General features: G+C 38.1%; 10 protein-coding genes across 10 annotated transcripts; 8 read left to right on the top strand and 2 right to left on the bottom strand.

Moving 5' to 3' along the window:
• Positions 1–20221: 20221 nt before the first annotated feature.
• Positions 20222–22295, top strand: LOC113352203 (putative disease resistance protein RGA4). The gene is made up of 4 exons (XM_026596050.1): positions 20222–20739; positions 21124–21708; positions 21801–22083; positions 22266–22295. The coding sequence occupies exons 1-4, from the start codon at positions 20222–20224 to the stop codon at positions 22293–22295; spliced, it is 1416 nt and encodes a 471-aa protein (XP_026451835.1).
• A 24369-nt stretch (positions 22296–46664) lies between these two features.
• LOC113352202 (putative disease resistance protein RGA3) lies at positions 46665–48176 on the top strand. The gene has a single exon (XM_026596048.1). It carries the CDS (start codon positions 46665–46667, stop codon positions 48174–48176), a length of 1512 nt encoding a protein of 503 aa, XP_026451833.1.
• Positions 48177–48360: 184 nt separating this feature from the next.
• LOC113349426 (box C/D snoRNA protein 1-like) lies at positions 48361–51675 on the bottom strand. Its single transcript, XM_026593405.1, has 4 exons — positions 51038–51675; positions 49782–49850; positions 49524–49656; positions 48361–49210 (listed from the first exon to the last, which is right to left on the bottom strand). The coding sequence occupies exons 1-4, from the start codon at positions 51484–51486 to the stop codon at positions 48716–48718; spliced, it is 1146 nt and encodes a 381-aa protein (XP_026449190.1). The 5' UTR covers positions 51487–51675; the 3' UTR covers positions 48361–48715.
• Positions 51676–52057: 382 nt separating this feature from the next.
• LOC113352201 (legumin B-like) lies at positions 52058–53817 on the top strand. Its single transcript, XM_026596047.1, has 4 exons — positions 52058–52400; positions 52501–52766; positions 52886–53332; positions 53413–53817. Exons 1-4 carry the CDS (start codon positions 52058–52060, stop codon positions 53815–53817), a joined length of 1461 nt encoding a protein of 486 aa, XP_026451832.1.
• A 185-nt stretch (positions 53818–54002) lies between these two features.
• On the bottom strand, positions 54003–55933 carry LOC113349425 (4-hydroxyphenylpyruvate dioxygenase-like). Its single transcript, XM_026593404.1, has 3 exons — positions 55310–55933; positions 54422–54980; positions 54003–54325 (listed from the first exon to the last, which is right to left on the bottom strand). The coding sequence occupies exons 1-3, from the start codon at positions 55914–55916 to the stop codon at positions 54154–54156; spliced, it is 1338 nt and encodes a 445-aa protein (XP_026449189.1). The 5' UTR covers positions 55917–55933; the 3' UTR covers positions 54003–54153.
• A 901-nt stretch (positions 55934–56834) lies between these two features.
• Positions 56835–58468, top strand: LOC113349424 (probable S-adenosylmethionine-dependent methyltransferase At5g38100). Its single transcript, XM_026593403.1, has 3 exons — positions 56835–57059; positions 57213–57895; positions 58049–58468. Exons 2-3 carry the CDS (start codon positions 57425–57427, stop codon positions 58202–58204), a joined length of 627 nt encoding a protein of 208 aa, XP_026449188.1. The 5' UTR covers positions 56835–57059; positions 57213–57424; the 3' UTR covers positions 58205–58468.
• A 1426-nt stretch (positions 58469–59894) lies between these two features.
• Positions 59895–61781, top strand: LOC113349423 (probable S-adenosylmethionine-dependent methyltransferase At5g38780). The gene is made up of 3 exons (XM_026593402.1): positions 59895–60121; positions 60581–61261; positions 61373–61781. The coding sequence occupies exons 1-3, from the start codon at positions 60035–60037 to the stop codon at positions 61727–61729; spliced, it is 1125 nt and encodes a 374-aa protein (XP_026449187.1). The 5' UTR covers positions 59895–60034; the 3' UTR covers positions 61730–61781.
• Positions 61782–66573: 4792 nt separating this feature from the next.
• On the top strand, positions 66574–67629 carry LOC113352200 (probable S-adenosylmethionine-dependent methyltransferase At5g38780). Its single transcript, XM_026596046.1, has 3 exons — positions 66574–67104; positions 67198–67227; positions 67333–67629. Exons 1-3 carry the CDS (start codon positions 66574–66576, stop codon positions 67627–67629), a joined length of 858 nt encoding a protein of 285 aa, XP_026451831.1.
• A 12264-nt stretch (positions 67630–79893) lies between these two features.
• LOC113352198 (probable S-adenosylmethionine-dependent methyltransferase At5g38780) lies at positions 79894–92828 on the top strand. Its single transcript, XM_026596045.1, has 3 exons — positions 79894–80061; positions 91686–92243; positions 92472–92828. Exons 1-3 carry the CDS (start codon positions 79894–79896, stop codon positions 92826–92828), a joined length of 1083 nt encoding a protein of 360 aa, XP_026451830.1.
• Positions 92829–102059: 9231 nt separating this feature from the next.
• On the top strand, positions 102060–103079 carry LOC113352197. The gene has a single exon (XM_026596044.1). The coding sequence runs from the start codon at positions 102060–102062 to the stop codon at positions 103077–103079; it is 1020 nt and encodes a 339-aa protein (XP_026451829.1).
• The last annotated feature ends 31452 nt before the right edge of the window (positions 103080–134531 follow it).

The following is a 134531-nucleotide window of genomic DNA, read 5'->3' as shown; positions in this document are numbered from 1 at the left end:
TCTTCGAAATAATCTTCCTGCTACTGTTTTCCATGGATTCATCAAGGTTAGTTTTCTTTTTTCTTCTTCATGGGTTTTTCCTTATTTATTGCCTTATTTGATGTTGTTTATATGATTCCCATACTCTTTTTATTTCAGCAAAAGTGCCTCCAACACTAAATTTACAGTTCAGAACCCTAATATTCCCAAAGCGCAGCATAAGGTTGTTCCATATAAAAGAAAGTCTGCGAATGAGAAGGTAGTAAGAAACACTATCCTTTTCTAATAACAATATTGTTGCCTCTGTTTCTTATCTGGATTGTAATTCGCAGGGTGATAAGGATGTCAATAAACCTCTCAAGAAATATCGCCACCTTAAAAAATTGTTCCAACTTCCGTTCCATTCCACTTACTCATCTCTTCTAAATCTCCTGCGACATCTTCGCAAGATAAACCTTTATCTCCCATTCGCGAAAAAGCTGCCCCATACTTCATTTCTTCAGCTGACCTTTCAATGATTGAAACCCCCCTTGTTGATCCTTCTATGAATGAAACTTCGTCTCTTCCTATTGAGAATGTTTCTCAACCTTCTATCACTGCCAGTTCTCTACCTGAGTCTCTTCCTCTTTCGAAAGAAACCGTGGAAGGAATAAATATTGCTTTCAAAGTTTTATCTGAAGTCCTGGATGATGGCAAGAAGTCTTCTATTGATCCTATCAAGTCTAATGTTTGCGAAATTCTGAGTAAGCATTTAGGTTCTGACAGAGCTGCTTCGCAATCAGCTTTGGAAAAAGAGTGTAATGCTCTTCGTCTCGAAAATCAAAAGATTCAGAATGTTTTGTTGGATCGTGAAAATCTTCGCAAGAGGAATGATGAATTGAGAGGTATGATTTTCTTACCCATGTATTCAATTTGCCTTTTTAATGGTTTTATCCTTCCCAGATTTTAATTATCCTTGAAATCCCTCTTTCGCATGTTAAGTCTTAAACCAGAAACGAATAATGGAGTGATATCAATTTGAATCTGATGTTGAAGAAGCCCGTGTTGATAAAGAAATTTTGATGGATCAATATAACCAATTAGATAACCTCTATTCATATTCTCTTGATCATATAAATAATCTTACCAATGAAAATACCCAATTAGTTCAGAGACAAGATTTATTAAGTAATGAAGTATCTCGCCTTTCGTATTCTTTAACTAAAGCTAATTTAGGGATATAAACTTTATCAGATGAGAATAAAACCTTATCTCAAGAGAAGCGAACTTGTTTAAACAAGATAGAGATATCTTCGCAATAACTTAGCATTCTTCAGAAAGTATGTGATGACCAAGAGCAATCTCTTCACTCTTTGAGAAATGAACTTAAAGAAGTAACAGAGTCATATATCGCTGAAAGAGATACACTTAGTTGGAGATAAATTTGATGACGCAATGGACCTTTGGGAGAATAGTTGTATGTCCTTGATTCAACACCTTATTTCGCAAAAGGAAGGTAGTCATAATGTTTTGACTTCCTTAACTATCTTTTCTTTGTCATATTTTTCTGAGTTCTTCATCTTATTGAAATTTTGTATTCTACCTTTCGCAGAGTCTGAGAAGAATCTTGATTCCTCCATTTCTGTTTTGGAGGCTAAATATGCCAAAATTCGCAAAGAAAACGCATTGCTCTTCTCTGCCCTTACTGGTTCTCGCGACCGAGCAGAAAGAAGACTTGATTATCTTGCTTATTTTAAGGATATTCAAGATAGGAATCATCAGAGAGCACTTCTTCGTCAAGTTCATCTCCGGGCTGAAGTCCTTGTAAATGATATTTTACTGTCTAAATCTCTTCCTCCTACATCAATTGAACCTTTGGAAGTAGATGATGATGAAGTTCCTCGTCCTGCTGATAGTTATTGTGATCATGAAAGTGGTGCAGAGGATGATCTCTTGGAAGGTGAAGAAGAAATTCCTTCTAAGGAAGCATCTGCTGGTGTTAATCAAAATGAGAAAGAAATCTCTCCTGAAGAAGTAATTCCCGGTGCTAGTCAAGGCGAAGATCAGAACCGGAATGAAGGAGAGGCTTGCGATATTGAGAACATTGGCGAATTATCTTCTTGAACTGTCTTACTTTTATCACTTTTGCAAATAATATTCTTCAACCAACTATGTAATCAATTTTTCCTTTTAGTATTTTGCTGATGAGAAAGATAATGCTTCTTGTTTATTGATTCCCATAGTTGCTTCTCATTATCTTTCTTGCAAAAAATAATCTGTTACGAATACTTATATATATTTTGTTTTATCATGTGGTCTTATTTTGCCTTCCTAATTAAAGGTCTTATTATGCCACCTCTTGTCATTGCGACAAAATCGCAAGACGTCCTTGCACTTTCATGCAAAAACCCATTGATCTTTCCTTAACTTTTTTTTTTGTATTATGGCCTCTTCAGGAATGTTGCGAAAATATGATAGGCCTAAATATTCTTGCGAAAATAAATCCCCATGACATTTCCGTCTTGCGACGAAATCGCAAGACGTCTTCACACTTTCATGCGAAAACCCATTGATCTCGTCTTAGCTTTTTCTTTTTTATTATTGCCTCTTCAGGATTGTTGCAAAAATATGACAAGCCTTAATACTCTTGCGAATAGAAAGCCTCATGACATTTGCGTCTTAAGACACTTATCAGCTCCCTAATGGAGGGTGCCGCCCTTATCTTCCCCCTGGTTTCCCCTTCAAGGAGGTGTACTTCTACCATACAAGGTTATCTCCTCCCATCCAGTCTTAACAACAACCAGTTGTTTTCGCAGCCTCTTATCCCTTTCACCTATAGGGATTATGGTTACGAGACTGCACCCTAAGTGGGGTTTTCTTCGGGCCGAGTGCAGTATAAGCCAAGACTTGTCAAGAATGGAAAGGTACGCTTCAAACGTCCCTGGCACTCTTGACTCAACCGTGTACCTCGGCGCCTTGATCAGATCTTCACTCCTTGGGAGAGTCCTTATTACCTTAGTCGCCCAACCCAAGTCATATGCTTAAGTTGAGAATCCAAGGTGCCTCTCCCGGATGGGCTTTATTGACCCCAAATCTCCATGACTCAGGTTCCGGTGGGGCTGTAGCCTTTCCCTGAGCCATGAAACAGGTACCCCCTAATATGACGTACTTTAGGTCTTACATTTTCCTCTTGCGAAATTTTATTCGCGAACTAGGGTGTACGCCATAAAGGTTCGCCCCTTTCTTTTATGTCATTGTTCTGTGATTATCTCTGCGAAAATTTCGCACATCATGATCTTGTTTTGATATGAGTAATCTTGCAATTATTTTTTCAGAATCCATAACTTCTCAAAGCTTCTTACGGATAATATCTTTTTCAATACAACATGTTTCATGGTCTGTCAAGTCTATGACCAACATCTCTGCCTCCTGGATCCATTAATCTATAAGCTCCTGTTCCAACTATCTCCTTAATGATGTAAGGTCCATCCCATTTTTCGCTAATTTTCCACCATTTTCTCGCTGATATATTGGTGTCTCTCGCAGAACTAAATCTCCTGGTTGGAATTCGCGTACTTTGACACGTTTATTATATTCTCGGGCTAATCTTCCCTGATAATTCTCCATATGTTGTAAAGCTTTTTGTCTTCTTTTTTCTAATTCATCAAGTTTATTTAAGATCAAACCCGCACTAAGATTTTTCTCCCAAGCTTCTTTTTTGTTGTCGGAATAACAACTTCTGTTGGTAACACCGCTTCAACTCCGTATGTTAAACAAAAAGGTGACATTCCAGTAGCTTCTCTTCTAGTTGTATTATAAGCCCATACTGCATTATGTACTTGTTCGCACCATGCTCTGTGATGTCCTTCCAATTTCTTCTTTAATATATCTGCAATTGTTTTGTTTGTTGCTTCTACCTCCCATTAGCTTGTGGATACAAAGGAGTAGACTTTCCACATTTTATCTTGAATGCATTAAGTAGCATTTCTATATTCTGTCCTTCAAACTGTTTCCCATTATCAGATACCAACTGCGCAGGAATTCCGAATCTGCAAATGATATTTTCGAATATGAATGTAAAGATATCTTTGTCGCGAATATGCTGTACTGCCTTCACTTCTGTCCATTTTGTGAAATAATCTGTTGCGACTATTAATATCTTCTTTGTCCAGAACCTGGTAAAAATGGCCCCACAATATCTAAGCCCCACTTTCCAAAAGGCCACACACTGGTTGAAGATGATACGGTGCTCCAGGTGCATGTATTTTCTTTCCATGCCGCTGACAATCTTCGCAACGTCTTGATATTTGTTTTGCATCTTCGTGCATGTATGGCCAGTAATAGCCTTGCATTTTTGCTCTATGTGCCAAAGATCTTCCCCCGCTATGATTGCCAGCATCCCCACTATGTAACATTTTTAGCACTTTTTCTCCTTCCTCTCGTGTCAAACATCTGAGTGATGGTCCATTAAAGGATTTTCGGTATAGCAACCCATCTCTTAATTCATAATTCGTTGCACGGTTTTTAACTTGTGTGTTTCCAATCTATTTCTTGGTGTTTCTCCTTTCGCCAAATATGCATGAAGTTCCATTCTCCAGTCTGCGATATTGTTCGTTTGTTCTTCTTCTTCATTGTCTATTATCATCATCCACTTCTTCTTCTTCTTTATTGATTGATGGTGACAGAAGTGTTTGTATTTTTATGCATCTCGCAGTTGGATCTGTCATCATGCTTGAGATGAAAGCAAAAGCGTCTGCGAGTCTGTTATCTTTCTTGAAATGTGCCTCCATTTTATTTTTGGGATTTTCGCTGACAATTCTTCAACGAGCTTCTTGTATTTCTTCAAGGATGGTTCATTTGTAGTATACTCTCCCTTTATTTGGCGAATAACTAGCTGCGAATCACTAGTGATCCTGGCATTTTCTAGTTTCATTTCTATTGCGAATTTTAAGGCATGTATCACAGCTTCATATTCCGTTTCATTATTAGTGGATGCGAATTCCAATCTGAATGAAAAAGCCATCTTTATTCCTTCTGGCGAAATTAAAAACAATTCCAACTTCTCCATTTGATGATCCATCTACCAATATCTCCCATCTATTTGGTTCTGTTAATAAATCTTTTGGATCTCCGTTCTTCTTCTATATCCATCATTTCTTCTACTGCTTCATCTTCTTCTAAAGGAAATTCTGCCAAGAAATCTGCAACAACTTGTGATTTTGGTGAAGACAAAATTTCATATTTAATATCAAAGTGGCCTACTTGTGCATTCCATCTCTCCACTCTTCCTGATCTTTTAGAATTCTTCATCACTGATTCAATTGGTACTTTTGTTAATACCTTTATCTTATGCGCTGAAAATATATGCGGAGCTTAAATGATGCATAAACTAATGCTAAGATTAACTTCTCAATCTTTGAGTAATTCTTCTCGGCAGTATTAAAAGTTTTGCTAATGTAATAAATGGGTTTCTCCACTCCTGCGTCTACTCGCAATAACACAACACTTAATGCATGCGACGTCGTCGCAAGATAGATCAATAATTCTTCTCCTGATTCTGCTTTTTGTAAAATAGTTGTATTCATAAGATGTTCTTTGATCCCTTGAAAAGCTTTTTCACATTCATCAGTCCATTTAAATTTCGCACCCTTCTTGAGTATATCGAAAAAATATTTGCATTTGTCTGATGATCGCGAAATGAATCTCCCCAGCGAAGCTAGAAGCCCATTCAACTTTGTACATCTTTTATTGTTGCTGGTGTTGGCATGTCACGAATTACTTGCACTTTTTCTGGATCAACCTGTATTCCTTCCTTTGATACAATGTAGCCTAAAAAAATTCCCGATGCAACTCCAATAGTACAGTTCTCAGGATTCAATTTAATGTTATACTGCCGCATTTGTTCAAAAATCTCCCTCAAGTCTTGTACATGGTATTTAGCTTCTTTACTCTTTACTAACATGTCATCCACGTATACTTCTGATGTTTGTGTATCCATTTTGGGAACACCTTCTCTACCATTCTTTGGTATGTCGCTCCCGCATTTCGCAAACCAAATGGCATTTTCGTGTAACAATATAAACCTCTAGGGGCGAAGAAAGCAGTATGTTCTTGATCTTCTTCAGCGAGAGGGATTTGGTTATACCCTTTGTACCCATCTAAAGACGATACTCTATCATTTCCCGCTGCGGATTCCACCATTTGAGGAATATCTGGTAACGGAAAACTATCTTTGGGGCAAGCTTTGTTTAAATCAGTGAAATCTATGCAAATCCTGATTCCTTTGTTTTTCTTTGGGACAATGACCATATTCGCTATCCATTCTGGGTATTTAGCTTCTCTTATGATTCCCGCATCAAGCATTTTCTGTAGTTCTTCTTCTATTTGGGAATGGTAAGTTGTTGCAATTTTTCTTATTCTCTGTTTAAATGGTCTCACATTTTTGTTAATATCCAACTTGTGGCATGCAATTGATGGATCTATTCCCGGTATCTCATCCATGCTTCCTGCGAAAACATCTTTATATTCTCGCAACAGGTTAACAGTTCTTTCTTCTTCTTCCACATCCATTTTGGTTCCAATTATTAATATTAGAGGTTTTTTTATAGTCCCAACGTTTATTTCTTTTGTTGGTTCTGCGGCAGTGTAACTGGGTTTAGGTTCTCACATCGGTGTTGGTTCTTTTATTGTTTTCACAAGTCCTTCTCCTTCCTACGAAATTTCGCTGTGTATTCCTTTGCCTTCTTTCCCCCTTATCATATATACTCTAAATTCTTCTTCTTTCTTTGCTTCCTTTGCCAAGTTTCTGCGAAATTGTTTCTTTTTTGCTTGTCCTTCATAATGCTTTGCTTCAATTTGATGACATAATTTCGCATTGTCAACATCTCCTCTGATTTCACCTATTCCATTTGGTTTGGGGAATTTAATACATTGATGCAACGTTGATACTACAACTTTTATCGCATGTATCCATGGTCTTCCTAATAACATATTATATGGCGATTCCATATCCACCACGCACAATGTTACGTGTGTTTCGATCTCTCCAAGTGGAATTCGTACCACTATTTCTCCTTTAGGTTTTATTGTGGATTTTCCAAAGCCGTGAACAAAATATGTTGAACTGGACATTTCTTCATCTTTAAATCCCATTCCCTGGAATGCATGATAAAATATTATATCCAGTGAACTTCCTGTATCGATTAAAGTTCTGTTCAATATCCATTCTCCCATGGATTTTGTTGTTGTCTCCTTTTCTTTTCGCGCAATAGGCACTGTAATAACCAACGGAGATGTGTGGTTCAACTTTTCTTTTGGTATTTCTGGCACTATGAATATAATTTTTTGCTTTGCCCAATCTTTTAAGGGTGACGTATTTTCTACCGCCATAACCTTCCTTCATTCAAAATTTCGTTTATGTATTCTTCCTTTGATGTTTTCATGGAATTCATTAATCATCGTTTTTGTTATCATATTACACTCCAATCTTTTGCAATCTTCATTAATTCTAATCATCTTTCTTTTAACTGGTTAACTTATTTATTTAATCATTTTCTTGATTTGAACATTCTCAACAACAATCTTCAACTTTCGATCTTGAAGTCCCTGTTTCTAGCGCCATTATGTAGTCGCAGGAAATCCTACACTACAACCCTCATATGATTTCATTATTACTCAAATCATTTTTAGATTTACACTCTTAATTTTATTGATCAATCTTTGAATGTTCTTATAAGAAAAGATAAAGGAATCAAGAATCACCTCTGCTCTAGACTTTCTCTCTCCTATTTACTTGTTTCTTACTCAAAAAGATCTCTCTCTTTCCTTTCCAACTGAACGACTATTTATAGGGAAGTACATAGTGGATGACAGCTAATCTGTCCTTTATTTTCGAATATGGCTTGCGACATTCTCGCAACCTTACAAATGTTAATCTCGCAAACTCTCTAATTTTCGCAGGATCATCATATCTTTCTCATGATTTTAGTTGATGTCGTTTATTACATCACTTTTAAAATTGTTCTGCGACGCTATTGTGTTGTGTTGTTGATAATTTCGCTAAGATATCACTGCTGCGAGATTCTGATCCTACACCATGTTTTTTGAATTTCTTCGCATGCACATTAAGATTTAAATCAGAAACGCGTTATGGAGTTGCATGAGTTTCAATTTGCTGCTGAAGATGCTCGCTCTGACAATGAGAAGTTACAGAATCAGATAATTTAACTAAACAATTAACACTCATATTCGCTTGACCAGATTGAAAATCTAACAAATGAGAATGTCTGTTTGTCTCAACAATGCGAAACATTGGATTCCCAACTCTCTTATCTATCTTATTTGTTCGGTATTGCTGACTTGAGACATCAAACCTTATCAGATGAAAATCAGAGTCTTTCCCAAGAGAAACGTTCTTCAAAAAGTTTGTGAAGACAAAGAAGAATCTCTTCACTTATTACAGAAACAATATGATGAATCTTCAGAGAAATTAACCGCTCAGAACGAAAAGATTATTCGGAGTAAGATAAATTTGACGGTGAAGATGAATCAACTTCGAGAAGAGTATACTCAATTGAAAAAATCTCATGATGATCTTATGAAAGAGAAGACTTAACTTTCTTTAGATGATGAAAGAATTCGATCTCATCTTAGAGGTATAGTTGGTGATGATTTTGATAAGGCCATGGAAAATGTGAAGAATAATGGTCTTGGTTTAGCTCAATATCTCATTTCTTAAAGGGAAGGTAGTCACATGGAGCTGACCGCCTTAAATTACTTATCTTTTTTAGATATTACTTAAATTTTGTCGTTGCGAGAACTTCTCCTCTTTTATAACTCTGTATTTCTTCATGTAGATAAGGCCATGGAGAATGTGAAGAATCAATTCCTCCGATTATTGTTCCTCCTCTTGAGATAAGCGATGATGAAAGACTCCCTGAACCTGATAGTGACTGTGAATATGTAAGTGATGAGGAAGAAGATCTTAACATTTCATATCAAGAGAATCAACTTGTGGAGGACAAATCTGGTGGAGATTTATCTAAAGATCCTGAGAGGGAAGTCAACATCGAAGCTTCTGCAGGTGTTCAAGATTCGCCTTCTAATAATGCTTAGCCTTTTTCTTTTCTTAGTTTCTTGTTTCTTTGCAAATGTATTTTGGGGTATTTCAAACATTCGCTTACTTTAAATACTCGTTTCTTGATAAGGATGATAATACGCCTTTTTTTTCAATCTTCATACTTGCCTCTTATTATTTTCCGGGAAAGAAACGTGAAGTAATTTTGAATATCTCTTATGTGACCTGCAAAATAATGTTAGCGCGAGTTTGTGATTTCTCATGAGGTACTATCGTTCCTTCCTAAGTAAAAGTTTTATTTTGCCTATTATATTATATTTTTGTTTTGCAACGAGATCGCAGGACGTCTTTACGCAACGACCTATTGATCTCGCCTTATCATCTTCTTGTATTATTTCCTCTTCAGGTTCTATTGTTGCGCAAATATGATAAGTATTAATGATATTGTGAGTAAAAAGCCTCATAATATTTGCGTCTTTTGACACAATTCAGCTCCCTAATGGAGGGTGACGTCCTTATATTCCCCCTGACTGCCCCTTCAAGGAGGCGTACCCCTACCGGGTTAGGGTGGGCTCCTCCCATCCAGTAATACAACAATTAGTTATTTTCGCGGCCTCTTATCCCTCCACCGATATGGTTTATGGTTACAAGACCGCTCCTTAAGTGGGGTTTCTTCGGACCGTGTGCATCATAGTCAAGACTTGTCAAGAGTGGCCAGGTACGCTCCAGACGCCCCATGCACTCTTGACTCAACTGTGTGCCTCGTCTCATTGATCGAGTTTCTGCACTCCTTAGAAGATATCTTGTCACCTTAATCTTTCGATGTAAGCGCCTCTCCCGGATGGGCTTTTATTTCACCCCAAATCTCCATGACTCAAGCTCCAGGGTCGGTGTAGCTTTCACTTGAGCCATGCTAACTAACTTCCAATTGCGACGCGCGTTAGGTCTTATTATTGCCTCTTGATGTATGCGAACTAGGGTGCACACCACAATCAGATAGCTAGGCTCCTTAATTGGAATCTTTATTTCTGATGCCTTCTATGAAGGTCTTATTATAAGGTTTTAGTTTTGCCTTTTTCTTGTATAATATCATTATAACGAAATCTTCAAATTCATTGATTTGAATAGTACATCCTTATTGAATATTTAGGAATTCGTATCTTCATTTTCGCTCTCTTTACTTTCACATACATGTTTCTTCCTCTTATATGTATGCGACCACCATCGCATGATCTATGGATAATATTTCTTCAGATATAATCTGTTCCATGGACGTTCCAATTTTCGACCTGTGTTCTTTCCCTCAGGATCCATCAATTCATAAGCTCCATTTCCAATTATTCTCTTAATTATGTAGGGTTCATCCCATCTTTTCTCCATCTTTCCATCACTTCCTCTCTGATAAGGCGGTATTTCTCGCAGCACTAATTCTCCTGGCTGAAAGTCTCTTATTTTTACACGCTTGTTATATTCTCGAGCTATCCTCTGATGATAATTTTCCATATGTCGCAAAGCAACTTCTCTTCTTTCTTCTAAATCATCCAGTTTTGTTAGGATTAAATCCGCACTTAAATTCTTTTCCAATGCTTATCGCTTAGTTGTAGGAATTATAACCTCAGTTGGCAATACCGCTTCAACTCCATATGTCAGGCAAAAAGGTGACATTCCTGTAGCCTCCCTTCTAGTTGTTCTGTATGCCCATACTGCATTGTGTACTTGTTAGCACCATCCTTCATTATACCCTTCCAGTTTCTTTTTCAATATATCTGCAATTGTCTTATCGGTTTCTTTAACTTAACCGTTGCTTTGTGGATACAATGGAGTGGACTTCCCGCTTTGGATTTTGAACACATTCAGTAACATTTCTATATTTTCTCCTTCAAATTGTTTTCCATTATCAGAAACCAGTTGTGCTGGGATTCCAGATCTACAAATGATATTCTCAAATATGAATGTGAAAATATCTTTATCTCGAATGTGCTGCACTGCTTTTACTTCTGCCCATTTTGTAAAGTAGTCTGTCGCTACTATTAAATATCTTTTTTGTCCTGTTCCTGGTATGAATGGTCCCACAATGTCTATCCCCCATTTTCCAAATGGTCATTCACTTGTTGATGAGTTGAGCATCGCCCCGGGTGCATGTATTTTATTTCCATGAAGCTGGCGCTCTTCGCACCGCTTTGACACTTCTTTCGCGTATTCATGCATTTATGGCCAATAATAGCCTTGTATTTTCTTTCTATACGCTAAAGACCTTCCTCCACTATGATTTCCTGCATCTCCATAGTGTAATGCTTTCAAGATTTCCAATCCTTCTGTTCTTGTTAAACAACTAAGTGATGGTCCAAGGAATGATCTTCGGTAAAGTACACCATCTCTCAACTCATAATTTGTTGCTCTGATCTTTAACTTGTGTGCCTCCAACCTGTTTCTTGGGACTTCTCATTTTTCTAAATACGAATGGAGCTGGGTTCTCCAATCTACGGCTTTGTTCGCCTGCTTTTCTTCTTCATTGTCTACCAGCAGTACATCTACATCTTCGCATTCTTCTTTATTAATGAAGGGTAAAAAGAGTGTTTGTATATATATGTCCCTCTCAGTCGGATCTACCATCATAGATGGAATAAAATCAAGCGTGTCTGCTAACCTATTATCTTTCCTCGAAATGTGCTTCCAAGTTATTTTTGGAATTTGTGCTGATAACTCTCCTACAAGCTTCTTGTATTTTTGTAAGGATGACTAATTTGTGCTATATACCCCTTCTATTTGGCGAATAACCAACTGTGAGTCACTAGTTATTCGCGCATCTTCTATTTTCATTTCAATGGACAGACGTAATGCGTGCACATCCGTTTCATACTCAGTTTCATTATTGGTGGATGAGAATTCCAATCTGAATGAGTATGCTATTCTTGTTCCTGCTGGTGAGATGAAAACTATTCCAATTCCATTACCCTCTCCATTTGATGATCCATCCACCAATATCTCCCATATAGTGTTATCCATCCACCAATATCTCCCATATGATCCATCCACCATTACCCTCTCCATTTGATGAAAACTATTCCAATTCCCTCTTCATCTATATCCATCATCTCCTCCACACTTTCATCGTCTTCTAAAGGGAATTCTTCCAAGAAATATGCGATTACTTGCGACTTTGGGGAAGATAATATTTCATACTTGATCTCAAAATTTCCTATTTGTGCATTCCACCTCTCGATCCTTCCTGATCTTTTTGAATTTTTCATTACTGATCGACTCAGTTGGTATTTTTGTTAACACTTTGATCTTGTGAGCTTGAAAATATATACGAAGCTTTTGTGTTGCATATACCAGTGCGAGTATTAGCTTTTAGATCTTTGAATAGTTCTTCTTTGCGGCATTGTAAGTTTTGCTTATGTAATATATCGGTTTTTCCACTCCTTCTTCCAGACGTAATAGTATGGCACTTAATGCGTGCGGTGTTGATGCAAAATATATCAGTAACTCCTCTCCTTCTTCCGACTTTTACATGATGGACAAATTCATTAGATGGTTCTTTATATTTTGCAACACTTTATCGCATTCATCCGTCCACTTGAACTTAGTTCCCTTTTTCAGAATATTAAAGAAATGGTTGCACATATCTGATGATCGCAAAATAAATCTCCCCAGTGAAGCTAGCAATCCATTTAGTTTTTGGACATCTTTTACAGTCGCGGATGATGGCATTTATCGAATCGCTTGTACCTTCTATGGGTCAACCTCTATTCCCTTAATTGATACAATATAGCCTAAAAACTTTCCTGATGCTACCCCGAAACTGCATTTTTCAGGATTTACCTTAATATTGAATTGTCGCATCTGCTCAAAGATTTCCCTTAAGTTGTCTACATGATCTTCAGCTTTCTTACTTTTCACCAACATATCATCAACATAGACTTCTAATGTGGTATGTATCCACTGTGCGAACACCTTCTCCACCATTCTTGGATATGTTGCACCTGCGTTTTTCAAACCAAAAGGAATTTTTGTATAACAATATAATCCTCTAGGCGCGAAAAAAGCAGTATGCTCTTGGTCTTCTTCAGCTAACGGAATTTGATTGTAACCTTTGTATCCATCCATCAATGATACTCTGTCATTTCCTGCTGTTGATTCAACCATCTGTGGTATGTCTGGCAATGGATAACTCTCCTTCGAACATGCTTTGTTTAAATCACTGAAGTCAATGCAAATCCTTATCCCCTTATTCTTGTTTGGTACCACCACCATGTTTGCTATCCATTCTGGATATTTCGCCAGTCTTATGATTCCTGCTTCAAGCATCTTCTGTAGTTCTTCTTCTATCTGAGGATGGTATGTTGTTGCTATCTTCCTTATCCTTTGCTTGAATGGTCTTGCATTCTTGTTAATATCCAACTTATGACATGCAACAGAAGGATCTATTCCTGGCATTTCTTCCATGCTCCATGCGAAGATGTCTTTATACTCTCGTAAGAGGTTTATTGTTTTTTCTTCCTCTTCTTTTCCCATTTTAGTTCCAATTTTTAATATCTTTGGTTCCTCTGTTGTTACAACATTTATTTCCTTTGTTAGTTCTGCTACGATAAAATTCACTTTAGGTTCTCCTAGTGGTGTTGGCTCTTTTATTACATGCATTGGTTCGCCTTCTTTTTCTGGAACTTCACTTGGTATCCCTCTTCCTTCTTGTGCTCTTATCGTGTATATTCTGAACTCTTCTTCTTTCCTTAATTCTCTTGCTCTTCTCCAGTGATATTTTCGCTTCTTTGGGCGGTCTTCATAATTTTTTACATCTATCTGGTTGTAGATCTTCGCACTCTCAATATCACCTTTGATTTCTCCTATTCCACTTGGTATTGGGAATCAAATGCATTGGTGAAGAGTTGATGCTACGGCTTTTATCGCATGTATCCATGGTCGTCCCAAGAGAATATTGTACGATGATTCCACATCAACCACGAACAATGTCACATGTGTTTCTACTTCTCCCAACAGTATTCACACTGTTATTTCTCCTTTTGGCTTTGTTATTGCTTTATTAAAACCATGAATATTATAACTTGAGCAATCCATATTTGTATCCTTATATCCCACTCCTTTGAATGTGCGATAAAACAAGATGTCCATCGAATTCCCTGTATCTATTAAGGTTTTATCCATCGCCCATGCATCTTGTATTTTCTCTTCTGCATGTTTTTCTTTGCGTTCTACAACCACTGTAACCACTGACGGATCTGATCGTCTTAAATTCTCTTCTGGTATCTCTTCAGCCGTGAATGTTATACTCTGTTTTTCCCAATCTTTCAGTGAAGAGAGTGTTTCTACCGTCATAATTTATTTCCTTTGAAATCACGCTTGTGTATTTTTCCTGTAATTCTTGCATGAAAGTCATCGATAGTAGTTTTGGTTATTAAATTGCATTGTAATTTCTTGCTGCCTTCTTTTGCTTCGATGATTCTTATCATTTTTGTTTTCTTGTTTCAATTAAAAGAAGAACTTCTCTGTAAAAAACTAGAAATTTGAACAATGAAAATGAAATTTCTGAGGCTATCCTTCTGAACTTTTAGGTTTGAACTTCTAAACTTTCACCACCACAGCTGTTTCTAGCGCCAAAATGTAGTTGCAGGAAATTCTACAACCACACCCTTACTGAAATGTTAATAACAATTCAAGTAATCATCTTAAAATTCATACATTCATTCATAAAAATCTTCAATATGGCTACAAGATTTGAAACGAACTTTAACTTGGAGAACAAACAATCTTTCTCTCTCTACTCAATTCCAAGTCTAAGCTCTCAAAAAGATCTCTCCCTTTACATGGTCGCTCGGTCCCCTTATATAGGGATTTTACATAGTGGATGAAAGCTAATAAAGCCCTTATTTTCGGATCTGGCGTGCGTCATGAACGCACGCTTACTGTGACTCTTTTCGCACGTACTCTATAACTTCGTACGATCATCACACTTTATTCGTGATTCTTCTGACGTCATCTGATGCGTCATCTTAAATATACTGTACGCGATAACCTTCGCCCGTTCATCGAACATTAATTCGCACACATAATAGACGTGTGGTATTTAGTATCTACAATAAAGTACTCGATGAGAGTATCACACCGGCGTTACCACTTTTGTCTTGCCATAAGCGGGACTCACTTAAATCAAAGGTTGAGTTTCCAACAGTAAAAAAATTAAGTGCACTAAAATCTCAAAAAAAAAAAATCTCAACTAGAATTTCTTTTAATTTTTGAGAATAATTTTTTATTTCATTCACGGGTTTAAATTTGTCGTCAAGTTTTCCTCAACTGAGCCTGATCTTCCTAGTCATGGCCTATTTTTAGAAGTCACCTAGTCATGGCCTAGTTTTAGAAGTCGGTTATATATACTGCATCCGTAATTTAGTTCTTTCCTTTTAGTTCTAGTCAGTCCTTATTTCAGGTTTAGAGTTATTTTCGATCTCCCATGCATGCCTATATAAATAGGCTACATTCAGATGGTTTTGTGTGTTCATTACATCTCTTATTTATTGTCATAATAAACCCTAACCCTATATTATTATTTCGACTTCTTTTAATAACAAATCAATGGCCGAAGCAAATCTTGTTTTCGGTAATTCACAACTTTTACCATGGTTGATCTTTACGATTGCTCCGGAATTGAAAGATGACTTGAACATCCTTCATGACAACCTAGAGATGATTTACGCTCTGACTTCTGACCCCGAGAGATTCCAACAAAGGGATGATAGTTTTAGAGTACATATGATATCGAAGCTGAAAAACCTCAAAGATGTTGCATATGATATCGAGGATATATTCGATGACTTCTCGTATGAATTCATGCGTCGTCAATCTGAAACGGACAATCCCTTGTTGGTAAAGGTAAAAGATTTCTTTTCTTCTTCTAATCGTCTTGTTTTTCGAAAAAAGATTGTAGGAGTAAAATATCGCACACGTTAGTAATCAAGCGAAGTAAAGAATACAATCTAAGCGAAGAGCATCGCACACAACAAAGTTGAGATGACACACCAGATGATGTCAGCAAAGTCACGAGTAAAGTACGAAGAACTATGCGAAGAGGTACGCTATGGGAATGTGAGAGATTGTATATGAGCGAATGTGTCGCATAGTGATCTCGAAAATAGTGGGTATTAACTGTCATCCACTATGTAAAATCCTATATAAAGGAGAGAGGTAATTAATTGTAAGGGGGTTCTAGAGTAAGTCTTGGTCAAGAAATAGAGAGAGAGAAAGTAAATCTAGGGAAAAGAGATCATTGTAATAGTTTGATGAATCCTTGTATTCTACCTACATTTAATATAATAAGAAGATGATTACCTAAATTATCATTTAATGATAGTGGAATGTAATTGTCAGATTTATGAAACTACATTTTTTGAGCAAGAAACAGGGATGAACCTGTGGAGATTTGGGGTGAAAATTAAACGATAATGCCCATCCGGAAGAGATACCTTAAATTTTCAGTCTAAGATAGTAATCTTAGATTGAGAGCCTAAGGTGAGAAAGGCTATCCCAAGGAGTGCAGAAACTCGATCAGGGCGCCGAGGTACACGGTTGAGTCAAGAGTGCCCGGGGCGTCTGGAGCGTACCTTTCCACTCTTGACAAGTCCTGACTATGATGCACTCGGTCCGAAGATACCCCACTTAGGTTGCGGTCTTGCTGCCATAAACCTTATCGGTAGTGTATGCGAGACTGCGAAATCAACTGGTTGTTGAATAACTGGATGGGAAGAGCCATAATCTTAACCCGATATAGGTAAGCTTCCTTGAAGGGGAAACCAGATGGGAAGATAAGGACGACACCCTCCATTAGGGAGCTGAATTGTGTCAATAGACATAAATATCACAAGGCTTTTACACATGGGAGTATTAAGACTTGTGATATTTATGCGACAAACCTAAAGAGGAAATAACACAAGCGAAAAAGATAAGGCGAGATCAATGGGTTAATGTACTAAACTACAAAGACCGCCTGCGATCTCGTCGCACAAGAATGAGGAAAGATAAGACCTTTACATAGGAAGGAAAAATAAGACCTCCCAAGTAAATTAAACAAACTAATGATAAATTCGCACAATTGTTCTTACAAGAAAGATAATAAGAGGCAAGTATGGGAATTAAAACAACGATATATTATCTTCCTTACAACAAACAAGTCTAAAGATACGAAGGTTCAAAATACGTCAAAATGAAGAAAGGAAATCAAGAATGCTCAACAGCAGCATCTTATTCAAAATACTTTTCAAATCTTAGCACTGGGTCCAGGATTTTCAATCTCAGTAATGACCTCATCAGCAGACTTCTCTTCTTCTTGTTGGTTTTCAATCTCAGCATTGGCCTCATTAGCAGATTTCTCTTCTTCTTGCTGATTTTCTTCTTTATCTTCATCCTTTTCATCATCACTTAAAAATCCATAATCACTATCTGGTTCAGGATATTCTTCATCCGCACTCACGTTACATGCGGGGAGTTTTACTGCTGGGAGAGAATTGCTCAAAAGAATTTCGTCAATAACAGATTGGGCACTAGAATGACCTTTGCGAATAACAACTCTTTCAAGGTTTCTAGCATTCATCTCTAAAAAATTCTTCTGGTATGCGAACTTTCTTCGCGCTCTTCTTCGAGAAGCAGAAAGGGAGAGCTTAAGATTCCCGTGAGATATTTCCAGATTCGCACATTCTTTGCGAGCCTTGGATAATTCAGACTTCAATTGAGTAACAACAGACTGGTGCGATCTTTCAGAATCTACAAAGAATAATAAATAGCCATAAATAAAAAAAAAATTAATCAACATTGTGCGAAGAAATACCAAGAAATCATAATAAGGCAGTCAACTCTAGCTGACTACCTTGGAAGAATTTAGAAAGAGCAAGGGTATTGTCCTTCATACTTTCCATAGCCTTATCAAAATACATCACCGACTGAACCACTGAGGCGAGATCAAATCTTCTTTTCTTCAGAAGAAAGAGATTCGTTCTTTTTCTTAAGAACATCATGGGAATTATTCAATTGACTGTGTTGCTCTTGAAGCTGATTCTTCTTCACAGAAAGACTTATATTATTTTGAATAAGTTTCTCATTTTGGGAGCTTAAATCTTTAAGTTCGCACTTGATTTTCATTTATTTCATGAAGAATTGAATAATCATGTGAAAAAATCGCTTCTTCCTTCGAGAAAGATAGATTCTCCCTAGAAAGAGTATGGTTTTCTTCTGATAAAATTTGATGTAATGAATCAGCATCGCGTGACAATTTAGAAAACTAAGAAATTTGATCATTAAAAAAACTCAATTTTTTGAGTGAGATGGTTATTTTCATGGGAAAGATTGTTAATCTGATCAAGCGAATATGAATATGGATTATTTAATTGGATTAGTTGAGACTACAAATTCTCGCTATTCGCTTGAGTATCTTCAGAAAGAAATTGAAAGTCATACCTCTCATTCGTTCGCTTCCGGTTTAAATCTTAATAAATGCACGAAGAAATTTACAAGAATGAATGTATGCGAAGGAATATAGGATACGATGAATAACTCAAATATAATAATAAATACCTCTAAGTTTTTGATTTTCGTTGCGAAGAGTTTCAACATCAAAACTCGTAACTTGGAGTTCTCCTCTCATCTTTTGTATTTCCTTCTCCAAAGAAACATTTCTCTGCGAAAGTTCCAACTGAGAACATCGAGATTCAAAATGCTTTTTAGCTAGCATCATGCGACGATGAGAGTCCTAAAAGGAAAAATATGAAGTTAGTATAACTTGGAAATATCATAAAAGAGGATAAAGCTAAGGTGCGAAAGATAGTTACCAGAACATCTAGAGCAACATGGAAGCTCGGGTCAATTTGGGAAAGGACCTCTTCCCTTGAAGCTTTATCAGCGGGAAATTCACATAGAAGCTTGCTTAAGGCAACAAGAGCGAAACTTGCAAGGATCATCAGTTAAAGATGACGCAGAGTTGATGACGTCGGATAGAGTTTGAGCAGCAAGTTTTACATTATCCAAAGTTTTCTTATTCAAAGGAAAAGAATTTAATAAGGAAAAAGAAGTAGTAAAATCTGTTAGGACGGGGGATTTATTTTGAAGAAGGTTTGGTTGAGAGATAGAATTAATGGGTGAAGGAAAAACTTGATTTGCATGCGATGGAGTCGCAGAGGAAATAGGAGGAATACTTTTTATTCCCTTATTAAGAGAAAACTCCTTATTCACAAGAGACTCCTTTTCAAGAAAAAGTTCATCATAGGTAACATAGGCATTCTCATATGTAAGACGGATTGTTGGTGAAGGGGTAGCAGGAACATTCTTCTCAGAAGCTTGCGATGGTGGAGTAACAAGAAAAATTTTCTCAGGAGTTTGATTTATTGTAGGAATGATAGGTTGATTAGTGTGCGAAGGTTGAACTGTGGTTATAGGAATAACATCTGCAGCATTAAAATCTAGAATAGAAATATTTGAAGGGATTGGTATGGGCTTGCGAGGCTTCTTAGCTTTTTGCTTCTTACCATCAATCATCTCAAAATCGGAAGCCTGCGAAAATAAAATAGATAAGAAATAGGGGCAACAATTTTGTTTCAAATAAATTGGATATTTCTTACTTCTTTATTGTGCGAAGTCTTCCTCTTATGAGATTCTTTATTATCAAAGTTTGGTTTCTTCTTCTGCGATTCTCTATTTCCATTCGAAGAAGATTTGGGTCTTTGCATGATTTGAAGAGCGCTAATAGAAGAACTTTTCCTACAAAAGTATGGGAATTAGGTTAATAAAAAACTTAGATGAGAATGGTTAAAATCAATAATTATAATCACCAGATGATGTCAGCAAAGTCACGAGTAAAGTACGAAGAGGTACGCTATGCGAATATGAGTGATTGTATATGAGTGAATGTGTGGCATAGTGATCCCGAAAATAATGGGTTTCTTAGCTGTCATCCACTATGTAAAATCCTATATAAAGGAGAGAGGTCATTACTTGTAAGGGGGTTCTAGAGTAAGTCTTGGTCAAGAAATAGAGAGAAAGAAAGTAAATGTAGGGCAAAGAAATCATTGTAATAGTTTGATGAATCCTTATAATTCTACCTACATTTCATATAATAAGAAGATGATTACCTAAATTCTCATTTAGTGATAGTGGAATGTAATTGTCAGATTTATGACAACTACAAAGATGGCTTATAGGATTAAAGTTGTAACTGAAAAATATAACAAATTAGTCGAATTATGTAGCACACGGACCTTCTCTAACACCAGCAGTAATACTACAAAGAAGCCAGCAGCCGCGGTTGATGATTCCGATAAGATTATTGGAAGGGAAAAGGATATATCAAAATTAGTAGATTTGTTGATCACACCATCAAATGATTCTGCTGAAAATTTATCAGTCGTACCAATAGTGGGTATGGGGGGACTTGGGAAAACAAAACTAGCTCGATCAGTCTACAATGATGAATCTGTTATCGCATATTTTGAACTCAGAATATGGGTTTCATTATCTGCTAATTTTAATGCAAGAGAGATTTTAAGAAAGATCATAGGATACATTGATAATAATGCTAAATGGGATTATAGAAATCCTGATCCAATGGCCGCACAAGTTCAGAAAATGTTGAGTGGGAAGAAGTATCTGCTAGTACTTGACGACTTGTGGAAAAACCTAAAATCCATTTTGATGTGGTTCTCACGGAAGTAAGATTTTATTCACTACTCGTAAATTTAGTTTGCTATGGAATGTCTGGGGGATCAGCACTGCATATCACTTGCAAGAATTATCAACAGATGAGTGCTGGTCAATTATCAAACAAAAGGCATTTTCTCGTGGCGGGGTACTGGAATAGTGAACATAGGGAAGGAAATAGCAAGACAATGTTGGGGACTACCACTTGCTGCCAAAGTTATGGGCATCACTTTGTGCTATGAAACAGAAGAAAGGAAGGCTCTAATTAATGGAGGCGAAATTACAGACAATGCAGAATTTCATAAGAACATATATCCAATAATAAAGTTAAGTTACGACCGTCTGCCATCATCAGCTTTACAACAATGCTTTTCTTACTGTTCTATATTTCCCAGAGGTTACGAGATCGATAGAGAAGAGATAATTCAATTATGGATGGCCGAAGGCTTTCTTGTACCATCTAGTAGACAAAGAGGGAGAGAAGTGTCAATGGAAGATATTGGAAATGAATATTTTAACAAGTTGCTGTCTGACACTTTATTCCAAAGTGCAGAAAATAAGGATAATTTGGATGACATTCAGAAGTGTAAGCTGAACCATCTTGTACATTATGTAGCACGTACTGTTGCTGGAAATGCTGGGTGCTCAACTTTAAGAGCCAACGAGGTAGTAAGTTTTTCTGAAATTCGACGTTTGCATTTAGTTTTTGATGAAGATATGCCGAGAAGGTTTCCAGAGGTTGGTATTTATAAACATAGATTACGCTCATTAGTTGCCCTTGAAGTAGGAGACTGTGATAAGATTCAAGATGTTTTTCAGAATAAGAATTTGTGCGTATTATATTTGAGTGGTTCGACGATTCAGAAAGTACCGGCTTCGCTTTCAAAGTTGAGACATTTAAGATATCTTAACCTTTCGAGCAGTCAGAATCTTGATGTATCGGATGATCAGTCTGTCAATAGTCTCTATAATTTGCAAACGTTGGTATTAAACCGCTGCACCTCCCTTTCCAAACTTCCTGAAGGGACTGGATCAATGAGAAACTTAAGGCACCTTGATATTTCATACACAGAATAAAAGTATTGCCTATTTCAGTGACTAGTCTCCAGAACTTGCGAACATTGGATGTCTCTAATTGCACAAATTTTGAAGGTTTACCTGAAAACATTGGAGCTTTGAAAGATCTTCGGAGCCGTAATCTTTCACATACAGGAATAAAAATATTACCTACTTCAGTTACTAGTCTCCAAAACTTGCGAGAATTAGATGTCTCTAATTGCGCAGATTTTGAAGGGTTACCTGAAAACATTGGAGCTTTGAAAGATCTACGGAGCCTTGATATTTCACATACAAAGGTGAGTAGATTACCAGACTCGACCTATCAAAAAAAAAAAAAAAAAGTAGATTACCAGACTCTATCAGTGGTCTTGAAAGACTGATGACGCTTAGATTGCACTCATGTCACAACCTCGAAGATCTGCCTAAAGGAATTGAAGCATTGAGATGGTTAACAGGTCTTGACATCACTGGTATGAAGGTAAAAGTAGTACCGGAGTTTCTTTCTTAACGGAAGGAAAAGACTGCGGGGTTTCCTCAAGAGCCTTAATGTATTTCATGCCTGGTTTTTCCTTCTTTTTTTTTTTCTTTTTTCTTTCACGTCTTTTCTAATATGCTTGGAGAGTTTATGTTTTGAGTTTCCAAAGGGTGTACGAATCCTACGATATATTAGAATTTCGAAAAAAATTATCGAGCAAAAAAAAGAAAGAAATTTCGAAAGTCTCAGATTCAGTTTATGTGTTGATAATGTTGTAGTTGCAGGAAATCCTACACTACACTCTTCATGTGATTTCATTATTAATCAACTCATTTTAGATTTATATTCTTAATTTTATTGATTAATCTTTGGATATTCTTACAAGAAAAGATAAAAAACTCAAGAATGATCTCTGCTCTAAAAAGATCTCTCCTCTTTACAATTCGAACGACTATTTATAAGGAGATACATAGTGGATGACAGCTAATCTGTCCCTTATTTTAGGGTATGGTTTGCGACATTCTCGCAACCTTACAGATGTTAATTTCGCAAACTCTCTAATTTTCGCAGGGTTATCATATCTTTCTCGTGATCTTAGCTGACATCATTTATTTTATCAATTCTGAAATTGTTCTGCGACGCTGTTGTATTGTGTCACTGATAATTTCGCTGAAACATTGTCATTGCGAGATTCTGATCCTACATCTTTCCTTTTCTCATATCTTCTCTACAAAGTAGAGAATGATGTGAGATATGCCGCAACTGTTCATCTTTTCATATTCTACATTTATCACACGTATTCTCTCTTCCATTTATTTCTTGACACGTCTTCTGTAACTGCTGCTTTTCAACCGCTCACGTCTTTTCGTCTTAATGGTGTTTATTTCTTCGAGTAAAAAGTCTCCTTTATATACTCTTTTCCCCCCCTTTTCCACTTTTCTTTTTACTTTCTCTTCTATTTTTATTCTCTCATCTCTGCAACTCTGTTATTCTTCTGCAAATTCTGCTGTTGTAATATTTTCTTCCTTCAATCCTTTTACTTTATATACATTCCCATACTCTATATTCAAACATGGCTCCAAGTGGTCATAGATATGAGAAGAATTTACAAGACGTCCAAAAAGATCTTGCTGATAAAGGTTTCACACTCTCCACCATTTCTGGTGAGAATGCCAAATCAATTCTTTCTGTTAAGCTTTTCTCTGATCAATATTGTGATGATCAATCAATCATAATTTTGCTAGTTCAGATTCTCGCATGTCTCCTTATTCCTCTTTATAACCCCGATCTTCCTTTATTTTATGAAATTCTCGCTCATTCGGGATTTTCGCGAACCATCTTCCAACTGAGTGGGGACTGCATCCGTCTGATGCTAGAGTTCGCTAATCGTGGTGCTGGTAGAGGATCTTGTACTCCAAAGAACTTAGGGATCCTAAATTCGCAAACCTAGAGATAGTTGCTGAGAAATACAGTGAATTTCTTTGAGAACTGAACTTATCTCCATGAAGAAAGAGAATACTCGCTGGGGTATTCGCTTAAAAAGGAAAGATAACATTGATGAAGCCAAAATTCTTATGCAAGATATTGATTGGCATTCTGGTAAAAACACAACTCTCGCCAATCCAAAGATGATAAATGGTGTGTTTTTCCTTTAATGCTAAAGGACCCTACATTGCTGGTCAAATATTCTTCCTGCGAATCTCGCTGCTTATCAACCTTGGGTTTTCTCTTGGCCGAGAAGGAGAAAGAGGTATGTTTTTCCCCTTTAACTCATTTTATATTTCTTTATTGATTTTTCTATTTGTTCGCTAACTCTTGCGACATTCCGCAGATCCAAAAACTGAAAGATAGTTATAACAGGACTGGGAAATCTAGTACTCTGTTAGCTCTTCGCTCATACACAGATGAGGTAAGAAATTTTCTCTTATGATTTTAAATAGTACTGTTACTTCCATGCTTCCATTTCTTATTTCTATCTGTGTGTGAAGATTATTGCTGAAGTAGAAGAATCTGCTGATGTGCGAAGATTGGTGATAAAGGTAAAGGTGCTCTTCGCAGGGAAAAATCAACTGGTCCTCCTCCAAAGAAAAGGAAAGTTCGTTCTTCTCCCTTCAAATTCCTTCAGAAAATTCTGAAAGTGATAAGGGTGATGAGGACAACGATGATATTGCTGCAAGTGAAGATTCTCCACCTGAATCTTCTATGGCTAAGTTCTGGCCTCTTTTCTGATTCTCTACAAGGAATGGGAGATAGCCAATTCGCAATACCTGCAAAGCTCTCGCTACCCTTTGCGATTCCTTTACTGGATGGTGATAGCTCTCTTCGTGGAGTTTCTAGATCAGTGACTCCCGACTTTTGCATTCTCTCAATAGTCTGGTATATTTTATCCTTTTACTTCTTCATTGTTATAACTCAAAATTTCTTTCTATATTAATATTTTTTATATTTTTTCGCAGGCTGGAAAAGCTTCTTTTGCTGTTGCCTCAGATCTAGAGAGAAGACGTGAAAATCTTGAAAAGAAGAATCTTCAATTTCGCAAAAGAATGAAGAATTGGAAGCTGAAGTTAAAGGTCTTCGCGAGAAAAATAGACAATTAGAAATTGATTCTTCCTCGTATAAGAACAAAATTTCTAGTCTTCAACAAGCTAATAATCAGCTTTACGGTATGTTACTTTTCTTTTCTCTTTATTCATTCATCCTGTTGTTTTATCTTATTTAAATGATCCTTTTTGCAGACATTTATGGTCTTTCTGATGAAGCTACCCTTCTTCGTTCATTTCCTAATGCCTTGGATAATGATACCCTTCTTGACGTCTTAACAATTCCTTAAATAGCTTCTCAAATGATAGAATTTCATCTCTTTCTCTAAATGACTTAGATCTAAATTTCGCCTCTTAGAAATTGATCATAGATCTAGTTTAGGCTTAGCCAAGATTTAAGCGTCTCCTTCTTGATTCTAAAGAGAAAACCAATGAGTTAAGAACCAAAATTAGGTCTCATAGATGATAAGGATCGCATCTCTGATCAAGGTGCCAAGGCTTGGCGATTCCAAGAGGCTCTCTTGAAGTTCAACTTGAACGAGATGAAGCTAACCGCAAGAATATCGAACTCTGCGAAAGGGAAAATCAAATTCGTTCTCGTCTTCTATAAGTAGTGAGGATGAATTTGTTTGGGCTGCGAAAATTTAGATGATGCTAGAAAAGATTTAGGTGTAAATGTTAGTCTCCAAGTTGAGCATACACCTTGATTAGAGATATGATTTCTGACAGAGAAGGTTACTAACTGCTCTTCTTTACTAATTTTTGCTTCTTATGAATTCTCATCAAGTTAATAATTGATTGTCTTTTGCTCGCAGATTCTGAAAATAGATATCGTGAAAAGATTGAGAACTCGAAGCTGAAAAGGAGGAACTCGCAAAGAATCTTTCTTCTCGCAACGACAAGTATTCTAGATTAAAGAATCAAATCAAGATCATGTTGCGAATTTTAAGAATGATGCTATGCATTTTCGCAATCAAACATCCAAATGGTTTGTGATGATCATAATATCCCACATTCTGTATCCTTGTCTTTTGGAAGAAATCCCACAGAATACTCCCAGTTTGATTATCTCTGATAGCGAAGCTGACGATGAAGAATCTGATAGTGATGGAAGTTCTGATGGTGATGAAGATTCTGACGCAGACGAAGAAGGAAAGTCTATGAAGATAATGAAGGATTAACCAAGAAGTAGTCTTTATTTCTTTCTTTGATTCTTTGTAATACTTGTACATTTATTTCTTCTTTCTGTATATTTGTGTTTCTTTCATTTTGACCTGCATTAAAACAATTCTTCTTTGCAATACAGTTAATCAATATAATCATTAATTCTTGAATTTTGAGTAAATCTATCATATGGAGCAAATAACATTTTCTAATTTCATACATTCCCATACTTGCCTCTGTTATTTGAATCCAAATGAGAGATTTCATAAAAAATTTCTTATTGTATAACTTCGCAATCTTTGCGAAGTAATTTTGTTTCTTTTCAAAATCTCATTCCTGTGTGGTCTTATTTTGCCTTCCTAATTAAAGGTCTTATTATGCCCCTCTTGTCATTGCGACAAAATCGCAGGACGTCCTTGCACTTTCATGCAAAAACCCATTGATCTTGCCTTAACTTTTTCTTTTGTATTATGGCCTCTTCAGGAATGTTGCGACAATATGACAGGCCTAAATATTCTTGCGAAAATAAAGCCCCATGACATTGTCGTCTTGCGACGAAATCGCAGGACGTCTTCGCACTTTCATGCGAAAACCCATTGATCTCGTCTTATCTTTTTCTTTTGTATTATTGCCTCTTCAGGATTGTTGCACAAATATGACAAGCCTTAATATCCTTGCGAATAAAAAGTCTCATGAAATTTGCGTCTTAAGACACTTATCATCTCCCTAATGGAGGGTGCCGCCCTTATCTCCCTCTGGTTGCCCCTTCAAGGAGGCGTACTTCTACCATACAAGGTTAGCTCCTCTCATCCAGTCTTAACAACAACCAGTTTTTTTCGCAGCCTCTTATCCCTTTTACCTATAGGGGTTATGGTTACGAGACTGCACCCTAAGTGGGGTTTTCTTCAGGACTAGTGCAGTATAAGCCAAGACTTGTCAAGAATGACAAGGTACGCTTCAAACATGCCTGGCACTCTTGACTCAACCGTGTACCTCGGCGCCTTGATCAGATCTGCACTCCTTGGGAGAGTCCTTATTACCTTAGTCGCCCAACCCAAGTCATATGCTTAAGCTGAGAATCCAAGGTGTCTCTCCCGGATGGGTTTCATTGACCCCAAATCTCCATGACTCAGGTTCCGGGGGTGGTGTAGCCTTTCCCTGAGCCATGAAACAGGTACCCCCTTATATGACGTACTTTAAGTCTTACATTTTCCTCTTGCGAAATTGTATTCACGAACTAGGGTGTACGCCATAAAGGTTCGCCTCTTTCTCTTTTGTCATTCTTCTCTGATTATTTTCTGTAAAATTCATTATCTCTGCGAAAGTCTCGCAAATCATTATATTGTATTTGCATTTCACAATCTCAATTTTGTTGTTCAATCAAATGTATTTTTGAGAATTTTACTTATTGCGAGAGTATCGCAACAACTTAATCATTCATACATTTCTTGTTTTTATTACCTTTGGCATCATATGCTTCTTTATTATTTTCTGCTACTGCTTCCTTGGTAGTGGTACGTTCATCATTTTTATTCTGAGCTAGCATTAATTTCGCAACATCTCTTCTCCTTTCCTTTCGATTGTATCCACCATCAACCTATCACTTCTTTGTTCATCTTTGATTTTGTGTCGCCAGTTTTCCTTCTTGTTTTCTCTTCCTTCGCAAGATTTTATCTCAGTTTCGTAACATCTTTTTCCTTCGACCCAATCTCCCTTTATGATTCCTACACCATTGGGGTGAGGGAATTTGATGCACTGGTGGAAAGTTGAAGCTACACCTAGAATCCCATGTAGCCAAGGTCAACCAATTAACGCATTGTAGGGTGATTCTACATCAACGACACAGAATGAGATTTCAGAAGATATTCCCTTCAATGGAATTCGCATAGTAACCCCCCCTTTAGGCTTGTTAGCAGTACCATTAAAACCATATATCTTATATGTTGATGGTATAAGATCATCATATCTTCCACCCATGGTTTTATAAGTATGATAAAATAAGATGTTCACAGAGCTTCCAGTATCGACTAGAATTCTATTGATTTCCCATGAATCTTCAGCTTCATCATCTTCATATTCTCTCGGTTTTGGATTAATTTCTAATTTTATTACCAATGGATTGTCATGCACCTCTTCTCCTTCGGGAATTTCTTCTGCAGTAAAAGAAATGATCTGTTTCTTCCATTCCTCTAGTGGCGAGATTTTCGCAATATTCATAATTTCTCTTCCATCATTATCTCTTGCGAACACTCTACTCAAAAAACTATCATGAAAATCTTCAATTGTCTTATATGAATGTACGATAGAGTGACAGAATAGATTTTTTGCTTTTGCACCAACTTCTATGAAGAATGTTTCTTTCTTTTTCATCGTATTCACTTTGTGATGTTCTGGTGGTGGTGGTAATGGTTGAGATTGTGGATGCCCTACCACAAAGTCGTTTAGTTTTCCTTGATCTATCATTCTCAAAATAATTCTTTTTACATTTCTGCAATCATTTATGGTATGTCCATGAAAATGATGATAAGAAACAAATTCATGACTCCTGTGGTTTGGAGGTGGTTCCGTTCCCATGTTCCACGGTGTTGGTATATTTTCCATCAAGATTATAGCTTCCCATATCTTCTCCACACTTGCATTTATAGGTGGCATCTTGATTTCTTCCCATGTTACCTTGTGACTTCCTTGTCCTTTATTACAGTTTTGTCTTTGACCTCCATAAGTTTCTTGCGGTTGATCGAGCCTTTGAATCTTGTTATTTCCTCCACGATTGTAGAAATTTCTTTCTCTTTCATACTCTTCTTGATCTCGGCTCCCCATAGCTACCAATTTCTGCTGATTGTTACTTGTCACCTTCTCTTGTTGTACTTGCGAAGTATTCGCCACTGTGTTTATTAGCTTGGGTAATAAGCTTGCATTCGCTATTTGTGAACTGGTGTTCGCAACTGGATATGATTCCATTTCATTTTTCCTTTCCTCTAGAGCAATGTATTCTTCTTGAAGTTCTCGCAATTCAGTCATTGTAATTGTATTCTTGACTCTGAAAATTTGGATATACAATAGGTTTGTTGCAAACATAGCATTGATAAATGATAATATGAGATATCTCTCATCTACACGGCCAGCCATTTCGCTACACATAGTTCTCCATCTTTTAGTCAAGTGTTTCAAACTTTCACCAATCCTTTGTTTTAATCCAAACACATCTTTTATACCAGGTCGTGAGGAATTATTACTTATAGTAGTCTTTGGCAAACCTTCAAACCATCTTTTATACCAGGTCGTGAGGAATTATGCTCCCAAGAATGTAGTCTGCAATTGATTGAAGGAGGTTATTGTATTCTTTGTCAAACCTTCAAACCATTTTAACGCTTCTCCTGTTAAGCTGGATGCGAAATATTTTCACAATACCGCATCATGAATTTCCCATTGTAACATGCACCTCGCATAGGCTTTAATGTGCTGAATTTCACAAGTTGTACCATCAAAAATGCTGGTTAACGCGGGAAAATTGCATTTCGGTGGTAATCCTCCTAATTGTACTTCCCTTGTAAATGGAGTTTTCGCAGCTTCTTCTATTGCTTCATTTAATTGTCTTCTACCTACTTCTCCTCTGTTATTTAGCATTCCTCTCATTTCTTCTAATTCTTTCAAGATTTGTTTATTCACACCTGAATCTTGATCCATTGGTCTCTTTAATTTTGCTTCTCTTCTTCTGCGTTCACGTCTATCTTCTCTTGTGAAATTTTTCATCTCTTCTTCATTATCCTCATCTCGTCTTCTTATGCGATTCTCTTCCTCATCTCTATCTTGAATTCGCAAATGATGATGTCTTTCATTTTCCCCTCCATAATTTTGTTCATTTCTTATCAATTCAATTCGTTGTCTTTCAGCCATTCTTTTTACTCTATCATACTCCTCATTGAGATTATCGTTATTCCGGTTTTGTGTACGTCTTCTTTCTCGATTGTCATGATTGTTCTGGCGAATTTTCTCCTGAAGCTCTTGTTCTTCCATTTCCGCTCTCAATTTTTCACGTTCGCAGATTAAACGTGCTTGTTCAGCATAATGTCTTTCAATTTCTTCTTCAATTGTCTGTTGATTTCTTTGAGTTTCTCTCACATGTAAAATTCTTCTTCCTTCCTCTTGATTTCCTTCGCCATCTTGGTTATTTTGTCCCTGATTTTGCCCGTTCTCTTGATTTCCTCCAATTTGCCCATCATCAAAAGTTTCATTTTGTGGAATGTAACGATCATCAGTTCTTTCTCTATTTTCACGATATTCTTCATTAGGATTTGATATTTCTTCTTGAATATTGTTTCCAGCATTGATTGTGGGTGAATTTTCCTCATTTCTCTTCTAGTCGATCTTGAATATGATTTTGTAATACTTCTTGATCTTCTATTCTGTAGTCTTATATTCTCCATCCTTAATTCGTGATTTTTCCTTGTTAAATTCGCATGTTCTTATGCCTCAGCTCTTCTTTCTTCATGTATTCTTCGTCTCAATGTTTCTAATGCTTCAATTTCCTCACCTCCATGAATTATTCCTTCATCTGCTTCTTGATTTCTCTCTTCCTGTCTATAATTTCTGTTTTGTTGCTCTTTTTCTATCTCTTCTGCTGAATTTGATCGCCAAGTGTGTATGCTCACCCTGTCATAATCTGTATTCCTCTCTTGAACTAGTGTTTGTTGAATTGGCGGTTGAATTTGATTTTCTCTATTATTTCTTATTCTAGTAGATTCTCCCATTTCACTTCTTTCTCTTTCATCAATTCTTTTTCTTCTTCTAATAGTAGTCGGTTGTTCGGATGTATTTCTTTTTCTAGCCATTTCTTCAATGTTAACAGTATTGCAAGAAATTATGAAAAATTATTAATCACTCACTTTAAATTTTCACAAATCTCAATATCAATCTTTAGCTTTTTCTAGAATAATCTTCAACTCGTCCCTGTTTCTAGCGCCATTATGTAGTTGCAGGAAATCCTACACTACACTCTTCATGTGATTTCATTATTAATCAACTCATTTTAGGTTTATATTCTTAATTTTTGATTAATCTTTGGATATTCTTACAAGAAAAGATAAAGAACTCAAGAATAATCTCTGCTCTAAACTTTCTCTCTCCTATTTATTTGTTTCTTACTCAAAAAAGATCTCTCCTCTTTACAATTCGAACGACTATTTATAAGGAGATACATAGTGGATGACAGCTAATCTGTCCCTTATTTTAGGGTATGGTTTGCGACATTCTCGCAACCTTACAGATGTTAATTTCGCAAACTCTCTAATTTTTGCAGGGTTATCATATCTTTCTCGTGATCTTAGCTGACGTCATTTATTTTATCATTTATGAAATTGTTCTGCGACGCTGTTGTATTGTGTTACTGATAATTTCACTGAAACATTGTCATTGCGAGATTCTGATCCTACAAATGTAACGATAAATTTCCCACCCAATCACCTACAACCAATGCATATGGTTTTGCCTCATCTACTTAAAAGTTCTTTGAGAAATCAAAGATCATGCTTTTTGAATTTACAGCTGATTTAGAGCCGCATGAGCTAACAAGACGACATTCATTCGGGAAACTTGTAGTCTGACCACATAAATCTTTCCAAAAGCTTGTTTCTCCACTCTTTTTTGAAAATGGGAATGACCTCGAGTAGACAAAAGGGTGTGTTTAATTGTACTCCCTCCGTCCCATTAATAAGTGACCCAGTTATTTCTAGATTTTGTCCCACCATTAAGTGATCTATATCACTAAACAAGGAGATATTTCTAAAATTATCCTTTTAATTGATTATAAGAAATATGCATAATTTGATAGTCATGTTTATATTCGTTAAGTAGGTGTTTTAAAATGCTTTTCAATGGAACGAAGTTTGCGAACATCCATGGTGTAGTTTGAGAGATAAATCATTTCAAAATTTCACTATTTATTATCCATAAGGGTATAATTGTAAAAAGTGATTAAAAATAATTTTCTCCTTGTTTGCTTTATAATTGTGCAAACTTGAATTAGGTCACTTAATAGCGGGACAGAGGGAGGGAGTATGAATTACTAACCAAATTATTTACAGAAGTCTTTGGAAAGTCTCGATTCATTCGACATTGCCGCAAAATATTGTCGTTAGTTCAGTCAAAAAGTCGTTAGTCATCCAATCCTATTGCTAATTTGTGCATGGACCACTTGGAAGAAAGAAATGCCGTTAGTTAAGTCCAATCGGAGATTGCTTGGGCACAAATTTGTAATGGTGATATGGTTTTGATAGACTGAGCTTTTTGTCACTGAAAGTGTGTTTGAAATGAGAGAAGCTCGACCTAGCTCGAGATGAGAAAATCATTAATTGACAGTTATGTTCGGCCTTTTGAAATTAGATGAGAGGATCGCATCGCGTTACCACTTTTGTCTTGAGACAAGTGGGACCCACTTAAGGTTGAAATTCCAACAGTAAAACATTCAAGTGTACTAAATTTCCAATATTTATCCCAACTAGAATTTAGCCAATCACTAATTGGTCTTGTGGTTGGCATGTTCCCTCCCACTGTAGGGTATGGATTCGAACCCTGTAATTGAAAAAATCCATTTCAATTTAAGGAGTTTGGATGTAGTCTAGGGTAGAGGTGTAAAACGTGTCGGCCCGGCACAACCCAGCCCACGAAGTCGCGTGCTTAGCGTGCTGCGTGTTGTGCTGGGCTGTGCCTGAGATTCAGACATGCTGGGTTGTGCTGTGCTAAATGGCGTGTCGTGCTGTGTTGTGCCAGGAAAATAAACGTGTTGTGCCTGTTAGGATTAATGCCTTAGGATTAATCTCACAAGACACTAATAGTTCTTTGGATCAACGTAGAACTAAAGAAAACAGAAATAAGATGCACTAAACGAAACAAAGAAAGACACAAGATTTAACGTGGTTCGGCAATATGCCTACGTCCAGAAACGGCTACGATCAACTCTTACTATAGAACGAATTAAAGAGAATAAACCACAACTATGACCAGCAGGATGCTGTTCACAAACCCTAAACAATTCTCTATGAACCAAACGTTTTAAACCCTAAAATTCTCTAGTTATGAGAACTCTTCTCTGAATTTTGTTGTGTATTTTCCCTTAAGACTTGTACACCTATTTATATAGGTTACAAACCTGTCTTCCAAGTATATGAGTTATACTAGGAAACCTAAACATGGCTACACAAGGAAACCTTGAGTTTAACTAAATTAGGAAACCTCTAGCTATACTAAATTAAGGAAACACCTAGACGATTCTAGAATACTCTAGAATCTTTCTAAAACATCGACAACATAACAATTCTCCACCTTGCCGATGTTTTCACCAAACTGAGCTTGATCTTCTCAAGTTAACCGTAGCCTCAAATGCCCCTAGGGCCTCAACAACGAGCAGTATTGATCAAGCTGAGACACCTCTCAAACTTGACCTTCGGAACGACTTTCGTCAACATGTCTGCTGGATTATCTTCAGTATCAACCTTCAATAGTTGTACTAATCCGTTATCAACAACTTCTCGTACCTTATGATAACGAACATCAATATGCTTGGTGTGTGCATGATAAACTTGGTTCTTAGCTAAATGAATAGCACTCTGACTATCACAGTTTACAAAAACACTCTGTTGTATAATCCCCAAGTCTGTAACTAAACCACGAAGGCATAATGCTTCCTTAACAGCCTCCATCACAGCAATATACTCTGCCTCCGTAGTAGACAAAGCTACGATTGGTTGTAACATAGACCTCCAACTGATAGGTCCTCCACTCAATGTAAAACAATACCCTGAAGTAGAACGAAACTTATCCCTATCACACGCATAATCAGAATCAACAAATCCACAGACCTTCAAATTCTGCTCCTTCTCAAACACTAAACCAATATCCAAGGTCCCTTGAAGATATCTCAAAATTCCCTTCATCGCATACCAATCTGCTCTTCCAGGATTAGCCATATAACGACTAACTAAACCAACTGCCTGTGAAATATCCGGACGAGTACAAATGATAGCATACATCAAAGAACCTACCGCATTAGCATAGGGAACCTTTGACATAAACTCTTTCTCCTCAGTTGTAGTAGGACACAACTGTTTTGATAACTTAACTGTAGGCGGAATTGGAACACTAATAGCTTTGGAGTTATGCATTCCAAATCGACAAAGAACCTTCTCAAGATAGGATTTCTGAGTAAGACATAACTTTCCCTTAGATCTGTCTCGAGTAGTCTCCATACCCAAATATTCTTAGCTGGACCCAAATCCTTCATCTCAAACTCTAAACTCAATTGTTTCTTTAAAACATCAATTTCTGACTTGCTCTTTGCAGCTATGAGCATGTCACCCACATAGAGTAAAAGATAAACAAAACTTTCATCTGGAAACTTCTTAAAGTACACGCACTGATCGTATTTACTACGAGTATACTTTTGCTGCAACATAAATGTATCAAACCTCTTGTACCACTGTCTTGGCGATTGCTTCAAACCATACAATGATTTCTCAAGTCGACACACATAATCTTCCTTACCAGCAACTTCATAACCAATGGGCTGTGACAGATAAATGTCTTCCTCCAAATTTCCATGTAAGAATGTTGTTTTGACATCTAATTGCTCGATCTCTAAGTCAAACTGCGCCACAAATGCTAAAAGGACTCGGATAGAAGTGTGTTTAACAACCGGAGAGAAAACTTCATTATAATCCACACCTTCCCTTTGTGCATATCCCTTAGCTACTAACCTTGCTTTGTATCGTACACCACTAACGACACCCTTGAAATATGGAATTCCATCCTTTACCGTATAGACCCACTTGCACCCAATCTTCTTTCGACCCTTAGGCAACTTAACAAGCTCCCAAGTGCGATTCTTTTTAAGAGACTTCATTTCCTCATCCATGGATGTTTTCCACTCAACGGCATGTGCATTACTCATTGCCTCCTCAAAGGTAAACGGCTCATCCTCAAAAACAGAGAATGCATAAGATGCAAACTCATTAAAACCATAACGGACTGGCGCACGTCTCTCACGTTGAGACGTCAAGGACGGAATATTCTCAACTTGTTGTTGTGTAGATTCCTCACTAGGAACCTCAAACTCAACTTCATCTTCTACAAGAGTTTCTTTTTCTTCTTCTATAGTAGATGAACTAGGAACCCTTTGCTCCACATGCATCGAATCATCTTCAACACCGCTACTACTCTCACTTTCAATTTGAGAGTCCCAATCAGTGAACTTCTTTGAATCAAGCATCGCTTTCTCATTAAAGGTCACATCACGACTCATAATAAACTTATTCAGTTCTGGGCACCATAGCCGATACCTCTTAACACCCAATGGATAACCTAAGAAAATTTCTTTCTTAGCCCTAACACCCAACTTATCTTCTTTCACATGAAAATAGGTTGGACAACCAAACACCTTCAAATTAGTATAATTGACGGGATTACCGGTGCACACCTCCATAGGTGACTTACACTTAATAGATGTTGATGGTGATCGATTCACTAAATAGCTCGCCGTATTAACTACTTCAGCCCACCAAATCTTGTCTAAACTTGCGTTTGACAACATGCACCGTGCTCTCTCAAGTAACGTTCGATTCATTCTTTCCGCTACTCCATTTTGTTGTGGTGTACCCTTGACTGTGAAGTTCCTAACGATACCTTGTTCCTCAAAAAACTCCTTCAATGGGTCTTCGATGTATTCACCGCCATTATCGGAACGTATCTTCTTAATTACACGGCCAAGTTGTTTCTCTACCATTGGTCTTCCACTTCTTAAACACCTCGGTGATTTCATTCTTATGCTTCATGGTGTAAAGCCAAACTCTCCTCGAAAAGTCATCAATAAAGGTCACAAACCACCTAGCACCTCCCTTAGAAACTGTACGAGAGGGAGCCCAAACATCCGAATGGATGTAATCTAACATACCCTGCGTTTGATATACAGCGGTACCAAAACTGCTTCTACATTGATTCCCGAAGATCCAATGCTCACAGAAATCAAGCTTGCAAGTCTTTTCACCTCCAAGCAAGCCTTTACTACTCAACACAGGCATACCTTTCTCACTCATATGCCCAAGACGCATATGCCATAAACGTGTTGACTCCACCTGTTTCTCATCAATTGATTGAGAAACCATAGCTCCCCCACAAACTATATCTCCTTGTAATAAATATAAATTACCATGTCTTTCACCGGTCATCTTCAAACTACCATCGTAGTATACCTTCAAGAATCCATATTCAGCAACATACTTGTATCCAAGTGATTCAAGTACTCCTAACGAAATTAAACTCTTCCTCAAATCTGGAACATGTCTAATCTGAAAGTGTTGTGATAACACCATGCGAACGAACCTGTACCATACCAACTCCAACTGTTTTGCGGGCATTAGAATTGACCATCATAACAGTACTACCATTCACCTCTCTATAAGTAGTGAAAAAATCCTTTGAAGGACACATATGATACGAAGCACCGGAATCAAGCATCCAACCATCATTGAGATAACTCTTTGATGTAACGGTTAACACTTCCTCATCAAAACCACACATTGGGTCTTCTAAAACTTCACTACCTTCCGCAACCGAAGCAACAACATTCTTCGAATTTGATTTCTCACGTTTCTCATCTCTTGCCTTAAGCTTGAGACAATCAGCCCTAATATGACCAGTTTTACGACAATAATAACACTCAATATCGTTCTTCTTGAAACGATTCTTCGACTTCTGCTTCTTATTACTATTCTTTCCTCTATCAACAAACAAACCTCGGCTCGTGCTTCATCGCTTAACTCTTGTTTCCTTAATGCCTTAGCTTGTAAAGCAGCGACCACGTCATCGAAAACCAACTTATTGTCTCCTCGGTTTTCACACTCAGCAAGTAGTCAACGAAAGCATCATACGATGGAGGCAAATACCATAATAATATCATAGGTTTGTCCGTGTCAGAAATAGTCACACCGATGTTAGATAAATCAGAACAGATCTTATTAAACTCGTTAATATGATTAACCATAGGCTTACCTGAAGCCATTCGAAAGGAATGAAGCTTGCGCTTCAAGTAAAGCTCCGAAGTCAAATCCTTTTGCAAGTAGAGCTTCTCTAAGTTATCCCACAACACCTTTGCATAGGTTTCACTCGAAAAATTATGAGTGATCTCCCTTGAGAAACATAACCGAATAGTTGAACACGCCTCCAAAACAAGGTCATCCCACTTCTCATCGCTCCATTCCTTTGGTAACGCTGCTGGTTTGTCCTTGATCGCTTTGATTTGTTTCATACTAACAAGAATATCTTTAACATCAGTTTGCCATGATGTAAAATTATTCTTCTCGTTGAATTTGATAATATCAAATCCATGCACCTTCGAAAAACTTCCACTTGATGTAGAACTAGACATCTTCACTTCCAACTTTGATCCTCTCCACGCTCACCGCACCACTTGTTAGGATTAATGCCTTAGGATTAACCTCACAAGATATTAATAGTTCTTTGGATCAACGTAGAACTAAATGAAATAGAAATAAGATGCACTAAACGAAACAAAGAAAGACATAAGATTTAACGTGGTTCGGCAATATGCCTACGTCCACAAATGGCTACGATCAACTCTTATTATACAACGAATTACAGAGAATAAACCACAACTATGACCAGCAGGATGCTGTTCACAAACCCTAAACAATTCTCTATGAACCAAACGTTCTAAACCTAAAATTCTCTAGTTATGAGAACTCTTCTCTGATTTGTGTTGTGTATTTTCCCTTAAGACTTGTACACCTATTTATATAGGTTACAAACTTGTCTTCCAAGTATATGAGTTATATTAGGAAACCTAAACATAGCTACAAAAGGAAACCTTGAGTTTAACTAAATTAGGAAACATCTATCAATACTAAATTAAGGAAACACCTAGACGATTCTATAATACTCTAGAATCTTCCTAAAACATCGACAACATAACAGTGACGTGCTGGGCTGTGCTAGTACACTTATTTTATGTTCTCCAAAATAAATATTTTTGAGATATTTTAGTTAGTACATGTATTATTATAGAAATAAATTAGCATAACGAAAATAAAATGTCAGAAATTGGCTAACACAATGATTTTTTTGGTGAAATATGCATCAAATGTGATGTATTGTGTAGTATCTTACGCATGACGTGGCGTGCTTTCTTCGCGTGATGTGTTGTGCCGTGTGCTAACACGTGCCGCGTGTTGTGCTTTGCCGATGTGCCTATTTGTCTGGCACAACACAGCACGTTAAACAAATGTGATGTGCCCATGTTGGGCCGGTCACGTGTTGTGCCGTGCTGTGCTGAATTTTAACGTGTTGTGCTGTGCCATAAACGTGTTAGCCCGTGCCAATTTACACCTCTAGTCTAGGGACCACTAGTCTAGGATATTATCTCAACTAGAATTTTGTTTATGTTTTGGAGAAAAAAAAATTGTTTCATTGACATGTTGAAATAATGCATATCGTACTCTTGTAGCAGTAATGTGCCAAATTTGTGCCGATCAAAAATTTAGAAGCCGATAAAAAAGAAAGTGCCAAGTTTGTGATTAAGTTTGCGTCAGCTAAGTCAGAGCTTCCTAGCTAGTCCTAATCCTGTTCAGATGATAGATTACGAATCTTGCGTCAGCATGTATGCCCCATACATGTTTTGGTGTACACAAGGATTTCGTGCAGTAGCTAGAGTCGTGGCAAAGACACTCTAGCATCAGCCGAAGACACTTTATTTGTAACCTAGTTATGGTTTTGCCAGAGAAGGCCTTTATTTGTAAACTAGTTTTAGAAGTCGGCAACATAGCCTAAGAGAATGGTTGCTGTATGTGATTCCTAGGCGGCAACACATTTAGACATTGTCAATCCAATTTTTCCTTAGTTTAGGGGGAAAAATAATTCATTTCCAATGATCTTACTTGTGATCCTTCTTTGATTAAATGTAAATATTATTTTTAGTAATTTAAATATTTTATCACAACTAAAAATGGTTAATTTGTAACCTAGTTATGGTTTTGCCAGAGAAGGCCTTTATTTGTAACCTAGTTTTAGAAGTCGGCAACATAGCCTAAGAGAATGGTTGATGTATGTGATTCCTAGGTGGGAACACATTTAGACATTGTCAATCCAATTTTTCCTTAGTTTAGGGGGAAAAAGATAATTCATCTCCAATGATCTTACTTGTGATCCTTCTTTGATTAAATGTAAATATTATTTTTAGTAATTTAAATATTTTATTACAACTAAAAATGGTTATTTTGTATATTGGAATTAATTTTAATGAAGCAAAAGCTTACTAGGATAGCTTGACATCGTCAAGTTGAATGTCAAGTTTTAGACATTCACCTTGACAATGTCTAACAAAAACTAAGCCATGTCATCTTCACATGGATTTAAGAAGTTGGGGTTTGGAGAAGGATTTTAGGAAAAATGAATGTCTATCCTATGTGGATTTAGACGTTTATCTTCACACACATTCCATTGGAGAAACTCTAATTTTAGTTGTTTCCTTTCTCTAGTCTTTCTCTATTTAGTTTCAGAGTTATTTTAGGTATCTAGTTCATGCCTATATAAACAGGCAGATGGTTTTTCATATTATTGCTTCAAAGTATATTGAATTCATGAATTCTCTTTAATAAAAGAAATGGTTTTGGGTACTTCACATATGCTTCACAACTCGATCCTTGCAATTGATCAAAAGATTGGTCCGTACTGGAAAAGCAGAGGTGACTTGAAGAGACTTAAAAGCACCTTGGAGGAGATTTATGCTATAACTTCTGACGCCAAGGAATTACAACAAAGGGATGGTGATGTTAAACATTGGCTGAAAATGCTTAATGATGTTGATGATGTATTGGATGAATTCTCATATGACTTTCGGCGTCGTCAAGCTAAAGTAGACTAATAAAATGAATATTATCTTGTTTACCTTATTTAGTATAAGGAGAATTATCTCCGGCAATTACTCTAATATTTCCAAAAGATATTATTTATTTTGACATAAAACTGAATCCTAGAGAAAGCAATTATCTAAGGAAATTATCCTCAATCCAAGATGGTACCAGCCACCCATCGATTCCTCTTCTAAACCCTTGAACAATGGCAGGAGAAAAGAAATCTCTTCACCCGGCTTTCGCCGTCACAAATATCAAAACCCTAATCCTTGTTATCTTAGATATCAAACAATATGAATATTCGTCATGAGTTTTCCTCTTTGAGCTTCATCTCCAAACAAGATGGTTCGCAAAAACCTGCAGATGTTGATGCCGAAACTGAAAAGCAGTTGGATGCTCTATGTCGTCAATGGATATTCGCCACCATGACCAAGGATTTAATGCTCATCGTTCTCAAGAAAGGAAAAATTGCAAAGAAGATTTGGGATCACCTTAAAACAATTTTTCAAGACAACAAAAGCAGCCATGCTGTAAATCTTGAGAGTAAGTTTGTGAACCTTAAATTTTCTGATTGTGCTAGTGTTGATGATTATTTTGACAAGCTCAAATCTTTGTCCGATCGATTACATGATTTTGATTTTACTATGAATGATAAACGTCTCGTAATCCAACTGGTGAATGGTCTTCCGGAGGAGTACAATACCGTAGCCTCTTTTATACAACAGTCCATGCCTACTTTTGATGTTGCACGCTCTCAACTCCGTACTGAAGAAATCAGACGTGCAGAGCATTCCACTGTACCTGCACCAACTTCCCTTGCTGATGCTGCTTCTCCTATGGATCGTAATAACCCTCGTTCTCATCATCAGAACTCTGGAAAACAAGGACACCAATCTCAGTCCACTGACAGGCGTTCCGGAACTGGCCCAACTACTTCTCCATCTGCGAACCCACCACTGCTGCCCACACCATCAGCTTTCCGTCCATCAATGCCTATGTCTTCGCCCGTTTATCCTCTGTACTGGCCACCTTGGGTTGTTCCACCGTTCCCATACCCGACTCAGACTCCCTGGTAGTCGTTTGAATCTCATCGCAGGTCTCCCACTGCCAACTTCTGCAACAAACAACCACGTGGTCGATCTCCTGGAAATGGTCGTGTCCAAGCATACCTTACTTCTACAACTGAGTTACTGCAACCCACGGACATAGCTGAGGCGTATATCTCCATGCATTTACAACAACCTGATGATGCCTTCTACATGGACACCGATGCTACTTCGCATCTTACTGCTGATTCAGGTACTTTACATAACGTTTTCAATTCTAGCAATGTACAATCTATCTTAGTTGGGAATGGCAATAACATTCCAGTTACTGATAGTGGTACCAAGCTCGTAACCCTTCCTTCTCGTACTCTTCAACTCAAAAATACTCTTGTTGTTCCCGATATCATCAAAAACTTAGTTTCCGTTCGTAAGTTCACCAATGATAATCGTGTATCTGTTGAGTTTGATCTTTCTGGTTTTTCTGTGAAGGACCTGAGTTCGAGGAAGACTATCCTTGGATGTGATAGTTCTGGGGAGCTCTACCCTATCACCGACTCTGTCGTGCCACCTCCCGTATTGTCCCAGTCTTCCCCAATTTCTCTTGCTGTCTGTTCGCCTGATATTTGTTATTGCCGCCTTGGCCACCCTGTCAAGGCCATTTTAGATGTCTTACGTACCAATAATTCTATTCATTGTAATAAGAATCATTCTTCTGAACTTTGTCATTCATGTCACGTTAGTAAACATGTTCGATTGACATTTTATGAATCTAATTCCATTATTTTTGCACCATTAGATATCATTCACAACGATTTATGGACCTCTCCTTTACATATCGACACTGGTTTTCGTTATTATCTTATCTTGTTAGATGATTTCACCAACTATTTATGGGTCTATCCTTTAAAATTTAAGTCCCAAGTTTATGACAAGTTATTGGAATTTCGTTCTTTTGTTCAAACTCGATTTGAACGTAAAATTAAATGTTTTCAATACGACATGGGCCGTGAATTTGACAACTCTTCCTTTCATAACTTTGCTCGTGATAATGGACTCGTTTTTCGCTTCTCATGCCCCCAAACTTCCTCTCAAAATGACAAGGCTGAACGCATGATACGTCGTGTCAATGACATCACCCGTACCCTTATGTCTCACGCTTCCGTTCCCCCCAAATATTGGTTTTACTCTCTTCATATGGTTGTCTATCTATACAATCTTCTACCCACCAAAGTTCTTAACTTCCACTCACCTGTAGCTATTCTCTATCAACGTCAACCAACGTATGACCATCTTCGTACATTTGGTTGCCTTTTCTATCCAAATCTCTCCTCCAAAACTCCTCATAAACTTGCCCCTCGTTCCACTAGATGTGTTTTTCTTGGTTTTCCTCCCAACCACCGTGGATATCGCTGCCTCGATCTTGTCACAAATAAGATCACCCTTTCTGGTCATGTAACTTTCGATGAAAAGGTTTTTCCCTTCAACAACCCTCCTCCAAATATTTTTTCTGATACTGAATCTTCTCCATCACCGATTCATCCTTCTTATATTCTCTCCTACCCGTCAGTTCCATCCCCCCTACTGACGACCACACTTCTACTCTCCCACCTACTGCCTCACCCCGGTACACTCCACCTCACCATCTCCACACTCTCCCTTGCACAGTGTCAGTCCCACCTACTGTTGTCCCCACAACGTCATCTACTCCTAATACTCATACATCAGTCCCTACCTGTACCAGTACTACTCCCTCTACCACATCCAATGTGTCAGTCCCACCTACTAATTCTACCACTTCTTCCACACCCACTGCGTCAGTAACACCCACTACGTCAGTCCCACCATCCACACCCACTGCGTCAGTAACACATACTACGTCAGTCTCACCTCCTGCCCCTTCTGCTTCTTCTCGTCCCGTTACTCGTGCATCCTGTGGCATTCACCGGCCAATTCACCGTCTCAATCTCCACGTCCAGAACCTTCGCCATATCTCCCCAATTCCTCGTTCACACTCATATGCTCTTAGGAATATTAATTGGAATGCTGCAATGCAAGATGAGTACAATGCTATGTTGAAAACTAATACTTGAGAACTAGTACCACGACCCCGTGATGTTCATGTTATCAGTTCCATGCGGCTATTTCGTCACAAATATCATGTTGATGGTTCCTTGCAGCGATACAAGGCTCGTCTTGTTGCTAATGACAAATATCAACAAGTTGGGGTTGATTGTTTAGAAACGTTTAGTCCGGTTTTTAAACCTGCTACTATTCGTACTGTTCTTACTATTGCTACTTCTCGTTCCTGGCCCATACACCAGCTAGATGTTAAGAATGCTTTTCTTCATGGTGATCTGACCGAGACAGTTTATATGCATCAGCCTCCGGGATTTGTTGATCCTGCTCACCCTGATTACGTATGTCGACTACGTAGATCCCTATATGGTCTCAAGCAGGCTCATCGGGCGTGGTTTCAGAGATTTTCCAAGTTTATTACTAATTGTGGTTTTCGTGGTAGTGTGTGTGATCCCTCTCTCTTTGTTTATCAATCAGGATCCGAGATGGCATATTTACTATTATATGTTGATGATATTGTTTTAACTAGCTCTAGTAATACACTGCTATATCGCTTCATTAATTTGATGAAACGGGAATTTGCCATGTCTGACCTTGGGCCGCTACATCATTTTCTGGGTATTACTGTCACTCGATCATCTTCAGGGTTATATTTGTCTCAGTCGTTATATACACAAGACATCATTGCACGTGCCTCCATGACAATGTAATCCAGTGGATACTCAGGTCGACACCAACTACAAACTTACTCCTACTTCTGGTCCTGCGATTAATGATCCCATTTTATATAGAAGCCTAGATGGAGCACTACAGTACCTCACCTTCACCCGACCAGATATTTCATATGCAGTTCAGCAGGTATGTTTATTCATGCATGACCCTCGAGAGCCTCACATGCAGGCCCTTAAGAGGATCCTTTGCTATCTTCAGGGCACAATTCATCACGGATTGTTTCTCTCGGTCTCCACTACCTCTGGCTTAAAAGAATACTCTGATGCTAATTGGGCGAGATGTCCTGATTCTCATCGGTCGACTTCGGGTTACTGTGTCTTTCTTGGTGACAACCTCATCTACTAGTCATCCAAACGTCAGGCAACAGTTTCTCGATCCAGTGCCGAAGCTGAATACCGGGGGGTAGCAAATGATGTTGATAAAACAACATGGCTTCACTACCTTCTTCTAGAGCTTCATCTTCCTTTACGACGTGCTACTATCATATCTTCAGGGCACAATTCATCACGGATTGTTTCTCTCGGTCTCCACTACCTCTGGATTAAAATCATACTCTGATGCTAATTGGGCGGGATGTCCTGATTCTCATCGGTCGACTTCGGGTTACTGTGTCTTTCTTGGTGACAACCTCATCTCCTAGTCATCCAAACGCCAGGCAACAGTTTCTCGATCCAGTGCTGAAGCTGAATACCGGGGGGTAGCAAATGATGTTGCTAAAACAACATGGCTTCACTACCTTCTTCTAGAGCTTCATCTTCCTTTACGACGTGCTATTATCATATATTGTGATAATGTGAGTGCGATATATATGTCTGGAGACCCTGTTCAACATCAGCGCACCAAAAATGTGGAAATTGATATACACTTTGTACGTGAACGCGTTCGTGTTGGTGACATTCATGTTCTACAGTCCCCTCTGAGAACCAGTATGCTGACATCTTCACCAAAGGGGCTACCTCGTCAGCTATTTGTTCGCTTTCGGTCTAGTCTCAGTGTTTGCTCCTCTCCCGCTCAGACTAAGGGGGTGTAATAGAATGAATATTATCGTGTTTACCTTATTTAGTTTAAGGAGAATTATCTCCGGAAATTATTCTAATATTTCCAAAAGATATTATTGATTTTGATATAAAACTGAATCATGGAGAAAGCAATTCTCCAAGGAAATTATCCTCAATCCAAGATAGACAATTTGTTGCTCAAGGTAAAGGATTTCTTTTCTTCTTCTAAAAATCCACTTGTTTTTCGAGTAAGGATGGGTTATAAGGTTAAAGATGTAATGATTAAAGGAATTATTACGTAGTTTTTAATTTTTTTTCTTTTCTTTTGATGCCTTGAGAGTAGTGGTTTTGAGTTTCTATTTCATTTTTCAACGAGTGTATGAAATCCATGGATAAGAATTTCAGTATTCAAAAGTCTTGATTCAATTGACGGGTTTGTAATGTAATGCTAATTTCCTGCACAATTTCCTACGCTCAATGCCTATGGTTTCTTTCATCAAGGAAAAAATATCTTCTGTCCCCTTTAAAAATTCCTTGAGAAATCAAACTTCATGACTTTCTGAATTGTTTAGCTGATCTGGATCTGCATAAGCTCAAGAAACAACCGACATTCATTCCGGAAACTTGTAGTCTGACCCGTATTGGTGGTATAATATGAGAGATCTTCTGAATAAGTGTGCTAGAATCCACATAAACCTTTCCAAAAGCTTGTTTCATGAGAGGTTGGGTGACGTTTGAGGGTACCAAACTGCTGCATTTCTCCACACTCTTTTTGAAAAGGGACTCAAACTACTGACTTCAAATAGACAAAAGGCTGTAGACTGTAAATTAAGAGAAACAAATTGAGACTACTGTAACACAAATTTCTTCTATTCAATACACATTATGCTTTGTTTAAAAGCTATTGGAAAGTCTCGATTCATTTGACACTGCTGCAAATTATTGTTGCTAGTCCGGTAGACCCATGCGCAACGCCTTTTAGCAATTTCATGACTAACTAAGATGGCAGTTTTAAAACAAATTCAGTTCTATTTGTCTTCATCTCCAAAACGTAAATTCACCAGATGCCCTTCAAGTCGACTGGTAAAGTGATGTAGGAAACATAACACGGCAGCAGAATAGAAGTTGGGTATTCATAGCCTAGTTTTAGAAGTCGGCTATATACTACGGCCTTAATTAATTTACTTCTTCCCTCTTTCTCGTATTTCTATATTTAGTTTGAATTATTTTAGGTATCTAGTGTATGTCCGCATCCTCAGCTGCTTTCTTCTAGTTCAGAACTAGTTGGTATTATTCTTAAGCAGGAATGTACGAAGCAAATCTTGTTTTCGGTACTTCACAACTTTTTCGTAGTTTGATCGTTACAATTGCTCAAGAGGTTGCTCCAGAACTCAAAGGTGACTTAATGACACTTTGAGGATGGTTTATGCTCTAACTTCTGAAGCCGAGAGATTACAACAAAAGGATATTGATATTGTTGAAGTGCTGAGAAATCTTAAAAATATTGCTTATGATGCTGAGGATGTATTAGATGACTTCTCATGCGTCGTAGATTCGAAAGGGACAATCTGTTGCTCAAGGTAAAAGGTCTGTTTACTTCTTCTAATCGTCTTGTTTTTCGAACAAAGATCGCTTACATAGTTACATGGTTAAACATGTAAGTGAAAAATTAAAGAAATTAAAGACAGTTTTGTACAAGATTCGCAAAGGCCCTTATACCACCAGCAGTAACACAAACAAGCTAGCAGTCCCGGATATATTATGCGATTTCGATAAAATTATTGGCAGGGAAAAGGATAGATCAAGTTTAGTAGATTTGTTAATCACACCACCAAGCAATTCTGCTAAATATGAACGTGAACAAATATCGGTCGTACCAGTAGTTGGTATGGGGGACTCGGAAAAACCAGACTAGCTCAATCAGTCTAGAATGATCAATCTGTTATCGAACACTTCGAAATCAGAATATGTATCTGCTGGTTTTCATCTAAAAGATATTTTAAGAAAGATCATAGGATACATAGATAATTATAAACATGATTACGATTATGGAAGTCTTCAGCTAATGATCAGACAAGTTTCAAAGATGTTAAACGGGAAGAAGTATCTGCTAGTACTGGACGACTTGTGGAATATCGAGGGTCTAGACAACTGGGAAAGGCTACAACACATTTTGATGTGTGGTTCTCATGAAAGTAAGATTTTAGTCATTACCCGTAAAGTCGATGTTGCGTCTAACGTCTTACGCGTCACCCCTGCATATCACTTGCAACAATTATCAGCAGATGAGTGTTGGTCAATTATCAAGGAAAAGGCATATTTTCGTGGCGGGGTATTGGAGAATCCGAAAATGGTGAACATAGGAAAAGAAATAGCAAGAAAATGCTGTGGTTTACCACTTACTGCTAGAGAATTAGGCAACATTTTGTGCTCAAAAACAAAAGACATGGAGCAGGCTTTAATTATCGAAGCCAAGAGGAGCATCTATTCAGCATTGAAATTAAATTACGATCGTCTGTCGTCATCAGCTTTAAGACAATGCTTTGCTTACTGTTCTATATTTCCCAGGGGTTGGGAGATCGATAGAGAAACTATAATTCAGTTATGGATGGCAGAAGGTTTTCTTGAACCATCAAGTGGAGAGATTTCAATGGAGGATGTTGGTAACAAGTATTTTGACATCTTGTTGTCCGATTCCTTATTCCAAAGTGTAGAAAACAAGGATGAGTTGGCTGATATTCAGAAGTGTAAGCTGAATGACTTGGTACATTATCTAGCGCGCGCTATTGCTAGCGAAGATGGGTGCTCAATTTCAACAGCCAAGAACGTAGTAAGTGATTCTGAAAATCGACGTTTGGTTTTTGATGAAGATATGCCGAGAATGTTGCCAGAAGTGGGTAATTATAGAAATAGGTTACGCACATTTGTGGCCTTTGAAGCAGGAGACTGTGATAATATTGAAAATGTTTATCGGAATAGGAATTTGCATGTAATATACTTGAGAGGTTCGTCGATCCAGAAAGTACCGGCTTCGCTTTCAAAGTTCAGACATTTAAGATATCTTAACCTCTCGGGATGTCAGAATCTCTATAATTTGCAGACATTGGTATTACACAGCTGCAACTCGCTTTCGAAACTTCCTGAAGGCATTGGACCATTGAGAAGCTTGAGGCACCTTGATCTTTCATACACAGGAATAAAAATACTGCCTACTTCAGTTACTAGTCTCCGGAACTTGCGAACTTTAGATGTGTCCAATTGCAGAAACTTTGAAGAATTACCTGAAGCCATTGGAGCCTTGAAAGATTTAAGGATCCTTGATATTTCACATACGAAGGTGACTAAATTACCTGACTCTATCTGTTGTCTCAAAAGATTGGTAAAGCTTAAATTGCACTCGTGTCCCAACTCGAAGCTTTGCCAAGAGGAATTGAAGCATTGAGCAGCTTAAAAGTGCTTGACATCACTGGTACGAAGATCAAAGTAGTACCTGAGTTTCTTAGCGGAAAGGAAAGATTGTAGTTTCTTGCTCTGAGTGTCTATGTATGAATTCTGTTTGTAAAAAAAACAGATAATCTCTTACACTTGATGCCCTATGGTTTTGAATTTTGAGAGGGTATTTCAGATTCTGGGGAAGTATAGACTACCAACATTCATTCCGGAAAATTGCAGTAGTACTGGTACATATGAGCCTGAAGATATTTCTCATTATGCAAAAGAAAAAACATATTTCAGGTATCAAACCTGCAAGGCTAGGAAGTAACTGACACAAAAAGAAGTTGATGCTCAATATTGATAGTTACAACTCCAATTGTGTTCATTTCCAAAACTTAAATTCAGCCGATAAAACTAATATATGCCAGGACTTTCGGTTTTGTCCACCATCATTTAGAGGAGATGCACACTTAGCTTAGATGATGCATGTATGGTACGAAAATAAAAGATTTCCAACAGATGCACCTCTTGAAAACTGCACTCGCATCATGCAGGGATCTCACCTTCTTCCAATTCTTTGTCGCTAAAACCTTGCGGAAACTCACCATCAAGATCAAGAAAGTCATCAGGATTGATATCTCCAATAAGCCCTGCGTAAGCATCTCTAAGATCTTGTTCAAAGTTAAAAACGGAATTTTCTGGGAGTTTCAAATCCTCAAAATTGGAAAAGAATAATTCATCAGTATCTTCTGTTTCCCTCCTAAACATTGATTCTGCATTCACACACTTTATAGGATCTAATATCTGCGGGTCCTCTTCTTCCTTTGGTTCTTCTACCTTAAAGGTAACACGTTCCGGGATCGGGGAATTAGGTTCACTTAACTTGTATGGGGGAGGAGCTGCATCTTTAACGACTTTAAAATCAAAGCTGGCAGAAGGAAGAAATACATAAATCACAGGATACTCCACAATGAGTGTATTGGCTAACTGTTGGGATATTGAGGATTTTATGTCCAATTCGCGATATGAAGACTCGGGACGCTGCAAGACAGACAGGGAATTAGATTAGGACTTTTTACAGTGTCTTTGATTCTTGTTTGCTTAATGCTGTACTAAGTTGAGAGACTATCATCAATCATAAAAAATGAGTTTTTTTAGAACTTTATTTGTATTGCATAAATAAAAATAAAATCGTATTGGATCACTTGATAGCAACAGCGGGAAAAAACCCATCAAGAACTTGTAGAAAGCAACGCAAGTTCACACCACAATTAGAAATGCAAATATCACCGAACAACTTAAGAACAAACCAAAATTTCTTCAACCCAGCATAATTAAAAGGAAAGACAGGTACCTTTGCATTTATGCGAATGAAGAATTTAAGACGATCTAACTGCTCCTCGCAGAATGGCCTCAGCTTATGATTCCAGGGACCAAGCTTTAGATGCTTCTCAATTACTGAACAGAGTTTAGTACGTTCATCTACCCTGTGCGACAAAACCAGACATACCGAGCCATTACGTAAGTTAATTTGAAAATGAAATGCGAGGGCAGAAAACATAATAAACATTGATGTAGAAAACTAACTCCTCGAGAAAAGCATTAGCCTAACCTGTTGTCAACTAATGCTACATCAGTTGAATGAAACCGCCACTCAATCGTCCATGTAATGGACTCCTTCCTGAAAGGAAAATAAAGATAAAGAAGTATCAGTCGGCAATCCTTTGAAAATTGTTGGTCTACTACTCAGCAGAAATATGACTTAATTATGTTGGATTTTCCGTGACACCTAGAAACCATTTCAGGCTATGTAGCATATAAAAAATTTAAACTTAGAAACTCGAAAAATATAAAATAAAGCAACATAAATCCATCATCCATTGCCGAAACCTTCACCACATCCTTTTCTTTATTTACTTAGCAATACATTACACCATGAACAACAATATAACTACTAAAAAAGAAGTCGACCGGTTTAATGTTGTAACAGCTAGTCAGAAATCTCGTGTGGAAGTGCAGCTCATCGCACCTTGACAGATGCTGCTTTTGCACATATACAAAAGTTCATCATTTTGTGTATGCTACAACAAAGTGGTATTTCCATCCAGCAAAACTTATGTACAATCAACAACTATACTTAAGCCTTTGAGAGCCACATATGGTACTATAAGCTACATATAACGACGAAATCAAAGTCAGCTCATATATAAAATCACAAATTTCGTTTTAATGAAGTAACAAACTAAAATACAGCTGACAATATGAACAGGTGGATGAATTTTGAATCTTAATGACCCATTCATCCCGAGACAGATGAGTTAAAGTTGGTAGATGATGTGAGAACAATCCCTAGGTAATGTAGGATTCAGAAAACCAGCAAAAAAATTCCCAATCCCCATCCTAGGATATGTCTTAACATAGAGCGGCAGCCTTGACCAAACATAAGTTTCATGTGTCTAAAAACCCTGGATCATAAATAAACTCAAGTGTATACGGTGGTTGCCTCTTCCTGACACTACTCAGGATGATATTCAAAGACAGAACTCAAGGAATCGCAAGATCAGTTATTGATGAAGCTGAAGAGCACACTGAATGGGCTAAAGGAAGTTTTGATGCTGCTAAAGTTAAAGCTGTTGAAACAGTGGAGAAAGCTAAACAGAATTTTCATCTACTAAGCAAAAAAATAAAAATTGAGGGTTGCCTGATTTCTATATTTGTATCATAAATTGAGGGTTCAGGTCCTGAATTGATAAATCATTCAAGTTACTCTTAGCTCAAACTGGTGTTGCAGGACTTTCCAGTCCATTAGAGAATTGAAATACAGAACAGAAAATGAATCAAGTAAGAAAAAGTAAGAAAAAATCACACCTGTGTTGGTAAGAGGACATGTTTTTTTCCCTCCTAGACATTCCATCTGGAAGAAACACAAGTTGTGTTCTTCTTTTTCCCGCTGCTAATCTAAGTTTAATAATCCTAAATGGCAACCTATTAGCCTCCCCCAAAGAATCACCAAATACAGCTTTTCTCGTTCTCTTCGCAGATTCAGCTACTCGTTTAGCTTCTTCTAAGAATCTATAATCAGAGATGAGAAGATTATCATCGAACTGTGACAACGGAATGATTTCATCACGAGGTCTTTTACCAGTACAAGAAGTTCTCTTTTTGTGTGATTTTACACATGGTAGACTACATGAACGAATTAAACAACCTGGGCACTTGTATTTCCATGGATTTTCTTTACATTCTTCACACATTGAGGAGGACTCTTTCAATTTAGGGTTTTCTGTTGATGATTTTTCCTCTTCCCCTTCCACCATGATTACACACAAAATTACCCCCAAATTTTCTTCCTTTCTGTAATAATACCAAAAATAATAGACGGGTTTGTGATTAATTTATGGTTTGATTTATTTCTGGGAGAGAAAATTTGGGAGGCTGTGGAATTTCAGTTGCAGACAAAAGAGGGGTTTTAGAAGAAGAAGAGGCAAAAAGGTTAAAGATTTTTAGATTTTGCATATAGAACTCAGTGTTAAACACTAACACCCGCACTCCGTATATATGTATACGTGGTGACATCTAACGGTGTAAATCAGATCACAATATCACAGACGGGTGTCGGGTATGGGCGGAACGGATACGGCTATGGGTGTCCGATATCAATTTTGTTTGTTTCTTTTATCTTTTTATTAGGTGCCACTCGCCAATTCATAGCCATGCAGAACGAAGAATGGCAGAAGAATCTCTGCTCCAGCAATACACCAAACTCAACCACTTTCATTTCGTGTCAATCCGCCATATCCTTCTTCCGCTCTATAAATACTAAGCAAATTCAGTTCTCCGCTTCACAGATCAATCATCTCATTCCTATTTAAATATAGTTTTTTAGCAATGGCTATGTCTTTCTTCTTGATAAGTCTTTGTTCAATTCTCTTGTTTCATGGCTGCTTAGCTCAAATTGAGCAGCAACAGGTATGGGGAGGACAACAACAGCCTCAACAACAACAACGGCAACGTCAGTCCCGTCAGCAAAGTGAGTGTCGCATTGAGAATATACAAGCTCTTGAACCCACTCGAACAATCCAATCTGAAGCTGGTGTTACTGAACGTTGGAATGAGAATGAAGAACAATTGCAGTGTGCTGGTGTTGCTGTTACTCGTCATGTCATTCAACCTAGAGGCCTTCTCTTGCCTGAATTCGTCAATGCTCCTAAACTTGTCTACGTTGTCCAAGGTTAATTAGCTTGCTCCATTAATTGTTCTGCATGTCCTTTATAGAAGACGAGATCGATATTATTACATTTTTTTAATTATTTTTTATATGCCGACTGCAGGTAGGGGTATCCAAGGAGTTTCGATTCCTGGTTGTCCAGAAACATATCAATCATTCCAACAATTAATTGAAGGAAGAGGCAGCCAAGGCCAACAAAGCAGGTATAGAGATGAGCATCAGAAGATCCGACACTTGCGACAAGGCGACATTGCAGCGTTGCCCACTGGAATCTCTCACTGGTTCTACAATGATGGAGAGACTCCACTTGTCCTTGTCAAACTTCTCGACACAAGCAACGCCCAAAACCAACTTGATCATAGACCTAGGGTAAGAGTTATATAACCATGCACTTTCTATCTCTGCCCGAAGAGCGAATTCGAATCATTTGAATATTTGGAATATTATTTAGTATCAACATCTAATATATTTCTCTCTTGATCATGTAGAGATTCTACTTGGCTGGAAACCCGCAACAACAAGGCCAGACAACTTACCAGCGAAGCCGCCAGACCGAGGAAGAGAGATCAGGAAACAACGTTTTCAGTGGATTCGACGTAGAGATGTTGGCAGAAGCTTTTGGTGTTAGCACCGAGACAGCTAGGAGCCTCCAGAGCCAAAACGACAACAGAGGCAACATTGTCAGAGTTGAAAATGGACTTCGAGTGATTAGACCACCAAGAAGAGAAGACGAAGAAGAGCGTGAACAGAGAGAAACTAGGTACAACGGTTTCGAGGAGACTCTTTGCGCTGCTAGACTTGTTCATAACATCGCCGACCCGGTTCGTGCTGATGTTTACAGCCCACTCGGAGGAAGAATCAGCAGTCTTAACAGCCAGAAACTACCCATCCTCAGCTATCTCCAGTTGAGTGCCGAAAGAGGAGTTCTTTACAGGGTAAGATCAATAAAACATGCTCAAATTCGACTACAGCTTACTAATCATGTTCGTAACTGATCAAATAATTGTGCATGCAGAAAGTTATCATGGTACCTCACTGGAACTTAAATGCCCACAGTATCATCTACGTCACACGAGGAAATGGTAGAATTCAAATTGTTGGGAACTACGAACGTCCCGTATTCGATGGACAGGTCCGAGAAGGTCAAATTTTGACAGTTCCACAGAACTTTGCAGTGGTGAAACAAGCAGGAAGCCAAGGATTAGAATGGGTTGCATTCAAGACTAACGACAACGCAATGATCAGTCCTCTAGTTGGAAGGATTTCAACTCTAAGGGCAATGCCAGAAGATGTTTTGATGAACTCGTACAGAATCTCAAGGGATGAAGCAAGAAGGTTGAAGTACAATAGAGAGGAAATGGTTGTGTTTGCTCCAACTAGGTCTGGATCCCAGCAGGAACAGAGATGGGCTTCTGCTTAAAATATGTATATGTACTTAGGTTATGTTTATGTAATTAAGTCGCGTAATAATAAAAATCCTTACGAAGGTAGAGAGGGTTGGCTTGGCTCAGTTTGTTCGTAACGCCGATTCAGTGTAAACATGATCAAACAGTTGAAGATAATAAATGGTTGCATTTAATTTACATTATTCATGGCCGTCTAATATGCACATTATTTCATTATATACCGACTTCATACATAGCTTAGTCGTAGTAGTAGTAGTTGCAGTAGTAATGGTGGTGGTGGTGGTAGTAGTAATAGTATATATAGTGTGGTAGTGCCGTGGTAGTAGGAGGAGCAGCAGCAATAATAGCAGTTATTCTGAGTTGGGATAAATGTCATTCTTCTCGTATTCTTCGACAGATTTAAATAGAGCTGAGATGTTTCCTCTGCCAAATCCTCCACATCCTCCTTTTTGGACAATATTACCTTCTTCATCTTGAACCATACATCCAATCCGGTGTATTATCTCTACCAGTATTGTTGGCCTGAAAATGTCATGTAATAAAAGTTTAGTTCAATGCACTACTGAAAAAGGCTGCACAATTATATGCATACACGTATTGCGTTGCTTGTGTGCGCACCTATCGCTCACAGGCTTGGCGAAGATTTGAAATACAACTCCTTGATCATCTTTATCTACCAAAATCCCCAACTCTTCACACTCCTTTATCTGTTCATCTTTCAAAACATTATCTCCAATTCTATGCTTCAAAGTTTTGTAGTAAGTTGTTGGTGGTGGTGGCATAAATTCAAACCCGTGACGGCTTCTTTTTTTCATTTCTTTCAATGTCGTAAATATATCTTCACTAGCAAATGCCATATGCCCTACTCCTTCACCTTGGTTGTGTTCAAGATACGTCTGAATTTGACTCTTTGTCTTTGTACCATACACCGGTTCTGTTATATTCAGCAGCACTGATTCTCCGTTATTCGCCAGTACTGCTGAATTCAAACCGCTCTCAATTACTCCTGTTAGGTCATCTATGGTAAACTGAGAAAACTCGTGAAACCCAGAAAACATTTTCACATATTTAACAACTTCCGGTAAATTCATTACGTTCCCTGCTACATGATCCAAGCGTCGTATCCCAAAATCCTCTAAATCCTTTGAAGCAAGTGTTGGTTCCTCATCATTTATACCTATAAGATAAGAAAAGATAACGGGTCACGTACATTAGTAAGTACGTAAAGAAGAACATTAACTTATGTAAAAACCAAGCAATGAAGATATTTATGCGTGCGTGTAGGCAAAAGCATTGTTGAGGCTGCTCAGTGCACAAATCATTGTTCATCAACATGCAATTTTGATTAACTTGGAGTCTTTCGGTTGCCTTTATCCTAGTCAATATGTAAATAGCTAAATATACTCTCCTCCCAAAACAACTTTTGAAGTAAATAACTAAATATGATGTCCTCCAAAAAAAAAAAAAAAAATTGTTAGCCCATAAAATAGCACACATAATACGCACCTTTGAAGCCTGGCAAGAAATTGAGACCAAGATTTGAATTTTTGAAGCTAATGTAACGCAGAACAACATCTCCATAGAGTTCAATCTCCGAGATGATAATACCATCATTGATTTCCATTGGAGGATGTGATGATCTGGCACCACACGAAATGCTGATATTGAATGCAGACTCTGCATCTTCGACTTCTACAGCAATTGCTCGAACACCAAGACCATGTGAAGTGGAAAATGAACGAGCCATGGAATGATTAAAAGTATGAACAGAGGCAGTAGTACAAGTTGTGCGAGTTAGTATTTCAGCCACCGAAGGAGAGTAAGGAGCTGTAAAGAGGATGTTAAGGTCACCTGAATGGAGCAGATAAGATGCATGCACCATATTCCCCGTGGAAAGGTCAGATTTTTCTGTAATTGGTATGCCAAGCCCGTATGAAAATCGTTGAGCCACATTGATTGCATCACTACACCAAAACTCGACGTGGTGGAATTTCTTGACATGAAATTTGTCGGATCTTGGATTTGTTCTTGTGAAATTTCCATGACCGACTAGTTTGAATGATCCATCACCACCATGGTTGTTATGTTGTTGCTTCTGCATGTCGTTCTCCATCTCGCACTCTCTCAAAATCTCTGCCTAATTTGTTCTTGCAAGGCTATGATAAAGAAAATTTGAAGATGAGGAGGGAATTTTGTCATTAATAGGCTTCACGGGTTCTCTTTATATAGCAGATGGGTTTAGTTAGAGTATATATGAAGCAAGTCGATACCGTAAAAGCTTTATGTAAATCTCTTCATCATTACAACCTCCACAATGAAATAGTTAAATGGCTTATGCTAATCCTGTTTGTCACTGCTACCACAACAATGAAATAATAAAATAAATGGCTTTTGTTAATCCTGTTTGACACTGCAATTCCAATTTGATACTAATGAAATTACCATATATGCCTTGTGTTGATCCAATTTAATGCAAATGAAATAAATATGATAACTTCAATCAACATGAGATATTTAATTGCTTTGTGTCAATCTCTAGCTAGTAGCTACGACTCTCAAATTATGAGGAAGAAAACACTTGATTATTTTACAATAACGTGATGGGTTAACTTATAGAGGTTTGATAGCCAGGTTATGTTATGCACTGTTTGATATCAGCCGAGAGCACCAGCATCAACGCGCGTCAGTACTTCAAAACAAAAAATAGACCGCATCATACCAGCTGGCTAGGCAGTGACGGGATTAAAACCAATGGTGTTAATAGGTCCCAACATGTCTGTGCTGTGGCATACCCAAAAAATAGTCGGATTAAAATTTAAAAGAAAGGTCCGGACATGAGATATTTTGTCCACCAATGGAAATCTGGATGGATAAGGAGATATTTTTGCTATCAAAAGTTGTCCACCACATTGGGACATCATGAACAATCTCTATCTTGGTTCTGTGAATGCTGCGTTACAGCTATCACATTTGGTACCAATCAATCATCTTTTTTTCTTTTTTTTTATAAAAGAAGTTGATATCTGGGTAGCAACCGATATTATTGTCAAAGCTTCTTCATGAGAATCATAACAATTGTAATGACCATGCGTTTTTCCATGTAATATGTATAAATGTTTAAATGTACGTACCAGTGAACTAGCTATCAAAGTGTGAGTTAGAGATGGAGATGGAGATGGAAAAATCATCTATTGAATCACATCCAATGATTGGTGGAACTGGTCAGCACAGTTATGTCCAGAATTCATCTCTTCAGGTACACACTAGCTCTTTCTCCCTTTTCCTGATCCACACAGCATATGTTGGCGTTGTTGTGCTTAAACCGATGATCTATTTTCACATTCTTCATTGTCTGTCCCTGGTGTTATTCCATTTGTTTTGAGTTTAATTTTTTTCTTGTTACTCGCAGAGACGTGGCATTAATCTTTCCCAAGAGATGATAAAAGAGGCAATGGCTAAAGAATTCAATGTTGAAAACCAACTAATCAACAACCCAAACGCCACCTTTCGCATTGTTGACTTGGGCTGTTCCGTGGATCCAATAGTCTCATTTCCGCTAATGCCATTGTCGAAGCCATTGATCCTAAATTCAATTCATATTTTCAAGGGAGACAACAAGTCATGCAAACTGTAACACCTGAGTTCCAAGTATACTTTAATGATAAAGCATCTAATGATTTTAACACTCTATTTGCATCGATTCCTTTAGAAAAGCGTTACTTTGCAGCAGGTGTACTGGGTTCGTTCCACGGACGTTTGTTTCCTCGGGCTTCCCTTCACTTCGTTAATTCATTTACTGCACTTCATTGGCTCTCCAGAGTTCCGAAAGAGGCTGGTGATATTAATTCCTCAGCACGGAATAAAGGCAGGATACATTATACTAACGCTTCAAATGAAGTCGTGCAAGCTTATACAGCACAATATGTTTTGAACATGGAAGCATTTCTTCTTGCTCGTGCACACGAGATTATCTGTGGTGGATTGATGTTTATTTTGGTTCCAGCTATCCCAGATGACACATTAGCTTCTCAAGAAAGTATTGGTTTACTTTTGGATGTTTTGGGAACTTGTCTCATGGAAATGGCAAAAATGGTAACCTTTATATATATATTTGAAGTCGCATTATTGTAATGAGACAACATTTGTTCTACACTCATTTAAGGAAATGAAAATGTGTGCGTACGTAGACTTAATAACATTCTTGACATCGGCAGATACATATTGATATCAATTGCGTTTTTCCAGGAAATTTTGGATGAAGCTAAAGTGGATTCTTTCAACTTGCCAGTGTACTTAACATCACCTAAACAAGTGAAAGAATTGGTAGACAGAGTTGGGTGTTTCACTATAGAAAGATTGGAGAGATTGGAAACGTTGTTTCCACCAGCAAGTGGTGCATAAATACTTAGTAACCATATAAGAGCTGCAAGCGAAGCAATCATCAGGCAACACTTTGGTTTCAGCGATAATGATTTAGACAAATTGTTTGATCTTTACTCGAAAAGACTTGTTGATCCTCTCTCAATTTGTACTAATTCAGAAGAGAAGTCTTTTCAAATGTTTCTTGTTCTCAAACGCAATAGCGTCTGTATTGCACAATAGTGCAAACGTTATGGTTGTATAACTTGTATTCATCCTTAAGAGCATCCACAGTGGGCGAGTATAACCAAAAATTTGGGATGAGATCGTAACGCAGTGGGACGGAGTAAAGATTAAATCCTAGCCAAAGATCAAATCCCAAATCATATTTGGTCGCGACCAAATACCAAATCCTAATATAGTCGAGCGTAAATTTAAAGTACGCTTGTTGCTGGGCGGACACCCAACCATCCGCCCGTTCACTTACTCATCAGGCGGGCACCAAACCATCCGCCCCATTCAAAATGAAATTCATCAGGCGGACACCCAATCATCCGTCCGTTCACATTTCGTCAGGCGGACACCAAACCATCCGCCCCATTCAAAATGAAATTCATCAGGCGGACACCCAACCATCCGCCCGTTCACTTACTCATCAGGCGGACACCAAACCATCCGCCCCATTCAAATTTCGGGCGTAAACCAATTTTACGCCCCATTCAAGCGTACACCAAATTTACGCCCGTTTTCGTGCGGTGATTAATTTTACGCGCGACCAAATTTGGTCTTCTCCCCATAACGTCACAGTACAGATTAAACTCATATTTAGTCTTTTTTTTTGGTCTTTGATCTTTGAGTTTAGTCGTACCATTGCAGTCGCTCTAAGCAGAGAAATCCTTTATTTCTTTCTTATTTAAAAGCCTTATACTAATTCTCTTTATCAGTGCACCTGCAGTAATTAAATAATTTAAGGGTCTTGTTAACTTGTATACCGGTATACATGTTAAGGTTCATTAAAACAACTATTTTTTGCATTGGAAACAAGATTTATTTGTTTTATTGCATTGAAAACAATAATTCTTTGTATTCGGAAAAGATTTGTTGTTTTTCATGCAAGAAAACCCAATTTCTAGTAGAATAAGACAAAAACACACAATTTCCAATGAAATAAAATAACTCTTTATTAAACCTTAACATGTATACGGATATACAAGTTAACAAAAGCCATAATTTAATGGCCTTTTGTTAATCTTGTTCGACACTGCAGTTCCAGTTTGATATTGATGCAATAATCATATATGCCTTGTCGACCTCAACCTTTTTTTTTTTTTTTTTTTTTTTTTTTTTTTTTTTTTTTTGAACTGGCTCTTTTTCCCCCTTTCTAACGTAAGAACTGTTTATAACGTGGATCAATTAGCACTCGCCGATTCCTTTCTTCTGATATTAACGTAGACCAACCAATCTGCGTCATACCAGCTGGTTAGGGTCAAAATTCAATGGTTGAGGGCGCTGTGGCGTACAATAATTGGGTCAACAAAATTTAAAAGAAATGTCATCCGTGAATGGCTGCTGAGGACAGTAGCTGACCCTTTGAATAATCTAGTGAAGTCAAAATTTCAGAGCATTATTAGATACGTTATCATGACTTTCCAAGTTCTCTAAAAGTCCCGCATGGAAAATATGAACTACATAAGATTATCCCTACTGATTTATGTGGTGTAAATGAAAATGGAGTGGGTCAGCAGACCCTGTTTGTCCTACACAGTCCCCCACAGTTTACGCTACTTTCAAAACGTTCACAGAGAGATGCACATGGGTTTTGGCATGTATAAATATAGCCGATGAACTATCAAATTAAGGTGTAAATTAGAGATGGGGATGGAAAGATCAGCTGTTGAATCACATCCAATGAAAGGCGGAACTGGGCAGCACAGTTATGTCCAGAATTCATCTCTTCAGGTACAACACACTAGCTCTTCCTCCCTTTTCCTATGTCTACATATCATATATCCATTAAAAAGCTCTTTTTCTTTACTAATTACTAGTATCATCATACACAATTTCCTCTGCATCAGTATGGATCCGACTACAAAATTATATGAATAGTAAAGCTATAGAATTTTTCTAAATCCATGCGGTTAGATATGTGCTCAGCGAGTCAAAATACAATTTCATACTTCACTTGAGTTACTACCAAGTCAGTTGCATGTACAAGCCGAGTACAACTTCGAGTCGGATATCATAAATATCTGACCCGGACAGAGTCAAACGCCGATTGGGGGTCAAATCCAAATAAACAAAGTGGATATAACATTTCTAACATGCGGGCTGTTGTGGTCCGTTGTTGTGCTTAGGCCCAATGATCTGTTTTTACTTTCTGCTAGCTTTGGGTTTAAGTTTTCTTCTTGTTGTTGGCAGAGACGTGGCATTGATCTTTCACAAGGGATGATAAAAGAAGCAATTGCTAAAGAATTCAATATCGAAAACCAACTAATCAAGAACCCAAACACCACTTTTCGCATTGTTGACTTGGGTTGTTCGGTGGGATCCAATAGTCTCATTTCTATTAATGCCATAATCGAAGCCATGGATCTCAAATTTGAAACTTATTTTAAAGGGACAGACCTTAAGCAAACTGCGACACCTGAGTTTCAAGTATATTTCAATGACATTGCATCAAACGATTTTAACACTCTATTTGCTTCGATTCCTTTAGAAAAGCGTTACTTTGCAGCAGGTGTACCGGGTTCATTTTATGGACGTTTGTTTCCCCGAGCTTCCCTTCATTTCGTTAATTCATCTACTGCACTTCATTGGCTTTCTAGAATTCCAAAAGGGCCGACAGGTGATATCAACTCAGCATGGAATAAAGGCAGGATACATTATAGTAGTGCTTCAGATGAGGTCTTTCAAGCTTATTCAGCTCAATATGTTAAAGATATGGAAACTTTTCTTCTTGCTCGTGCACACGAGATTGTCTGTGGTGGATTGTTGTTTATTTTGGTTCCAGCCATCGCTGACAAAACATTAATTTCTCAAACAAGTCCTGGTTTACTTTTGGATGTTTTGGGATCTTGTCTTATGGAATTGGCAAAAATGGTAATTAACCTTCTTTTGATGCCACAAGTGTGCGCATAGACTAAGGCTTCTATATAACTTGACATCGGATGGAAATTAATATCAATTAATTTGTTGCTTGCGTGCATGCAGGATATTGTGGATGAAGCTAAAATAGATTCTTTCAACATGCCATCGTACTTAACATCACCAAAACAAGTGAAAGATTTAGTAGAGAGAACCGGGTGTTTCACTATAGAAAGATTGGAGAAATTGGAAACATTGTTTCCACCAGCAAGTGGTGCAGAAATACTAACTAACCATATGAGAGCTGCATGTGAAGAAATCTTCAAGCAACACTTTGGGTTCAGTGATGAGGATTTAGACAAATTGTTTGAGCTTTACTCCAAAAGACTTGTTGATCCTCTCTCAATCTTTACAAAATCAGAAGACAAGTCTTTTCAAATATTTCTTGTTCTCAAACGCAATAGCGTTAGTATTGCACCGTAACGCAAATATTATGGTTGTATTCATCTTTTAGCAGAGAAATCCCTTCATTTTAGTTTCTTGTTCTCCAACGCAATGGCATAGTTAATGGACAGGACTAGTGTAAACATTACGGCTGTATATAGCCGTTTATTTTTGCTGTTGTTAATAGATTAATTTCAACCGTTCGGTTCTAGCTACACCGAAAAGTTGAACTACTCTAGATAATACGTAAAATCTAATTTCGAAAAGCAAAGCACCCAAAGCTAGTAAGCTACTACTCTATATATTTGCAGCACACATTTAAGCTCTTGAACTATAAATCTGAGCAAAATCCTAAGGGGTGTGAACCTGACTCGGCCCAAGTATAAAATCGTTTGCTTTTATATTTTCCAGATATCTGACTTGCCTCATACATCTTGACTCGGAGGTATGTCAGTTAGTATGACTGGATTCAACAAAAAAAACTCTTTTAATTTTTGATTAGATATGATAAGTCGTATACAGATGAGTCAGAGAAAAGAAACCGAAAATGCTAGGCTTCCCCACTCCTTTCCTCCACTCCCTTCCCCCAATAGGTGTCACTGATATTAGCCTTTGATGCCACACAAAGGGATCCCCCTCACTACTAGAAAATCTAGCTATTGCTACACCATATGTTGCCACCCTTTCAATATAGGTGTTGCAAGAGAAAATTTCTAGCCACAATACTTTTCAGCTGCAACTAAAAGCTATAATTTACTGCTGCAAAATAAAACTTTTGCCACACAACTGTAGCAACAATATGAAAAGAGTGTGGAAAAATGTATAATTTCTTACTGCAGCAATAAAGATTGGGTGCAACAATAGGCTTCTTCCTACATAGGTAGATCGCAACATTAGTAGGATTTTATGCAATAATTATCGGGTGCTGCAATATATTAAGTTTATTGTAGTGCCTGCTAGTCCCAATCCAAGGGATCAAGGACTAATATTAGTGACACCTATTGAGGGAAGGGAACGGGGAAAAGGAGTGGAGGAAGCCTAGAGAAACAATCCAGGTTTAGAGAATTCTGTTGTTCCGTTCAGCAAGGGGGTCAATGAGGAAAGAAGAAAACATGTGGCTGAGATTTTGGGTGTTAACCAAATGAGAGGTAATGATAAATGTTTGGGCTTTCGACTTCTGAAATCAGCGTTTCGAATTGATTCTTTTGATTTCTTATTCGAGAAGATAGAGAATAAACTTATTGGGTGGAAAAGAATACTCCTTATATTTGTCTCATGCTGGGAAGACTATCCTTATAAAGCATGTCCTTCGATTTGGACAGACCCTGACTATCATTATATAATCATTTCTTGAGGGGGATTGTATATCCACACACTCCCTCCATATTGTTCTTTGAAGCTTCTTTTGAGAGGAAATCCGCTACAAAAGTAGCCTCCCGGTAGTCATGGACGAAAGATATGCCATCAAATTCATTCTTCAATTTTAAAATGTCAGACTTCAAACCTTGTAGGTACCACGGAACGCTGACCTCATTTTTGCAGACTTTCGCGACATAAGTGGAATCGCATTCAACTTCCAATCTTGTGATCCCAAGGCGTTTTGCAAGAAATATACCATCACTAATAGCCCACACTTCTGCCATGTTACTGTCGTTTTGGAAGATATGACTGCAAAAGCAATCCACAAAACGACCACTAGCATCTCTAATGACACCTCAAATCCCTGCAAGAAATCCATCAATAGAAGCGTCATCATGTTGAAGGTTAAACCAAGATAGTATATATCGAAGGTGCCATTTTTAGGAAACTGGACAATATATGGAATGTGCCAGTTTTAGGAAACTAAACTTTGTTATGGAGGAGTTTTTTAGGTTTAAGAATTCTATGTTTAGAGTTTGAGTTATATTAGGAAAGAGTTTTTCTTAGTCGTCAAGTCTGTTAAACAATATATATATGAAAGAGTTTTTCCTCAGCGTTTATAATTGATTCTTTTGACTTCTTATTCGAGAAGATAGAGAATAAACTTGATGGGTGGAAAAGAATATATTTGTCTCAAGTTGGGAAGACTATCCTTGTCCTTCGGTTTGGACATACCCTGACTATCATTAGATAATTATTTCTTGAGGAGGATTTTATATCCTCCATATTGTTCTTTGAAGTTTCTTTTGAGAGGAAATCTGCTACAAAATTAGCCTCCCGGTAGTCATGGCCGAAAGATATTCCATCAAATTCACTCTTCAATGTTAAAATGTCAGACTTCAGACCTTGTAGGTACCACGGAACTCTGACCTCATTTTTGCAGACTTGCGTAGCATAAGTGGAATCGCATTCAACTTCCAATCTTGTGATCCCAAGGCGTTTTGCAAGAAGTAGACCATCTCTAACAGTCCACACTTCTGCCATGTTATTGTCATTTTGGAAGATATAACTGCAAAAGCAATCTACAAAACGACCACTAGCATCTCTAATGACACCTCCAATCCCTGCAAGAAACCCATCAATAGAAGCGACGTCAGTATTTAATTTGCAGTAACCATTTCTTGTGAAGCTCCAGCTTAGTATTATCTCTTGTTGCTTTCTCTTGTAGTTCTTCTGATTTAGAAATTAAAATTGTCTACATCTTCTAATAGCAAGAGAAAGTTGTTTAAGAGGATGAAAATTCACTTTATTGTAAATCAAGTTGTTTCTCCCGATCCATATAGCCCACAACACAAAAGGAATCAAAGAGATCTATTCGACTCCACCAATCTTAACCTTTAAAGGAAAAACTTTCCTAATAAAACGATAAAAAAAAAATAGTTGTGCATGCACAAATTCTCTAAATAATCACTTGAATTTCAACTTCATCTTGTAGTTTAGCTTTTATGTTTGTAATACAGACCGAGATTCTTAACACAAGTCGAATCAATTGTTTAGCAGGAATCAATTACACTCACCGTGGGCTGGGTCCCGCGGTGTGTACCGCAAGAAAAAAAGGTGGAAAAACCAAGTGACCCGACGGTTTTGCAGGGGTGGGTTTAGTGTGCGTCCCACCCCCTCTCTCACATTCTCACTCTCAATATGGCCCACGGGATTTTTTTTTTTTGAAGCATTTTTTTAAAACCAACCAGCAAGGTAAAGTGTAAACGCAGGATTCAACGAAATGTAGGGTTGTATTTTGGTAATAGTTATCCGCTAAAACAGAACCGAATTAATTAGGAAGATACAAACCGAGCGATTTACTAATTGTTGATTTTGGTCTAAAAAGATTAAAATCGAAAGTAATGGTTTCAGTTTAATGTAAAAACCCAAACCGAATATCATTGGTAAAACCGCTTAGTTTTAGTCTAATTAATACCAACCATTAGATCTATCGTAGATTACCTATATTCAATCTTATCCGTAGATTTAAACTATAAAAGTCTATATTTAATTTTAATTTAGTATGTAATTTATCGTGTAACTATGTTTTAATCTTCTTCTTTTTTTTTTTGTGTGTTTTCTTTTTTTATCTGTCAGTTGCATGAAGCTGACAAAATAAAACCAAAGCCGTTGGTTAGCGACGCGGTTTTGGTTTAAAAATTGAAAACCGAAAGTTGATAATTTCAGTTTTGGTTTCAGCAAAAACCGAACCAAACCGAACCCTACGCACCCCGAAGGAAATGTGTATCAAAACCTGGATGCATCACCCGTAGTGGGCTCCGCTCAGCGATCTTATGCAAAAGTCATCGATTATTAGATCCTCATTTGTGAGTGTTTTTACATGTGATATGAACAAAACTCTTCGGCTTGAAAATCATTCTCAATAACAAGAGTATTCTGTAAGTTTTACAAGTGGATTGACATGAAAACATTATGTAACTCAATTTTGTTTCAAAATGCGCATTTTCATAAAACCAAAAATTTTCGACTTCCGAAAAAATTGTAAGGTAGGAATTGACGTCTCACACTCTCACTCAACATGTCGTCCTTGGCCCTATCCGTGGAAGGCGTGATAAAATTGTGGTGACCTCAACCTTCTTTCTTCTTTCATTTATCCCCTCTTAACGTAAGAAATATTTATGACGTCGATCTATCAACACTCACCAACCAATCTGCATCGTATCATTTAAAAGAAAGGTCGTCCGTGCATGGCAGCTGACAGTACTGGCTGAGCCTTTCAGTAATATAGTAATGTCAAAATTTCAGAGCATGGAAAACATGCACACCATAAAAGTCCCGCACGGAAAATATGCACAGTATAAAATTATTCCTACCGATGTATATATGTGGTCCACATGAAATGGAGTGGGGTCTGTTTGTCCTATACACTTTCAAAATGTTCATAAACAGATGCACATGGGTTTTGGCATGTATAAATAGCCGATGAACTATCAAAGGATTGAATCGGAGATGCAGATGGAGATGGAAAGATCAGCTGTTCAATCACATCCAATGAAAGGCGGAACTGGGCAGCACAGTTATGTCCAGAATTCATCTCTTCAAGTACACTTGCACTAGCTCTGCCTCCCTTTTCCTTATAGTCCCCATATCTTATATCCATTACAGATAGTTTTTTCATTTCTTACTCAACCGATGATCAAATTTTATAGTATATTTATGGATCCGGTGAAATATGTACCCAACGAGTCGGATATAATTTGACACCCGACTCAGGTACCTTCAATACATGTAGGAGGAGCTGAATACAGTTTCGAGTTAGACATCACAAATAAAATAAAGAAGAACAAATAAAATGATCTGACTCGTTCCGAGTTCGAAACCGATCCGAGTCAAATCCACACTAATTAACAAGATGGAAATAACAATCGGGCCGTTAGTAGAGTAACTAGCTTGTGTCTGTTGCTTCTTGAGTTTAACTTTTTCTTGGTATGGCAGAGACGTGGCATTGATCTTTCACAAGGATGATAAAAGAAGCAATTGCTAAAGAATTCGACGTCGAAAACCAACTAATCAACAACCCAAACACGACCTTCCGCATTGTTGACTTGGGCTGTTCAGTGGGATCCAATAGTCTCATTTCTGTTAATGCCATAATCGAAGCAAAGGATTTTAAATTTGAATCATACTTTCAAGGTCTAGAACTTAAGCAACCTGCAAAACCTGAGTTCCAAGTATATTTTAATGACATTGCATCAAATGATTTTAACAATCTATTTGCGTCGATTCCATTAGAAAAGCGTTACTTCACAGCAGGTGTACCGGGTTCATTTTACGGCCGTCTGTTTCCTCGAGCTTCCCTTCATTTCGTTAACTCATCAACTGCACTTCATTGGCTTTCTAGAGTTCCAAAAGGGTCGGCAGGTGATATCAACTCAGCATGGAATAAAGGCAGGATACATTATAGTAGTGCTTCAGATGAGGTCTTTCGAGCTTATACAGCTCAATATGTTATGGACATGGAAGCTTTTCTTCTTGCTCGTGGACACGAGATTGTGTGTGGTGGATTGATGTTTATTTTGGTTCCAGCTATCGCGGACGAAACATTAATTTCTCAAACAAGTCCTGGTTTACTTTTGGATGTTTAGGGATCTTGTCTTATGGAATTGGCGAAAACGGTAACCTTCTTTTGATGCTACAAGTGTGCGCATACTCTAAGGCTTATATAACATGACATCGGGTGGAAATTAATTTTAATTAGTTTGTTGCTTGCATGCATGCAGGATATCGTGGATGAAGCTAAAGTGGATTCCTTCAACATGCCGTCGTACTTAACATCGCCTAAACAAGTGAAAGAATTAGTAGTGAGAACCGGGTGTTTCACTATAGAAAGATTGAAGATATTGGAAACACTGTTTCCACCTGCAAGTGGTGCACAAATACTTACCAACCATATGAGAGCTGCAACTGAAGAAATCTTCAAGCAACACTTTGGGTTCAGTGATGATGATTTAAACAAATTGTTTGATCTTTATACCAAAAGACTTGTTGATTCTCTCTCGATCTTTACTAAATCATAAGACAAGTCTTTTCAAATGTTTCTTGTTCTCAAACGTAATAGCGTTACCATTGCACAGTAATGCAAATATTATGGTTGTATTCATCTTTTAGCAGAGAAATCCCTTTATTTGCATCATTATTGACAATATGGCTTTACTTATCTGTTTGCTGTTGTTTATAGCTTAATTTCAACCGTTGCGGTTCTAGAACTTGAACATTCAAAATTATATCATACCCTACTGCAATAACGAAAATTGACTTCATTTTTGCCAAAGCCATCCATGTCATACAAAAATTTTCAACATGTCAGAATAACGAGGAGGGCACTTTGCTTATCTTTCTTCGTATCTTAATCCTGACATTTAATAAGGAGCAGATTGAAAAGGTGAAATCAGTTTATCAAGGAGAATTTTCGTTCTATTGGACAGGTCTCTGACAACGTTATAGTAGCTCATGAGTTAATTTACACACTAAATCGTAAGAAAACAAAAATTGGGGGATTAGGGGTGAAAATAGATATGTCGAAAACTTTCGACAGGGTTAGCTGGGATTTTTTACTAAAATCAATAGAGAATTTGGGTTTCTGTAAGGACATGTGTGATCTAATTAAACATTGTATATCAACAGCTTCTATTGCAGTTCTTCTAAATGGATATGCAGGAGAGTATTTCAAACCAACTCGGGGACTGAGGCAGGGGATCCTCTGTCCACCTACCTGTTCCTCATTTGCATGGAAATATTTTCTAGATTTCTTATTGCAAAGGAAACAAACTAAAGAAATAAAAGGTTTAAAAATAAGTAAGAATAGTGAACCTATGTCTCGTCTGTTCTTCGCAGATGATTGACTTATCTTTACAAAGGCTAATCTGCAAAGTTGTAAGAACTTACTAGATGTACTTCACGATTTCAGTATGGTCTCAGGCCAAATGATAAATCTTGACAAGTCATGGATTTTTTTCACCAAGAAAATACATCCTAAATTGTAAAGAATGATGTCTAAACTTTTGAAAATAAAGAAAATAGACATTAAGGACTCTTATCTAAGGGCTCCTTTATTTATTGACAAGTCAAAAGAAAAAACTTTTGATTTTGTCATCAGTAAGATAGAGAAGAGAGAAAAAGGTTGGAAAAGTATAATCATTAACCAACCAAGTAAGATGATTCCCAATAAATCAGTTTTGTCTAGTTAACCTGTAAACCAAATGGGATGCTTTAAACTTCCTAACAAAATTACGAAGGGGATAAATGCATTTTAGAGGGACTTTTTTGGCAAAAGGAATAAAACGCATAAGATCACTATATAAAATATTACAAATTCTTGTGCAAACCTACATGTACCGGGGAAGGGTTTTAAGGATGCTGACAGAATGAATTTGCCAGTGATTACAAAAACTGCATGGAGAATTGTTTGCCAACCCAACTGTTGGTGGGTGAAGATGTTAAAAGGGAAATATTTCAATAATAAGTTTATTTTCTTTTTGAAGAAGTCTGTTAATTCTTCTTGGATGGGGAAGTGTGTATTGCAAGGTATAGAGTTGATCCATAATTACACCTGTGCTTGGAGGTTGGATATGGGCAGTCTATAAATATATGGACTGACCGATGGATACCATACCCAAATATTACTCTAGATCAAATTTTTTCCGAAAGGAACAATTCGTTAACACTCGTATCAGATCTGATTAATCATGGTACAAATGAGTGGAACCAAACCTTAATCATTAATTCTTTTCCTCATATCATGCTCAATCTATACTTAATATAATTTTTTTTACTGATTTGAATGATAGTTTAGACAAGGATAAATCTAGATGGAAGATAACTAGGAATGGCATATTCACAGTAAAATCTCTATATGATAGATTAAGCCGAAAACATACTTGCAAGGAGGCAATACAGAAATTCTGGGAGAAATTATGCAAAACTGGCTTACCACAAAGAGTTAAATTATTTTTATGTAAATGCTTTAACAATGCCTTGCCTGTGACACAGATTCTTAGTTCTTATATGCCTGACATGGACAACGAATGCATTTTCCGTAACAATAGCATCGAGTCATTGCATCAACTGTTTTTTGAATGCTTGTTTGCAAAATCAACGTGGACTTTACCTCCCTTTACTGGTGGAGTAATTTTCGATACAAAATATATTACTTTCAATGAACATTACAATTTGTGGTTTGCAGGGAACAAAATTAATAAAAAACCGATCATGACAACACAGATCCTCTTGGGTTTGTGATGATTGTTTATCCTTTCCACGCTTTCTCCCCCGATCTAAACAGGGTACCTCTTGATGTGTTGGATATTTTCAACATTTTCAAGGTTTGCCGCTACGCAGAGTTATACGGTGATCGACCTGACCGGTCAGGTCGTGGGAGTCTAGCAGAGTCTGAGACAGCGTCTTGTGAATTTTTTTTTCTGTTTTTACTTTGTAAAATCTAGAAGTTTCCATTCAAAATTGAACAGACGCGTCTCTTCCCATAAGCCATCATTAATGCCTTTTGGAAGCATTTGTTGGTGATGAAACGACACTATCAACAGCATGAATATCACTATAAGTAGCGAAGATGTTCTCCCATTCCAATACATCAAAAAAAAAAAATTGTTTTCTTCTTCTCTAAAAAGCATCATCAGAACCTTATACAGTGTTTTTCTTGGTCGGGTCAAGGAAGTACAATCCTTGAATTCGATTACGGTGTTAGGGCTTCATTGAATCCTGAAGGCATAATTCGAGAGACCGTTTGTACTCTCCAAATTTATTGGGAAAGATCGAATTATTGTCTAAAAGAATCGAAAGAGCCTTGAAGTCAGGGGTACACCATTTTCTGTTTCTGTTTTCATCCTCTTGTTTTACCCAAAATTTCCAACATGATGATTGAGCAAAGCCGAAGTAACATTATCACGCCACCAAGATATGCCAGAAGTTCCTTATCTTTTAATCATATGTGAAGAAAAGCCTTTTTATAAAGAAAAATCTATATGTCAACAGAATGAAGCAAATGTTCTTTGAGAAACTTACCCTTGTCCTAGACCCTTAAATGGTGCAACAGACTCAAAAAAACCAATTAAAAAGAGGCTTCTAATTGGAATGGACTCCGGTGTTCTTCCATCATTATTTAGACTGAATCATTTTGCATGCTGATTTTCAATGGCTGCCATTGGGGATGCCGCTTTTACGGACGAAGGAAGAGGATCCAAAAGATTTAGTTACTCCATCTTAAGAGAATTTTGAAAATTTTGAAATCCTACTGTTTTTGAGAAAGTTTTTGAAAATTTTGAAATCCTACTGTTTGAGAGCGTCTCTCTCCTCTCCAATCTTAGTTTCGGACCTGGCATAAAAACTTTATGCAACTCAATTTTGTTTCAAAACGCGGAAATGCTGGCTTGACGAGCTTTTATCCCGACTGAAAATCCCGTATTGAATAGATGGTTGGCCCCATTTTATCCCATTGATGATCCCAATGCGCACGAGGAGCCGTCCATTCCTCTTCAAAATGCGCATTTTCCTAAAACCAAATTTTTCTTGACTTCCGAAAAAATTGTAAGGTTGGAATTGATGTCCCGCACTCTCACTCAACATGTCGTTCTTGGCCCTATCCGTGGAAGGCGTGCGTGATCAGAAAGCCATGCGGTGACGTCGACCTCAACCTTCTTTCTTCTTTCATATTTCCCCTCTTAACGTAAGAACTATTTGACGTCGATCAATTAACACTCACCAACCAATCTGCATCGTATCATTTAAAAGAAAAGTCGTCCGTGCATGGCAGCTGAGGACAGTGGCTGTCGAAAATATGGGACTTGTCGAAAAGCCCCGCGTGGAAAATATGCACGTCATAAAATTACATAAAATTGGTTAAAAAGACTAAAATCAATAATTTTTTGGTGAAAAAGACATGTAAAATTTGATATTGTTTAAATGGACGAGAATATAAAAATAGCCAGGATGTAAACAGTTTCATCCTACCCATTTTCAGATATATTTTTTTATTCTTAATTTGCATCAGGATACATCCAGTTTCATCCTCGCTCTTTTTTAAGTTTAAGACAGGATGAATCCAGTTTTATTTTTGCTATTTTTTTGGAATGCGAAATTGGGGGATAAAAAAAGTAATTGGGGGATATTGATTACTTCCCCCAACCCATGGTGTGTGCTAAGGGGTGACTTTTGGGTATGAAAATAATAAAATACCCTTTGATTAATTAAAAAACATTATGAAAAGACCATTATACCCTTTCTCCTAAAACATAAAAATCAAATAACCAAAACATATCCCCCATTCTCTCAGTTCACTACCGGCACTCTTAGGGTTAGGTTTTGAAAAAAAAATAATTCATCGTTCTTCATCGTTCTTCGTCGATTAATCGTCGATTCAAAAATGTCTTCGTCGATTAACCTACCTGAATCATAAACAATGCCTCCACGAAAGAAAAAAAATGCCCAATCGAACTCAAAATCGATTGCTCAACAAAAACAGGAACAAAGAATTGCTAAGATTGCTCAAGAGCAAGAAGAAGAAGATTCGGAGAATCAACCTCTCGCAACCATGGCTTCTGTGAGAAGGTAAGTGATTTTAAACTACTTTGTGGGTGTTTAAATCGATTTATAGCGATGGGTTCAGGTTAGAATTGCGAACCCTAACTGAAACAGTTGAGTTTCAGTGAGTACCGGCACTGAAATATGTATGAATATAGCGTCGGTTTTGTGTTCTGGCATTCAATCTTGGATGAATGCAATGCCGTTTCCAACCCCAGATTCACCTGAAACTGAATTTTCTATACCGGCATAGAATTTGGGTCGAAGTCTATGCCGGTTTTTAGTACCGGCAGTCTTTCATAATAATTCGTGTATGCCGGTAGTGGACTTAAAACATACATGAGAGTTTATGAATTTGTCACCAGTACCGGAATAGATTTGGGTTGCATTATATATGCCGGTTTTGGGTACCGACATTCTTTTGTAATAATTCGAGCATGTCGGTAGTGGACTTAAAACATACAGGAAAACTTAAGAATTTGTCACCTATACCGGCATAGCTTTTTGGTTGATTTGTTTGACGGTACAAAGTTACGACATGGAATTGATTTATTTCGAGAGTGCCGGTAGTAGTCTTTTGATATTCAGGAGAATTACATATGACTACCAGCATTCTCAATAGTCAATGTTCACTGCCGGAACTTTTAACCGGCGTGGTTAGTTTAAGTAAGTCAATGCCGGTACAAAAACTGAAAGTGAGTTGTCTCACATTCATTTCGTGTGCTTACGATATAGGTCAAAATACAAGGAAGCTAGCAAAAGAAAAACTAAAGATGTGGTCACTAAGAGAAGAAGGAAGGACGGTCTTGATACTCCTCAATCTCTCCCTCCTCGAGGGAAAGATGAAGGTCGCAAAAAACGTTTGGGGGCTGAGACAAGAGGGATAATTTTGGAGAGTGGTGGTGACCGTAGTCAAGTTGTAATCCGTGAGCACGATGAGCAAGATGAGCAAGATAAAGAGGAAAGTGAGGATGAAGATAATGTGGTTCCTCCAAGTCAATTAGCAAGCCAAAGCGAAGTTGGTGGGCCAAGTCAACAACCAACACAAGGCAATGGAAATAAGGGCAAAGGAAAAGTGAAAGTTAAAGGTTCCCACCTTCCTCATATTAATGACATGATACCTGACCTTGAACGTGGTAGAATTTGGGTGAAGCTCCGGAACCGAAAACACTATTTGGATACAAGCACTCGTGGGCTCGTACTATCTATCAAACCTATGTAAGCATTTTTTATCTTGTGCATATGTATTGTTGTGTATTTATGTAAAATATCATAATTGTATTATCTCCTAATTGTAGGATCATAAGAAGGTTGTGCGTGTTTGCCGAAACCAAGCCGCGGATTGTTGGAAATTGTCCGAGGAATGTGAAGAGGTCCAACAAATAGTAATGGATTCTGGTATATATGATTTGGTTGAAAATTATGTGAATCCTGATTCCGTGACTGTCAATTGCTTCGTCGAAAGGTATCATGGTGAAACTGATACCATGCACTTCCCCTTTGGGGAGATGACCTTCATCCCTGAAGATGCTCAGAACATTCTAGGCTTGAGTGTTATCGGCAAATCAATTGCAGAAGGAGTTGAGTCTCTGGATCTAGAATGGTCGAAGTTACACGCTCAGACTAACAAGTTGTTTGGTTGGGACTACAAAACTTCTGTGGAAAGCTTTTATGAATCCACGTCTGGTAAGACAAAGACAATCAAGTTGACGCTGCTTAAGAAGAAATTTGAAAACACAAAGCAAAGAAGTTTGGAGGATGGATGGGACCCTAAACAAATTCGTTATACTGCCGCTGCATACCTGTTATACATCTTGGGCACTAGGGTATTCCCTGACACTAATGGAAACAGGGTTAGTGCGAACTACCTTCAGTACTTGGATCCGTTGGAAGATGTCTATGGGTATTCTTGGGGCACCGTGGTAATGGCATTTGATAACGGAGATGAGAAGGGCCTCTAAGGCTAAAACCAACCAATTTGTCGGGAATTTCACTCTACTGCAAGTAATTTTGTTTTTAAACTTATGTTATTATGTATATTGTTCACATGTACCCTTATCGTGAACTTAGAAAAAAAAATTTCCTTTACCTTGGAATAGGTTGGTTTGGGCTTATGAACACTTCCCAACCTTGTTCAAGGACTGGACCTCCTTGAAGATCAAAGACCTTCCCGAACCCGATACGCCTATAGTTAAGAGATACGAGTTCAACAATACTCTGAAGCCCGGTAACATGGGTCGACTGATCGATATGAGATTGGCTATGGACGCGATGAGTACCAAAGATGTTGTGTTCGACACCCTTACAAGGAGGTTAGAGGAAACCACCAAGTTTTGAGGTTTGGTAATGTTGCATTCTACCATGGGTCGTTGTTCCACCCAAAAGGATACGTTATGGCCAATCCTACACGTGTGATGCGCCAACTTGGATATAAGCAATTATCACATTTCAAGACGGACTCTTTTCAATGTTTTGTTCTTGACCTTTCTTGGTGCTTTTCAACTCCTAATCGGTTGCATGTAGAGTATAATCCAAAACCGGTTCCAACAGATTGGAGGGATAGGGAACCACGTCGTTTGGTAGATATTAGTCAGTGGGATAAGTGGGAGCTTGTGGAAAACGGTGATGAGGTTGATGCCGACTACATGGAAGATTACATGCAATGGTCACATCCTTTTGTCGTACGCCCGGATGACGTCAAAATTCCACCCCGGAAACACTCTCCCGTTCCAACTCCCGCACAGGCACCACCTACGATCGCCCAACTTAATAAGACCGTTGGATTGCTAGTAAGTATTGTTAATTACTTAGTCGTTTAATGTACACATAATCTTATATTAGCATATATATACTAATTATGTGTTGTATGTATGAAACTAGCGGCGTCGGCTTGGCAAGTTGAGGAAGCAGTTATGTTGCAAGTACGATGAAGGAGAGGGGCTATCCAATGAAGAAGTGAAGGAAGTCGTGGATAAGATTGATAAAATTGAAGAAACCGACCCTAGTTCAAGAGATTTGTTCGGGGAAATTAAGAAGAAACCGGCAAAAAAGAAGCAAAAGACCAAGTGATTAACTATTTAGTTGTGTTTCTTTTTCTGGATGGTGGTTGTTACGTCTTGAAAAATTCCGAACTTGTTTTCATTTGTACCTCATGGTTAACTCTTTAGTTGTTTGGCTTGCTTTTAGTTTATGTTACCTGGATTAAGAACATTTAATCAGAATCCAGTTGTTTGATTTATGTTGAACATGTTTAGATTTCTAGTGATTGCTTTATGTTGTACATGTTTAGATTTCTAGTGAAATGTTATTTTTGCAAGATTTATTTACGACTGCTTCTGGCATGGAAAAGCTTAGGTTGAACAACGTCCGTACTGGTTCCAGCATGCACGGAAATTACAGTTCATTGCCGGTTCCTGGTACCGGCAATGAAATGTTTTATAAAACCATACCGGAACTAGAAGATTAAAACTTTCATGTTCCTGTATAGAAATTGGAAGGTACCGGCATAATCGTTTTTCTAAAATCTATGCCGGTTTTATGATTTTTTCCAAATTTTCATAGTTAACAGAAAACCGGCACTGTAAGCTTGGTTGCTTCTATGCCGGCACTCTGCTAGTTTTGAGTATAAATCCATTTAAAATACTCTTTTATTTCATTCCTAAGTATTTTATTACATTGGATTTGAAACTTTAAATTAAAACATGCTAAAAAACATAGAATGGATTACATTTGGTTAAAGATTGTATATTTCCATCCCTTTTCAACAATTGCGGAACCTTTGAGCGTTTCCCGAATCTGTTCGAAGACATCGTCCGGGATGGGGGTGTCAAGGATAATCTTCATTGGTTCTTCTTCTCTTTCAACATATTCCTTTCTCTTCATATAACACCCATCACACCCATCGATAGACTTGCACTGGCCCTTGTGGTTTTCTCTTGACTCTGCTAGTTCAACAGCTTTGTCAAACCATTGAAACTTATCGCACTTTGGGTGATTCAAACACCTTACAAACATTCTTCCATTTTCAGCATCATCAGTTTTTGCAATCCAAAACCGGCGTGTCCCATCACAGTTTCTACACTTTGAATAAATAAAAGGACAGTCCATGGCTAGATGAGAAGGTGACTTGCAAATTTGACACTTGCAATGATGACTCTGTAAGAGAAGATTATATTAGTTATGCGTCATGGTAGTGAAGATTATATTGTTAGTAATGTTTAATCTACTTACTTTGCAAATAGAGCTAGATGATGAATCTCTCATCCCTTGTGAAGCTTTAACCGTGCTTGCTTTCTTGACAGAAGGATTTTTTTTATTTGGTGGGTGGTTTGTGTAGATTTTTCCCAAGGAATGGGGAGTATTATATAAAAATGAACCACCAACGATCTTATTTTTCAAAAAACTAGTCGTTTTTTTTTTGAATCTCACAAACGCCGGCGTAGTCGCTATTATAGATCCAATGTCGGTTCCCTGTAACGGCATTAATTATTGTTGTAAAACCATGCCGGTAATGGTTGCATATTTGTCCCAATATCTGTGAAGAAATTCCCTTGTACTGGCATGATTAGCTTATGGCAACACTGTACCGGTACTTGGTGCCGGCATCTTATGTCACAATTACTTCAATGCCGGTTTTGGTGATTTTCAAAAAAACTAGTCGTTGAGGTTTTTCTCTATATAAAGTGAGCTAATACTTGGACCCTAAAAGTCCAAAACTCGTGTGTTCTTATATATCTCCTTGAGCCTCTTAACTTAGAAACCCTAAATCCTAGAATAATTATCTATAAATAGCTTAGTATAGTACCTAATCCCATATACAACAAATGTCATCGTTCGACTCGGAGGAAGATTTAGCAATCACCCAAGCATGGTACGCCGAAACTCGTCCTTCAACTATAGATAACAGCACGCGGGATTCCATGTGGTTGAAGATTTTTAACAAATTTATTCACGATTGCGGTAACCCGAAAGGAAGAACTGCCAAACAAATCGAGGAACGACACGACATCATCCTAAATGCGGTGGTTGAGTATCTAAAAATGAAACACCGGATCAATCACGCTACCCTAAATACATTTTCCCCTCAACAACTCGTAAGTATCTTTATGATTAATTCGACATAATCTACTTGTTTGCAAATTTTATGTAACAAACAAAGTTTATGTGTTGTTTTTGTAGCATCAAGCCGTGAAAACGCGTTACTTACAAGAAAAGGGGGAAGCTTTCATGTTTGAAGCCAACGTCAACCATATTGTAACCAAAGTCACGGAGTACCACCAGCTGGGTGAATCGGAGACGGATTCTTCTTAAGAAGATTGATAGTTTAGTGGTGTTTGCTTAGGTTTTTAGGGCATTTGGTTAGGTATTTCATAAGGTTTTGTGGGTAGATCTCTATGTAAACCCTCACGAGATTATAACTCGTCCACTAGGGTCGCCTAGGGGTTTAAAGGCTTGATGCACGTGCTAAGTGCATTCGTTGTTCCGTCGACAATGATTACATTTGAAATAAATTAAATTTCCGGTATACTATGTTTACATAATTCCATGCCGGTATCCTGTACCGGCATAGATCTTATATATTTATTACATGCCGGTATATAGTGTCAAAAATTATATGGTTTATGTGTATAATAAACCATACACCGACATTGATGTTATAGATGACACAATGTCGGCTCCATTTTTCGGCGGTTCGTTTATCCTTACTTCTATGCCGGCAAATTCAAAATTCAAATTTTTGCAAGTACAACTTCATTGATTGAGTACAATAACTGCCATATTTGGGCACCATCTTATAAATACACTTGTTCTCCCTACAAAACAACACACACCTGGTTCCATATGCTCTCCAAAGCTGATATCATTATATAATATTTCTAACTCTCCCAATACCTCAACATACAAAGCAATGACATCCTTTGATTCAAATGAAGATTTGGTGATCACCAAAGCTTGGTACGCGGAAAATCGAGCTAGGAGGCAGTCCTCCGTAAGGGTGGATTCCGTAACCTTTTGGGGTAAGGTACACAACAAATATATGCAAGAGTTTGGGAATCCAAATAGAAGAACTGTTCAACAGATTCATGATAGGAACCAAGTCATTGAAAGTGCGATACTTGCTTATTTAGAAATCCAAAAACCAATTTTCAACGATCCCCACTTTAACCTGTGCATTGATCAATTTGTAAGTATTGTTATGGTTTATTTTACGTGATTCATGTTGTTTGATCTTCCTACTAAAGACCACTAACCAAGTAAGTTTGTGTTATGTTTTTGGTGTCCATTTCACCCATAGTAATTTTTACTTGTTTATTAAAACCATGTTTTAAAAGTATTTGGACAAATGACCCATTTTCCGATAAAATTATTCCTACCAATGTATATATGTGGTCTACATGAAATGGAGTGAGGTCACCAGACCTTGTTTGTCCTATACACGTTGCGCTGTAGAACTCACATTTAAAACGTTCACAGAGAGATGCACATGGGTTTTGGCATGTATAAATAGCAGTTGAATTATATTATCTAGGGCGTGAGCTAGGGATGGAGAAGAACTATCAAAGGTGTAAATGAGAACGGAGATGGAGATGGAAATATTAGTTGTTGAATCACATCCAATGAAAGGAGGAACTGGTCAGCACAGTTAAGTCCAGAATTCATCTCTTCAGGTACATATATACTAGCTCTTCCTCCCTTTTCCTTATAGTACACATATCTTTTATCCATTACAAATTGTTTTTTCATTTCTAACTCAACCGATGATTAATCAGTATAGTTTAAATTTTTCTTGTTATCGGCAGAGACGCGGCATTGATCTATCACAAGGGATGATAAAAGAAGCAATTGCTAAAGAATTCAATGTCGAAAACCAACTAATCAACAACCCAAACACCACTTTTCACATTGTTGACTTGGGTTTTTCGGTGGGATCCAATAGTCTCGTTTCCGTTAATGCCAAAATCGAAGCCATGAATCTTAAATTTGAATCATACTTTCAAGGGCTAGAACTTAAGCAAAGTGCAACACCTGAGTTTCAAGTATATTTTAACGACATATCATCCAACGATTTTAACACTTTATTTGCATCGATTCCTTTAGAAAAGCGTTACTTTGCAGCATGTGTACCGTGTTCATTTTAACGTCGTTTGTTTCCTCGAGCTTTACTTCATTTCGTTAACTCATCAACTACACTTCATTGGCTTTCTAGAGTTCTAAAAGGGCCGGATGGTGATATCAACTCAGCATGGAATAAAGGCAGGATACATTATAGTAGTGCTTCTGATGAGGTCTTTCAAGCTTAATATGTTATGGATATGGAAGCTTTTCTTCTTGCTCGTGGACACGAGATTGTCTGTGGTGGATTGATGTTTATTTTGGTTCCAGCTATCGCTGACGAAACATTACTTTCTCAAAAAAGTCCTGGTTTACTTTTGGATGTCTTGGGATCTTGTCTTATGGAATTTGCAAAAATGGTAACCTTCTTTTGATGCTACGAGTGTGTGCATAGTCTAAGGCTTATATAACTCGACACCAGATGGAAATTAATTTTAATTAGTTTGTTGCTTGTGTGCATGCAGGATATCGTGGATGAAGCTAAAATAGATTCTTTGAACGTGCCATCGTACGTCACATCACCAAAACAAGTGAAAGATTTAGTAGAGAGAACTGGGTGTTTCACAATAGAAAGATTGGAGATATTGGAAACACTGTTTACACCTACATGAGGTGCACAAGTACTTACTTACCATATGAGAGCTGCAAGTGAAGAAATTTTCAAGCAAAATTTTGGGTTCAGTGATGATGATTTAGACAAATTGCTTGATCTTTATTCCGAAAGACTTGTTGATCCTCTCTCGATCTTTACTAAATTAGAAGACAAGTCTTTTCAAATGTTTCTTGTTCTCAAATGCAATAGCGTTAGTATTGCATAGTAGTGCAAACATTATGGTTGTGTTCATCCTTTAGCAAAGAAATTCTTTCATTTTTGTTTCTTATTCTCCAACGCAATGGCATTGTTAATGGACAGGCCTAGTGCAAACATTATGGTTGTATTTAGCCGTTTATTTTTGTCATTGTTAATAGATAAATTTCAACCGTTTCGGTTCTATCTACACCGAAAGTTGAACTACTCCTACACAATACGTAAATTCTAATTTCGAAAAGCAAAGCACCCAAAGCTAGTAAGCCACTACTATATATATTTGCAGCACACATTTAGAACGTTGATTTTAGGCATACTGAAATCTTTCTAGGCATACTGAATAAAGACAAAAAATGGTTGTGAAATAACAAAATCAGATATCCCCTTAACCCAAAAAATTTTTAATGGCAAATCTACCCTTTACGTATTAGTGTTAGTAATTGGATTAGCGATTAAATATTTTTTTTAGTGATTAAGATAATTTTCAGAATTATAAAGGTTGTTTAGATGAAATTTTTTTTTGGGGGGGGGGGGGGGGGGGGGAATCAAAGTTTTGGTTAAGAAGGAGAGAAAGAGAAGGATAAAGTGAGTGGATTTTAATTCTTGATTCAATGGAGGATGAGGAGGGTCATAATTCATATAAAAAACCTAGGAAAATACATATCAACTGCAACAATGATTCCCAAATGGCTGATTTCTTAGATTATGAGAATGATTTTACACAAACTCAAACTCAAGCACAAACTCAAGATGATGACTTTTATGAGCCAAATCCAGATGATGAGTACATATATGAGGAACCCAATACTTCTAATACACAGGTACACTTTTATCTTATGCTCAATCTCAGTTTTGTAGCTCGAAATTATCAAAAGTTTGGATTTTGCTTCAAGGTTCGGCGAACCAGGTTGAGGTTCGGCTCACATCTATGAGCCAAATCAGCCAAATGATGAACGGTTCGGCTCACTGAATCTGCTTACAGAATGCGCCAAACCTATAATTTTCAATTCCAACCCTTTTGCTAGACACTAGTTCGGCTTATATGAAAGTTTCATAGTAAGCCGAACAACATCCTGAATAGCCCGGAATAAAAATAATTACTGGTTCGGCTTATATGTTCAAAATCGTATGAGCTGAACATGAATTTGTTAATTTTTGGGTTAAAATATTGTTATTGGTTCGGCATATATTGAGAATATCGTATAAGCTGAAACCTCTCAATGTTCAAGGTTCGACACATAATATGATTATCGTATGAGCCGAACATGAATTTGTTAATTTTTGGGTTAAAATATTGTTCGTGGTTGGGCACATATTGAGAATATCGTATAAGCCGAAACTTGTAAATATTCATGGTTCGGCACATAATATGATTATCGAATTAGCCGAACATTGTTATTATATTCCTTTTCTAGTATTTAACCTTGTGATATTCTTTGTAGATCGTGCTTGGCGGACCTGTACCCATGGAAAATCAACCTGATCCAGTAGACATAATTCACGAGGATACCAAGGATCACTTCCAAAATGATTTGGTATGTAAGAACTTTTTGTTTACATTAATGTTGTCGGAATATTCCAAAGTTTTTCTTACAAATTATTTGTTTTGGAATGAACGTAAAGATGAAAAACTGAACCCGAAGTTCTTGATTGGGTTGAGAAACATGCGATGAAGGTAAATTGTGTACTAGTTAAAGGACAACAAAGCCGAGGGGATCGGTTTTAAATGATTTGTGAGCGTAGTGGAACCGGCGCTAGCAAGGTTAAAAAGGGTACCGTATATGTTGGGAAGATCGGGAGAAAGAATAGGACAAAGACGAAGAAAACAAATTTCCCTTTCAAGATCGTTTTCAACCTCAAGAATAAGTCCTTGAACAAAAAAGATCAATATTGGATAATGAATAAAGATATGGATTGTCGTCATAACCACCCACGTCCCAAAGACCTTCATGGACATGCGAAAGTAGCGCGACTCAAACCCGATGAGATGCTAGAAGTGGATAAAATGACACGAGCATGTTTGCCACCGTCTAGGATTCTTAGCAAATTGAAGACGGGCAACAAGAATAACAAGTCGACTATGCAAACTATCTACAATGCAAGACAAAAGATTAGAAGACTCAATTTGCAAGGTAGGATGGTGATGCAACAAGTAATGTGGTTAGGGGTGAAGAATAACTACGCTTGCCAAAAGAAGTTGGATGACTTCGGTCAAGTCATGCACCTTTTCCTTGCCCACCCGGAATGCGTCCAATTGGCTCTATGCTTCCCACAAGTTATTATATTGGATTGCACGTACAAGACTAATAAATATGAGATGTCGTTGATGAAAATTGTGGGGCATACTTCGAAAAAGGCACCGTTCACCGTGGCTTTTTGTTTCTTGAAAAACGAGAATAAAGAGAGTTATGTTTGGAGGTTAGAACAATTGAAGTTAATTTTCCGGGAGGGTGCTCTTCCTAAAGTCTTCGTTTCCGATCAAGATTCATCGTTGATGTATGCTATTAAGAAGGTATTTCTGGATGCTTTCAACTTTTTTTGCATGTTTTATATATGGTGCAATGTGAAGAAAAATGCCAACCGATAATTCAACCACTTAAGTTGAAAGAATTAGAGAATATTGCTAAACTACCGTTGGAGACACGAATAAAGAAAAAGAAGGAATTCTTGAAAGCATATGAACATAATGAGATGTTGTGGGATTCTTTCCAAGGAGAATGGGAAGCTTTGGTATGGTCATTCAACGAGGATGCCAATGAAGAAAAATTTAAAATGCTTATTGAGAATTGGAAGATTGACTACCCCGATGTCATTACTTACTTGGTCAAAGATGTGTTGGAACCTAAAAAAGAAAGGTTCATGTGTTGTTGGTTCCCAAGATGAAGTGGTGCTTTTAGTTCCAGTACCACTCTTTGGTAACAACCTGAATTTCTCATCAAACAAGGGAACCTTTTGGATGCATCCTAATGGACGCCGAGGATCGTATATAACATAACTACCGGGATAAAACAATGGCTCATGATACATACCTACCGGCATATCCTCATCTTCATCTTCTTCATCTTTCTTCTCATATGGTTGAAAAACGACATCATCAACACCCATTAGGTCTAACGTGTTTCTCAAACTTGCCACCAACTTTTTTTTGTTCCTTTTCTTCGAGTCCTCATACGCGTACCGTACTGTAGTTGGCTTTGTATCAACATAATCGACATCCTTCTCAAATACTTTGGCCAAGTTCAAAATTGGGAAATGGTCATATATCCACACCTACATCCAAAGAACCACATTCAAAAATCAAAGGAATTGAAGTGATAGAAATAATTATTACTTGGAAACATCAAAGTAAGAATAAAGTTTGCAAACTCAGAGAACTGTTCGGCTTATATGGATCAAGTATTATAAGCCGAACCAAATAAATAATAAGTTCGTCTTATACGATTTTATGGTTATAAGCCGAACCATACTCTGAACTCTCAAAAGTTATCTGGATCAAAGTGAAGTTTCCACCAATGTTTGTACTTGTCAACATAGACGCGGTGGCAAGATGGTCCAACAGGTAAGCGAGCTTAGCCGTTCCCAAAGCATACTTGTTACAAGTTTCAAGATTTTTTACCAATTGGAGATAATTAGCATTTACCTAGTTTCCGGTAAGGTAGGTAAAGATGTCTCTACCAAGAGTATAAAGCAAGTAGGCAGTTCCGGTTTGCTTCACTTTGACGGGATCCATTACCAACAAACATTTCTTTACTCTCTCCTTTGTGTTATTCCTTTTTCAAGTTAGTCAGCTTGATCTTCTTATTCTTCTTATTTTTGCCATTGGGAGTGCATACAGAATCGACATCTTTAAGGGATCGACAAAAATCCAACTCAGTTTCGTAATTACCCCAACCAAGACTTTCCGGTACAAATTGTAGAGCTCATCCCAACTCATGCCATAAAAATCATCATCCACACTTCTACCCCTTGCTTTAAGGCCTGTAATCTTACTAGCCTCATCAGAAGTGATTGCCATCTTTCCAAAAGGTAATTGAAATGTGTAAGTTTCTGGAAATAATCTCGGTAAAGGCAGAAGCCGACACACTATCATATTCCTTATGTCCATAATTGATGGCAGGCCATAAAGCACGGTCTTGTACGTAAGCAATCACCTCAGGAACCTCATCATCAAGACTCAATTTCGCTGCCCTCTGGTGTCTTAATACTCGGAATGCACGGTTGTGATCAGGAGTCACATAAATTCTCTTCACCCAAGATTCGTCATAACCAATCAACACATTTCCTCCATCTTCCGGAAGACCATGAGGCAAACCATCTGATCGAGGTGTAATTACGTCATCTTCATCAGGAATGTGTAAACCAGTGATCCGTCGATCATCATCATCCTTCTCTTTCTCGGGTTCTGCCACCTTCTTACCTTTCTTGTATTTCTTGGGTTTTCCTTTGGGTTGTGTTTCTTGATGAACTTCTTGATTATCATCAACTTCTTCATTTCAGCTATTCCTTCTTCTTGTCTTTCAATTCTTACTTGTTCAGCTTCTTCTTCTAAAATTCCTCCTCTACCTCCCGATCCCAATTTTTTCTTACCTCCTCCTCTAGGATCGGGAGTTTTAGAAGTATAAGGTGTTACCTCCATCTTCTTCCTCTTTGTAGCTGCATTGGTCCTGACACAAGTATGAAAGTTATAAGACTAATTCGAACAACAAAGGGATTTGGAATGCCAAATAATTGTAAGAAAATAAGAAGGTTCGGCATATCCGAAATAGCACATGTACGCTCAACTATGTCTTAACATTTTTCTTACCTTACACAGAGAGTAGTTCGGCTCATAAGTACCAAAGACTTATAAGCCGATTCTACATATTCGGCTCACAACCAAAACTATCGAATAAGCCGAACCTATAATTATGAATTGAAGCTTGTATTCGGCGCAACATGATATCATATAAATAAGACGATCCTTTACACTTATAAAATTTATGAATTTTAACAATGATATTCGGCTCAATCCTAATACTATCGAATAAGCCGAATCTATAATTATGATTCAAACATATACTCGGCGCAAATTGGTGTCATAAAAATAAGCCGATCCTACACATGCAGAATTCATGAAATTAAAACAACACTAATCGGTGCAAAACTAATACTACCATATAAGCCGATCCTAAACACATGCAAAATTTCTGAAATTCAAAAACATTTGTTCGGCGCAAAACAAATACAACCATATAAGTCGATCCTATAGACAGGCAAAATTTATAGAATTCACACAACACAAATTTGGCTCAAATTTAACACCATCGAATAAGCCGATCCTAAAAATTAGGCTATGTGTCCTTAAGTTCGGCTCAAAACTAATATGCATTCTAAGCCGAGCCCTTCATATGCACTTTCAGGTTTCAGTTTCAAGAACAGCTCGGCGCACATCTAAGGGTTTTTTTACGCCGAACCAAACCCTGTAACCTCCGAACAAACATGTTTTTGATGAATTAAAATCTATCATACCAATCAAAAACATCAAATACGAGATGTTTTTGTAGAACTAACCTTCTTATTCTCATTTCCGGAGTTGGTTCTTCTTCAATGTCTTCTTCCGGTTGATTTTGTGGTTGATTTTGAGTTTGTTCTTCACTCTCTAAATCTTCTTCAATAGGTTGTTCAATCGATCTATTAGAACGAGATACTGGCTTACGACGACCCATTATATAGATGAGTTTAATCGTCGACTAAATTTTCACGAATCGACGTTTAAATTTCGGCAATGATACGATGAAAAAGAAAGAAAAAGAGGTTCGGCTGTGGAGGAGGAAGAAGAAGAAGGGGTTGAATAAACTGATTTTAGGTTTATTGATTATAGGTTTTTGTATTAGGGTGAGGGATAGATTAGTAATTTAAATAATTTAAGGGCATGTAGGTAATTGAACCACCCATAGGGTACCCCTTATAAGGTCACCCAAGTTAGGATTATTGCTTTGTATGCCTAGAAAGATTTTGGTATACCCAAAATCAGGGTTCCACATTTAATCTCTTGAACTATAAATTTGAGCAAAAGCCTAAGGGGTGTGAACCTGACTCGTCCCAAGTATCAAATCGTTTGTTTTTATATTTTCCTGATATCTGACTTGCCTCATACATCTTGACTCAGAGGTATGTGATATGATAAGTCGTATACAGATGAGTCAGAGAAAAGAAACAATCCAGTTTTAGAGAAATCTGCTATTCCGTTCAGCAAGGGGGTCAATGAGGAAAGAAGTAAACATGTGGCTGAGATTTTGGATGTTAGCCAAATGAGAGGTAATGATAAATATCCGGGCTTTCGACTTCTGAAATCAGCGTTTCAAATTGATTCTTTTGACTTATTATTCGAGAAGATAGAGAATAAACTTGCTGGGTAGAAAAGAATACTCCTTATATTTGTCTCACGCTGGGAAGACTATCATTATAAAGCATGTCCTTCGGTTTGGACAGACCCTGACTATCATTAGATAATTACTTCTTGAAGGAGGTTGTATATCCACACACTCCCTCCATATTGTTCTTTGAAGCTTATTTTGAGAGGAAATCCTCTACAAAATTAGCCTCTCGGTAGTCATGGACGAAAGATATGCCATCAAATTCATTCTTCAATGTTAAAATGTCAGAATTTAAACCTTGTAGGTACCACGGAACTCTGACCTCATTTTTGCAGACTTGCGCAGCATAAGTGGAATCGCATTCAACTTCCAATCTTGTGATCCCAAGGAGTTTTGCAAGAACTAGACCATCTCTAACATCCCACACTTCTGTCATGTTACTGTCATTTTGGAACATATGTGTAGCGCCCCCAAAGCTAGCAGCTGACTAATCCAAGAGATTAACAAAATAAAGAGGCACTAAATATCTAAAATATTTATATAAACATTCAATTAAGAAATCTGCTACAAAAATTAACCCAAAAACTAATCCCTCTCTGAAATATATACAAGGACTCCTCTCAAATGATACATATACAATAGTCATTTGGTTTCCAAACATAATAAACATAGTAGAAGTTAACTAATTAACGAAGTCAACTCCTCGAAGCTTTCGCTACGCAACTATGATCTGTCTCTGAAACTGAAAGTGGGAATGGGTGAGCACATCATCCCTAAAAGGGGTGCCCCGCAGGAATAACATTTAACTTTAAAGAAATCATGAGCAAGATTTTAAAAACGATAAAGTTTTCCCAAACAACAAAGTGACTAAGTCACTAGAAATGCACAAACAATGTATATCGACAAACTCCTTCTTCAAACAATATATATATTAGTGATGCCGGGTTTTTCCACACCTAATAAGCATAAAAGCTGAATTCATGTAGATATAAATATGAAGGAGCCTATCCTATATACGACATGTGGAAATTATCATTTCCCATAACAATTCATAGTGACAGCAAACATTATAAGTCCTTTCCAAATCGTGGAAAGATTCAAAGAATCAACCGAACAATCATAATACAAACTAAATAATGCATGAATAACACAAATAGACAATGCATCATCTATTGTCCTATTTCATGTCATATTTCTTTATCTGAGATTCCCCTACTTCATTCAATCTCGATTCTCATTCAATAATAACTCATAAACTTAATAACAACTTGAACTAATTTACAGAAGAACAATTACCTCAATTCCGTGTTACCCTGGAAGTTGGATTCAATTCCTTCTCACGTAACTCAGTTCATCAACTCGCCTCCAGATCAACAACAACTCCTCATTCCTCATCATCATCTTTGATTCTCGGAAACCCTAACTTCCAATTTGGGGAAGAACATAAATCCTAATCTTCTTTCATCTCAAATTACTCTTCATCCTTAACCCTAATTCACTCAATTCATCAATACCCATCTTAAATATCCTCTCCTAATGATCGATTTCATCTTATACATCTTCTGTGAGTTCTTCTCATTAAACCCTAATTAAAATTCCAAACTTCGATTCTCTGATTCACACTCCAGAAACTCAATTGAGAAACAACCCTTTTCATTCTTTGTCATCAACCACTCAACTCCATCTTTAATTAATCAAATCTTTCCTATATTGAACTCAGACCGAACCCTAACTTCTAATTTACTTTCTCTTTCGATTATGAAACAATAGCAGATAACAACACCATCACTATCAGTAATTCCGTGATCTTCTCCAACCTATTTCGATCTCAAAACTCTAATTCATCTCTCGAGCACACGCAGAAAAGAAGAACAGGAGAGGAAGAAATTGAACAGAGAAATAGAAGAAGAAAGAAGACGAAAGAAAAAGAAGAGAAGAATAAGAGAGTTATCTTCACGATGTGGAGATAAGGCCGACCCAATCTTCTGAGTCACCCCCTTTTCGACACGTGCAGCCACAAGGATAAAATCCAAAATTATTATTTTACCCTCTGAAAGCAACTTGATAAAACTTCTTCACCCAGTGTCCGAATGACGCATGCGGGTAGTCCAATATGCATAACTTTTCGAGACCTATTCAGTGATACTAATTCTGTATCTAGATCGTTGTTATATTAATTCCTATTAACCCACGTTCGTGTTAAACTAATCGAGTTATTATCAGCTAATTCGTCACTAGACAAGTCTAATAGCGTTGACGAGCTTGAGAGTCCTTACATTCTCCCCACCTTATATCATTTTCGTCCTCGAAAATCAAACCATTCTTCTGGTCTTCAAAAACTCCCCACCTTATAGAGAATCCTATCTCTTGTCTAAACGCAAACAACATAAAACAAAACAAAAAAACTAAATGGATTTCTACAACTAAAATTTGTGGCTCTAGGTTCAACTATGTTGATTTTAAGTTATATCAAATACGGAAATCCAAGTTTCTTATACTAATTTTCATAATGGAAAACTATAAGTTTTAGTTTCTAAGCTCCTCTCACTAATTTCTATTTTATAAAATACATGTCTCTAATTACAAGGGAGATTCCTACGAATCTTTCTAATTGAGTTTATAATTATCGGTTTTCTAAAAGATTTAAGTCATACTAAACGTCTATGATCGGTCACCTCTGAATGCAGATGCCCTGTCAAGGTTGTCCAGTCCCGACAATGCCTTCCTACGAACAGAGAGAACACAACCTTCACTATTCCCCAGTGCTGGATTAACAAAATCTTAACTTACTAAGATTAACGAATCAGTAAACTTCTATCATAACTGGTGTCACCTAAAAATTTTACTTCAAAAAAATATATACACAAATAAGCAAACAAATTTAATACACAAAACAAATATTTTAGTTATTGATAGTTTTTTTAGTGATTAAGATTTATCTCACAAACCCAGCCAGTTCTAAACTAATCTATTTTGCTAACTGACACTGGCTAATTCTATTATTTCCCATATAATATCTAATAGTGAGCTATGATACCAACATTGTAGCGCCCCAAAGCTAGCAGCTGACTAATCCAAGAGACTAACAAAATAAAGAGGCACTAAGGATCTAAAATATTTATATAAACATTCAATTAAGAAATCTGCTACAAAACTTAACCCAAAAACTAACCCCTCTCTGAAATATATACAAGGACTCCTCTCAAATGATACATATACAATAGTCATTTGATTTTCAAACATAATAAATATAGTAGAAGTTAACTAATTAACGAAGTCAACTCCTCAAAGCTTCCGCTGCGCAACTCTGATCTGTCTCTGAAACTGAAAGTGGGAATGGGTGAGAACATCATCCCTAAAAGGGATGCCCCGCAGGAATAACATTTAACTTTAAAGAAATCATGAGCAAGATTTGGAAAACGATACATGTTTTCCCAAACAACAAAGTGACTAAGTCACTAGAAATGCACAAACATTTTATATGGACAAACTCCTTCTTCAAACAATATATATTAGTGATGCCGGTTTTTTCCACACCTACATAGTTATATTGATGTCGGGTTTTTCCTCACCTAATAAGCATAAAAGCTGAATTCATGTATATATAAATATGAAGGAGCGTATCCTATATACCACATGTGGAAATTCTCATTTCCCATAACAATTCATAGTGACAGCAAACGTTATAAGTCCTTTCCAAATCGTGGAAAGATTCAAAGAATCAACCGAACAATCATAATACAAACTAAACAATGCATGAAAAACACAAATAGACAATGCATCATCTACTTTCCTATTTCATGTCATATTTCTTTATCTGAGATTCCCATACTTCATTCAATCTCGATTCTCATTCAATAATAACTCATAAACTTAATAACAACTTGAACTAATTTACAGAAGAACAATTATTTCAATTTCGTGTTACCCTGGCAGTTGGATTCAATTCCTTCTTCACTTAACTCAGTTAATCAACTCGCCTCCATATCAACAACAACCCCTCATTCCTCATTATCAACTTTGATTCTCGGAAACCCTAACTTCCAATTTGGGGAAGAACATAAATCCTAATCTTCTTTCATCTCAAATTACTCTTCATCCTTGACCCTAAATCACTCAATTCATCAATACCCATCTTAAATATCCTCTCCTAATGATCGATTTCATCTTATACATCTTCTGTGAGTTCTTCTCATGAAACCCTAATTCAAATTCCAAACTTCGATTCTCTGATTCATACTCCAGAAACTCAATTGAGAAACAACCCTTTTCATTATTCGTCATCAACCACTCAACTCCATCTTTAATTATCAAATATTCCCTATCTTGAACTCAGACCGAACCCTAACTTCTAATTTACTTTCTCTTTCGATTATGAATCAATAGCATATAACAACACCATCAGTATTAGTAATTCCATGATCTTCTCCAACCTATTTCGATCTCAAAACTCTAATTCATCTCTCGAGCACACGCAGAAAAGAAGAACAGGAGAGGAAGAAATTGAACAGAGAAATAGAAGAAGAAAGAAGACGAAAGAAAAAGAAGAGAAGAATAAGAGAGTTATCTTCACGATGTGGAGATAAGGCCGACCCAATCATCTAAGTCACCCCCTTTTCGACACGTGCAACCACAAGGATAAAATCCAAAATTATTATTTTACCCTCTGAAAGCAACTTGATAAAACTTCTTCACCCAGTGTCTGAATGACGCGTGCGGGTAGTCCAATATGCATAACTTTTCGAGACCTATTCAGTGATACTAATTCCGTATCTAGATCGTTGTTAGATTAATTCATATTAACCCACGTTCATGTTAAACTAATCGAGTTATTATCAGCTAATTCATCACTAGACAAGTCTAATAGCGTTGACGATCTTGAGAGTCCTTACATTCTCCCCACCTTATATCATTTTCTTCCTCGAAAATCAAACCATTCTTCTGCTCTTCAAAAACTCCCCACCTTATAGAGAATCATATCTCTTGTCTAAACGCAACAATATAAAACAAAACAAAAAAACTAAATGGATTTCTACAACTAAAATTTGTGGCTCTAGTAGGAGGAGCTGAGTACGGTTTCCAGTTAGACATCACAAATTAAATAAAGAACAAATAAAATGATCTGACTCGTCCCGAGTTTGATACCAATCCCGAGTCAAATACACGCTAACTAACATGGTGGAAATAACAATCGGGGTCGTTAGTAGAGTAGCTAGATTGTGTCTGTTGCTTCTTGGGTTTAACTTTTTCTTGTTATCGGCAGAGACGTGGCATTGATCTTTCACAAGGGATGATAAAAGAAGCAATTGCTAAAGAATTCAATTCCGAAAACCAACTAATCAACAACCCAAACGCCACCTTCCGCATTATTGACTTGGACTGTTCAGTGGGATCCAATAGTCTCATTTCTGTTAATTCCATAATTGAAGCAATGGATTTTAAATTTGAATCATACTTTCAAGGCCTAGAACTTAAGCAAACTGCAACACCTGAGTTCCAAGTATATTTTAATGACATTTCATCAAATGATTTTAACACTCTATTTGCATCGATTCCATTAGAAAAGCGTTACTTCGCAGCAGGTGTACCGGGTTCATTTTACGGTCGTCTGTTTCCTCGAGCTTCCCTTCATTTCGTTAACCCATCAACTGCACTTCATTGGATTTCTAGAGTTCCAAAAAGGTCGGAAGGTGATATCAACTCAGCATGGAATAAAGGCATGATACATTATAGTAGTGCTTCAGATGAGGTCTTTCGAGCTTATACAGCTCAATATGTAATGGACATGGAAGATTTTCTTCTTTCTCGTGGACACGAGATTGTGTGTGGTGGATTGATTTTTATTTTGGTTCCAGCTATCGCGGGCGAAACATAAATTTCTCAAACAAGTCCTGGTTTACTTTTGGATGTTTTGGGATCTTGTCTTATGGAATTGGCAAAAACGGTAACCTTCTTTTGATGCTACAAGTGTGCGCATAGTCTAAGGCTTATATAAATCGACATCGGTTGGAAATTGATTTTAATTAGTTTGTTGCTTGCATGCATGCAGGATATCGTGGATGAAGCTAAAGTGGATTCCTTCAACATGCCGTCGTACTTAACATCACCTAAACAAGTGAAAGAATTAGTAGAGAGAACTAGGTTTTTCACTATAGAAAGATTGGAGATATTGGAAACACTGTTTCCACCTGCAAGTGGTGCACAAATACTTACCAACCATATGAGAGCTGCAAGTGAAGAAATATTCAAGCAACACTTTGGGTTCAGTGATGATGATTTAGACAAACTGTTTGATCTTTATTCCGAAAGACTTGTTGATCCTCTCTCAATCTTTTCTAACTCAGAAGACAAGTCTTTTCAAATGTTTCTTGGTCTCAAACGCAATAACGTTAGTATTGCACTGTAATGAAAACATTATGGTTGTACACTTGTATTCATCTTTTAGCAGAGAAATCCCTTCATTTGCATCATTATTGGACAGTACTAGACCAAACATTATGGATGTGTTTATCCGTTTGCTGTTGTGGATAGCTTAATTTCAACCGTTGCGGTTCTAGAAGTTGAACTACTCCTAGACATTATCAAAATTATATCATACCATACTGCAACAATGAAAATTGAGTTCATTTTTTCCAAAGCCAACCATGTCATACAAAAATTTCCTACATGTCAGAATCGCGAGGAGGGCACTTTGCTCATCTTTCTTCATATCTTAATCCTGACATTTATGAAATTACGCATATCCAAGATATTTACAGTTCATATGTGTTCGACACATTTGCAAGTTCCTCTCCCAATATGCATATAAGCTCTTGAAATGCAAATTTGAGAGAGGGATATGAATCTGACTCGAGATCTGGATGAGTCAGATAGGATGCTACAAGGTGTGCGCATAGTCTAAGGCATATATAACTCGACATCGGGTGGAAATTAATTTTAATTAGTTTGTTGCTTGCATGCATGCAGGATATCGGAAATTAGAAATAAAATTCGAAGCCATGAAAGGTATGAATCAAACCCTAATTTTTACTTCAAATTTGATTTCAGTAATCTTTTGCCCAAATTTCTTTTTAAATTCTTAAATTTGTTCTGAGTTTGTGGAGTTTGGATTTTTTGATTTTACAGACTATGCTCAAGAATAGGAGATGGAAATTGAAGCTTTACAAGCTATCCTTATGGATGAATTTGAAGGTTTGTTTGTGAATCTCAATTTTCTTTTTCTCCTGCTTATTTGACGACCTTAATCGAACCCGCTATAGGAATTTTTTCACAAAATTTACTGTTTTTGTTTTCAGAAATTGATGCTAGTGACAGTGGATTACACACATCCAATAGGTGCTTCCAGATTACAATCTCACCGCAAGTAAGATTTTCTTTCTTTCTTATTTAATATTTATGTTGGGCATATAGAAATGAACCATGAACCCTGAATCTGCTTACATGTTTGGGTTTTCTGGTGATCAGGAAGAAGATGATGAGGAGACATCTAAAGGTATTACAGTTTTGCTGATAAGAAAGACTGGATAGTAGATATTAACACTGATAGTGTTCTCTACAATCAGTTAACTCCAGATATACAAGCACAAGATATTTCAGGTGATGAAGTGGTGAAGGATAAGTAATCTAAAGCAATGAAGGATAAGCAATTACATCTCATGCCAAGCTGTTCACAGTTGGCAATTGTCACACACTTTGTGTACACGTGAAAGTAGTGTTTGTGATTGGTCTATATAAATACTTGAGGATTGGATCCTGTGTCTGTAATGATGTTTTAACTTCTTTGTAATAAACAGAAAGAATTTCTTGATGAAAGATAAGCACATTGTTGCTATGGTATCAGACAGGGAAGGTTATCTTCAACCTATAAATTCGATCCTCTCTTCATCAGATTTCAATCTTTTCATCTGATTCAGTGTTTTCTTGAGAAGATTATCTTCTCAAATCAATCTTTCTTTTATTTGAAATTCAGTTTTTTCTTCCGTTGTTTTCTTGAAGATCTTCATACAAATTCTTTACAGTTTCTGCAACTACGGTACGATTCTCTACTTTCTTTATTTGATCTTTTATTTTCCATCTTCAGATCTAGTAATTGTTTGTTTTTATTGGAGAATCCAACTGCAAATTCCTTCTCAAAAGTTCCTCTTCATCATCTTACTCATTTTGTTAACCTAAAACTTAAAGAAGACAATTACATTACTTGGAAACATTTACTAAATCCAATAATCCAAAAATATAAACTCATGAAGTTCTTAGATGGATCTTATCCATGTCTTGCTCAATTTACAAATAGACGAAATAAAGAAAATGGAATTGAGAATTCATTGTACACTGATTGGATGGATGAGGATTCTTCAATTATCATGTGGCTCAATTCAACAGTCTCCGATACTGTTATTACATACTTATCCAGCTCTACTTTTTCTCATCAATTGTGGATCAGTATTGAAGATCGGTTTGCAAGAGCATCTTCTACTCATTCTATACAACTTCGAACAAAGTTACTCTCATTAACTCAAGGTAAATAAGTCAATTCCATCATTGATTAATGAGATCAAGAGCATTTCAGATCAATTGGCTGCTTCAGGAGAAGTGATCTCTGACAAAGAGCTTGTTGTTATCACTTTAAAAGCTCCAAGTCCTGATTATATTCCATTTTCCACTGCTATGAGGCATAGAAGTCCACCTGTGACTTGTGTTGAATTACATAATAACTTGCTTAGTGAAGAAGCTATTACTACTGATAGAGCTAAAGCAGTGAAAAGTGAAACTGAGGCAAAAGCTTTTTTAGCTAACTCACACAGAGGTGCTTTTAGAGGATCCTACTCACACAGGGGAGGAGGTTATATAGGCAGAGGTATTTCTGTCAGATATCCTAATCCTGCTATGTTCTCAAGATTTCAATCTGGCAGAGGTTATGCTTACACTCCACCTGCAGATCCAGTCTGTCAAATTTGCATTGAACTTGGACATCTTGCTGATGTATGTCCTCATAGGCTTCATTTTTACTACAAAGGAAAGCAACCACCTGCCAATTTGAGTGCAATGTTAGATGCTGCTGACATATTTGATACTGATGAGTGGATTTCTGATAGTGGTGCAAACTCACATATTGCTTGTACTTCAGCTGGTTTACAAGATCTCACTCCTTATGATGGTGCAGAGGTTATAAAAGCTGCAAATGGTGAAGGTATACCTATAACTCACCTTGGTTCTGCTAGTAAACATGTGCATGATCATTCTTTCTCTCTTAGTGACATTCTAATAGTGCCAAAATCTTCTCACAATCTTCTATAAATTCATAAATTCACCTCTGAAAATAACTTCTCAATAACTCTTGATTCAACTGGCTTTTCTGTGAAGGACTTGAGCTCTGGGAAGACTCTTTTCCAAGGTCCACATAAACATGGCCTCTATCCAATCAACTTCACTCCAACTACATATTCCTTATCTTCAACATAATAGATCATACTCTTCTTCATAAGAGATTTGGTCATCCATCATTTCAGACTTTTCAGAAAATTCGTAATCATCTCAATCTAAAGAATGTAGCTAATAAACCATTTACTTGCTTAGATTGTAAAGTTTGTAGAAGTCACAAAATACCATTTCAACTTTCTTTACATTCTGCAAAACAACCTATGGAGTTGTTGCATATGGACCTTTGGGGTCCCTGTGATGAACAGTATGTATCTGGTTTTCTTTATTATGCTAATATAATAGATGATTACACAAAGTATTGTTGGGTTCTACCCTTAAATTCTAAGGATGATTTTAAACATGCTTTTCATTCTTTTGTAACAAGAATTGAAAAACTTGTCTTGTTCTGTCATTACCATCAGAACTGACAATGCTGGTGAATTCTTAAATGATTTTCTGCATTCCTTCTGTGATCAAAACGGCATTACTCATGAACTGTCTTGTCCAAACACACCAGAACAAAATGGTGTTGCTGAAACAAAACATAAGTATTTACTGGATGTCACTAGAACTCTCTTGTTTCAGTCTGGTCTACCACCCTCTTATTGGGTTGACGCTTTACTTACAACTAATCATCTTATTAACAGACTCCCAACTAAAGCAATTAAGTTTGTCACTCCTTTTGAAATGCTTTTTCATAGAATTCCAGATTATGCTTTTCTAAAAGTTTTTGGCTGCTCTTATTTTCCATGGTTAAAGCCATATACTTCCAATAAACTTGAACCAAGGAGCAAGCATTGTGTGTTCCTAGGATATAGTTTGCATCAAAAAGGTTATAGATGTCTAGACCCATCTACTGGAACTGTGTATATCTCAAGACATGTCACTTTCAATGAGACTTCTTTTCCCTTTAAAGATGCTCTTTATACTTCAGTACCCATTCCTGAATTATCTGATGCTTCATCTCCTCCTCCTGCACAAACTATTCCTTTACAATCTGTTCCTCAGCCTTCATCTCTTCATGTCACTACCAATGCTCATCACATGACAACTAGGGGCAAGAATGGCATAAGAACTCCAAAATCATATTTTCCAACTAAACACCCTATACAACTTGCTTTGTTAGCTGCTTCTGTTACAGTTCCTACTTGTATTACTGTTGCTCATAAACTAAAGGTTTGGAGAGTTGCTTCTGCAAATGAATTTACATCCTTACAACATGCTGGTACTTGGTCACTGGTGGATCCTTCTGAAGCTCAACATATAGTTGGTTGTAAATGGGTTTTCAGAGTCAAGTACAAAGCAGATGGCATTATTGACAAACATAAATCTAGGTTGATTGCCAAAGGCTATCACCAACAACATGACATAGATTTTGATGAGACTTTCATTCCAGTTGCAAGGCTAACCACAATAAGGATAATTTTTTCTATGGCAGTTCAGTTTGGATGGAATATACATCAATTTGATGTCAGCAATGCATTCCTTCATGGTGATTTGAAAGAAACAGTTTATATGTCTCAGCCTCCAGGTTTTGTTGATCCTGAGAAGCCTAATCATGTATGTTTACTGCACAAAGCTATCTATGTATTAAAACAGACCCCTAGCGCATGGTATGAAAATCTAAGTACATCTCTTTTGGGTTTAAAATTTGAGAATTCCAAAGATGATCCTTCTCCCTTTGTGCATCATGATGGATCACACATCACAGCAGCTCTCATCTATGTATATGATATTTTTCTTATTGGCTCTTCACCAAGTTTCTTGCAATTAGTGATTTCTCATCTTCAAACAAAGTTTCCAATAAAGGATATGGGAGATGTTCACTATTTTTTGGGACTTGAGGTCAAAAGAGATTCAGAGACATTGATTCTTTCTCAAACTAAATATGTTGTTGATTTGCTAAAAATATTCAATATGGAAGGTGCTAAAGCTTATCAAACACCATTGGCTGCTTCTGAAAAACTGTCCAAGGATGTAGGAGATTTACTTGAAGATCCATCTGAATACATATCATTGGTTGGTTCTCTTCACTATATTACATGGACTAGGCCTGATTTGTCTTATGCAGTAAACTTAGTTTATCAGCACATGCAACATCCTAGAGTTCCACACTTGCTTGCTGCCAAAAGGATTCTCAGATATGTTAAGGGAACTCTCAGTTTTGGTCTAAAGTTCACAAAAGGTTCCACCTTTCTCTTGAGTTTCTCAGATGCTGATTGGGCTGGCTGTGTTGATGATAGGAGATCCACATGTGGATATTGCATCTTTTTGGGTTCAAATGTAGTGTCTTGGTCATCTAAGAAGCAAACCACAGTTTCCAGATCCAGCACAAAGGCTGAATACAGGACTCTTTCTCATAGTGCAGCTGAGATTGTGTGGATTTGTTATCTACTTCAGGATTTGCACTTCCCTATATCTGGTATTCCTAAACTTGCTTGTGATAATATCAGTTCTCTGTCTCTTGCTTCTAATCCAGTTCAACATTCCAAAATGAAACATGTTCATCTAGAATATCATTTTATTAGAGAACTAGTACAGTCCAAAGCTTTAGATGTCTTCTATGTGAACACTTTGGATCAGTTAGCCGATATTTTTACAAAACATCTTCATGGTCCCAGATTTATTGATATAAGATCCAAGCTCAATGTCATAGATGCTCCCTTGAGCTTGAGGGGGGATACTAACACTGATAGTGTTCTCTACAATCAGTTAGCTCCAGATATACAAGCACAAGATATTTCAGCTGATGAAGTGGTGAAGGATAAGTAATCTAAAGCAGTGAAGGATAAGTAATTACAGCTCATGCCAAGCTGTTCACAGTTGGCAATTGTCACACGCCTTGTGTACACGTGAAAGTAGTGTTTATGATTGGTCTATACAAATACTTGAGGATTGGATCCCGTGTCTGTAATGAAATTTTAACTTCTTTGTAATAAACAAAAAGAATTTCTTAATGAAAGATACGCACATTGTTGCCAGTAGAAACACACATTAAACATTTTAATTTAGTGATGTTGTATTTTGGTTGTTAATTCGTTCATTATGTATGCTATTCATTACTACAAACGCCTTCGAGTTAACATTTTGTTGTTTTTTAATATTACAGTTCTACTGGCTTTAGTTTTTGCTCACACCGAAAAGTACCCAGATGAACCACCACCGCTGCACGTGAAAAGGTTGGTAAACATACATATCGTTTTGATTCTCTACTTATAAAGACCTGCTAGTACATTGTCTCCTACTAGTGTTTCATAGTCGAAAAGTCTACTGTTTCGGATTTTGGCCAATTGAAATACCATTGACTATTTCTATATGGGCCATCCATATGTGGTCGAGTTACTTTTAGGACCACGGGTATGTCGTGGTTTTTCTTGTGAAATATTCTGATAAGATGAGTGGATAACCCTGAATCTCCTACTATTTGGCGAATGATAAGGCTGGTAAACATACATATCGTTATGATTCTCTACATAAAGACATGTCCTGTAGTATATTGTCTTCGCTTAGTCTTTCATAGTCGAACACCACTGTTGCTGATCATGGTCAATTGAAATACCATTGACTTATTTTATATGGGCCATGTATATTTGGTCGAGACACCGTTAGGACCTCAAGTATGTCTTCGTGGTTTTTGGCGATTGCTTCGTTTTGATTGCTTCGTTTTGATTGCATTCATGCATCTTTTGTTGGTGGCTACCTTTTAGATGGGGCAAATCCAAATTGACCTGACCTTCACAAAATTATTCACTCCTCACTGAGTAGATTCATTCTCACTCACCTAATAGCAAACTATGAGAGACTATTTTCATGCAAGTTATTGTGGATTCCATATTTTTTCAGTTCTGCAAGTGTTATGTGACCATCCAGTAGTCAGTCATCAAATGTATATCTGTACCCAAGTTGCTCAACTTGTAAAGTAAATTATCCGATCTAATCTACCCATAACCCACAGGGCCGGCCCTGAGGCAAAGTCAACAAAGGTTGACTTTGGGGCAGCAGCGAAGGGGGCAGCAAAAATAGGATTTTATCTAGGGGGTTTGTGATAAAAAAAATGAAAATGAAGGTTTGAAACGTGAGTACAGAAAGTAAAAAGGATGTATAGGAAGAGAAGTAGGGGGCATACTATGAACAAGGACTTACTTTAAAGACTTATTGCTAAATATATAATAAATATCATATATTACAGATAGATTTTTTTCTCTCGATTTTTCTATCAAAATCTCGTCTTCTTCCTTATTTCCTTCCCTGCTCCTCTGGCTCTTCGGCTCTTCCACTTGAGCCATTGTTGCGACACCACCATCTCCACGGTAAGTAGAATCAAAACCCCAATTCAATCACGAAGCATAAGATAGATTGACATTTATATATTATGATTGATTTTGCATCTAATCTTTGGTTTTCAGTTAGTATAACTTAAGTGTATTTTTAGGGAAAAAAGTTTTAAACCCCCATAAGAATAGATTCTCTGTATGTTTTATGATTGATTTTAAATGTTATCTTTTGAATCTCAGTTAGCATTACTTAATTGTATATTTTAGGGAAATTTTTTTTTAATTGAACCCCCAATTTTTAGTGAATTTTTTTGTTTGTTGTTCTTGTTTGTTGAGCATTTTTCTTTGTTGAATCAATGGCAGGTATGCCTCTGAAAAGAAAACAATCATCTGGATGTCAAAATAGGAAGAACCAAAAAAAGATATTGGCATCTACTAAATCTTTTGCAGGTTCTTTTGATAAGTTTTTGATTAGGAATCAACCAATAGTTGGGAACGCCACCAACGAAGATGATGCTACAGATGATAAGGGTATGAATGAGGGGAATGAGAACGATGGTATTGCTGATAATGGCATGAATGAGGGGAATGTAAGTGATGGGCTACTGATAATGGGATTGAGGAGGATAATGTGAATGTTGGTGTTGCTAATAATGGTGTTAATGAGGGGATTAATGGGAATGTGAATGTTGGTGTTGCTGATAATGGTGTTAATGACAATGAGAATTATGGAAGTGCTACTAACGGTATGAATGATAGTGGATATGAGGTGAATAATGAGAATGAAGGTGCTGATGGTGATAATAGAGATAGAAATGAGGATGATGTAAACACAACAGCAGAAAATAATGAAGTTGGAAATTGTGGTGATAAGTTAACAGATAGAGACATGCTTGATCCATGTAATTGGGAAACAGTTGATAAAAAACTTGTTGATTTTTTGGTAGAGAAGGGTCCGGTAAGAGTTGACAATATCATATTCCCTAGAGATGACAAGAAAGATTGTTTCTCTAGCTATCATTACTTTTGGAAATTGAGCAATTTTGAGAAACAAGATAGAAGATGGTTAGTGTATTCGAAAATTTTGGACAAGGTATTCTGTTTTTGTTGTAAACTGTTCATGAAAAGGGAAATTAATTATCAGTTGTGCAGTACTGGGTTTAATGATTGGAATTACCTAAGTGGAAGACTCGCAAGTCATGAAAACTGTGGAGTGCATCATCGTTGTATGTATGATTGGCTTGAGTTGGAATTAAGATTGAGAAAGGAAAAAACTATCGACAAAATAATACAAAAACAGATCAACAAAGAGAGAACATTATAAAGAAGTATTGGAGAGGATGAAGGATGGAGTGTTGTTTCTAGCGAAGAATGGTTTAGCATTTCGTGGCGATAATGAGAAAGTTTATACAAAAAACAATGGTAACTTCTTAAGCTTCATAGAGACACTTGGAAAATATGATCCCGTGTTAAAGTATCATCTGGAGAGCATTGAAAAGAATGAAATGTGTACTCATTATTTCAGCCACAAGATTCAAAACGAACTGATTTCAATGCTTGCCGATGCAACGAGAAAGCTTATTGTCAAGAAAATCCACGAAGCCAAATACTTTTCAGTTATTCTTGATTGTACTCCTGATTTTTCTCGCAGGGAACAAATGTATATTATCATCCGATGCGTAGATGTTTCAACAGCAAGAATCGAAGAGTATTATCTTGGGTTTTTGCGAGTGGAAGATAAAACAGAAGAAGGTTTATTTTTTGAACTTGAAGATGCATTAATCAATATTGGGTTAAACATTGATGATATAAGAGGACAAGGGTATGACAATTGAGCAAACATGAAAGGAAAACATAAAGGTGTGCGTGCAAGATTACTCGAGATCAATCCAAGAGATTTATACACACCATGTGCTTGTCATAGTCTTAATCTCATACTTTCAGATATGGCCAAGTCTTGTCCTAAAGCAAGTTCTTTTTTTGGATCCATACAACGTATTTATACACTTTTTCCAGCTTCAACCAACCAGTGGGATGCATTTAAAGAGGAGATTGGAAAGAAGGGATGGACACTTAAACCGTTGTCAGACACACGGTGGGAAAGACGTGTCGCAAGTGTCAAAGCAATAAGATACCAAGCTCCAAAAATTCGAAATGCTTTAGAGAGATTGCGAGATTCATCCCCTATCTCTCAAGAAGTCAGCACTGCCGACAGCTTAGTAAGTTTTGACTTGCATAATTTTGAATTTTATCTTAGCTTGACTATCTGGTATAGACTTCTTTTTGATGTTAATATTGTGAGTAAGTCATTGCAATCTAAAGATATGGACATCGGTGTTGCTATACAACAAATGAAAGGTCTTATTGAGTTTTTTAAAAACTTTAGAGTAAATGGGTTTCAAAAGGAAATGGATGAAGCTAAGGATATTGCAAGAGCGATGGGAACTGAACCTACATTTCGTGAAGTTCGTACCACCCGTACTACCGAACCAACATCAGGTGAGGAGTTTTTTAGAAAAAATTACTTCTTATATATAGTAGAAAGTGCTATGTCTTCATTCCGAACCATATTTGAACAATTTCAAATGTACGAAGAAATATTTGGGTTTTTTTATGACTTGAACAAGTTGAAATATATGAGTGAGGATGAATTGATGAGTGCATGTGTTGCACTTGAAGCTTATTTGAAGCATGGTAGATCTAGTGATATTGATGGCAGGGAATTATGTATGGAACTAATCGTCATGCGAATTGTACTACCTAGTTCGTGTAGTAAGCCAATCGATGTCTTACAATTTTCACTAAGAAGGGGTGGTTGTTACCCTAATGCATGGATTGCTTATAGGATATTGCTTATGATTCCAGTCACAGTCGCCTTCGCGGAAAGAAGTTTTTCTAAGCTAAAGTTGATTTTCTCGTATCTTCGATCAACTATGTCGCATGAAAGACTAGTAGGATTATATTGAAAATGACATGGCTATGCAAGTTGATTTTAAAATTGTACTTTCTGATTTCGCACCCAGGAATGTAAGAAGGGTCATTTTCGAATAGATGGTAATCTGTGTTATTATTCGAGTCGAATGAACTTTTATTATTATTGTTTTTTGAATATATGTTCTGTTGAGATATTTGACAAGCTTGTGGAAACATTTGGGAACTTAATATATGTATTTATAGGCTTAAATATGACAGAGAATGAGGCTAACATAGTTTGTACACCACCTTATGCTCCTGACTGTAGTTTGCTGTATGTAAGGGGGCAACATTTTTTGGTAAGCTTTGGGGCAGCAAAATGCCAGGGCCGGCCCTGATAACCCATGTACAAAACACTAAATATTGTTAAGTACTTCTCAGTCGGAATCCCCGTCTTGGCTATCCTTGTTGTATTTACTTTTTTGGCTTCTTTTTATGCCCCCTACCTGGATTGGTTCAAACAATTAAGTTATTCCGGGTTTATTTTGTGCAGTTTAAAAGGAATATCGTTAGATCATCTCCAGGCGTTAAAACAAAAGCTTGAGGAGGAGGTAAATCTCTTAGGCATTAACTAATTTTTATGTTATATCTATGTATTCTCAGAAACAAATTGTCTTAATTGCTTTTGATTGAACTTCTAACCTGATTAAACCGAGGCCTAGAACCAGTTTTCATTAGGAACAAGTACTGTAGTTTCTCAATTTGAAAATAGCTCGATCTTGATGATTTTCTTCTGCTCTTTCTCTTTTCTTTCATATTTGCTGAAGTTGATTCTATTAATTTATAATGCCGTGTTGTAGTGTGACTAAATCGATTTGATCATGCTTATATGTAACTAATTTCTAATTAGATGTAAGGACACTTATACTTGCATTGTTCTCCCATAGTTTGTGGATGTAACTAATTAAGGAAAATGTTGCTTCATGTGCATTTTGGTTTAACATAAATGTTCCAACTATTTAAAATACTCCAAAGGAAATTATCAAGTAAATATATTTGCATCATCAGTTTTTTTTGCTGTGTTCATCTTCTATCAAATTCAAAAACAACTGCAATTTTTGGGGTTGGAACTTTTGTGTTATTTAGGCATCCGAAAATCTTGGCATGGCTAAGATCTACACACTCATATTATCGGCGAAAGAGTGGCTGGATGAAACATTCCGTCAAGTTGTGGTTGAGGAAGTAGTGGAGACGACTAAAGATGATGTACGCTAATTTAATTTGTTACTACTTTATGATATGTTTTGTACACTGAAGGTGTTCTGGTTATTATTTATTTTTGTATAACGGTTTTTTGTCTAGGTAATAATGTGATTTTGTGGGGCTCTGGTACAACAATACCATGTTGGTTATGGTAACTTGCATTTTGACAGTTTACTTTTTTCTTTGACAATTTCTTTTTTAGGTAATTATACCACATGGAGATGCAGTGACAGTCCAGACATTTGTTGCTTGGAGAGAACGTTTTGAAGCAGAACTGGCACTAGAGCGAGCTAAGTAAGATGCCTGACTTGTTCAAACCAAACATGCCAAACTCATTTAATTTTATTTCTAAATTCTGGGCTGCTCAATTTTTTTGATGGCACACGAGTTTTGATATCTTGATTTACAAATTTTAATATTTATCTACTTTCAGGCTAATGCCCGAATCTGCGCTCACGACAACCAAGGAGAAGAAGCTTACTGGGCGAGAGTGGTTTGAAAGAGGAATATTCGTCTCCCAACTTCTTTCTTATTACAGTGGTTGAATTTTTCTGAAACTTTCTTGAACTAAATTTAAAGGAAACAATCTTTCATCTTGTAGAAAGGTGCCTCACAAATTGCTGATGAGTCTGAAGATGAGGATGACGAAGATATCGACTTTGACGATGAGGACTTTGAAGGTGAATTTTTCGTTTCGCTTTAATTATCGGAAAATGGGTCATTTGTCCAAAAAAAATTAAAACATGGTTCAAATGGATGAGTAAAAATTAGTATGGGTGAAATAGACACAAAAAAATAGCAAGGATGAAACTGGATTCATCGCGGCTTAAACTTAAAAAATAGCAAGGATGAAACTGGATGCATCCTGATATAAATTAAAAATAAGAAAGAATATTTGAAAATGGGTAAGATGAAACTGGTTACATCTTGGCTATTTTTATATTTTTGTCCATTTGAACAGTATCTTTTTAATTTTTGTCCATTTAAATAGTATCAAAATGTACAAGTTTTTTTCACCCAGAAATTCTTAATTTTGGTCTTTTTAACTAATTTTGTGTTTAATTATTTGTTACTTCACATCGGCGGACTTTCATACGTTCATATCTGATTTTTCTTAACTTCATTGTTGGCAGATGATGAAGAAGATATGCTTAAGCATTATTTGGACGAGTCAGATGTTTCCTCTCATTCTCAGAGGAGATCTGAATGAACTGTGATAGACTGAGAGGGCTTGCTTGGTATTTGAATTTTGTTTCTCTTTTATTAGGGTTTTCCTATTTACCCATCCCCGTTTTGTCCAAATTCCATCCAATCTCCGATTGCTTAAAAAAATGTAGTGTTGGTAACCTTAGCCCAGTTTTCTGTCCAAATAATCGACGGCTCTTTTTATGGTAGGTTTAATGTACGAGATTATCAGGTCGTCCATTACTAGTTTACGTTCATGAGCCACACGACGGACTTGAGCAGAGACATACTTTAAAAATGGTCTCAGAGTCAATTCTAGCTCGCTACATATGAAAATGGTTTTTCTACAATCTCTCGTTTATTTATTAGCAGCACCATGACTGGTGACACCATAGGAAGAGGAAGGTAATAAACAAAACCAAGCTTTTTATAATATTTGTGAACCTATGCCTGTAATTAGTGGTAGTGACACGTTTTCATCGGAAACCATCTCATCAAGGATGGTTAGTTATTCGATCGTTGTGATGATGAAGATGACAAATGGGTTTGTTTTCTATGAAACCCTTTATCATCAGAGACTATTCAGTTACCTAATATTGAAAGAATTCCCTGATCATATGTATGATGAAGAAGAGGATTCTTGTACTTATGATTGCGTTTCGTCGTCTCCGAGCTGAAAAATGTTAGTGCCAATCTTGTTAATGATATCGAATCATTGGTTTATTTCCTTGTTTGGGTGCGTTGGTGATGGAAAGTGGAGTACATTAGAGATTCCTAAAGGAATTGTAGGTGAAAGTCTACTGCTTCACTCGTTTGCTTTGAAGATAAATTGCATGTAATGTGTTGTGATGATGATTGTCATCTAGTGGTAGAGAAACTACCAGTCTACCACCATACTCTGGTGATTACGATGGAATTAGCCTTAGAATTAGATGGTTAAATATCAAAATACGTGTGCGTAGGTAATGTATGTTGGAAATTTTGGGTTAAACAAGAGGATGAAAACATAAACAGAAAATGGTGTACCCCTGACTTTAAGGCTCTTTCGATTTTTTTAGACAATAATTTGACCTTTCTCAATAAATTTGGCGAGTACAAACGGTCTCTCGAATTATGCCTTCAGGATTCAATGAGGCCCTAACACCGTAATTGAATTCAAGGATTGTACTTCCTTGACCCGACCAAGAATCACAATGTATAAGGTTCTGATGATGCTTTTTAGAGAAGAAGAAAACAGATTGTTTTTTGATGTGTTGGAATGGGAGAACATCTTCGCTACTTATAGTGATATTCATGCCTGTTGGTAGTGTCATTTCATCACCAACAGACGCTTCCAAAAGCCATTAATGATGGCTTATGGGAAGAGACGCGTCTGTTCAATTTTGAATAGAAACTTCTAGGTTTTACAAAGTAAAACCAGAAAAAATTTCCACGAGACGTTGTCTCGGACTCTGCTAGGAAGCGTTGCCCCCTAGACCGCCACGACCTGACCGATCAGGTCGATCACCGTATAACTCTACGTAGCCGCAAACCTTGAAAATATCCAACATTGTATACTTTCTGGAATCGTATGAAGAAATATACAGCATCGAGTGAGGGTGTTTGGACAGAAGAGGTTACCTTAAATATGTCGAGGTTGGATTTCTCTAAGATGTCTTGGGTGGAAGTGAGTGCTGTTTCTTGGTGTGAAAATTTGAATACTTGATGCTCAGCGGCTGAGTTTGGGCTTAGCAAGGGTTAGGTCAGTATTACACATTGCCCAAAGATCGCAGTTTAATTTATACTCCACATGTTAGATGTAGAGAGGACAAATGCACTACGACTATCTTGCCTTGTTCCAAGTTTCCAATGCCATGGTTTTCCTCGCAGTGGAAAACCAAAACGCGTGACCTTACTTGAACTGGATAATGATGCATCTACCAACCGTCAGATAGTATAGTATCCTTTGCATTACTCACTGATTTCCTCTGCCTTTATTATGCAAATATTTTACCGTAAGAATAAGTGACAAGAATATGTAGTGCCGCTGATGGAGGAATAAGTACAGAAAACATGTCAAGCATAGTTAGACAGGTCAATTACACAATAAAGACGAAGGGAGTGGAGGAAATAACAAGTGCAGATGGCAGCCGAAATCTGAGAAAAAAACTAAGGGAGGAAAATCTAGAAGTAACGTCGTCAAGCGTAGAAAGACTAGTGGCGGAGCCAGCCCATGGGAAAAGGGTTGTCAGTTGCCTACCCTGTTGGGCTGGCTGCCAAACCCATTTTTGCTTATGCCAAGGTTGTTTTTGCCCAGCCCAAGCCTTTTTCTGCCTTTTTTGCCTACCCTGAACAAACTTTGTCTCCCCAAAGTAGATTTTGTGGCTCTGCCGTTACTAGAAACAATATAAAGCATGAAGAGCTTTGAATCACACAAGTCTGCCCGCACAGTGATAATCTGTTGCAACATGCTTCGTCTTGTTATGTTGCATGATTTAAGGCCGGAGAGATATAACTAATGTTGCCACTTACTAAAACGCAAAAATAATTTATCAGGAAAAAAAAGAAGCTTAACATCAAGTAATGATGGTCCAGCAACTCTCCTGCCAAATACAAATCGGTTCCCAAAACACTACACCAAAATCAGGATTTTATCACAGTGTAAATTGTCACATTTTTTCAGCCACGGTTACACTTGTAATGGGTCTTGTAACAAGTATATTTGTTGATGATGAAAAACTAAATATATATCTATTCATAGAAAATAATAAAAAGATCTAAACGACTAAAAATAAAATATTTATAATGACCCAAAAATAAATATGTCAGAGCATTGCTCGGTAGAACTCGCAGGTGTTGCTATCTCAAACTTGTGGTCAAATTTAGTTGATTGATTTCTAGTCTACTTATAGCTATGTCTCGGATTAGGATAGAAGTGTGTAGTTGAGTATTAGACTTCACACCTTTTGAAGAACAAGATCTACTAAAAACTTGGAGGAACTTCAACGACAAAAGATATGTGGAGACTAAAACTTATCTATCACTCAGAAGTCTATTCAATTCTATCGACTAATGAGACTAAGTCGTATAGCTATATAGACTTTATGTTATACACATTGAAATTTCGAGTCGAGTTTATCTCGTTAATATAATTCTCGAAATATGAGCTTAAAGCTTAGAATGCTTCATCATCTACTTGACAACTATGGTTATGAAAAATTCATTTGTTGGAAACTAAATATGAAATCAAGATGATCATGTAAAAATTACCTTGAACATCTTACACGATCTGTGTGACACAATCATTTGATGTTGTTAGAGCATAGCTCGGTTGACCTCGCATGTGTTGCTATCTCAAGCATGTTTGTCAATGTTAGTGATCAAAACTATGAGTCTTGTTTTCTAGCCTACATAGCTAAGTCTCGGACTAGGATAGAAAAGTGTAGTTGAGCTCAAGGACTTCATGGCGATTCATCATACAACGACGAAGATCTACTCAAGGAATCGTGGAACTTCATCAACAAAAAGGTATGTGGAGACTTGAACTTATCTATCACTCAAAAGTATATCTCTTTTATCTCCTACTTATTATGAGACAAAAGTCGTATGCTATATAGACTGGATCATACACATTTGATATTTCGAGCCGAGTATATCTCGCCTATCTATATCTCGAAATCATGTGTTGGTAAAGCGTTTCGCTTTGATCAAGTTTATCTTCACCTAGTGACGAAAGTCATGAAAAGTTTCAATTACTTTGAAAATTCCTCTGACGCGAAATGGTCTGTGAATAACGACTACATAACGTCCTATGAGAATGTCTCAATGATCGGAATGAGAGTTTATATTACATAACCATGTATTCCTTAATCCGAAGTTTTCTAACTTTGTTGATTGAGAAAAACCGGAGGAATTGGCTTTGCCTAATCCGCGAACCGACGGAAGCTCTCGACCGAGAATTTCTGCTGGGATTTTCCAAAAACTCGTTTGCGTGTAAGTCCGCGAACCTAGTCCACAAATTGGCGAAAGTCTCTTTGCCGAGATTTTCTGCTGAGTTTGGAAAACTCCACCGATTGTCTTAAGTCCGCGAACTTGTTTGTGAGCTTAAGAGGTTATGATCTAAAGTTATGCTCTGAACACGAAACTTAAATTACTAAGGAATGCTTTATGCAAGCCGTGGCTATAAAGTTCATGAGCCTATTCAATCGAATCATCTTTGTTTCAATTGTGCCTTGTGTAGTTACATAAGATCTCATAGCAATTGAACAACTCTCTAACTAGTTCATTTGAGTCAATTGAACTAGTTATGGTGAAGAAGAACTAGGTTAATGTGAAATGCTCATATGGTTAACCTTTTGGGTTACTATGTTGAACCAACATACACGTACACGTTTGGGCATGGTTTTCACAAAACCAGTAAATGTCTACCCAAGTGTGTGTGACAAGCTAAGTTTTCGATCTAACGGTTGAGAAATATTAGCTTGAATCTAAATCAGGTTTTCATCTAACGGTGAATATGGATTGCTTTGTAACTAAGGCAAAACCCTGATTTGAAGGCTATATAAAGGAGACATATAACATTGTGCAAAACTAATCCCCACACCTCTGTGTGATACTAGTGCGCTCGCTAAAGTCGATTCTCCTTTAACCTTTGGTTTTCTTCTCTAAAACCAGGTTAACTACTTAAAGACTTCATTGGGATTGTGAAGCCAGATCGATACTACTTTATCATAGTTGTGTGATCTGATCTTGCATCTTCTATCATACGAGTACAATCTTTGATTTTCTAGAGATCGTGAGAGTTCTCCGACAGGCAAGATAAAGAAGTCACAAACATCTTCGTCTCACTGTTTGTGATTCCTCGACAAACCTCATGTGTAGTCAGGAAGGATTGTAGAGAGGTGATTGATTAATCTAGGCTGTTCTTCGGGAATATAAGACCGGATTATCAATTGGTTCATGTTCACCTTGATTTTATATCTTAAGACGGAACAAAACCTAGGGTTTATCTGTGGGAGACAGATTTATCGTTTGATAGACTTTTCTGTGTGAGACAAATTTGTTTATTATCAAGCCTGCGATTTTGGGTTGCATCAACTCTTGGTTGTGGGTGAGATCAGCTAAGGGAATCAAGTGCGCAGTATCCTGCTGGGATCAGAGGCGTAGGAGTACAACTATACCTTGGATCGGTGGGAGACTGATTGGGGTTCAACTATAGTCCAGTCTGAAGTTAGCTTGGAGTAGGCTGGTGTCTGTAGCAGCTTAATACAGTCTGTATTCAATCTGGACTAGGTCCCGGGGTTTTTCTGCATTTGCGGTTTCCTCGTTAACAAAACTTCTGGTGTTTGTGTTATTTATTTTTCGCATTATATTTTATATAATTGAAATAATACAGGTTGTCCGTTCGTGATCATTAATTGGAAATCCAACCTTTGGTTGTTGATTAATATTGATTGATCCTTGGACATTGGTCTTTGGTACCGTCCAAGTTATTCCTTGTATTTGATAAAGACTCGTTATTGTTTTTAGCTTGAGTAAAAATCAAATCAAGAGAGAGATATTAACTCCTTGAGATACTTTTATCTAGATTGAGTCTGACTGTCTAGTTGATTCTCTAGCAAAGTATTTAGGCGCTAGTCCATACAGATTGCTAAGCGAAATATTGGGTGGTGTTGTTTGACCCCCGCTTTTTCAATTGGTATCAGAGCAGGCAGACACGCTAAAGACCTCAAAAGTCTATGTTTGTGGCGATCTGACTATATGGACCGTAAAGTCTCAATTGACGCTTCCCCAGGTGTAAAAAACAACCGCAAGAAAAGGTCTGACAAACTGATGTCTCTTCATAAAGGGTTGGATGAACAAATCCGGATCAACCGTGGTCTTGTTGCAGAAATTACAGTTCTTATGGATTTGATATCTGGAAATACTCCCTTTGAGAATTTGAAAAATCTCAGTTGTTCTTCTCTCAAAAAATGTCATAAGTCAGATAGTAATCAACGACAGGATGTTGAGAAAACTGATATGATAAGGAACCAGTCAGACAATCTTCAAAGCATAGGCTCATGTTGTGATCCATCCGATCATATACAACAAGCATGTATGTCTTTTCAAAAGAGTCTTAACGTTGCAAGTAATCTTTGTAAGAAAGATAAACAACTGTATGATTCTCTAAAAGCTCATACAACACTACCAGGAAACTCTAAATCAAGAAATACTAGTAGTATGGGTGCCTTTGCTTTAAGATCTACATCTCCCTTTCAATGGTTTCTTGATAGTGGATGTAGTCGACACATGACAGGAGACCTTACGTGGTTTGTTTCGTCTGTTGACTATGAAGGAGGACCTGTAACGTTCGGAGATGGAAGTTGTTGCTACATCAGCAAAAAGGGAACGATCAAGCTACCTGGTGTTCCAGAAATCCATGATGTGGTATACGTTAAAGGTATGACTGTTAATCTTCTTTCTATTAGTCAAATTTGCGACAAGGGTCATCGAGTTATCTTCAATGCGAATTGATGTGACATTGTTGACAAATATGGGAATGTGATTTTCCAAGGAACTCGTGGTAAAAACAACTGTTATCTTCTTGATACTCAGTTTAGCAACCGCTGCAATTTGACTAAGGTGGAATCTACACATCTTTGGCATGAGCGTTTTGGTCACATCAATTATCGCCTTCTAACTAAGATCATTAATAAAGAACTTGTTAGAGGCATTCCCAAAATCAATGCAAAGATTGAAGGTGTATGTGGTGCCTGTCAAAAGGGTAAGCAAACAAAATTTCACCACAAATCATCTCGAGATATCCTCACTAAAGCTCCACTTGATTTAATTCATATGGATATCTTCGGACCAATTCAACAACCCACGGTTGCCGGTAAGAAGTACGCTTTAGTTATGGTAGATGATTACACCATATTTACTTGGGTTTCATTCATATCCCATAAGAATGAAACCCTTGGTGAATTCAAGATTATTGTTAAAAGAATCCAGAACGAACAAGGTCGCAAACTAAAGAAAATTCGAAGCAATCGTGGCACTGAATTCAAATACACCAAGGTATTTGAATTCTGTGACGAACTTGGGATCATTCAATAATACTCACCACCGATTACTCCTCAAGCTAATGGAGTTGCTGAAAGAAAAAATAGGAACATCCAGGAAATGGACAGGGTAATGCTCCACAACAAAAACTTACATTTAAGATTTTGGGGAGAAGCTGTCTTTACAACATGCTACTTGATCAACTGTGTGTATTTGCGGTTTAAAACCCTTAACACTCCTTATGAGTTATGGTATGGAAGGAAACCCAACCTACACTATCTCAGAGTGTTTGGAAGTAAGTGTTATATTCTGAAAGATCGAGAACAGAGAGGGAAATTCGACACCAAAAGTGACGAAGGTATCTTTCTTGGTTATGCGTCTGATAATCGTGGTTTTCGAGTTTTTAATCTCACAACACAAGTCATGATGGAATCTGCTAATGTTATCATCGATGACATTAGTAATTTTCGTCAAGATAGTTCTCCTGCTGAGTTGCCTTCAACAGAGACAATTGATAAAGTCAAAGAAATTCCAGAATCAGTTGAAGTTATCCCAACTGTTACTGATCCTGACATTTCTAGTGACGAGGAGAAGAGCGCTGATCAAGCCATTCCTGATTAACAAGAATGTGTCCCTCCACGACATTTATGGGTTCAAAGGAATCATGACCCCAACAGTATCATTGGGGGAAGGGATTCTACAGCCAAAACAAGAGGTCAACTTCAAAATATATGCAATTTTGGTTGTTATCTTTCGCAGGTGGAACCAAGGAATATTGATGAAGCTCTGAAAGATCCTTTTTGGGTCAATGCGATGCATGAAGATTTAAATCAATTTGAAAGACAAGATGTCTGGGAATGTGTACCTTGTCCTCCAAATGTCGATATTGTCGGTACCAAATGGATATTCAAGAACAAGTCTGATGAATTTGGCACAATTGTCAGAAATAAAGCTAGACTTGTCGCTCAAGGATATTCACATATTGAAGGAATCGATTTTGACGAAACCTTTGCTCCTGTGGCACGTCTTGAGTCCATTCGACTTTTATTGGACCATGCCTGCTTTCTCAAGGTTAAGTTATTTCAGATGGACATAAAATCAGCATTCCTGAATGGAATTCTAAAAAAGGAAGTCGTTGTCGCTCAACCTAAGGGATTCGAAAAAACTGATTTCCCAGATCATGTGCTGAAGCTCAAGAAGGCATTATACGGATTGAAGCAAGCACCAAGATCCTGGTTTGAGAAACTTATTACTTCTCTTATTAGAAAAGGATTTTCAAGAGGAGAAGCTGATAAAACATTGTTTACCAAATGGAGTGGGAAAGATGTTGTAATTTCTCAAATCTATGTAGATGATATCATCTATGGATCAACTTCTGAGAAATTCGCAAAAGACTTTCAAGTCTCTCTTGCTAAAGAATTTTAAATGAGCAATGTTGGTGAATTAAGATACTTCTTAGGATTACAGAGTCAACAACATAAGGAGGGGATTTACTTATCCTAGGAGAAGTACGAACAAAATCTTGCGTCAAGATTCGTTCTGGATAAGTCGTCTCCTAAGCTGACTCCCATGCCTACTACTAGTAAATTACACAGGGATGAGAAAGGAGAAAAAGTGGATCAAAAACTATATCGATCCATTATATGTAGCCTTTTGTATCTTACAGCTACTAGACCTGATATTTCCTTCAGTGTTGGTTGTTGTGCCAGGTTTCAGGCGGATCCAAGAGAATCTCATCTTGCAGCTGCAAAAAGAATCAAACGATATATAAATCACACTGTTGGGTATGGTCTCTCGTACACTTTTGATATTAATACTGACCTTTCTGCTTATTCTGATGCTGATTGGGCAGGATGTGTAGAAGACAGAAAAAAGTACATCAGGGGGTTTCTACTATGCGGGTCTCAATATTGTAGCGTGGCATAGCAAGAAACAAAATTCTCAATCCCTGTCTACATGTGAAGCAAAATACATTTCTGCAGGATCATGTTGTACTCAACTCCTATGGATGAAACAAATGCTTGCTGATTATGGAGTTAATACTGAAATAATGAAGATCTTTTGTGATAACTCCAGTGCGATTCGAATTACTGAGAATCCTATTGAGCATTCAAGAACAAAGCACATTGACATAAGATAACATTTTATTCGTGATCTTTATGAAAATGGTATCATTGGTATGGAATTTGTACCTTCCGAACAACAATTGGCTGATATTCTCACCAAACCCTTAGACACTGCAAATTTTCAACACTTGCGGCAGTCTATTGGTGTTGTTTTGGTTCATTAAATCGTTTCAATGACTCTTTCCCCTATACTTATTCTTATCTTTTGGGCAATTGAGTCTGAAACTCCAGTAGGTACGTTCCAAGTTCAGTTTCTGTAGGATTGTTGTCATTTTTTTAGTATCTCTTTTGTGCTTCAAAATCCTTCTTTTCTTTAAAAATTAAGGTCGCTCTTGTTGTTCTTTCGGGAATGACATCAAATGGGGGAGAGTTCTTTTGAACTTGTGCTTAATGGTATATCTTGTGGGGCCTGCGGCTGTGGAATTTTATAGGGGTTATCTTGTATCTTAAAACTCCTTGATGAATGCATTTAGCTTCGGCTTTATGATTGCATCTAAATTAAGTTGGTATGTATTTTTTTTTAGTCTATGAAATATCTCTTGTGGAAATTTCATTATGATCCCATTCTTGTACCTTTGCCAATTTTATTGACAAAACGGGGGAGAAATATTGTAGTTCACACTACAAATACATATGGTTTTCAGATCATTGTGTAAGGGGGAGTGGTTTCCATGATCGAGATGGAGTATTGACTAAGGGGGAGTGATACATATCACCATAGTATTGTTGTTAAAGTCATGATGTAATTGGACTTTGATGTTACATAATAATACTATCGAGAATCTCGATTTCTCTCATTGTTATAGCTACGGATCTTCAACAACGGTGATGCTAAACTTACAACCTTTGGGATCAAGGACGAAGATTTCAGGGAACGTTGAAGATTAGACTATAGAATAGGAGCCACTAAAGTTTATTTTTTTTGTATTCCATATGTATTAATAGTTTTGTCACAAAAATTGACAAAGGGGGAGATTGTTAGAGCATATCTCGGTCGACCTCGCATGTTTTGCTATCTCAAGCATGTTTTTCAATGTTAGTTATCAAAACTATGAGTCTTGATTTCTAGCCTACATAGCTAAGTCTCGGACTAGGATAGAAAAGTGTAGTTGAGCTCAAGGACTTCATGGTGATTCATCATACAACGACGAAGATCTACTCAAGGAACCATGGAAATTCATCAACAAAAGGTTATATGGAGACTTGAACTTATCTATCACTCAAAAGTCTATCTCTTCTATCTCCTACTTCTTATGAGACAAAAGTCATATGCTATATAGACTGGATCATACACATTTGATATTTCGAGCCGAGTATATCTCGCCTATCTATATCTCGAAATCATGTGTTGGTAAAGCATTTCGCTTTGATCAAGTTTATCTTCACCTAGTGACGAAAGTCATGAAAAGTTTCAATTACTTTGAGAATTTCTTTGACGCGAAACGGTCTGCGAATAACGGCTATATAACGTCCTCTGAGAATGTCTCAATGATTGGAATGAGAGTTTAGATTACATAACCATGTACAATCTTTGATTGGCTAGAGATCGTGAGAGTTCTCCGACAGGAAAGATAAAGAAGTCACAAACATCTTCGTCTCACTGTTTGTGATTCCTCGACAAACCTCATGTGTAGTCAGGAAGGATTGTAGAGAGGTGATTGATTAATCTAGGCTGTTCTTCGGGAATATAAGACCGGATTATCAATTGATTCATGTTCACCTTGATTTTATATCTTAAGACGGAACAAAACCTAGGGTTTATTTTTGGGAGACAGATTTATCGTTTGATAGACTTTTCTGTGTGAGACAAATTTGTTTATTATCAAGCCTGCGATTTTGGGTTGCAGCAACTCTTGGTTGTGGGTGAGATCAGCTAAGGGAATCAAGTGCGCAGTATCCTGCTGGGATCATAGGCGTAGGAGTACAACTATATCTTGGATCGGTGGGAGACTGATTGGGGTTCAACTATAGTCCAGTCTGAAGTTAACTTGGAGTAGGCTGGTGTCTGTAGCGGCTTAATACATTGTGTATTCAATCTGGACTAGGTCCCGGGGTTTTTCTGCATTTGCGGTTTCCTCGTTAACAAAACTTCTGGTGTCTGTGTTATTTATTTTCACATTATATTTTATATAGTTGAAATAATACAGGTTTTCCGTTCGTGATCATTAATTGGAAATCCAACCTTTGGTTGTTGATTAATATTGATTGATCCTTGGACATTGGTCTTTGGTACCGTCCAAGTTATTCCTTGTATTTGATAAAGACTCGTTATTGTTTTTAGCTTGAGTAAAAATCAAATCAAGAGAGAGAGATATTAACTCCTTGAGATACTTTTATCTAGATTGAGTCTGACTGTCTAGTTGATTCTCTAGCAAAGTATTTCGGAGTTAGTCCATAAAGATTGCTAAGCAAAATATTGGGTTGTGCGGTTAGACCCCCGCTTTTTCAGATGTTAACTTGGGATGTTTCGTATTGATCAAATAATCATTTGAAAATTACTTTAATCTAGTGGTATATGTAAGATTACCATTGTCGTTCTTCTAAGGATGTTTCAAATCGATTATCGAGAGTTTTAGAACTACTACCTAAGTATGGATATAACACAGCATGCGTACCTAGTATGCGAACTGTAAAATACTAGTTGGGTCCGGGACTCTTGTTTGAGAACGAGTTATCTGTACGGGTCTGGAACTATGGTCTGCAAACTTTTTTTACGAATGGGAAACTATGTAAGGTATGGAATGGTGGATCGCGAACTGAGTAGTTATGTTCTAAAAACGGCAGTTATGACAACTTGTTCACATATTCTGTATGAAAACTAAATAGTCTGTACTCATGAACTCATGTTTGTTTGCGAAGTAAATTCCTTGAACTTCTAAGGTATGTGAACTCGGTTTGCAAACTGTGGCATTACATTCATGTATTAGTTCTAGTATACGTACTTTGTACACATACAAACCAAGATGAATATGTTTCAAACGTTTCACATATATTTCCATGAGATATTAAGCATTTGAACAACTCTCTTAAAACACATTTATATATATTTGATCATCTATCAAAATTGGTTGATTATCAGATTGAGTCTAGAAGTATTAGATGAAAGTAGCTAAGCCAAAAGTGTTCATATGGCTAACTTCGGTTAACTGTTACTGAGCCAACTCGTTATACACGTTTAGGTACGATTCATCCATATCTGAATATAAGTACATTTCATTTGTGTGTATCAAGTTAAACCATCTAACAGTGGAGATTTATTTCTTCTTCTCTAAGCAGTCTTAAGTCAGGTTTTCATTTAACTGTGAATATTGATTGCTTTGTTAATAAGTTATCTTAGCTTTGATTGTAAGCAACCATGATTTGAAAGATTATATAAGGAGAAGATCTAGCAGCTGGGAAACCTAATCCCGGCACTTTCGTGTGTCCTAGTTGCAAATTAGAGTCGATTCTCTCTTAACCTAGGTTTCCAGTTCTTCTGAAAACCATTACTAGGTTTTACGACTTAAAGACTTCACTTGGGATTCGTGAAGCCAAGTCCAAAAATTTTTTTCTAGTTGCATATCTTGATCTTACTATTCTATTGTATTGAGTTTAATCTTATCTAAGATTACCTCGAGATTTATCTACGATAGATAAGATATAAAAAGTAATCACAACAGCTCTTCGTCTCAGACTCTTGTGATTTTGTAATAACTTCTTGTGTACATCAGTTAGGTTATTGTGAGGTGACTAATATTCTAGGATGCTCTTCGGGAGACATAAGACCGGATTATTAGTTTTGTTTCATGTTCATCTTGATCTTTATGTAAAGACGGAATCCAAAAATAGAATAGACTTATTTGTGGGAGACAGATTTGTTTATAAGTCTTCGACTTTGGGTCGTAGCAACTTCTAGGCTGTAAAGGATGTCATCTAGGGGAATCAAGTGCGCAGGGTCTTGCGAGATTCAAGAGGCGTTAAGGAATGCGATTGTACCTTAATCGGTGTGATACTTGGTTAGGGTTCAACTACATTTCAATCCAAAGTGAACTTGTAATAGGCTAGAGTTTATAGAGGATTAATACACTGTGGTGTTCAAGTCTGGACTAGGTCCCGGGGTTTTTCTGCATTTGCAGTTTCCTCGTTAACAAAATTTCTGGTGTTTGTGTTATTTCTTTTCCACATTATATTTCCTTTATATAATTGAAATATCATAGGTTGTGCGTTGATCAATCACAGCTGATAAACTCGACCTTGTTTGTTGGATTTGATTGATGCTCGGATATTGGTCTTTGGTACCGTCTGAATTATTCTCACACTAATCAGGTTCACGGACTCATATATGTTTAATTACTGATAGTGTTGAGAAAGAGATAAAACTTCTTTATATCTTTCATGATCGAGTATCATTAAGTTGTTAGTCTAGAAATTATATTGGAATTTTGTCCATACAGATTGTCGAACGAAAAAGATGAGTGTGGTTGTTGTACCCCGCGTTTTCAAAATATAATAAATATGTCATTACAAATTGTAAATTTCAAAAGCACAAAAAGAGTACCTAATTAGTAAAAAATAATTGCAAAATTAATTGAAAACTAAATATATAGAGGTCAGTATATACACGTTCCCTAGAGTACTGCAGAAGGAATATACTTCCAAGGAAAATTTATCCAATCTTCTAGCGATTGGTCCTTTGACCACCAACTCCGATATATTAGTGCGTATTACTGACTATACTTCACGACTTTCTTCAGCGATTGATTATATTTCGCGACTTTATTTAGCAGCACAAGCAATAATCGTTCGTCGTCGTAGAAGGTTGGCATATTGGAAATCCTACCAAAGATGTAGTGGCCCCGAATCTTCTTGACCTTTCTCCTAATTCTCCACTTGATATTTTTGTTGTTGTGAACACGTAAATCACGAAGGCATCTATATGTTCACAAACAATATTCACATTCTAGGTATCAACTCGTGCTGATAATACAATGGCATTGATTCCTTGGCTCAAAACCTTCGGGTTTATCATAGCCTCATCTAAGAACACTGCGAGTGGCGTTTCCGCAAGGGGAGATAAAGAAAACGAAACATAAAAGTAAAACTCATGAAGCGTTAGACAAAGATAAAGTGCTGAAGTGTAAATGAGACTGGGATTTACGTGGTTCAGCACTAAGGCCTACATCCACGGGGTTGTTGTTTCACTATGTACTTGATGATTACAAAGATAGTCGAGTGACTTTGGAGTTTACATAGGTCTGTATATTGTAAAGGACTAACTTACACTCACAATCTTTCTCTCTCCTTCTCCCCCTGATTTTTCCGATCCCCTTACTCTTGGTGGAGAGGGGGTATTTATAGGGTTAGAGTGTGGGACCCATCTCTGAGGACCGTTGGAACCTTATCTTCTTGTGTTCTGTGTCCATCCCGCGGGGGTCTTTGTTTATTACTTTATCACGCAGAGTCGTCTTCGTTCTTTCCACGGGTTGATCGACACGTATGTTGCTCAGAGTGTTTAATGCGGGTAGTTGAGGTGCCTGCTCGTGTCAGGCAAGTGTCTTCTGTTCCTGTCACATCCATGTCAGTTCATTTTCTCTCCACCGTTGATCTTGGCTTCTTTTGGGGATGAGATAAAGTAACTCTTCGGGAGTTATCTGGTGCTCCGTAGTACATCGTGTTACCGGTAAGTCTTTTTAACTTCTGCCCTTAGATTTGTTTGGGCAAAGATCCAACGTCGGCGGGATGAGCATCTTAGCTGTGGGAACATGTCATCATGCTTTGATGACTTTGTGCGCATGCTCTCCACGTATGTTCCTATAAACACGTGTTTGATGATGAAATATGTGCACACAATTTTCCCCTTTTCTTCGGGCTTGAGTGTTTAGTGGGAGCATTGAAGAAAACAGTCGTTACATATTCTTCCTCTCTCCTAATAACTTCTCCTAGAGACTTGGGCATGTTTCGTATTCGTGCATTAACTGCTCATTTAATGGGCACGTTTCCCATTCCTCCCTTAACTTCCTTCTCTTTCTTTCGAGTATATTAAGGAGGGGAGAAAAATTAATTTCATTCTCTGTCATTCTTTGTTCTTCAGCCATTAAATTCTCTGTCTTTCTTTGTTTTTCATCCATTCAATTCTCTGTCTTAGCATTTATCACGCTCCCTTCTTTGTTTCTAGTTTGTTTCGTTATCTGTCAGTCTTCATTATCTGTTCTTCGACCATTAAATCCTCTGTCTTAGCATTAATCACGCTCCCTTCTTCATTGTTACTGGTTTGTTGTCCTCTTCCTGCTGCTGTTTGTGGTGGTAAGGTTTCTTTTCTTTGTTCCTTTTGTTTTAAGCTGTGTCGGTTGTAAATTTGCTGTTGTTGATCGTATTGTAGCCTCCCATTTTTGCTGCTGTCGTCCTTGTTTGTGATGAAGAACCCTTTTCTAATGCTTGTATGCTAGTTTTCCCCTGTTCTTCGTCGGAAATCAAGGAGGCCATTGTTTTACGTGTATTGAATGGATTTTTGAGTTTGGGGTTTTTAGGGTTTCTGTGCTATGTTGAGATGGACTTCCAATTTTGTGGTTTTGATCTTTGGTAATGACCTTGTGTTTGTTTCTAACTTGTTTATGTCGTATCTCTTCGCAGCCATGTCTGACCGTCCACGTCTTCCTCATCAAACTGCGGGTTCTAGTCTACCGAGATCTCCTCCGCGCAGAGATTCTCAAATGGATCCATGTGGTATCATAGTTTCTTCTTCAGGGGCGAAGGCCTCTCCTCCTAGGAAAGATGGTCCTTCAAAAAATCCTTCCGGGTCTCGAAACGCTGCCGAGCGTGCGGTTTCTCGTCCTCGTGATGACGTTAGGTGTACGCAGACACCTCCTCGTGCGGTTGATTTTGATGTTCCTCCGCTGCGTTCAGTAGTGCCTGTGCAGCACTCTCTGCCTCCGCCTCCAGTACTTCCTCTCAAAGGGAAGAATACCAAAGGTTGTGTCCCAAGGACTGAATCGTCTAAAATCCTCTTTGAAAAGACGAGCTTCCGGCTTTTGTTGGTTCGTGACCCCGCGGAACAGGATGAGGCTGCCCCGGTGATACGCAGTGTTCGGTCAGCAAGAAGAAAGTGACGTTCAAGCATATTGACCTTGAAGTTTTCAAGGAAAAGCATGAGCTTCAAGCCTTCGAGGTTCGTTTCTATGCCCCTGAGATGATATTACTTATGAGCTCCTCTCGAAGTATCAGTTTGACGAGTTCCATCTGTTGACTACGGTTGGAGCTTTCGAGGCGGGTCTTATGCTGCCGTTGTACAAGTCTGGCGACTCCTTCTATTACGATGTGCTTGCTGGTCGTGAAGGCTCTTCTACCAATACTCACAGCCGTTCGTGTCGCAATTATCGGGGAATTATCTCCGTGCACTGAAGGAGTGTTATCTGCGGAGTAAGGGCAGACGACGATGACATGTTACGTTCCAAATCCCGCGGAGAGGGAATGGTACACTCCTGAAAACTTCAACAACTCTTTTGGCGATTACGTCAATAGTAGGAATCGTAAACCGTGGAGTGTTAGCCTTCGGAATCTGCTGCTCCTCGGGGTGAGATTCGTCTGTTAAGTGAGGTCAGCGATGCCAAACTGAAGTATGTTCCGGGCACCGAGGGGTCTAGTCAGCGGAAACTTTTTCCGGCCGTGAGAGGATCAAGCGTGACCATGACTACGAGTGGCACGCTACTGATCGAAGTGTTGGTCCTTGGGCGTACGGTTGGATTCCCGGTCCACGCGGTTGGCGTCCTTTGGGAGTAGCAGGCCACGTGAATCCTCGTTATGGAGATTTCTGTCCCTGGCGTTTAAACTTCGCAGGTATGAACTTTCCTTATGCCCTCGACGTCGTTGAAGGAGACGAGGAGGAAGGTTCTGGTGCTATACTTCCACCGAAGAGTGCCACTACTGCTAAGGTATGGTTATTCAGTTTCTGGCCGCGCCTGTTCGAAAGTAACTCTGTGGAAAGTAACTGTTCGGAAAGTAACTCTGTGGAACATGTGTTGGTTTGCAGGTTTCGAAGAAGAAAAAGATTGGGCCGAAGCAGTCTTCTACCATTGTGATGGGTGAGGCTGAGGTTCATGAAGAAGTTACCAGTCCGGTAAACGAAGAGTTTGCCGAGGATGAGATTTCTGATGGGGAAGAACGTACTGATACTTCCCCCCTAATGTTGAGGAGATTGGTGCGGGTTTTGAAGGGATGGAGGAAATAATGCCGCGGTAGCTGATGGCAGTGTTCTCGCTGATATGTCAGTCCCTGCTGGTGATGCTGCGGGAACTCTCCCCACCATGTCTCAAGAGTTCTCGTTTGACCGGGTTTATTCCGCAGGGGATCTCCTTGACGATGCTCTTGATTTTCCTGAAGACTTCTCTCTACTTTCCCCCAATGATGATTGGGATGTGCTCGGGGGGTCTGGTAAGGAAGACGCTGCTGCAGGAGGGCGCGGGTGATCACGATGTGCGTGTTGATGCCGAAACTTGTGTTGATGAGGCAATATCAGCCAAGGGGAAGTCCGTGGTTGATTCGCCTTCTGAGGATTTCCCTCATTCGCTGACATTTGAGGGTGAGGACGCCATAATGGATTGGCTTAAGAAAAAGGGTTTGTGTTTGTCCCTCATCCTGCCCCGGTGGTTGCTGGTGAAAAGGATTCCGATGCTTATACCCGTCGGATGATGGAAACTGTCCAAGGCGCGGGTATCTGAGATGTGGGGGAAAAGTTTGAGTGTTCCCGAAGCTACCCTTGTACCGGAGCCTCCTACTTCTGTCGAGGATATGATGGCCATAGCCGACGGTTACCAATATGGTTTTCCTCAGCAGCGTGTCTTGGAGGTAAGTCTTCGTCATATCTCTTCGTGACGATTGAATCCTTCGTGTAATTAATGTAATGTTTGCCGTTTTGATGTGTAGATGATGAGGAGTGAGCATTGTAACCATGTTGTATCAATTCAAGGCGAAATCTTTGAAGCTGGAGGCTAAGCTTCGTCACAGAGAAAAGGAATTATCTGCGGCTGAGGTAGAAATAGAAGAACTGAAGAGAAGCCTTAAAGAGAAAGAAAGGCTGGGTGAAGCGGAGGCTGGGCTTCGTTCAGAGCTTTTGTCGTTCGTGCTGAGTTAGAGCAAACTCGCGGCCAAGTTTCAGCTTTCACAGGTTTGATTCTTTTTCCTCTTTTACCCTCGCAGTGCGTCGTAATTCCTATATTCCTTAGTTGTTCTGTCTGAGTCTCCCCACCCTATCTCCAGTGGGTGGCGTCCCCGAGTTGATATGGCTTCGAAACGAAAGGGCACGGCAAAAATCTCGTATCAAAGAGCTGGTCGAGAAAATTAAGAGTGAAGCCAAAAAGTGGGACGCGCGGGCTGAGGTATGGCGCGAAAGGCATGTTCAAATGGTTGATATGCAGAATCTGTATAACCATGACCGTACTTTGTTCAATGGTACGCTGTGTGGACAGTGAGAATCTGCGGGAATCCCGTGAGCGAACTTCATTGTTGGAGTCTAGGATACATCTTCTGGAAGAGGAATTACGAAAGGCTCGCTCCCTTCCTTTTCCGGGAGTTAATGAGAGCATGCTGTGTCTTACCAGAGAACGGGACGATGCCCGAGCCGAAGTTTGGGCTCTAAGCAAGGCCCTTGCTGCGTCTCGCGCTGAAATAGCGCGTCTGGCTGAGTCTGAGAGAAATCTTGAAGTATGTATGTACAGACTTGGCAAAGGGGTATCAGAGATAAACAACGAGTCAACCATCTTCGTCACATGGATTCGATGATGAAGCAGGTAGAACTAGATGCCAGTCAATTTACTCTCACCAACCTTCAACTAGATTATAAGAAATTATCCGCGGAATATGACCATCTTGATGAAGCGCGAGATGCGGTTGTTAATGAGTATGAAGAGGCTTCGGCTTGTGTCGAAGGTATAACTCTATTTCATCGAGTGTGATTGTGTCTTTTCTGTGCTAACTCCCTTGTGTTGTCTTTTTCAGAGCTCGAGGGACAACTCCGCGTTGCAAATGAAAAATTTGAAAAGGCTCAATCTTCCTTAGCGCAGCAGGAAGAACAGACTAATCATTTTAAGAGTTTGGCGGCATCCCGCGAAGAGGCCGTTGGTGCAGCTTCTAAAGAAGTGAATCGTCTATCTTCGTTGTTATCCCAAGCCCAACAGCGGACGACAGTTATTATGCATAAGGCTCGGTGTCAATTGGCTGAGGAGACAAACAAGATGCTGGAGAAGATTGAGCTTGGCCTTAAGACCGAGCATGGCCTTGTGAAAGCTATCCGCGTCGTCCAGTGCCTGCTTCCTTGCCTGGCTCCTCGGGACCCTCATCTGGTGGGAGCGTCCCTTCAACTCTTCGGAACCCTGCTGATGGGGCGGCATCTTCTAAGTAGAGACCGCGGCATCATTATCCTTCCGTTAGTCTGTATTTTGTAAAAGAATATTTTTGTGTGTATTCCTTGTAAATTTTTGATGTGTAATTTACAATCCATGGCCTTGCCGCTTTTTGTAACCAACCTTTATGAAATGGATCATTTTTTTGATATACCTGCAATATCAGTTTGTTGTTTATTTTAGCATTGTGATGAAAGACGCTAAAAAAAAAGAGTTTTTTAAGTGTTTGGGTGCGATACCGAAGGGAGGTACCTTCGTGATCGGCTTGAGACCTGTCACCCCGCTGGCGAACCCTTGGCCAGAGGATTCCCAGACGGTGGGGGCCGAGGCAACGTTCTAGGATATGGGGTTAAAAAATTTACATACACCCATTCCGTCGACCCGTTGCCTTAAGATTGGTTGGGTATCTCTTTCTGCTGGGTGCCTTCCCCCTGGTCTTACACTTATGGACACTGATGGGGGAGCCCTGAGAGATTGTAGATTAACTACTTTCCCCAATATTGTTGATAAGTTGATTTCTTGAATTTTTAGGAAAGCTTGTTTGATTGATAGGTTGAGGCCTGCAATTCCTCGTCCAGAGATAGAAACATGTAGAGCGGTCACGCTGCCTTCTTCTTCTGGTACTCTTCACGCAGATGCAAAGCTGCGTTGCTCCTATGGGTAATATGGTTTAAGCCACTTAGCATTCCAAGGATGTCGGAGGACCTCGCCTTTCAGATTGCGAAGGTAATAGGAACCGCTTCCCGCAATGTCGTGTATTATAAAGGGTCCTCCCCACGTAGGTGCTAACTTTCCCCATCTCTTTCTCGTTGATACTGTGGGATAGTTCTTAACACATACTGTCCCTCTAAAATTCCGAAGCTTGACCTTTTTGTTGTACTCCCTTGCTAGTCTTCGTTGATAATTTTCCATCTTCAATGCTGCTTCCCTTCTTTCTTCTAGGTCGTCCAATCTCTCTAACATCATGTCTGTTGTGAGATTTTTCTCCCATGCTTCGGTCTTTGTGGTTGGCATGAGGATCTCTGTCGGGATGACTGCTTCAGCTCCATAAGTGAGGAGAAACGGGGATTCCCCGGTGGCAGATCTTCTTGTTGTTCTGTATGCCCATAACACATTATGCAACTGTTCACACCATCGCCCCTTATGTTCGTCTAATTGTTTTTTGAGGATAAGGGCGAGGGTCTTGTTGGTAGCTTCCGCTTGTCCGTTGCTTTGAGGGTATATGGGGGTGGACTTGTTTTTCCTTATTTTGAAAGTGTCAAAGAGCATGTCTATGTTTTTCCCCTGTAATTGTTTACCATTATCGGACACGATTTCCGCTGGTATGCCGAATCTGCAAATAATATTTTGGAATATGAAAGTAAACACGTCCACGTCTCTGATCCTGGCTAAGGCTTTGGCTTCCACCCATTTACTGAAGTAGTCCGTGGCTACTATCAAAAATCGTCTTTTCCCTGACCCTTCGACGAAAGGCCCGACGATATCTATGCCCCATTTCGCAAATGGCCACGGGCTATCTACAGAATTTAACAGTGTTGCCGGCGCGTGTATCTTTTTGGCGAAGCGCTGACATTCTTCACACCGTCGGGACATCCTTGCGGCATCCTGTATCATTGTGGGCCAGTAATATCCTTGCGTTTTTGCTTTGTCGGCTAGTGACCTCATGCCGCTATGATTCCCTGCGTCACCATAATGGATGTCGTTTAGAATTCGGTGCCCCTCTCTCCGGGATAAGCAACGTAGTAATGGCCCGAGGAAGGATTTCTTGTACAGGACCCCATCCCGGAGATCATATCTTCCTACTTTGGAGAGTATTTTCCTAGCTTGTTTATGATCCGCGGGTAAGCTTCCCTTTTCGAGAAACGCATGGATCACCGTTCTCCAATCATCTTCGTTGCTGAAGTCTTCGTCTTGATTTGCTCTTGACAGGATTCTTCTTCGTCAAAATCGTTATGGATGTCTTCTCCTACTTGGTCTTCGATATTTTCTTCCACTGTCTTGATTGGTAGCGAAGGAGAATTGAGATGCAATCGAAGGCTCGTATACCCTTGTTATTTTAATAGCTTCGACGCTTTTATCCTTCAGCATGGATGATATATATGCTAGGGCATCCGCATGCCTGAGATCCTTTCTGCATAAGTGCCGGAATTTGATGTTCGGAATTTGTGACGCCAATGTTTGGACCAAGGCCATGTAAGCTGAGAGGGTGTCATCGTACACATTGTACTCGAGCTCTATTTGCCGTATGACAAGCTGCGAATCACTTGTCAGTCTTACATCGGTTACCCCCATTTCTATTATTACACGGAGGGCATGTACGACTGCCTCGTATTCAACGATGTTGTTGGTATGCTCTTTGAATTCTAACCTGAGTGCCTGTACAATCCTTTCTCCGGTTGGGGTGGTGATGACAATGCCTATTCCTGCTCCTTCCTTATTTTTGGAACCGTCGACGAAGACTTCCCATTGTCTTTGACTCGCGGGTTCGAGGATATCCATTGGATCTTTGCTTTCTTCTTCGGCTTCTGGTATTCCCTTAATCTCTTCGTCGTTGTCCAGGGGGAGGTCTGCTAAGAAATCCGCCAAAACTTGGGATTTTCGAGAATGTTGAATTTCATGAATGATGTTGAATTGGTCCAGGTGGGTGTTCCACTTGGCTATTCTGCCCACTTTTCCCGCGCTTTTGAGGACTGCTTCCAGTGGTGCTTTGCATGGGACGCGGACGAAGTGAGTTAGGAAGTAGGTTCTCAGCTTTTGAGTAGCCCAAACCAATGCTAGGATAAGCTGTTCGATCTTTGTGTAGTTCCTTTCCGCAGAATTGAGGGTCTTACTGACGTAATAGATGTTCTATCTTCGTATTGGTTTTGACCAACACTGCGCTGACTGCGTCTTCTGTTGCTGCTATGTACAATGCCAAAACCTCATCAGGATCCGGTTTCTGCAGGATCGGAATTGAAGCTAGGTGTTCTTTGATTTTTTGGAAGGCTTCTTCGCATTCTGCGGTCCATTCAAACTTGCTCCCTTTTTTGAGAATTGAAGAAATGTTTGCATTTGTCCGAGGATCGGGCAATAAATCTGCCCAAGGCTGCGATGGACCCATTGAGTTTCTGCACTTCTTTTAAATTCTTCGGGGACGGCATTTCTACTATGGCCTGAATCTTTACTGGGTCTACCTCAATGCCCCTTTTTGTTACCAGATACCCGAGGAATTTTCCCGAGGTGACGCCGAAAGTACATTTCTCTGGATTACTTTCATGTGATGTTTTCTCATTGCTTCGAAGATATCTCTCAGATCCTGGTGGTGATCTTTGCGCAGCTTGCTTTTGACGAGCATATCGTCAACGTAAACTTCTAAGGTACTACCAATCCATGGCCTGAAGATAGCATCGACCATTCTTTGGTATGTTCCCCTGCGTTTCGAAGTCCGAAGGGCATTCTAGTGTAGCAATAAAGGCCATGTGGGGTGTAAAACGTGTGTGGCTGATCTTCTTCTGCCAGGGCTACTTGGTTGTAGCCAGAATGTCCATCCATGAATGACAGCTCTTCATATCCTTCTACCGCCTCTACCAGCTGATCTATGCTTGGCAAGGGATAGCTGTCCTTTGGACATGCCTTGTTGAGGTTAGTAAAATCGATGCATATCCTAACCCCTCCATTTTTCTTAGGAACGACGACCATATTGGAGATCCACGTAGGGTACTTGACTTCCTTGATGAAACCTGCGTCTAGTAGTTTCCGAAGTTCTTTTTCCACGGCCTTATGATACTCCGGTGCAACTTTTCTTATTTTTTGCCTGAAAGGTGGTGTGCCTGGTTTGATGCGCAGCTCGTGTTGGATTACTTTTGGGTCAATCCCAGGCATATCTCCTAATTTCCAGGCGAATACATCCGCGTATTCTTTAAGTAATTTGGTTAGAGAATCTTCTTTTTTTCGTCCATTATGGTCCCTACTTTGATCATCTTCGGGTTTTCTTCCGTTCCTATGTTGATTTCTTTTACGGGCTCTACTGGCGTGAACACCGGCTTCGGATCCCCGAGAACTGGGACGTTCTTTGATTGCTATTTAGTATGTTTCTGTCCTTCGTTGGCTGCTGAAGTACTTGTCTCTGTGTTTAGGACATTATCATCTTTGGTCAAACCCCTTCCTGTAGTTTCCTTGAGGAACAGGTCTATGGCCTTCTCTTTCGCGGCTTCTTTATTTTAATTCTTCGGGTTTTTCGCTCTTCTTGTTCGTTGTTGATGCGATCCTGAGTGGCTTGGCACTCCCTTGCAGAGACCCGATCTCCCTTGATTTCCATTACTCCCTCAGGTGTAGGGAATCTGAGATATTGGTAGTACGTTGCCGCCACTCCCTTGAGTTTATGTACCACTTTCGTCCGATAATGGCGTTGTAGGGGGATGGGGCGTCAACCACGCTGAATCGTGTTCTACTTCATGGGTCCGGCGTTAACTTGCAACACGATGTCTCCAATGGCTTCGTGGGTGAACCATTGAATCCGTAGATGGTGTAATAAGAGGTCATCAGCTGTTCTTCATGGAGTTTCATTCGTTTGAATGCGTCGTAGAATAGAACGTTTACTGAGCTTCCCCCGTCTATGAGGATCTTTTTGAGGTTACATCCGGCCACTGGTAGTGTGAGGACCAGGGGGTCGTTATGGTCTTCCATGTCCTCTTCGATATCCTCAGCATCGAAAATAATAGGCGAGTCCATCCACTCTTCGTGCTCGTCCACCTCTATCCCATCGATCTTATACAATTCGCAGCGGTCTTCGAACTGCTTCCGTAACCTCTTTCCTATCTGTGTGTAAGTGAGGGCCCTGCGGCTTCAGAACACGAAATGGTGTTGATTGTGCGGTTCCCTTCTGGAAGCTGGACTGGCTTGGTTCGTTTGGATCTATCCTCGGCGACATCCTTTCGTATGTATGTTTGAGCTCGCCAGCATCGATTAATTTTTGGATCATTATTTTGAGGTTTTTACATTTTTCGGTCTGGTGTCCGTTGAAGCAGTGATATTCACAATAATCTTTAGACTTCTCGGTTCTCGAGGGCTGTTTTCCCTTAGACCATGGCCACTCCAGGTTTTCCCTTCCTTTGATCTCTCTCAGGATCCGAGCATAGCTAGCATTGAGCTTCGTGTAAACTTGATCTTCGAATTTTCGATCGCCTGTCGTCGTTCCCTTCGTTCCTTCCTGTCTTCGTGAGGGCTCCGCTGAACAATTCCTTTTGGCCCCATTGGTTTGTTCTGCTGAATTGGTACGGTGAGACTTCTGCGTGTATGCCCTAGGGTTTTCACGCTGGATTTCTTCAAGAGAGCGTGCTTTTCAATAATTATTCGAACATCTCTCTCTGTTTTAGGTACGCTTCCATGAATCTCAACGAATAGTGGACTCATTCGTTCTAATCCCCATTTGTAGCAGTTGATACTTACCACCGGGTCTACACTCCCTATGGCTTGGCAGACCTTGTGTCATTTGTTAGTGTATTCCCTCGTGGTTTCCTTATAGCCGATTGCTAGCGAAAAGAGCTTATCCATTCCAGTATTAACAGCCTTGTTGTACATGTAAGTTCTTAAGAACTTTTCTGCGAGTTGGTCGTAGGAGTGGATGGAGTCTGGCGGCAGATTATCAAACCAAGACAATGCCGATACCTTCAGGCTCGATGGGAAGTATCTACAGAGTACTGCGTCGTTTTGACTCCACCTAGCCAAGACACGGTTATAATACCGAATGTGTGCAGCGGGATCACTGGATCCGTCATAGCATTCAAATGTCGGGACAGGGCACTTGAGTGGAATAGGGGTGCTGGCCAGGCGAGACAGGGCACTTGTGTGCAGCGGGATCGTTAAGGGCGTGGAGTTAGCCTCTCTCATAACCTCTTCTAACCTTCCCCCTCCTTGTCTACTTTTTAACTGCCTGATCTCTGCCATCATTTCATCACGCAGCTCTTCCATCACGCGGTGGTGCCCTACGCTCTTCTGCTCGTGATAGCTTGACTCCCCGTCGTTATAATCCGAGTCGGATGCACTACTACCCCTTGCCGCTTTTCCTTTTGCTGCTACGATGACTCTTCGGTCTTGGTTTGGTTCTGGTGCCTTTGAATTTGCTTCATCGAGTTGTTGGCTCGTCTTGGTGCTTAGGGCAATCCGGTCTTTTAAATCCTGATTTTCTCTGGCTAACAGAGCTACAGCATCTGCGTAAATCTTCTGGCTCTTCTTCAATTCCTCAAGCTCGGCCATCAATCGATGTGATTGGTTCGACCCCTGATTGGGAGTCCCGGCTCGTGCAACTACGGAAATGGTGCCGCCTTCTTTTATGGTTTTCACTAAAGATGGGGGAGGTTCAGCTTCGATTGTCGGCGTTTCCAGATCGGGCGAAGTGCCCATCTGCGGCGTTAGAGCCGCCAGCACAGTTTGATTTTGCTCGTTTGTTGATGGCATTCCGAAGGTCGGTGGGTGCGCGGGTTGGTGTGTTCCGGATTCATCCACCCTTTCTTTTGGTTGGTGAAACTGATTCTTAGCAAAAGTTTTGCTGGCTTCCGCGGCCTTAGGGACAGCCGCTGTTGTACTATACTTTGTTGCCGCTGCTTTGAGGGCCGCGGCTGCGACGGAGTTAGCGTTCATAGGCGAAGTGATTTCCGCAGTGTCCTGCCTCTGACTGGTCATTTTGACTATGTCTCCTTTCTGCTTGCTCCGGGTGATGATCGGGGTTGTCCTTGGTGCTTCCTTTGACGTGACTTTGGATTTTCCTGCTTCCTGTATCTTTCTGTCGTGGGTCCTTTTGTCGCTTCCGTTTTCTTCCTGCACAAGGGAATTTCAAACAGCGAGAAACAGAAATGTCCGTGTGGATCGGGTTAGTTTACAAAATTCCTTACTCCAAAACCGGGAAAAACTGCCCGAGGGCCATAGAGAACTTTTAAAAATGCGGGTTCATTGAAGGTACGTGAAAGGATCCCCTTGAAAATGCACGTAGATCTTTTTGAAATTTTTTGAAAGCAACCCACTGGAAAGCCAGGTCCGTATGAGATCTAAAAAATGTAAATCCATGGATCTAAGCGATAAATCTTTTAACCAGTTTAAATCGTTTCGACGGATACTGCCAGGACCATCGAAGATAACGGATGCACTTTTGAATATAGTAAAGTTAACAAAAGGTAAATATTGCTAGAGCTGATGAAATAGAGCAAGCAGATGCTAACTTAATATGAAATCACAGGATAAGATAAATCTTTTACCGGGACGAAGTCCCTGTTTCTAGCGCCAAATTGTGAACACGTAAATCACGAAGGCATCTATATGTTCACAAACAATATTCACACTCTAGGTACCAACTCGTGCTGATAATACAATGGCATTGATTCCTTGGCTCAAAACCTTCGGGTTTATCATAGCCTCATCTAAGAACACTGTGAGTGGCGTTTCCGCAAGGGGAGATAAAGAAAACGAAGCATAAAAGTAAAACTCATGAAACGTTAGACAAAAATAAAGTGCTGAAGTGTAAATGAGACTGGGATTTACGTGGTTCAGCACTAAGGCCTACATCCACGGGGTTGTTGTTTCACTATGTACTTGATGATTACAAAGATAGTCGAGTGACTTTGGAGTTTACATAGGTCTGTATATTTTAAAGGACTAACTTACACTCACAATCTTTCTCTCTCCTTCTCCCCCTGATTTTTCCGATCCCCTTACTCTTGGTGGAGAGGGGGTATTTATAGGGTTAGAGTGTGCGACCCATCTCTGAGGACCGTTGGAACCTTATCTTCTTGTGTTCTGTGTCCATCCCGCGGGGGTCTTCGTTTATTACTTCATCACGCAGAGTCGTCTTCGTTCGTTCCACGGGTTGATCGACACGTATGTTCCTCAGAGTGTTTAATGCGGGTAGTTGAGGTGCCTGCTCGTGTCAGGCAAGTGTCTTCTGTTCCTGTCACATCCATGTCAGTTCATTTTCTCTCCACCGTTGATCTTGGCTTCTTTTGTGGATGAGATAAACTAACTCTTCGGGAGTTATCTGGTGCTCCGCAGTACATCGTATTACCGGTACGTCTTTTTAGCTTCTGCCCTTAGATTTGTTTGGGTAAAGATCCAACGTCGGCGGGATGAGCATCTTAGTTGTGGGCACATGTCATCATGCTTTGATGACTTTGTGCGCATGCTCTCCACGTATGTTCCTATATACACGTGTTTGGTGATGAAATATGTGGACACAGTTGTCAAGCATCCGGACGGTAGTTAGTAAGTTCGCGAATGATTCGCGAATCATTGAAGAATTTTTCCGTATCACGAATTTTATCGTCTTATTCGCGTACTTTTGCAACTCCGAACCCAAGTCGCGTATTATGTGGCATTCCCGAATTATTCGCGAATCGTTCACGAATTTTACGTATCCCGAATGATACGTCCGCTTAATTCGCCATAAATTCTTTAGCTTTTACTTTTTAAAAACCCCACTTTTTGGGCTTTACTGCCTCCCGAGCATACACGACCGAATATTAAACGTGTTGTAATTTTTATGAAACAAAAACGACTGAAGAGATTTGAAGGTGAAGGTGAAGGTGAGAGAGATCTCAAACTCACTAACCAAGCATCTAAACCACCATACGACGTCCTCTTGGATAACTAATGTTGTATATATTATTAATATCATCATATTAAGTTTATTTTTTCTTTAAATAGCTCACACATATGCATGAAAATTGGTTTATGACCTTATAAATACAAATTATTTGTTATATATAGATACCAAATTTTCAGAGCCGAACTCACATTTATAAATCGAATTATACACGTACGTATGCCGTTCCGAATTACTAACGAATCACGTCCCGCTGACCGAATTTCTGACCGAATCCGGATTTTACAAAACCGTATAATACTCGTACGTTTGCCGTTCCGTACGTTTGCCGAATCCCGAATTGCTAACTAGGATCCGGACAGTTATTTCGTTGTCCGAAAATGATAATAGATTAATTGTCACTTCAACGATTCCAAACTAAATGTTTGGGCAGTTTCCAATACAATCTATTATCATTGGTAATTCTATTTTCTAGCTTCGTTCTTCCTGTAGATACAAAAAGTGTGACTCGACATGTGGCACCATTTAAAAGCCGAAGTCACTTATAGTGTTATAGGAACGCCCACATCTTATGTTAGCCTAGATTGCTTAGTTTGTAATGAAAGGATGAAAACGTAATTTCCATCTCTAACTACCCTAGTATTTAAAGAATGAGATTAGGAGAGAGAAAAATAGGTTAATCTAATCTTCTTCTGATCGTCTTCTTCCTCCATCACCTTTGAACTAGATATTCAACCAATACTCATTAATGGAGTCTCAATGTGAATTCAATACTCATAGTGAAACAACCCGTGGATGTAGATCCCATTATGGATCGCATCACGTAAATCCGGTGTCAATATTTACATTCTAGCACTTATATTTTATACTTTGATGATGAATGGTGTTTCATCTAGGATTGGATCTTTGGGTGTAGTTTGTATGATTTCCTGCATATACACTTCCTCTACACGGAAAGCAATTATA

This window comes from Papaver somniferum, chromosome 2 (genome assembly GCF_003573695.1).
Source record: "Papaver somniferum cultivar HN1 chromosome 2, ASM357369v1, whole genome shotgun sequence".
In the NCBI taxonomy this organism is placed as follows: Eukaryota; Viridiplantae; Streptophyta; class Magnoliopsida; order Ranunculales; family Papaveraceae; genus Papaver; species Papaver somniferum.
The sequence above is the reverse complement of the archived record's forward strand: the minus strand, read 5'-3'. Positions and strand labels throughout refer to the sequence as shown.

Bases quoted from the DNA above. Each gene is read 5' to 3' on its own strand.
- LOC113352203 (XM_026596050.1), top strand. From the start codon at position 20,222: ATGGCTTATAGGATTAAAGTTGTAACTGAAAAATATAACAAATTAGTC. The intron at 21,709-21,800 runs GTTGGTATTAAA...TTTCATACACAG, and splicing joins AGTCTCTATAATTTGCAAAC to AATAAAAGTATTGCCTATTT. The intron at 22,084-22,265 runs GTGAGTAGATTA...ACTGGTATGAAG, and splicing joins TTGATATTTCACATACAAAG to GTAAAAGTAGTACCGGAGTT.
- LOC113352202 (XM_026596048.1), top strand. From the start codon at position 46,665: ATGATCAATCTGTTATCGAACACTTCGAAATCAGAATATGTATCTGCT.
- LOC113349426 (XM_026593405.1), bottom strand. From the start codon at position 51,486: ATGGTGGAAGGGGAAGAGGAAAAATCATCAACAGAAAACCCTAAATTG. The intron at 49,851-51,037 runs GTGTGATTTTTT...TTTTCCTTTCAG, and splicing joins ATGTCCTCTTACCAACACAG to GAAGGAGTCCATTACATGGA. The intron at 49,211-49,523 runs GTACCTGTCTTT...TCTGTCTTGCAG, and splicing joins TCATTCGCATAAATGCAAAG to CGTCCCGAGTCTTCATATCG.
- LOC113352201 (XM_026596047.1), top strand. From the start codon at position 52,058: ATGGCTATGTCTTTCTTCTTGATAAGTCTTTGTTCAATTCTCTTGTTT. The intron at 52,767-52,885 runs GTAAGAGTTATA...TTGATCATGTAG, and splicing joins AACTTGATCATAGACCTAGG to AGATTCTACTTGGCTGGAAA. The intron at 53,333-53,412 runs GTAAGATCAATA...TTGTGCATGCAG, and splicing joins AAAGAGGAGTTCTTTACAGG to AAAGTTATCATGGTACCTCA.
- LOC113349425 (XM_026593404.1), bottom strand. From the start codon at position 55,916: ATGGAGAACGACATGCAGAAGCAACAACATAACAACCATGGTGGTGAT. The intron at 54,981-55,309 runs GTGCGTATTATG...CTTATCTTATAG, and splicing joins TTTCTTGCCAGGCTTCAAAG to GTATAAATGATGAGGAACCA. The intron at 54,326-54,421 runs GTGCGCACACAA...TGACATTTTCAG, and splicing joins GCCAAGCCTGTGAGCGATAG to GCCAACAATACTGGTAGAGA.
- LOC113349424 (XM_026593403.1), top strand. From the start codon at position 57,425: ATGCAAACTGTAACACCTGAGTTCCAAGTATACTTTAATGATAAAGCA. The intron at 57,896-58,048 runs GTAACCTTTATA...GCGTTTTTCCAG, and splicing joins TCATGGAAATGGCAAAAATG to GAAATTTTGGATGAAGCTAA.
- LOC113349423 (XM_026593402.1), top strand. From the start codon at position 60,035: ATGGGGATGGAAAGATCAGCTGTTGAATCACATCCAATGAAAGGCGGA. The intron at 60,122-60,580 runs GTACAACACACT...TGTTGTTGGCAG, and splicing joins TCCAGAATTCATCTCTTCAG to AGACGTGGCATTGATCTTTC. The intron at 61,262-61,372 runs GTAATTAACCTT...GCGTGCATGCAG, and splicing joins TTATGGAATTGGCAAAAATG to GATATTGTGGATGAAGCTAA.
- LOC113352200 (XM_026596046.1), top strand. From the start codon at position 66,574: ATGATAAAAGAAGCAATTGCTAAAGAATTCGACGTCGAAAACCAACTA. The intron at 67,105-67,197 runs GTGTGTGGTGGA...TTGGATGTTTAG, and splicing joins TTGCTCGTGGACACGAGATT to GGATCTTGTCTTATGGAATT. The intron at 67,228-67,332 runs GTAACCTTCTTT...GCATGCATGCAG, and splicing joins TTATGGAATTGGCGAAAACG to GATATCGTGGATGAAGCTAA.
- LOC113352198 (XM_026596045.1), top strand. From the start codon at position 79,894: ATGAGAGCTGCAAGTGAAGAAATTTTCAAGCAAAATTTTGGGTTCAGT. The intron at 80,062-91,685 runs GTTAGTATTGCA...TGTTATCGGCAG, and splicing joins TTGTTCTCAAATGCAATAGC to AGACGTGGCATTGATCTTTC. The intron at 92,244-92,471 runs GTGTGTGGTGGA...GCATGCATGCAG, and splicing joins TTTCTCGTGGACACGAGATT to GATATCGTGGATGAAGCTAA.
- LOC113352197 (XM_026596044.1), top strand. From the start codon at position 102,060: ATGGCCAAGTCTTGTCCTAAAGCAAGTTCTTTTTTTGGATCCATACAA.